The sequence below is a fragment of the Pelophylax lessonae genome, assembly GCF_965119305.1.
Source record: "Pelophylax lessonae genome assembly, chromosome: 8".
NCBI lineage: Eukaryota > Metazoa > Chordata > Amphibia > Anura > Ranidae > Pelophylax > Pelophylax lessonae.
In genome coordinates this window covers 21,346,214-21,490,392 of record NC_138775.1, presented here as the reverse complement: position 1 = coordinate 21,490,392, position 144,179 = coordinate 21,346,214, and the positions used below count along the sequence as shown (strand labels likewise).

Genomic DNA, 144,179 nt, shown 5'->3' with positions numbered 1-144,179 from the left:
TTTTTAGCATTATTATAATTATTATTAGTAGTAGTAGCAGTAGTAGTAGTAATAGTATTATTATAATAATTATTATTAGTAGTAGTAGTAGTATTATCATTAATATTATTATAATTATTATTAGTAGTAGTAGTATTATCATTAATATTATTATAATTATTATTATTAGTAGTAGTATTATCATTAGTATTATTATAATTATTATTAGTAGTAGTATAATTATTATTAGTAGTAGTACCATTATCATTAGTATTATTATAATTATTATTAGTATTAGTAGCTGATTGAAAATTTTGAAAAAAAAAATATATTTTTTACTTTCTGCTATAAAACATATCCAATAAAAAAATTTAAAAAAAATCGAATTTCTTAATAAATTTAGGCCAATATGCGTTCTGCTACATATTCTCCAGATTAGGAACCTTCCAAAAAAGGTCTTCAGATGCGATAGATAAGTAGAATTTATGCTTCCACGTGTCTTCATACACCCCTGAAGAAGAAAAGAAATTGCATTTTGAAACACCTCAGTGTTCACCACCAGATTGTTACGCCCAGAGATGTATAGTAACTAAGTAGAACTACTTCACTACTGTACTTAAGTACCGAAAGGCGGTATCTGTACTTTCCTGGAGTAGAATTTTTTTCTCCTACTTGCACTTTTACTTCACTACATTTTTTCAACGATTTCAATACTTCTACTCCGATATTTTTTTTTGTTGTGCTGCATAGTTACTCGTTACAATTATAAAAATGACCACTGCCAGAACAGTAGATGGCAGGTTTCATGAAGCTCAAAACATGTGTATTATCAGCGCATACGAAAATAAACGCTACTGTATGTATAAATAAAAGCTGCATTTGAAATAATAAAAAACAATATGAAGTTCAAACTTTTGACTTCTTTCTTTAATAACTACATAACACAGTACTTGTACTTTTACTTTCAGTACTTGAGTAGCAAAATTTTTTAAAAAAACTACTTGCAATACTTAAGTACAAAAAATGTTGAATACTTTAGTACTTCTACTCAAGTCACTTTTTGATCGAGCACTTGTACTTTTACTCAAGTATGGGTTTCGAGTACTTTATACAACTCTGGTTACGCCATTGGTCATCTTTTGTTGTGGGAATATTGTATTTATATGATATACGCATATGCTTAAAGAGATATTAAAGTCTAATTTTTTTCCTTTAAAAATAATAAACATGTTTTACCTACCTCGGGTGTGGAAAGTGGGGTCCCCCAAGGTTCTGTCCTGGGACCAATCCTGTTTAATTTATTCATAAATGACCTAGAGGAGGGGATATCTAGTACAATCTCTGTATTTGTGGACGATACTAAAGTAAGCATTGCAATATCTTCTATGCAGGATGTGGAAACCTTACAAGCGGACCTGAACAAAATAACGGGGTGGGCAACTACATGGCAGATGAGGTTTAATGTTGAAAAATGTAAAGTAATGCACTTGGGCGTCAGAAACACGAAAGCAAGCTACTCACTAGGGGGGGAACCTCTGGGTGAGTCTAGGATGGAAAAGGACCTGGAGGTCCTAGTGGACAACAGGCTTGGCAGTGGCATGCAATGCCAAGCCGCTGCAAGCGAAGCCAACAGAATACTGGGATGTATGAAAAAGGGGATTCACTCCAGAAATAAAGAGATTATTCTCCCGCTCTACAAGACTCTGGTCCGGCCACATCTGGAGTATGCTGTCCAGTTCTGGGCACCGGTCCTCAGGAAGGATGTGCTGGAACTGGAGAGAGTCCAGAGAAGGGCAACAAAAATAATTAGGGGAATGGAGGACATCAGCTATGAGGAAAGACTACAAGCACTGAACTTATTCTCTCTGGAGAAGAGACGATTGAGGGGGGGTATGATATCCATGTACAAATACTGTACTGGTGACCCTAGCATAAGGAACAAACTATTCAGAGAAAGGAAATACAATAAGACACGTGGCCACTCACTAAAACTAGAGGAAAGGCGGTTTAACCTTAAAATACGTAAGGGGTTCTTTACTGTCAGAGCAGTAGGGATGTGGAGTTCTCTTCCACAAGCAGTGGTATCAGCAGGGAGCATCGATAGTTTAAAAAAACTATTAGATGGGCACCTTGGAGACCACAACATACAGGGGTATACAATGTACGGTTAACAGCAAACACACACACACATCATAGGTTGAACTGGATGGACTGATGTCTTTTTTCAACCTCACAAACTATGTAACTATGTAACCTTGGTTGCAGTTGGTTTTGCACAGAGCAGCTCTGATCCTCCTCTTCTTGGGTCCCCCGCCCGCACTCCTGGCCCCTACCTCCTGCTGAGTGTCCCCACAGCAAGAAACAGCAAGCAACTGTAGCCAATCTGCTACTCTGTGTGTCCATTCAGACACTGAGCTGTAGCTCAGCCCCACCCCCTCTCTCTCCTCATTGGCTTACTGACTTTGATTGACAGCAGCCGGAGCCAATGGCGCCCACTGCTGTGTATCAGCCAATAAGGAGGGAGAGTCCTGGACAGCCGAGTCTCTCGTGCAACATCGCTGGATAGAGAGGGGGCTCAGGTAAGTGTTAAGGGGGCTGCGCACGGAAGCTAAAACCTTCTGCCTTTTCGAACCACTTTAAATTGCTGACACATTTTTTGGAGGAATTTATACTTTTGTACCAATAAAGACTGAATACTTTTTTATATATCATGATCTAATAAATCATAAAATCCTCTCCTTCTTCTTCTGTTGACATTAAAGTCCCATTATGAGGGTTTTTTGTATTTACTGAACACCTTTGGGATGAATCGAAAAACAACAAATACAAACCAGATTTTCTTATCCAACATCAGTACCTGACCTCAGAAATGCTCTTTTGGCTGAATGGGCTCAAATTCCCACAGACACGCTCCAAAACCTTGTGGAAAGCCTTCTCAGAAAAGTGGAGACTGTTCTAGCCACAAAGGATGGTCCAATTCCATTTTAACAGCCATGGTATTGGAATAAGATGTCCAACTGGTCACATGACCACAAACTTTTGGTCATAAGGAGAACAGACCAACCTTTCTATCCCAGAGGAACTCTTAAAATAATTTTCAGGTCTCGGGGTACTCTTGCCAAAACCAATTATTTGGGGATCAATGGGAAAAATGCCCCTTACATTGAAGGCCGGCGGTGGTCAGACTTATTATTGGCAGTAGTGGTGAGTGAAGAGATTTCACTGAAATGAATTTCAGATTGAAATTTGATGAAGTGGAAATTCTTTTTTTTTGGAAATTTCTGTTTATTAAAAGTTTTCAAGAAAAACAACACAGTACACAACACAATGCCATGCAGGGCAACCACAAAACAAGAAAAAAACAACACTTCACCCAACCCCCCCCCACCCCAGGCTCCACCCGGTGGCCCCCAGAAGTAGCAAAAAAGAACAAAGCCCCCGAAGGGGCAGGACAACCCCTTAACGGTAATTCAGTATATGCTCAAACAAAGCTCATAAATCAGAAAAACAGCTCCCATAAACAATAAGCATGGCAAGAGCAGTCTGTGACCCCAAAGGAAAAGCTAGTAAAACGGAGAACAAGGAAAAACGGAAACTTGCGGTGCAGCAGATAGGGGACACTCGCAGGCATCATCCCACCCCACCACCCCCCACAGCATAAATACAAAGTAGGTACTATACCACATGCTCCCTAAGGCTGGTCATCCGAGGTCGAGGCCGGGGAGTCAATCCATATCTTCCATACCTTATCAAATTTACGGGGACATCCCCTGCTGAGATACGTTGCCTTATAGAGCGGAGTCACCTTATTCACCAGACGTTTCCAAAAACGGACGGTAGGGGCCAACGGATTCTTCCAGTGCAGAAGCAGGGCCTTACGGGCATAAAAGAGGAGCAGGCTAACAAGCGTACGAATAGCCCTCGCCGGGGCCAGTTCCTCAACTAAGCCTAAAAGACATACCTCAACAGAAGCAGGAACCGGGACAGCAACCACAGTCGTAATGCAGGCCAGCACAGCATGCCAATAATCACGAACCACTGGACAGTGCCAGAAAATATGACTAAAACCCGCCGGGGAGTGTGAACAGCGCCAGCACTCGACAGAGGACTTGGGAAAGATACGGGCCAGCTTCGCCGGCATATAATATATCCTGTGCAGGAACTTAAAGTGTATCAGACGGTCCCTGGCGGAGACCAGGTAGGCAAAGGGAGCACACCACATATCATCCCAATCATCCCCATCCAAGTCCGGAACTTCCTCCACCCATCTAGCCCGACACGCACCGCCAAGGGAGTAGTGACAAACAATTCCTTATACACGGCAGAGAGAGCCTTCGGCAGAACCTCAACTCGCAGAAGTGGAAATTCTTAATTTCTCTTACTGAAAGCCTTCCTAGAAGAGTGGAGGCTGGTATGCGATTCGAGCTGCAAAGTGAGGTCATTTTCCATGTTAATGCCCAAGAATTTGGTAAAAAAAATATATATATAATATTTGTCCAACAAGCTCTTAAAGTTATGATGGTCAGGTGTTCACAAGAGTTTGACCATACAGTGTCTGTGGGTAGGTGTAGAGTGGTTCGGCGGAAGTAAAACAGAGTCCAGTTGCAGAAAACAAACTTGTATTAAAGTTGAAGTTCGATAATTCTCAACAAGCCTGCCAGGATGACATCCGAACAGGACCACCACTGGGACCACCAGCGATGTGTAGCAGAGAAGGTCTCAGGAATGCAGACAGCATCTGTCTTGAGGTGCAGAATGCAGCCTTGCTAATTCGTGTCCAACTGAGGAGGTTTCCTAAAAAGAATGGCGTGTCCCATCCTTTCCCTACTCATCTGTAACCTCTCCCAGCCACTAATAACTGTCCTTGTTAGATGGATGATTTGTCCCTAAACCAGGGTTGGCCCAAGACTTTTTTGCGCCTGGGTCTAAGAATAAAATGCTACCCCCCCCCCACCCCCCAAAAAAAAAATCACGCCCATCCAAAGGTCCCCACATCTATTATATTTTATAAGTATAACATTTAGAAAATATTATATATACTGTTATCTTCTTCCATACCTCACCACCGGACTGGTCCACCAAACACCCACTGTCTGTCCTCAGTCCTCCTGTCACTACTGTGTCTGCCGTGAGCACCGCCCTAGAAGATCCAGCCTGCCCTGCGTGAGATGGACTGCGCTGATGTCTGACACCATTGCGTACACTACTATCACGTGAGAGATGTTCCACAGAGGAGACACTCTGCAGCCACATACTCATCCGTTTGCACTACAGGCGGCAGTATGAGATGGGAAATGCTGTCCGTAACGTGCAGCAAGCTGATGACAGAAAAAACTGCTGAAAAAATCTTGGGGTGCAATTTTACTGCCCCTCTCCAAGTTCTGCCTGGGTCCAATGGACCCAGCGGGACCCATAGTAGGGCCGGCCCTTCCCTACACTACCCACATGCAAGATGCACTGTTATCTTCTTCCATACCTCACCACCGGACTGGTCCACCAAACACCTACTGTCTGTCCTCAGTCTTCCTGTCACTCCTGTGTCTGCCACAAGCACCGCCCTAGAAGATCCAGCCTGCCCTGCATGAGATGGAGTGCGCTGATGTCTGACGTCATTGCGTACACTACTATCACGTGAGAGACGTTCCATGGAGGAGACGCTCCGCCTCCACATACTCATCAGTTTGCACTACAGGCGGCAGTATGAGATGGGGTAATGCCGCCCGTAACGTGCCGCAAGCTGATGACAGAAAAAACTGCTGAAAAAATCTTGGGCGGCAAATTTTACTGCCCCTCCCAGTGGGACCCATTGTAGGGCCGTCCCTGCCCTACACTACCCACATGCAAGATGCGCTCCAAGGCCTTAAATAGGCCGTGGCTGACCCAAGATTGTTGCCAGAGTCATATGAGGAGGCAGCATCCAACCCCATCACTTCCCCAGTGACCCAGGAAACCATAGAGGAACCATGTTCCTCTTGACTTTGCCTCAAATTGCAATGTCGCTGCGATCGAACGCCACCTACAGTGGAGATAATAAACTGCACCTGTCTATATGTCTAATCAAAAATAACAGAAAGATTACAATAAGTAATTTTTTTCCTGCTTCTCTGTAAGGAGTCGAGACTCTATGAAATGTAATATAAAGCACAAACTGAGCATTTCATAATAATATTTCCTCACAGGAGGAACAGTATTTTTCGAAAAATACATTACTGCCTCCATTTATGAAAACCTAACCATCTTGTTAATAGCTGATGAAATCTCTTAGGGGGAGAACAAAAAGCTTAAAGTTCCAATTCATTAAATCCCATTCTCATCTTAAAGTCTCATTCCTGATGGCAGCTGCTGGATTTATTAAAGGCAATGTCCTAATTTGTCTCAGCAGTTCATGCTCCAATACACAGTCATTTAGGTTTTTTTACCTTCTAGCATCGTATGCCGTGATAACTTTGTTGGATCCTGGCGTGTTTATTTTATTATGTATGCCTTTTGTTCTTTTCATAATGCAAAATGATATAGAGATTGTCATTTTATTTATTTTTTTCACTAGTTGAGTGATTAGTCGTACTGTTAAATCTCAGGAATAAGTATTGTAGGAAAATTATATATTATTATATGCACATTTTCAAAAATGTCTAAGTGTTTTGGGAGCCTGGGAGAGCAGATTTAAATAAAAGATCCTAAAGAATGAGTGAAAACCAGAAAAAAAGAATTCCTTATGGATTAAAAGTTGGATATGACAATGGTTCTTGGGCCTCATGCCCATGGACTTTTTGGCCCATATAGTAAAAAAACAGGGTATTCATGTGTAGCAATATTTCCAGGCCTGGGGCCTGAGGTGGGTCTGCCATCAGTACCGGTGACACTTCCAACACATTTTAGTTGTGAACCCAGGTGTGAGAACTGAGACAATGACCATTCCGGCATCTTTGGTTTGTGTTGTTTATTGTAGTTTGGGGATGGGAGAAGGGAATGAGTGGGATACTCCTCTGGCTCTTCTAGGCTTAACTGGGACTTTGTACAAAAAATGCTCACTAACGCTGTCTTGGCACCAGCTGAATGCCGACCAGCGCTTCCTGACGCTTCAAATACTGCTTGACTGAATTAGTGCTGGTACCTCGACTTTAACTTGGATTGTTAGCTCAGAAGCTCCAGGACTGTAGAACTCTTGACTCCTGATACTCGATTTAGCTCAAAAGTCACTGAACAGCTCCCTCCAACCCTTCACTGGCTGAGGTAGCTCCTTGTCACTGCTTGTGCTGCTGCAACTCTTAACTCTGTACACTACACACTGTACACTGACTCTTCAGGGCCCAACCACGGGTACCCCCTTTACACTAGCTGACTCCTGGATCCCTAGAACCTTCTCAGGAGTGGTCTCCTCTGACACTAGGCAGACCCCCAGGGGCAGTCCACAGTACTCACGACCTTTGTAGGCTTTCCTGGAAATGGACCCCTCTCTCCTCTGGTTCTTGGCACACCGAATCCCCTTTGCAGCTCAGCACTCTTTGGATTCCCAGGCAGCCACCCGAGACACCCGCTTCCTCTGACAGGAGGAGAGACAGCCGTACGCTCCGTCCTGGGACTCTTCTTCCCGCCAAAGACGCTGCGTCATGCGTTCCTTCAGAACTTATACCCACTCCCATAATCCTCTGTGGCAGAATCTGCCTTCTAGGGTAGATACAGGCATGAGTGTGTCTCTGATTGGGTTTCCTCCACTGTCCAATGAGAATCCTCTCATGGAGCCAGTGGGGAGACTCCCCCTCTCAGCAGACACACCTGGGAGACATGACAGCCCAGCTGAAATCATGGCCCTGCTGTTAGGCAGCCAAGGCCCACTATACTTTACCTAGCACCTACCTGTAGGGTGCTACACATGGGTGTCTCGAAGGTACAGGTGCAGGCTACAGCATGCTGCCAGAAGCCTGTCAAAATCAATGACAGGCTAAATTACTTGGCGGCTGTATGTGGCTGAATGCTGTTCCGAGTGGTACTCGCATATAGGGCCATATGCATACAGGGATATAGTTCTGTAAAAAAGTATTTGCTCCCTTCCTGATTTTGTTATTTTTTTGCATTTTTGTCACAAATTCTGATTCAGATAATGAAACAGATTTTAATATTCTATAAAGATAACCCGAGTAAATACAAAATGCAGTTTTTAAACAATGATTTTATTTAATAAGGGGAAAAAGCTGTCCAAACCTGCCTGGCCCTATGTGAAAAAGTAATTGCCCCCCTCTTGCTAAATCATGAATGAACTGTGTGCATGGACAACCAGTGCAGTATAAAAACTCCTCCTAAGAGCTTTAACCAGACATTGTTGGAAGTCACAAAACTGCTATATACTGCTGATGAGAAAAAGTATTTAGCAGTTTATATTTACTAAAATAATTGCATTTCCATGTTCTGTGTACTGGGGGAGACCAGATATGGATTTAGAAACACTTTAAGACTTAAGCTGTGAAGGTGCAAACCGGGACGGAACCCACATACACTCCTGTAGCAGATGATGCAAGTCTGAAAAGAAGGGTCACACACTGCTTGTATCATCCACAATAAACTTTATTGGAGACTCCTCAGAGAGAGCAGGGTTCTGCCATGGTGTTCTGTCTGAGCAGTCTCCAATAAGGTGTCCTGTGGATGACACCAGCAGTGTGTGACCCGTCTTTTCAACTGGCAGAGAATTGTATTATTCTCATAATAATTATAAGCGGGTGACCAGAGCACCCCACCTCCTTACATCAAATGTCAAGAGCCCCCCCCCCCTCTTACTTTATAGTGCACCCCACTTATCTTTTGCTACTACCAGGAAGCAGCTGGTAGGCAGAAAGTGCAGGGTCTGGAGAAGGACCAGGGAGGGCTGCCGGAGTCTGCTGAATGCTGAGACCAGGGGAGGTAGAGACGAGGGGGTGATGCGGCTACACAGAAAGGCACAGGATTTGTAGGAGGAGTTCTGTCCCCCTCTCTGCTGCAGACTGCTCTCACCGCTGTCAGTCTGCAGTCGTGTCTAGGAAGGTTACCCTGCAGTAGAGGGATCTAAAAGCGAGGTTTGAAGTGCATTGTGGAAGGAATGACGTCCATGGCGGTGCGGAAGACTGTCTATGTGTTCAGCTTTACTTTGCCTGCATACTTAGATGTGCCTGTTTTAACTATCAACCATGTGGGTTGCTAAATGTTGTACCTTCATTAAATGTAACCATATTGCTACACTTAGAGGCGTCTCTCTTCTCTTTTATACTCAGTTGTGACATGACGCTACTCGTATATCAAGACATTGCTTGTTCATCAAGTCAAAATGTATAAAAAAAATGTTGCTTGTCTTGCAAAACGCTCTCAAACCAAGTTACTCTCAATCCAAGGCTTTGCTGTACTAGTGTCTGAAGAAACAGTGCAATCCATCAAACAGTAAAAACTTATCAGTGGTTGACAGAAATGTTGACCTGTTCTCAAAAAGAGGGTTACAAGGGGACGATCCCTGTAGACAATGACCTGGTCTGTCATGTAGGTGCCCCGAACAGCAATCCCAGAGTGGGACAGCCTCCGGGGGAACCCCTTGTGGTACAGAAAACTGTCTAGTCTATATATGCAAAGGAAAGACAAAAATGAAAAGGGGAGCAGAGTAGAGAGAGAAGAAGAAGAAAAAAAAAGGGGAGGGGAAGGAGTAAGGGAGAGCCAGTCAGTTGCAGAGGACAAAATGCATTAGTTTCATCAACCATTGGGAACCACATCGATGAGAGCCTTCCCTTCCTTTGAGTAGATAAAAATCAGATGACCATTTTTAGGTATCTTGGAACCTGTTGTCTTCTCTGTCCAAAACATGTACCTAGAAATGTAAAGGAAAAATATTGCGCTAACCATAAAAATAAGCTGCTACACACAACAACTGCCAAAAAGATCGTGATACAAAAATATTATCCAAAAGTGCAGCGCTAATAAACATGAGTGTAAGTCCAAGAAAGAAAAATACATGTAAAAAGTGAATAATCATGAGTATAAAGTCCAGGGGAGGACTGGGCCAGGGGGCAGGGGGGCATTTGCCCCCTGGGCCACTCTGATGTCCTGTAAAAAGGCGGCACCGCTTCGTCTACAGACATGCCTAAAGGATTCCTGGTGAAGAGAAGTAAAAAGTCCTTGCCACCTACCTACTGAGTGCGGGCGGAAGACAAGGAAAGAGCGCAAGCCTTCCTCACCAACATAGATGGTGTAAACTGTGTCTGAGCAGAGGCCGGTTCCATGACCCCCTGGAGAATCTCGTCCCCTGGCCAGCCCCAACTGAACTGTCCCAGCTCCCCCCAATCGCCCCCTGCTGGCCCAGAGTACCTGGAGCAGGGCTTCAGCCTGGAATGGGAGTCAGGAGAAGAACGGATAGAGGGAGAGTGGGAGGGGGGCCGAGTCACTGCACCATGGGCCTCTGGTTTGTACTTGCCCCCTGGGCCGAAAGTTGCCAGTCTGCCCCTGGTCTAAACAGATAAGCATAAGTGTAAACCCAAGAAAGAAAATTACACGTAAAAAGTGAATAAACAATCCAGTTAATTCCAAATGCAATCCAAATGTGTATAAAGTAAACATGAGATCAATAATCCCCAGTGTGTAAGTGACATGACTGTCCAATGCAGTGGTGATCAAGTGCTCAATGGATCCCAACAACACCAACTGAAAAATGGAGATGTAGTTTGCTCACCAGAACCATAGGACTCAGAGTGCCATATAGCACCTGGGTCAAAACAGCTAGCTATGTTATAGAAAGGAGATCCGGCATACTCAGCAAGCCATGGATGTCCAAGTGGAGATTTAAAGCAAATAGATCACCCCAAAACCTCTCGATCAGCCAACCAATGGCGGATGGAACCAGAAAGGAGGAACAGAAGATAGTGTAATACTGCTAAAAAAATTTATTCAAAGGCCACGTTACTGAAAGCCTACTATTACATCCTTTCATGCTCCTTCCCATGAGATGTTTGTAAGTGTATTTTTATTTATTTGCTGAATAAAATTTTTTAGCAGTATTACACTATCTTCTGTTCCTCCTTTCTGGTTCCATCCAAACTACATCTCCATTTTTCAGTTGGTGTTGGGATCCATTGAGCACTTGATCACCACTGCATTGGACAGTCATGTCACTTACACACTGGGGATTATTGATCTCATGTTTACTTTAAACACATTTGGACTGCATTTTGACTTAACAGGGTTGTTTATTCACTTTTTACGTGTAATTTTCTTTCTTGTAACTTACAATTATGTTTATCTGTTTATACTCATGATTATTCACTTTTTACATGTATTTTTCTTTCTTGGACTTAGAGTCGGTTTACACTATGGCGACACGACTTCAGGGGCGACGCCGCGCACCGCGACCTTGGCGCGACTTGCACGGACTTCACATAATGGACTTCTGTCAAAAGTAGTACAGGAACCTTTTTCTAAGTCGGAGCGACTTGAGTCGCTCCTATTAGAACGGTTCCCGTAGCACAGAATGGACCGCGACTTTTCAGGCAACCAAGTCGCCTGACAAGTCGCGGTAGTGTGAACCGGCACTTACACTCATGTTTATTAGCGCTGCACTTTTGGATAATATTTTTGTGTCAAAACATGTACCTCACTGTCCAATAAAGAATGTCTCTTCTCCTGGTGCATATGTTGGAAAGCCAGGACAACTAGTTCACAATAGGTATGAAAAACCCCATTTACATCAAAGTGGAACAGCCATCCTTAAACAGGGATTGGGGCCTCCAGCTGTCAGGTCCTGGATCACCTGCTGGTGGCACCTTGGTTCCCTGGTTGGAGGGTTGTAATTCTAGTAACACCAGCGGGTGTCTGCCAGAGAATATTTAGGTACTCCCCTACTAAGAGCCTCTCACTCCAGTGTTTTACTTGCTGTCAGATAGTGATTTTGATCGTGCAACTGCCCTATTCCCTATACCCAGTACCCTGCTGCCTTTTACATGCTCCCTCTTATTCCTTATCCCACTTTTGGTACCCCCTTCCCATCTGCTCTCTGCACCTCCAGTTTTATGCTGCCTTTCCGTGTTCCCCTCTTTATATGTATTGTATATAGTTAGTTGTTAGTTAGGCTTTCTGTTTGTAGAACAGGCCATAGATTACGTGATTTTCTTTCCTGCAAAAAAAAATCACTTGATTCTCCCATGAACACATAATGGATTATGTAAATTGGACAATCAACATGTACATTATTATAGTTTTTGCTGATGGGATGAAGGTGACTGATTAACTTGTGTGGTTATAAAGGCTGGGATGGGTAATGTTGAGCCCATTCAACATTACAGAACAATTCTAGTTGATTGTGACTATCTAGCAGTGGCGGCTGGTGCATATGGGGCGCAGGGGCGCCGCCCCCCCTATCCATGCGTCCGGCCCCCCTAATCTACATGCAGGGCGCCGGACGCATGGAGTTCAATTGGGGCTTTTTTTTAGCCATGTGATTAGAGCCAGAGGTTCTCACAGGCTAAATAAAAGGGTGGGCTCGGGGCGCAGAGCACTGCGCCCCGAGCCCGTCCAGTTGTGTGACAATAGCGAATGAAAATTCCCTATTGTCACACGGATCCTCCTCCTGGTCAATCAGGAAGCAGGTTCTGAGACCCGATTGGCCAAAAGAAGAAGCCATGCCATTGGGCATGGAGGAGGAGGGAGGAGACGCAGAAGGCAGGAGGAAGAAGCCGCCGCCATCGCTGTCGTCGTCGCTGATGTCCAGGTAGGGTGAGTGATCCTGTCCTGTCCTGCTGTGGTCCAGGGGTGTGCGGCCTGGTGTGGTCCGGGGGTAGAGGTGTATGGTGCGGCCCGTCTGCCGCCCCCCCCCCCCCGGCCTATGGAGCACCAGCTGCCACTGCTATCTAGTACTAGCTATATCCTGACCTGGATAAATCAAACCCCTCAAAAACTTTATACTGTTTTAATGATTTTATTTCAAGTTGAGCAGCCCTCAAAAGCCTAAAAAAAGTTTTTAGAGTACATGGACCACTGGTTGTTCGCATGTGGAATAGAGTATGAAAAGATGTCACGGGAAGGAATGAGGAGGTGGATTGCTCAGTAGGCACTACAGAACAGTGACTATGGTAACAGATGATTAGGGAATTTGATAGGCTTCCCTGAAGAGATGTCTTTTCATGGAATGTTTGAACCATTTGATGTTTGAAAAAATCTGATAGAACAAGAAAAAAGCATTCCGGAGTAAAGTAACAGAAGATAAATATGCAAGGACTTGGTAACCAAAGAAGGATGACAGTAGTATCAGTGTGTTTACATAGCAGCCTGTACCTGTCAATTATAGGCTTATTTCCTGCTAGCTCTCGCTGCTGGTACTAATGCAGCGTAAAAGAATAAAGGGTAAGCCATGGATAGATAAACCTTTTTCTCTTCCAACCTGATCCTTTCTTTGAAAAATTATATTTATGGTATTTCCATGTTTTTAACTGCCATATACAGCGGGTATAGAAAAGGCACCCCCTTTAAAATAATCACATTTTGTTACTTTGCAGACTAAAATGAGGACAGACACAGTTTTTGTTTTGCTAAATCAATCGTTACAAGTCATAATAAATCATTCAATAAATAATATAGTGAAAAAAACATCCATAACTCATTAATATAAAAGTGGAGTGAAGAGTATCTTCAAAAAAATTCCTCCCACAAGTGTATGATTGGCATCACCCAAAGTGAAGATCCTCCACCAAGAGAAGATGGCCTCTTACCATAAAAAGGAGACCTGTAAAGGTCAATAGCGCCTGTGGTGTAACCCCACCAGGGCCTCTATTATCGAGGAGACACGGCAAACAAGACCTGGATCTGAACCCGGGATCTCTTCTGTGTTTGGGGGTAACTCCTCTTCCAGAGCACTTGGTATGCTGAACAGCTCCCTCTCTGATCTCTGAAGACATACTTGCATTACAGTATGTCTTGTTTGTCTTGAACCTTGAAGCCTTTGTTCCTCCCATGAACTTCCTATTAATGCCGTGCCTTTGCACTTCCTGTTTGACAGATTATTGTGCTCTCTCCAGCCAATTTCACGCTTTTGGCATTCCTGCTGCCATCTTTATCTTCGCTGCCACTCATTACCGACCTTTGGCTTGTTCCTCAACTATGCTTCTAGCTGATCCAAACGTGCAACTACTTGTTACTGACCCTTGGCCTGTTTACTGGCTACATTTCTGTTTGATCCCTACCCGCTATATCTGCTACTTGACCCCGCTCACCACCTGGTGGGCGATCCCGAGAACCTCAACCTGGTACTAACACACAGCAAAACCCATCTCCACCATCAGTAGCCCTGCTGAATACTGGTTAGTACTTGGACTCCTCGGGTGAGTCGGCCTCATCAGCCAGAGTGACTTGCATGTATACCTATCCTGCTGGTTGTTAGGGGTTTCTCTCCATTGCTATATCTACTGATCTCCAAGCCTGACCCGGACCGTGACACTGGACTTGAAATAGATTAGTAGCTATCAACATCTACCAATATGGATTTTTGCAGCAGGACCACAAGCTAATAAGTGATCAGATCGCTTAACACTAATCTCTTCCCATTTCCCAGGATTGCTGATTCATATGTTGGCATGATTGGAGTAGAGATTTCAGTAGCTGTACCTCTATTATGTATTTTGATTGCACAAATACAAGAGAGAAATCTCCCTAGTTGTAGCTAGCTTGCATGTTTGTGATTTGCCATTTCTATATAAAAAAAAGGATATGAAATTCTTACTATTTCCCTTATGCTGTTCAGTTCCTAGCTAAGCATATGTAAAATTAAACCAAGCTACTAATATCTTTAGAATTCCTACTGGTATCTAATAGGACTGTTGATGATGATGATGATTTTATGAGAACAACACATTGGGTAATCGATTGGGTAAGGAAAGGTGGGGGGGGGGGGGTGAGGTTCTGCCATTGAAAAAAATGTTAAAGTATATGTTAAGCCCAAATTTTTTTTTTTAGTTAGCGTATGGACGTCGTTTTGATGCCTCTGCCCTGCTGCAGAGAGAGTTCCGATTATGTTCTATCCTAGAGATAGTATAGGAAATAAGAGGGAATCTTTCCAAAGTCAACATCTCAAGTCAAGTATCTCCATCACCCTCATATCTTGCACTGGTGACAACTCAACATCTTTGGCTGTCTCCTACTTTTCTTTCCCAGTTGCAATAATCATCAGAACAGATAGAGAAGGTAAAAGGTAAGTTTTGGATAGAAAAAAATAAGGCATAAGGCAGGTTATTTTTTGCTGCCTCTGTCCCTCTAAAGAGAGATTGCCCTTAATTTCCTATTCTGAAGATGCAACAGAAACTGAAAGGAAATCTGTCAGAATCTGAATCACCTGCTGGTGGCACTGTGCTTACCAGAGTGGGAGGTTGCAGTTTCAGTACCCACCAGCGGGTGTCTCCTAGCAGCCAGTAGTCTCAATTATCAGTCTCCACCTGTTGCTGGTTTCTGGAAGGGTATTTAGGTCCTCCCCTTTGGTGCTTCCCGCTTCAGTTTTTTGCTGCTGTAATTCTGATTTTGTGCCTGCCCTGTACCTTTTACCCGCTATCCTTCTGCCTTATACCTGCTCTTCTTTGTTCCTACCCAAAGTTTTGGTTCTCCCTTCCCATCTGATACCTGCAACTCCAGTTGCTCTGCTTTTCTCTGTTCCCCATAATGTATATAATATATTGTATTTAGTTAGCTGTTAGTTAGGTTCCCTTGTTTTTTTAGACAGATATTCTGTGGGATTTTGTTCACTTTACTTTTATGTTTGCTGTGTGATGTTGTTTTGATGGTTTTTGTTTTACTGTAAATAAATACCATTTAAAGTGGTTCTAAAGTCAGTTTTTTTTTTATCCTAATGCAGTCTATTCAATAAGATAAAAAACCTTCAGTGTGAGCAGCCCCCTTCAGCCCTCTTAATTCTTACCTGATCCCCATCTTGATCCAGCGATGGTACATGGGAGTTTCAGCTGTCTGGGACTCCCTTCCTCATTGGCTGAGACAGCAGCGGGGCGGCATTGGCTCCCGCTGCTGTGAATAAAAAGTCAGCCAATGATGAGAGAGAGGGGCAGGGCCGAGCCACGGGTCCATGTCTGAATAGACACACACAGCAGCAGCTGCTTGCTGTGGGGGGCACTCGGCAGGAGCGCCAGCGAGGGACCTGAGATAGCAGGATCGGGGCTGCTCTGTACAAAACCATTACACAGAGCAGGTGTTTATGACAAGTTTGTTATTTTTAAATGAAAAAAACTAGACTTGAGTATCACCTTAAATATATATTGTCTGGTCTCCGTTTTCTTATGTAGCTTCGCAGATCTGGTCATTTCTGCCACTAAATCCTGACATAAAACTGATGCAAAGGGGAGAATCTAAATACTCTCCCAGCAACCAGCAACAGGTAGAGACTGCTGGCTGCTGGGGGACACCTTCTGGTGGACACTGGAACTGCAACCTCTGCTTTAGAAAGCAAAGTGTCACAAGCTGGTGATTCAGATCCTGACAAAATATCTCCTGTTTAATGGAATTTGCCATCTAAAGCTGGCCATATAGTAGTAGTTTTTTTCGAACCAATGTTTGAAAGAACATTAATATGAAAAAATGTACAAATAAATCTCAGTACATTCAATGACCTGACGAATGACGTTTGAAAGTACTTTCAAATTTTGTTTGCTTTTAACATCAATTTTGGAATGGACTTTCCAGAACAGTAACCACATACACATAAATTAGAAATTAGTTTGAGTAGAATTTTCCATCCTGCTCCCTAAAAAATGTTCTATAAAGAAAATTGGTTGGGCGCTTCTGCTGGGAAACAGTCCTCAAAATTGATGTTAATGGGGGGAAAAGGAAAAGGGAATGGGTGGACTTCCAGTACCATGCAAATTCACCACGCTAGCACTGAAGACAGCTCTTTAAATTGGTAAAAGCAACTCCAACTGTTTAGGCAAAGAAATGAAAAAGGCGCCTCTAAGTGCAGCTTGTAAAACTTTATTGCACACACAAGAATCATACACTTACAGGATAAATGAATAGTAGCATCATGGCTCGGGGGTCTCTTCCCGATCTCTTCAGATCGATCTGATGAACGAGCACTACTGCGCATGCTCCGAAACACATTACCGCCCCCCTGACGCATGCCTCGCCCGTGGACGCCCAGTGCGGCAGTGAGGCATGCGTTTCACGATAGCCTTGGACTGATTCACTTTTCCTGATTGGGCTCCTCCATCTTCCTCATCTCCTTGCTGCTGGACGGTCTTAGGAGGAATGAGCTGCAGGATCGGGAAGAGACCCCGAACCATGACGTTACTATTAATTTATCCTGTGTATAAGTGTGTGATTCTCGTGTATGCAATAAAGTATCACAAGCTGCACTTAGAGGCACCTTTTTCTTTTCTTAAAAAATGTTTTTGTCACTGCGGTCGTTTAAAGGAATGTCAGATGACCTCAACAGCATGGAACGAATATTCATTAAAAAAATAAATAAAATTCTCACAAATTACTAGTAGAAGGCCAGATTTGTAGGGTTGTCACAGGAACTGACATCCCCATTAAAACATTTACTTTCTCTGCTTTGGTGACAACTCTAAATTTTTGGAATTCCCCTCCTTTTCTGTCTCGGTGACAATGATCATGAAGACAAATAGAGAGGGTGAATGGTGATTTATTAGCTGCTCCAGAGAATACAGAGATAAGTATTTGTTGCTTCTATTGAGCTTCTTGTTTTGATACTTTGTTCCATTTTTTTTCATTCTTTGTATTAATTAGAATGGATTTTCTATCTGCGTAGATGGAAATAATGGAAGCTGTTTGCACAGGTGTTCCGAAAAAAGGTCATTTATCACTTGCTATAGCTAAAAAGGATTTTTTTTTTGTATGATGAAGAAAAATAATGACTTGCAGGAAACTGGTCAGGGGTATAAAGAAAACGAATTTCCTGCCATTTCTGGGAAATCAATTTATCTGGTGCAGACTTTGATTGTGACGACAAGTCGAAGATGCTTAGAGGGAAGTCAGACAAAGTGGAATTACTGTCTGAAGTAAGTATCCAGCCAAGAATCACCGGGGAGCAACAGGAGAGGTCACAGTAGATGAAGCCAGTCTACGGCGACTGATTGTTGAGAGAGAAATCAGGATCAGGCTTCTGTTTCAGTTTATTTATTTATATAGAGAGATATAAGTAAGCCCCAGCAGCGAATATAGACAGCAGAATTTAAAGCTGAACCCTGTACACATTTAAATGTATTCTTTAACATTTAAATATACAGTATCTCACAAAAGTGAGTACACCCCTCACATTTTTGTAAATATTTTATTATATCTTTTCATGTGACAACACTGAAGAAATGACACTTTGCTACAATGTAAAGTAGTGAGTGTACAGCTTGTATAACAGTGTAAATTTGCTGTCCCCCTCAAAATAACTCAACACACAGCCATTAATGTCTAAACCGCTGGCAAAAAAAGTGAGTACACCCCTAAGTAAAAATGTCCAAATTGGGCCCATTTCCCTACCCAATGTCATGTGACTTGTCAGTGTTACAAGGTCACAGGTGTCAATGGGGAGCAGGCGTGTTAAATTTGGTGTTATCGCTCTCACTCTCTCATACTGGTCACTAGAAGTTTAACATGGCACCTCATGGCAAAGAACTCTCTGAGGATCTGAAAAAATAATTGTTGCTCTACCTAAAGATGGCCTAGGCCAGTGATGGCGAACCTTGGCACCACAGATGTTTTGGAACTACATTTCCCATGATGCTCAACTACACTGCAGAGTGCATGAGCATCATGGGAAGTGTAGTTCCAAAACATCTGGGGTGCCAAGGTTCGCCATCACTGGCCTAGGCTATAAGAAGATTGCCAAGACCTGAAACTGAGCTGCAGCACAGTGGCCAAGACCATACAACAGTTTAACAGGACAGGTTCCACTCAGAACAGGCCTCGCCATGGGCGACCAAAGAAGTTGAGTGTACATGCTCAACATCATACCCAGAGGTTGTCTTTGGGAAATAGATGTATGAATTCTGCTAGCATTGCTGCAGAGGTTGAAGGTGTGGGGGGTCAGCCTGTCAGTGCTCAGACCATACACCGCACACTGTATAAAATTGGTCTGCATGGCTGTCATCCCAGAAGGGAGCCTCTTCTAAAGATGATGCACAAGAAGCCGGCAAACAGTTTGCTGAAGACAAGCAGACTAAGGACATGGATTACTGGAACCATGTCCTGTGGTCTGATGAGACCAAGATAAACGTATTTGGTTCAGATGGTGTCAAGTGTGTGTGGCGGCAACCAGGTGAGGAGTACAAAGACAAGTGTGTCTTGCCTACAGTCAAGCATGGTGGTGGGAGTGTCATGGTCTGGGGCTGCACGAGTGCTGCTGGTACTGGGGAGCTACAGATCATTGAGGGAACCATGAATGCCAGCCTGTACTGTGACATACTGAAGCAGAGCATGATCCCCCTCAGTTTGGAGACTGGGCCGCAGGGCAGTATTCCAACATGATAACCACCCCCAAACACACCTCCAAGACGACCAATGCCTTGCTAAAGAAGCTGAGGGTAAAGGTGATGGACCGACCAAACATGGCTTCAGACCTAAACCCTATTGAGCATCTGTGGGGCATCCTCAAATGGAAGGTGGAGGAGTGCAAAGTCTCTAACATCCACCAATTCCGTGATGTCGTCATGGAGGAGTGGAAGAGGACTCCAGTGGCAATCTGTGAAGCTCTGGTTAACTCCATGCCCAAGAGGGTTAAGGCAGTGCTGGAAAATAATGGTGGCCACACAAAATATTGACACTTTGGGCCCAATTTGGACAGTGTCACTTAGGGGTGTACTCACTTTTGTTGCCAGCGGTTTAGACATTAGTGGCTGTGAGTTATTTTGAGGGGACAGCAAATGTACACTGTTATACAAGCTGTACACTCACTACTTTACATTGTAGCAAAGTGTAATTTCTTCAGTGTTGTCACATGAAAAGACGTAATAAAATATTTATAAAAATGTGAGGGGTGTACTCACTTTTATGAGATACTGTATATTGATCAGCCATAACTTTATGACCACTGACTGATTACGTGAATAACACTGATTATCTTGCTACAATAATATCTGAAAGTGGATGGGATATATGAGGCAGCAAGTGAACATGTTGTCCCTGAAGTTGATGTGTTGAAAGCAGAAACATCACAGTTTGTTGTGTATGGAGCTGTGTAGCTGCAGACAGTTCAGGATGCTCATGCTGACCCGTGTCCACAGCCAAAAGCTCCTACAATGGTCACGTGAGCATCAGAACTGGACCACAGAGCAATGGAATAAGGTGGCTTGGTCTGATGAATCACATTTTCTTTTGCATCATGGGAATGGCCAGGTGTGTGTGGGTCACTTACCTGGGGAAGAGATGACAACAGGATGAAGTATGGGAAGAAGACAAGCCGGTAGTGAGGCAGTGAGATGTTTTAGGCAATGTTCTGCTGGGAAAACTTGGCTCCTGCCATTCATGTGGATGTGACACATACCACCTACCTAACCATATTTGCTGACCAAGTACACGCCTTCATGGAAACAGTATTCCCGGATGACAGTGGACTCTTACAGAAGAAAAATATGCTCTGCCACACTGCAAAAATGGTTCAAGAAGGGTTTGAGGAACACAACAAGGAGTTTGAGGTTTTGACATGGCCTCCAAATTCTGCAGATCTCAATCCATGCGAGCATTTGTGGGATCTGCTGGAAAAATAAGTCTGATCCATGGAAGCCCCACCTCCTAACCTACAGGACTTAAAGGATCTGCTACTAATGCATTGGGGCCGGAGACCACGGGACACCTTCAGAGGTCTTGTGGAGTCCATTCGTCGATGGATTATGGTGAGTGGTCATATATTATGGCTGATCGGTGTATACCCTAAACTGACAAGGAAAGTGGGGACCCCTAGTGGAAACTATGCAGATCACAGCCCAGACCCAATATGGAGCTGTGACAGGCTCTACATGGAGCCTGTCCATCAGCAAATGGCCACACTCAGCCCTGCTCACTGCTTTCTGTATTGGCTTCATTTGCCTAAACCACATGTGTCAAACACAAGGCCCGCGGGCCGAATCCAGCCCTCCAGGCCATTTCATGTGGCCCTTGCACCTCTCCTGCAACTGTGGCTCCCCTCTAATTTCCGCTTTTACCTTGTCTCGGCAGTCGGCAGCAGAGAGGAGGATAGAACTCCTCCACCAGTTCCTGCTCTCCTCTGTGCAGCCACAAAGAGGCTCGTCTCTGCCCCCAACTTCCCCTCCAGCCTTGGTCTAAGCAGTCGGCAACAGAGAGGAGGATAGAACTCCTCCGCCAGATTTTGCGCTTCTCTGTGCAGCCACAAAGAGGCTCATCTCTGCCCCCAACTTCCCCTCCAGCCTTGGTCTCAGCAGTCGGCAGCAGAGAGGAGAACAGGATTACTCCTAAAGATCCTGTGCTTCTCCATGTAGCCGCAGAGAGGCTCGTCTCAGCCCCCCTCCCCGGTTTAGCCGTCAGCACCAGAGAGGAGGACAGAACTTCTCCTAGAGATCCTGTGCCTCTCTGTGCAGCCGCAGCACCACCTCGCACCTCGTCTCCTCTTCCCCTGGTTTCAACATTCAGCAGACTGCGGACGCTGGCTCCAGACCCTGAACTTTTTACATCCCAGCTCCACTCCAGCTTCATTCCGGCAGCAGCACAAGGCAATGGGGTGCATTGTTATGTAAGGGAGGGTGGGGGACTCCTGACTTCGGATTGTGGGGGGCTTGCTCTGGATATCTAGTCTTACAGATACAACGGGCCCTTTGAGGGCAACCATATTGCGGATGCAGCCTTCTGATGAGTTTGACACCCCTGGCCTAAACCATCCCCCTGTGAGCTGCAGTGCCTGGGAGGGAGAGCGTGTGAGACACAAATGAAGAAGGACTTGGATTAGTCAGGGAAATAAAAGAAGCATTTCTTTTTCTTTTAAGAAACTTGTGCATCACATAGCAGCTGGATATTGGGCTTGCTTGGACTGTCACACAGGAGCCTTTGGTTGTACTTCAATGAGAACCTCCATGACGCCCCAGTTTTTACATGGAGGTTAGCATTGTTGGTGAGAGGGCAGCTTGAATCTTGAAGAGATATGGAGTGAAAGGTGACTATGTGATCTGTTGCGCCAAAGATAAAAAACCGCCAGAGGGAAAATATATTATAGATCAATAAAACTCCAATCCCGCTACTTGTAAACACTCTTCAGCGAGATAAAAAGACGGGAACGGCTGATTTGTACCAGTAATGTGTAATTACAATAGCCCAGGAGCTGCAGAAGGCGTACTAAGACCGCGTTGACGAAGTGTTCCGAGCAGAAAATACATGACTAAGATGAGATTATTAAATAAGTAGAGCTAGCCCTATGGATTTCCATAGCAACAGTCATTGTCTAGGAAGTCGCACGGAGGCTTAGCCACCGCGTTGCCACCCAAAGAGAGCGGATTCTTTATTTCTACTGCGAAAAACCTGACCTTCTTCTACAATACAAACCTCTCCCAGAGCGAGAATAAAATAAACTTGGTTTAGGTCACAATGTCAGTCAACAAATGTAGGATTAAGTATATTTAAGTATATTTTTCGGGACTGGGTGTTTTAAGCTCAACCTCCAACAAGAAGTCAAAAAGAATTTAAATCCTAATTGGATAACATTTTGTTTTTCTAGCAATGAGTAATACAAACAATTGCCATTTTTTCCCATACAATACTTTATTCCCTGTTTTTTGCATTTCAATACTGCTGATCTCATGCAGCCATTTTTCAGCCACTTTCTGTCTTCATGCACTCGCTCCAATATCAACTGCACATCATTGACAAAGAAGAAGGAGGGCGCCAACTAAGTGTAGCATTTATAACAATTACATTTTTTTTAATTGCAATTAGAAACTCACTGGGAGGTGTGTAAAAAGAATGGGAAGGAAAGGAAATAGAGAGGAGAAGAGAAGAGGAGGGAGTTGAGAATAAGATCAAATAAAAGGGAGAATTGGGGGGGGGGGGGGGCGGTATTTGTTATACTCATTTAAGAATGAACGGTTTTATATGTGGGTTTTGTATTATGTCTGAAATTTGAATTCTGATTATAGAATATAAGTTGTATAACTTGAATAACTAATAAAATTTATATAATAAAAAAAGAAACCGACTGGGTAGACAAATCACAGGAATATCTCCACAAGAACGGCGCACTGATGTCTCCTACTCTTGGTGCAGCCTCCAGGCTCTGTGTGGGATGCTCAGGGTGGCTGGAAACCAATTACAGAAGTGCTGATAACCATGCTGGAGTGCACAGGGGCGTAAATGAGGAAGTGACGTAACGTGGGTTGTCCTGTGGGTGTGGCTATTTGTTTCGGAGCCTCCTCCGCCTTTATTGGTTGGGCTTAGATCTACTTTGAAGGTAACCTTTCCTGAAAGACACATTGTTGATTTTCAGATCTGCAAATGCTGGTTGCTTGGCTGTCATGCTTATCCTCTTACTTCAACATTTTAAGTCACTAGCTGTCACGGTCTGGAGTTAGGCTCGTAGGCCAGTAGCTATAGCAGTGGAGCAGCACCTACCGACAAGTAGGACAGGTATACAAGCAGGTCACCCTGGCTAATAACAAAGGTTCACCTGAGGTGTGGGGTCTAAGTACTAATCAGTATTCACCAGAGCTCCTGATGGTGCAGACGGGTTTTGCTGCGTGTTAGTACCAGGTTGTGGTCCTCAGGATCGCCCTACCAGGAGGCGAGCAAGCTGGGGTCCAGTAGCAAATAAGTAGTATTTATAAGTACGTAGGGATCACGCAGAGGCGTAGTCATTAAACAAGCTAAAGGTCAGTAATGAATGGTTGCAGGTTGAGATTATGAATCTAGCAAAGGTGCGGATGGCAGCAGGAGAGACAAAAGCGAGATATTGGCTGGAGAGAGCACAATAATCTGGCAAACAGGGACATGGCTTAAATCAGGAAGTTCGTGGGAGGAACAAAGAGTTCAAGACAAACAAGGTTCAAGGCAGGATCATTCAAGGAACTGTTCAGGGAACTGTCCAGCATTCCTGGTGGTTAAGCAACAAGAGTCATTGCCAGACACAGCTGAGGTCCCAGCTTCAAGTCTAGACCCTGACACTAGCCCAAAACAGATAGGGACATACAAATTGGCTGACTTTCCTGATCAACATATTTGTTAGCAACAGTGACTATCTTAAGCTTAATCGGATCCTCTCTTTCACAGGAGGATGGGAGAAAACAGAAGGTGGAAACACCACACACCGGAGCCCAGCCACTATACAGAAAGGTGAAAATATGGCTTCAGACTAAGCTCATCCTGACTACACTCTTCAGATATGTTTCGTCCCACCCATGGGACTTAATTATAGAGATCTCTACTATAACACCCGACCCAAACATGTCAGGAGGAGCTTAGGAGCCATATCTTTACCTTTCTGTATATTGTCTGGGCTCCGGTGTGCATAATTTCCCCTTCTGTCCTCTGAGTGGCTTCTGCTAGCCTAGATGGGCTTGTTTTAATGCCAGCAACTGTTCTTTGGACTGCAGTGGGGGGGGGGGGTGCTATAAGCAGTGCTCTAAGTTTTTTGCATAGGGTGGCAATCTCCTGTACAGGCAGAACCAGGATGTAGTTCAAATGAAAGAGCAAAAATTGAATTAGGGCAGGCTGCTGAAAGACAAACTTGGTTGGGTTCAAGACACATATCGAGTTAATATCAACATAAAGACAAGTAACAAAAGTGAAAATGTCTTATTTATGAAGGTTTTAGATTTTCTTCACCAGGGCGGTAATAAGAAACATTTTCTGAAATACAATGAGCATACTGTATGCAGATGATAGGTCCAGTTTAATGTCTAAAACAAATGCACCAACTTCACGATCGGTGGTGCCCTTGACCCAGAACAAGCTCTGAAGTTTCAATGGCATCAACTACAAATTTGTTTTGGGTCAGGGACTTCACTGGTGGTAAAAAGAAGTTGAAGCATTGGATGAATAAGACTAAAAAATGTGCATGCTGCCGAGGGTTAGTATAAGGCAGAGGTATTTCTCCTTGTGATAAGGTACCTTTAAATTCCACATATCCACAATAATTTCACAAATTTTACATTTTGATCTTGTTCCATCTTGTTCCAATTGCAGGCAATCAGACTTCTCCGTTGAACTCTGTAGAAGGCTTTAACACAGTAAAGAAGAGATGGGAAGCTTTGCCATCTATGCCAACCGGGCGATGTTCCTGCTCGAGTCTTCAATCCAATAACATGCTGTTTGTGATTGGCGGTGTGGCACAGGGACCCAGCAGTTCTGTGGAAGCTCTTTGTGTCTTGGAGGAAGCTTGAAAAAAGAACCTTTTTATTGACGAAGCCAACATTGTTGGTGGTGGTAAAAGTGCCTGAACATCTCCAGTTATGTGAAACACAGACCCAAAATCAATGGATCGTTAAGGGTTATCCGCAGCACTACAGAGTAACAGCGCTAGCTTAAAATAGAAGGCAGCTTGGATGGATGGCAGCAGGATGTCCACAAAGACGGAAGATGTTTGTTTGCAGAACAATGGACACAAACACTATCTGGTCCAGTGCTGAAAATCAACAGTAGATTTTAGCCTAGTTAGAAACAAAGAGTTGTTTTAGCTGTGTAACAAAAAAATATAAAAAAAGACTTACTAATGTGGAAGGTTATACAAACATATGTCTCCTGTTACCAAAAAAAAAGGTAGTTGAAAGTAATATTTACTTGTATGGTTGACAATCGAAGACTTTTGTTTAAACAAAATGGCCATTTTACTTAAAGCCTAGTATGACCTTTCCATCAAGGCTGACACTGTTGGGTCTATGTTGGGTTGGGTATCTGTGGCTCTAACAGCCAGAAAAGAAAGTAGTCCAGAATGATGGTGGACTTGCCCATAGTGGACAATCATCGTAAATCTTCTCTGGGAAAATGAAATAAGGAATCGGACTGGTCACTGTGGGCAAGTACCCCAATTCTACGGGTAACAGTCTCAGATACTGAAAGTGTTGCCTTTTTGAAGAGTCAATAATTTTTGTTGTTTTTTTTTTTTTATGTATACTCATGCATTGGAAGTATCACATTTTCTTAAAGTCATGGAGGAACAGTCATGTTTATGAAATTTTCCCAGTGCAGACACAGCATTCCATAGACACAGACTTTTTCCTTACACAGAGTTGTATCTACAATTCCTCAGGTGGTCATCTACTAGCAGATTATACTAATAGTAGATACTTAAAGAGCCTCCAAATCATAAGGTAATGGGTAAGTAATACATACAGGGGTTGATTTACTAAATGCAAATAGACTGTACACTTTGCAAGTGTAGTCATACTCTGCAAGGGCAGCGGCGTCACTATGGGGGTGCCAGACTGCACCCGGGTGACACCCACCAGAGGGGTCACACTATCAAGTAGGACGTGATATCCCACCGTGATGGTGTCTACCCCATCTGTGATGAAGCAGTAGAGGGGGAAGGAGCCGCTCAGGTGTGTGTTCCAAAACCTGATGCAGGTCAGATCCGTAATCCAGGAACTGTAGAAATCCAAAATGTGAGACCGCACTCGAGGAATGTGTTGAAATCAAAAGATATCCTTTATTCTTCATAGATAAAATGGACAGACAGTGTACAGACAGACGTGCCACGTTAACGCGTTTCACGACACTGTAGGTCGCTTACTCATAACTACCCCATCTGTGAAACCACATATATTGGCGCGTGGCAACGACCATGTAATTTACAGAGGCTGGTTTGGGGTCACTGCCCCCTCTTGTCACTGGGCAGGTTTCCCCCCAGCATTAGCCTCCATCCCTACACTCTCCACTCCACCCTCCCAGCCCAGCTAGTGACGTGTTCCATACCCCGTGTTGTGTGTCTGAAGGATACATCAGTTGGGGGGAGACTCTGGGATCCAATGGAAGCGGCACATCATCTGCCAACTCCTCCACCAAGACCGGACACAGCACACCACCTTCCGGGACCTTGTCCTGTTCTGTCAGTACCAATCCCGTCCCCTACCTAATATTACCCCCCATATTTCCCCCGAAAGGACTGTCCGGGAGAGACAGATGGAGCATGATACCAGAGAACTTACCAAGAGTATACCGGTGTACTTACCAATAAGTCATCAGGAGGACTATACTAGAGTACTTATTCTGGAGTACTTAACAGATAAAACTATACTGGAGTACTTCCTGATCAGTGATTAGGACTATGCTAGAGTACCTACCCCGCAGATACTAGGACTATACTGGAGAGGGGGTGACACTGTGTTTTACCGCACCAGGTGACACCAACTCTAGTGTATCGACTGTGCAAGGGAATTTGCCCAGAGCTTACTAAATGAGCAGAAGCTCTGCTGAATTCCATCATCCAATTTTCCTTGCATGTGATTGGCTATTCTTTGCAAAATAAACTTCACTTCACTTCATTTCCTAAGCTCTGGAGCAACTGCCCTTGCAGAGTGCAACTGCACTTACAAAGTGCACAGCATATTTTTCTTCAGTAAATCAATCCCACTATTTACAGAATTGATCAGTTAACTTGCCTGCTTTAATATATCAGATTTGTAAAAAAAAAGAAACATTTAAATGGGATTAAGGCTTTACGTACGATAAAAAGCTCATTAGAGTTATGTTTTGGATAACATTGATAAAATGTGTACATGATAAAGAGTTTTTTTATTCTGTTTTATCGTTTTTCAACACACGGTTGTCTTAAAATGTATTCAATGTATAAAATTCATTATATAAAGCAAACCTATAAAGCAAATGGAGTCTGGAAAATGTTTTGTGAGTTGACAGCTGGTAAAATGAGATTTGAGATTTAGCCAGGTAGGTGTCTGTGGTGAGCAGTTGTTTCTGTAAAGTTATCTATACAGTATTAACTTTTTTCATTTATATTGCATCAATTTGTTTTGCAAGGAATGGGAATCTTTGGCATATGGCACAAACACAACCATCTAGTCCTTTAATGGTGGAAAAAGATTTGTTTGGGCTGGAAAAAGTGTTCCATGCAAAGTGTGCCATAGTGCATCATTGATTTTGTAGACATGGCAAAAGGTAAATGTTCCTATAGGACACGAGTCTCCAAACTTTTCAGTACAAGGGAAGCATTGTATGTTTTACAAGTAATTGCGGGTCAAAAAAATCCCTATGAGGGTCCCCCTTAAATCAGAGGCCCCCTTACATCAGGTTCCCCTTTATGTCAGGGTCCCCATCACAGTCCCCCCCTTACATTTGAAGTGGAGGCCATAAGCAGCCTTTGCTGACCTTAATCCTCAATCAATGCACATTGAGGATATCCTATTGACTCTAGCTGGGGGCCGGATAAAACCTTGTAGCAGACCATATGTGGTCCATGGGCTGATGTTTGGAGACCCCTGCTATAGGATATGGTTTATTGTGGCACATTTTGCATGGTCAGCTTCCTTTGCAACTCTTCTGTTTTCCTAAAGCTGCAAAGGAGGTTGGTGCTGAAAGACCTCCCACAGCCAGACGTTGCGATCACAGATCCTAAACAGGATCTTCACCCTAGGAAGGAGAATGTAAAAGGCAGCAGCTACATATACCGTGGCTGCTGACTTTTAATAAAAGGACACATATCTGTCAAGAGATCCAGCGCTGCCCTCACCTGGGCCGGTTCTTTGCCGGTCTTCGGGTCCCCGATTCCGGCATGTGCGAGCCAAGCACCTGTGTTGTGTCCCAGAAGGCTGTGGGCAAAGGGGGGGGGGGGGGGGGAACTTCCGCTCGGATCACCTAGGTGATCCGAGCAGAAGTGGGAGCGGGTACCTATCAAAACAAAGTACCCACTCTCCCAAACAATGTAATATACCAAATGTGGTTGAGGAGGGGGGAAGGGAACATAAAGCGTAACTTCCCCTTTAGGGTGAATTTCCACTTAATAAAGAAGCATATAGCTATATAATATCCACCAGGTGTCAACGACTACAGATCCCACTCAAATCTGTCTGAATGGGGAAGTACACTATATTGTCAAAAGTATTGAGACTTCTGCCTTTACACCAGGGGTGGGGAACCTTTTTTCTGCCAAGGGCCATTTTGGTATTTATAAAATCATTCGGGGGCCGTACAAAATTATCAACTTAAAAATGTGTCTGTTATATTTGGTCAAAAATGTATTTAACTCATCCCTAATGTGATGGCTGCAACTGCTTCTCTTTGGTGAGGTGTGTGATGTTAGCTGGTATTGATGATGTTGCTACTCGCAACTGGTTTTCCAGGTTTGCGTCGGTCAGTCTGGAGCGCAGTCAACTTTGTGGTCGTAAGTTTTGAAAAGAACTACTGGCGGGTAATGCTGATGGGTATAGCTGGCTGGTACTGCTGGTGGGTACAGCTGGCTGGTACTGCTGTGGGTACTGCTGGCTCAGGCTGGTACTGCTGGCTTGTACTGTGCTGAGGGCACTGCTGGCTGATACTGCTGGCTAAGGCTGGTAATGCTGGCTTGTACTGTGCTGTGGGTACTGCTGGTTGGTACTGCTGGCTCAGGCTAGTACTGCTGTGGGTATTGCTGATTCAGGCTGGTACTGTGCTGTAGGTACTGCCTTGGGTACTGCTGGCTCAGGCTGGTACTGCTGGCTGGTACTGTGCTGTTGGTACTGCTGGCTGGTACTGCTGGCTAGTACTGCTTGCTGGTACTGCTGTGGGTACTGCTGGCTTGTATTGCTGTGGGTACTGCTGGCTGGTACTGTGCTGTAGGTACTGCTGGCTGGTACTGTTGTGGGTACTGCTGACTCTGGCATGTACTGCTGTGGGTACTACTGGCTCTGGCTGGTACTGCTGTGGGTACTGCTGGCTCTGGCTGGTACTGCTGTGGGTACTGCTGGTACTGCTGTCAGTACTGCTGGCTCTGGCTTATACTGCTGTGAGTACTGCTGGCTCTGGCTAGTACTGCTGTGAGTACTGCTGGCTCTGGCTGGTACTGCTGTGAGTACTGCTGGCTCTGGCTGGTACTGCTGGGCTCTGGCTGGTACTGCTGGCTCTGGCTGGTACTGCTGTGTGTGCTGCTGGCGGGAAATGCTGGCTAGCAGCGGCACCACGCTGAAGGAAGAGGCGATGTTTCCTGTATTGGTCACAGGCGGAGTGCAGTTGATATCACTCCACCTGTGACTCACACAGACTGTCAGAACGGAGCCGGAACTATACAGGAAGCATTGGCTCCGTTCTGACAGATCAGCTGAGAGACACAGACTCAGCTGCACGGGGGGCCGGACCAAATGACTTCGAGGGCCGCATACGGCCCCCGGGACGTAGGTTCCCCACCCCTGCTTTACACACACATGAATTTTAATAGCATCCCAGTCTTAGTCCGTAGGGTTCAATATTGAGTTGGCCCACCCTTTGCAGCTATAACAGCTTCAACTCTTCTGGTAGGGCTGTCCACAAGGTTTAGGAGTGTCTATGGGAATGTTTGACCATTCTTCCAGAAGAGCATTTGTGAGATCAAGCACTGTTGTAGACTAGAAGGTCTGGATGGCAGTCTCCGCTCTTATTCATCCCGAAGGTGTTCTATCAGGTTGAGGTCTAGACTCTGTGCAGGCCAGTCAATTTCCTCCACCCCAAACTCGCTCATCCATGTCTTTATGGACCTTGATTGGTGCACTCGTCCAAATCATTTGATTGAGGGGGGATTATGGTGTGGGATTGTTTTTCAGGGGTATGGCTTGGCCCCTTAGTTCCAGTGAAGGGAACTCTTAAAGTGTCAGCACACCAAGACATTTTGGACAATTTCATGCTCCCAACTTTGTGGGAACAGTTTGGGGATGGCCCCTTCCTGTTCCAAAATGACTGCACTTCAGTGCACGAAGCAAGGTCCATAAATAAATGGTTGAGCGAGTTTGTGGGAGAGGAACTAAACCGACCTGCCTCAACCCAATAGAACATTTTTGGGATGAATTAGAGTGGAGACTGCGAGTCAGGCCTTCTCCTCCAAAATCAGTGCCTGACCTCACAAATGCGCTTCTGGAAGAATGGTCAAACATTCCCATAGACACATTCCTGAATCTTGTAGACAGCCTTCCCAGAAGAGTTGAAGCTGTTATAAAGAACATATGGAAACGCAAGAAGTTAGGAGACCTTTAAGGATAGATTTTGTACAATCTCTGGGGAGTGTAATACCCTCTATACAAAAAAAGTTGGTTTAAATTAATTTCTCTCTAGAGGTGATAGCTAGTTTAGAGATATCCTCGACACAGTCCTTCTAGTCTTCCGTATCCAGAGCCTTCCATTCCTCCCACAACTGCTCCCTCTTGGGAGACTCAAGACTAATTAACTCCAGGTAGAGAGAAGAAAGGGGTTTAAACAAAGACTCCTCTGTGAGAAGATCCTAAATGGGATACGTTGCCAACGTGGGGGCATGACGCAACTGAAAGTAGAAAAAATACATCCATCTAGGTAACCCAAATTTAGGGGAGAGGTCTCAGAAGGTTAAAAAACACCTGTAAGCATTTTATCCCAGAGTGTCTTAATTCTAGACAAAAAGGGTGGGGAGTGGAGGGACAGAGAAATCCCCCCAGGAATGGTTGCAATGAGAGGCTCACTGGGATTACGGTGCACACAGAGTAACTTTATTAGTGAAGATGTACATACAAGAATAAAATAAATAATCAATCAGTAAAACAAGTGTGGGGGTTCATCAGGGGAACTAATTGACTCTGTGGACCCCTATGGGTGTCAAGATCGTATAGACAGCAAATAGAACACGTGTAGGTCCCCGCCCATCCAATCCCAAAATAGCACTGTTTAGGACGAGCTTAGTGTGATAAGTCGGGGCAAGCCGACCTGTAAATCACTCTAAAAGCCCGAGCAACTGTGCTTATGGCCAAAAGGAAGACTCATAAGGAGCCCTATGGAGAAGGCGCCTGGGTATGCCCAAGAAAAGTGAGAAGTATTTTAAAGAGGTCATTTAAAGAGTGACTAAATGACATCAAGTGTAATCAATACATCACAGACAGAGGGCAAAGTGCGGCAACTTAGTCTCATAACATGACATACAACAAGGGCAAAATTCCTATAATATGAGTTTCATTGTATAGCCAGAAACCTCCAAGGAAAGCCGGGCCCCCATGGGGCAGTTCATGGCTACCGGTGCCGGAGGGATCGTGGCTGAACAGCCAAAATGCTTAAACAGCAAATGGTGGTATATGGTGTAGTGTGTTGGAGGGATCCTGGCTTAAACAGCCATACAGCTTAAACAGCAGTGGGAGGGGGGTAGGTTTCCAAAGTGGGATCCCCCGTGTAGGGCAAAAAAGGGAACTATAAACTAGTTCCAAGTAATGGCTGATCGCCAAAGATCTATTCCTACTGACTGGTTATCCAGGGTATGGCAAAACTGGAACAATGGGGGAAAGCATTGAAGTCAATCTGTATCGGGGGGAGTCCCGATCCGACCATTGGCTGGGGTTGCTAGAGGTTCCGGGGATATGGTGTAGCGACCTTGCTCAATAAGGGATCCAAGTATGGATGTGTGTAAGGGTAAATATAGGTCTTACCAGGGATCACCCGTACTCATCCGTGGATTCAGGGATGTCCGTGCCGAACCCCGCACTCAGGTCAGTGTCAAGAAGAACATACGTTCAGTGATGAGTTGTCCAGTGGTCCGTTGGACTTGTTGTTGCCATAGACGTTAAAGTCTTCACCGTCAAAAGGGCTGTAGGGGCCAGCTCGATTCTGTATCCGGGCGGGATCCTGGAGCTGCTTCCGGGTCGCGGTGAAGAGTTAGCCGCCAGTCAGTATAGATCTCTGCAGGGACGAAGGGTGGGCGGGGCGTCAACGTGTGATGTCGACGCGTTTCGCGTGCTTACGCACGCTTCCTCAGGACGTCATCACGTTCTCCGGGGTACATTTTTATAGGCTGTGTCCGTAGGAATCCCAATCAACAATTAGGTGCTCCCGGAGACTTTCAGACTGGGGCCATCTTGTGGTAAAGATGTAGTACTGCCACTGCATTATCATTGTGATATATTGCAAGTTCCGTTCCCGATGTCGGCCAGATGCGACCATGTAAAAACCTGGCGATAACAAGTAGTAAAAGAGGGGAAGGGGGTACCTCCCCCATTACCTTGCGAGAAGGGGGGGGGGAAAAGGACAAGCAAAGTTCTCATGTCACTGGGCCAAGGTCTATGTAACTTTAGCTCCTGCTTGGTAATAGCTGAAGTAAAGATGGACCATACATTGTAGGAATAAAACGGAAAAAATGAATGAGAACATAACCCCATAAATAGACCGGCATATACTGGGTTACAACTCAGGTGCAGAGCATGGCCATCTTTTTAGGGTGTAAGACTAAGCACTCTGCTCTATGGTTCATTGGGAAGATGAATATATAGTTATATCATAGGTATATTTCCAAGGGGCACAGAAATCATGGAAAGTAGGTGGAGATTAGGGCATATCCCTTAGCTAGGGGGGGGGGGGGAGGAAAGGAAAAAAGGAACAGAAGAGAACTAAAATGGGGGGAGATTTTTAATCGGATTTATTGAAGGGCCCTTGGCTCAATTGTGAAGATATGGTGGGTGGAGGTCATGTTTAGGGGTCCAGAAAGATCTTAAGGCTTAGCTCAGTATTAAGTCCATATGGCGTGAGTGTGGAAAGCCGAAAGATCCAGGCTTTTTCCTCTCTAAGGAGTACCTTGTCAAAGTGGGATACGTTGCCAACGTGGGGGCATGACGCAACTGAAAGTAGAAAAAATACATCCATCTAGGTAACCCAAATTTAGGGGAGAGGTCTCAGAAGGTTAAAAAACACCTGTAAGCATTTTATCCCAGAGTGTCTTAATTCTATACTGGGCCCAAACTGGCATAGATCTAAAATGTGGCAAGGAGGAGATATCCTATAATGGCTGATAAGGTGAGCAATAACTGGGTTTCAAAAGCCATCTCCTAGCGGAGGCCCACACCATAAGGGTCAGGGTGGTAGGATGCGGAAGGTCAGCGTAAGCTTTCGGGCCCCTATTCACCAGATTACCAAGCTCTTGAAGCGAACCCAGCAGGGCAGCCTCCAAAAAGACAGCTGCGTTGGCCCAGAAGCCCATAAACCACCACCGGATGAAGACCAAGATAGCAGCCTAGTAATATATCAAGTAACCTGATTTAGGTTATGCCAACCCTCAACACCACACAGGAAGACATAAGGTAGCTTTTGCCAAGCGAAGAAGAGCGCCCCCAAAGATGAAAGAGTTGACACAACGATCTACATCCTTGAAAAAGGGGTTGGGTATCCAGGTAGGGAAATTATGGAATGCGTAATTAAATTTGGGGAGAAAGACCATTTTGAGAAGATTAATGTGGCCTATTGGGTTCAGAGGTATAGTACCCCAGAATGAGCATCTATTATGTAACTGCAAAAGTAACGGTTGTAGATCCTGTTGAACCCGGATACCTAGGGTTTAACAGGATCCTACATGTTTAAGCCCGTCAACCCACATCCAAGGAGTATATTGCAATGAAGGGTAGGGGTAATGCTACAACATACAAGGACATTTGAGATAATTGCACACATCCAACCTTTTGGTAACAGTTTGGGGAAAGCCATTTTCTGTTCCAGCAAAACAGTACCCCCGTGTACAAAGCCTGATCCAAAAAGTTATGTTTTTGATATGGCATGTGGAAAGGCCTGACATCAGCTTCTACGCTGCCAGCCAGATATTCTCTTCCAACATCAGTTCCTGACCTCACAAATTCTTTTCTGGGCTGAATGGAACCAAATTCTTGCAAACACAACAAATCTGGCGAAAACCCTTCCCAGAAGAGTGGAGGTTGTTATAGCCCTCAAAGATGGGGTTGGAAGAGGGCAGCAGATCCATAATAATGACATGAGTCCTAATCTACAAAGGCTCTGCAGTATAATGTCAGACATTTCAAGTGACCCAAAAAGTTTTTTCTTTGCTGAAAGATTGCACAAGTAAAGCATTAATATTTCATAGTTTGTGGGTGGAAGAAGAGAAGAGTTCTTCAGGAATAATACATGACTGGAGAGAGTTAATGAGCCCACAAAAAAGTAACCTCATACCGTGCTGCAATTTTTATGTGGATTTTCATCTCCTGCGGAGATATTGGCAGTAAAGGTTATTTTTGAATATCCCTGTGGGTTAGGCAATGCTGAAGCAATTCTGTTTTTTCACAGGCAGAGTGAAAATAGCAGCAGCTTGGAGTGTTGGAATTAGTGCAGTGCAAAGTGGCACCCATGTCCTGTCTCATCGCTGGGTCCCAACACTCCGCGTCTAATTGACTGGAATACAAATCACATTCTGACACTAAAAATCCAGGCATCTCCACGTCACCCGGTCAGGGCACAGCCGCCGGCCATGCTGTAAATTCTGCTGCATAGCATGCTGAAAATTTCATCCGTATTGTCATCCGGGATGGCTAATTTGGCAGATTTGGTCAATACAAACGCTCTACTTACAGGTCTCATGTCAGTATTACATTGAGATGTTTCATAGGACTTGTCAGAGTGGAATCTATATCAAATAAAGGCCTGATCTTAAGGAGAGACATTTGTCAGTGCTCAGCTGATTCCTGTCAATTTTCCCATTGAAAAGTGCTGTAGCTGGGCTGCAAAGTTTCTGCTCTTCACCATAATTAACGATTGTTTCAAGATACACTGAATGGCCCAAAAAAAAGTGGCCACCAATAAAAAAGGTCACACAAGCTAATATTTTGTGGGCTTTGGTTACGGGACGCATTCGCTGTGGCATTATTTCGATAAGCTTCTGCAATGTTACAAGATTTATTTCCATCCAGCATTGCATTCATTTTTCACCAAGATCCAGGGGCGTAACTACAGGGGTTGCAGGGGTTGCAATTGCAACCGGGCCCAATGCTCCAGGGGGCCTCTGCGGCTTCCCTGTACACCTGGATAGGAGAGGCGGCGGGGGCAGCATGTAGAGAAATCACTGTCCTCCTTTTTTCTCCTGTAGCTGCAGGAGGAAAATGGAGGAGATTGGTTCCTCTGTATGCTGCCCCCGCCACTCCTCCTATCCAGTTCACTTGTGTTCTGTCTCTGGGCCCCTCTGTGCTCCCCTGGTCCCCTCCCCTCCACTGTGCTGCCCGCCCCCACTGTGCTCCCTCTCCTCTCCTGCCGGCTGCTGCAGGGGATGTGTCACAATAGAGAACCAGGAAGGGATCGGTAAATATGTAATTTACCAGCTCCTTCCTTCTCTGAATGGACAGAGTCATAGTCAGTGACATTGTAAAAAAATAAAATAAAATGATAAAAAATAATACAATTAAAAAACGAAAAAATAAAAACTACTGACACCAGTGGATGAACTTCCACCGTGGGGAGGCCCCGAGATGGCAGGAAGGGGGCCCACTGCAGAACGTGTGAAAGGTTCACGCTGTGGGACCGTAATAAAGTGCCCCGCAATGAGAGTAAAGGGCCCCAGGATCAGTGGGAAGAGCCTCAGGCTTGAAGGGAAGGGCCCCGGCCAGTTCTTGCACCGGGGCACTGAAGGTTCTAGTTACGCCTCTGCCAAGATCTTGTATTGATGATGGGAGAGTCGGACCACTGCGCAAATCCTTCTCCAGCACATCCCAAAGATTCTCAATGGGGGTAAGTTCTGGACTCTGTGGTGGCCAATCCATGTGTGACAATGATGTCTCATGCTCCCTGAACCACTCTTTCACAATTTGAGCCCCGATGAATCCTGGCATTGTCATCTTGGAATATGCCCGTGCCGACAGGGAAGAAAAAATCCATTGATGGAATAACCTGGTCATTCAGGATATTCAGGTAGTCAGCTGACCTCATTCTTTGGGCACATCCAGTACCTATCCAATAGGAAAGTTACTGCATGCTTAGTTTAGTTAGTTGCTTAGCTAATTCCAGGTGGCGAGCCAATGTATGTACAGGATGTACTGTGTGCATGATTCCATACAGTGCTAAACCTCCTTCCGTCCTTCCTTCCTTCCTTCCTTCCTTCCTTCCTTCCTTCCTTCCTTCCATACTTCCTTACATACTTCCTTCCTTCCCTCTCTCATTCCTTCCTTCCTTCCGTCCATCCATCCTTCCTTCCATACTTCCTTCCTTCCCTCTCTCATTCCTTCCTTCCTTACGTCCATCCGTCCTTCCTTCCTTCCGTCCTCCATTCCGTACGTCCTTCCCTCCTTCCTTCCTTCCTTCCTTTCCTCTCTCCTGCCATCCTTCGTTCCTTCCTTCCTTCCTTCCTTCCTTCCTTCCGTACTTCCTTCCATACTTCCTTCCTTCCCTCTCTCATTCCTTCCTTGCTTCCGTCCATCCGTCCTTCCTTCCTTCCGTCCTTCCTTCCGTACTTCCTTCCCTACTTCTTTCCTTCCTTCCTTCCTTCCTTTCCTCTCTCCTGCCATCCTTCGTTCCTTTCTTCCCTCCTTCCTTCCATCCTTCCGTCCTTCCTTCCTTCCGTCCTTCCTTCCATCCTTCCTTCTTTCCACATAGCTCCCAACTGTCCATGATTTCAAGGGACTGTCCCTGATTTGGAACAAAACCCCTCTTTCCTCCTTATTGGTTCCTCATTTTGGGACATCTATATAGTTATATTTAAAATGTTTTTTTCTTTCAAAAAGTGTTTCCCAGTGCTAAACCTTTCATACGATTTCTAAATTTCTGCATTTGTAAGTTTAAAAAGACAATATAAAGGAATAGTAGTGGTAAAAAAAAAAAAGCTTTTGTGGGTTCAACCAATCATTTTTTTTGTTTAATTCTCCTTTAAGGGGGGTGTGACAGGGGGTGTGTCCTATGCCTACATAATTTTTGTAATAGGTGTCCCTCGTTCCCATCTCAAAAAGATGGGAGGTATGTTTCCATCCTTCCTTCCTTCCCTCTTTCTTTCTTTCCTTCATTCCTTCCTTCCATTCTTCCTTCCTTCCCTCTCTTCTTCCTTCCTTCCCTCTCTCCTTCCTTCCTTCCTTCCCTCTTTCTTTTCTTCATTCCTGCCTTCCTTCCTCCCCTCTCTTCTTCCTTCCTTCCCTCTCTTCTTCCTTCCTTCCCTCTCTCTTTCCTTCCTTCCTTCCTTCCTTCCTTCCTTCCTTCCTTCCTTCCTTCCTTCCTTCCTTCCTTCCTTCCTTCCTTCCCTCTCTCCTTCCTTCCTACCTTCTTCCCTTCCTTCCCTCTTTCTTTCCTTCATTCCTTCTTTCCCTCTCTCCTTCCTTCTTGACCTCTCTCCTTTCTTTCTTTCTTTCTTTCTTTCTTTCTTTCTTTCTTTCTTTCTTTCTTTCTTTCTTTCTTTCTTTCTTTCTTTCTTTCTTTCTTTCTTTCCTTCCCTCTTGGTCTCTACCTGAAAAAATTGCCTAAGGCCCCTTTCACACTTGTGCATCCTGAAAGTCGCGTGACTTTGCCGCGACTTGAAACAATGCCTATGTAATCTTGAGGTCTATGGACCTCAAGTTGCATCAAAGTCGGACCAAAGTAGTGCAGGGACTACTTTGAAGTCGCACTGGTATGAACGGTACTCATTGAAAATCATGGGGTATGACATGTAATGCGACTTTACAGTCCAAAGTCGCAGGACAAGTCGCACAGGTGTGAAAGGGGTCTTCGTTGAGAGTCATGGCTTAATGATTGTTATGGTGTCACGTTTACATACAAAGAACAAAAACCACACAATTACACCCAGTGCGTATAAGGCTCCATGTACACGGGACGTTGTTAATGGCCGTTTAGGAGCAGTTGGGCGTTTTTTTCAGAAGCCCCTGAACCCATCTACATTTTATCTTATCTGTCCATGTACACATTGTCGTTTACAGTCATTTGCAGGCAGTTGAGTTCAGGGACGTTTTTTGGAATGCAATTATTTGCGTTCGAACGTGTGTTTCCCGGCGTTTCAAACGCAGAAACGCGGCCGAACGTGACCAAACATGACTGAAAGTGATGAATGTACGTTCAGCCACGTTATACGGTTTTTTTCTTTCATTCAAAATCAATGGTTCCCTATGGGAGCCTATTGATTTGAATGGAAGTCGCACCGCAAGTCGGATCAGGATGATCCGACTTGCGGTGCGACTTGCACTGTGAGAATCTTGAGGGGGAACTCCACGCCAAAAATGGGAAAAAAACTGCGTGGGTTCCCCCCCAAAATCCATACCAGACCCTTATCCGAGCATGCAGCCCGGTAGGGCAGGAAGGACCATACCAGGCCACATGCCCTCAACATGGGGGGGGTGTTGGTGCTTTGGGGCAGGGGGAGCTCTGCACCCCCCACCCCAAAGCACCTTGCCCCCATGTTGATGAGGACAAGGGCCTCATTCCCACAACCCTGGCCGGTGGTTGTGGGGGTCTGCGGGCAGGGGGCTCATCGGAATCTGGAAGCCCCCTTTAACAAGGGGGCCCCCCAGATCCCAGACCCCCTCCCTATGTGAATGGGTATGGGGTACACTGTACCCCTACCCATTAACCCCATAAAAGGCAGTGTATGTAAATAACGACAGGAGACGTTTTGGAAAGTTTATTAAAAATCTTCATCTGTTCTTCTCTACTCTGGTCTTCTCCCTCTCCTGGTCTTCTTGTCTTCTGCTCTTTTGCTGTCCACTCTTCTGCTCTTTTGCTGTCCGCTCTTCTGCTCTTTTGCTGTCCGCTCTTTTGCCCTCGGCTCTTCTCTTCTTCTTCTTCCTCCGGTCCTCCTCCGATGATGTCTCCGGTGATTATGCCGGTCTCTGCAGCTTGTTATATAGCCATTGTGGGTGTGGCCCCCGATGACGTCATTGGGAGGCCCCGACCCCCCCCATGTCACAGATGACGTCATCGGGGGCCACGCCCACAATGACTATATAACAAGCTGCAGAGACCGGAGAACGGCATAATCACCGGAGACATCGTCTGAGGAGGACCGGAGGAAGAAGAAGAAGAGAAGAGGCGAGGGCAAAAGAACAGAAGAGCAGACAGCAAAAGAGCAGAAGAGCGGACAGCAAAAGAGCAGAAGACCAGGAGAGGGAGAAGACCAGAGCAGAGAAGAACAAATGAAGATTTTTAATAAACTTTCCAAAACGTCTCCTGATGTTATTTACATACACTGCCTTTTATGGGGTGAATGGGTAGGGGTACATACCCATTCACATAGGGAGGGGGTCTGGGATCTGGGGGGCCCCCTTGTTAAAGGGAGCTTCCAGATTGCAATGAGCCCCCTGCCCGCAGACCCCCACAACCACCGGCCAGGGTTGTGGGGATGAGGCCCTTGTCCTCATCAACAGGGGGCAAGGTGCTTTGGGGTGGGGGGTGCAGAGCTCCTCCTGCCCCAAAGCACCAACACCCCCCCATGTTGAGGGCATGTAGCCTGGTATGGTCCAGGGGGGGGGGTAAGGCCGCTCGCTCGTCCCCTCCCCCTTCCTGCCCTACCGGGCTGCATGCTCGGATAAGGGTCTGGTATGGATTTTGGGGGGGAACCCACGCAGTTTTTTTCCCATTTTTGGCGTGAAGTTCCCCCTCAAGATTCTCACAGTGCAAGTCGCGCCGCAAGTCGGATCATCCTGATCCGACTTGCAGTGCGACTTCCATTTAAATCTATAGGCTCCCATAGGGAACCATTGATTTTGAATGGAGGCAGAAAAACGCTGCTAAAAGCAACGTGGCCAAACATGCAATAACGCAAATGGAAAAAGCTACTGAAAGCACGTTTAACAGCTGCTTTTTCCCGGCGTCAGAACTAGCTTTGCAGCACGTTTTTTCTAACGTCCCGTGTACATGGAGTCTAACTCAGGCTCAGATAACGTGCAATGTCCATACATTACTGGAGTCAGGGTTTTAGAAAGACTACCCATAACAGCAAAATTACTTTGAGAATATGAACATAAATCATATATGAATATATGAACATAAATCAGGACTGTCTTTCAAAATATGGTATGACTGTGATTAATTTATGAACTTTATCACAAGAGACATTTCTTCAATTTGTTCATTTTGAAATTGTTTCTTTTTGTCTATTTACTTTAGAGCTGCATTTTTCTTTTTATTGTTGTCATTTTGGAGAGTAAAACCAATCTTTAGAAGTAGAAAACAGGGTGACTCCCTGGATTTAGGGAAAGTTAACCTGCCGGATTTACAAGATGAAATAATTGACATAAGCTTCTGAGAGCCCTAGCAATAGCTTTGAAGAACAATCTTGTCTTTTTACATCCAGCCATTTAAATTCAGCGTTTTTCAGTATGAGATCAATACATAGGTTGTATTAGTTTGGTTGGAGATGGCTTTATTGATTGCTGCTGCCTCCTCTTCAGTTGATCTCCCCCCCATGTTTTTCTGCAACTTGTAGCTGGCTAATGCTGACCGATACGTACATCACATTATCCGCGAACAGACAAGCTTGTTGATGTACTTTGGCTTTCTGTTATGCCAGAACAAATCCGTCTTTTATAAGCAATAACACCTGACAGGCCAGAGTCTCTCCGCAGCTATTGTACAGGCAGCAATCTAAGACCTACAGACTGGAGGATAAGCCATCCCTCTCCCCAGCTTGTGCTGATTTCACTGGAATGTTCTATTGGAGATAAGGCTGACCAAGGCATGTGTAGAAAATCAGAATTTATTAGTATTTAGGTCCGGTTGCAAATATTTGTTCAGACAAAGAGTTGCAGCACAATTCTATTCCTTATCCAGTCTGCAGAAGGTTCAAAGCAACAGTTTGGAGCACACCATGCTCATGGTCAAGATTGTCCATAAATGGTGAATGTGACGTAGGTATCAGGCAACAATAAGTGGCTACAACATCCAAAATAACAGGAGAGATTAGCTCAGGGGTGTCCAAACTATGGCCCTCCAGCTGTTCAGAAACTACAATTCCCATCATGCCTAGTTATGTCTGTGAATGTCAGAGATTTACAATGCCTCATGGGAATTGTAGTTCCTGAACAGCTGGAGGGCCATACAGTAGATTGGACCAGTGTTAATTTCGTCGACTAAAACCGACTAAAACGTTTTCGTCGACTAACATAATTCAGATGACTAAAATACGACTAAAACTAAAATGGCATTTTAGTCTTAAGACTAAAATACGACTAAAACTAAAAGGGCATTTTAGTCTAAGACTAAAATAGGACTAAAACTAAAATGGCATTTTAGTCAAAAGACTATTAACTAAAACTAAATGGAAATTTTCTGCCAAAATTAACATTTGCATGCTCAAAGCTTAGTACCATAAATAACATATTAGATTTTTCACTCCAGGACCAGCAGTAGTATATTATGAGTTTGGAAATTGTAGAGAAATGCTTAAATAATGCATTACAAATTACAATTGAACTACACCCATTAGATTATAGATGACTAAAATGAGTTTTAGTCGACTAAAATGTAGGACATTTAGTCGACTAAAATATACTGGAGTTTTAGTCGACTAAATACGACTAAAACTAAAACACTTGCAGAAGACTAAAATGGGACTAAAACTAAAATGCCATTTTAGTCCTAAGACTAATGCCCCATACACACGTGCAGATTATCTGCAGACTTTTGTCTGCAGACTTACCAAAACCATATAATATGAGGTCAAACCTAAACACTTTCAATTTGTATGCAATCCGGCAGGCCCTTGCACTACATAGAAAAGGTAAGTCTGCAGACAAAAGTCTGCAGATAATCTGCACGTGTGTATGGGGCATAAGACTAAAACTAAATTGAAATTTGCTGCCAAAATTAACACTGGTTTGGACACCACTGGATTAGCCGATGAGGAGGTGACAGCTATCAATATGGATTGCAAATCAATTAACCCAACATACAGTATGTATTAATCTCAATCAGGGCTTTTTTTCTACAAAATAGGTGGAGGAACTCAACTATTACCCCCTAAACCCCCCTCCCCCCACACACATACCCACTCCCTCCAAACTGCATCAAATAGTAGTTGCAGTAAATTTTTACTTCTTCTACTGCTGCTTACCCCTGCATCCCCTATCCACATCTCACTTTTACCCCTCTTCAGCTCTGACCTTTGCATGCACCCAGGGCCGGGGCAAGGGGTGGGCAGAAGGCAGTCCCTTCTGCCCACCCCTTGCCCCGGCCCTTGCATGCACCCAGGGCCGGGGCAAGGGGTGGGCAGAAGGGACTGCTGCCCTGGGCACTAAGGTACCATGTGAGGTGGGGGGGGGGGGCGGATGGCACCTCCAGGAGATTGGGGGGATTTGTGTAAGACCCCGTTCACACTGGGGCGACCCGACTTTCGGTGGCGACCTGTGAAGTCGCGGTGCGCAGCTCACACCGCGACCTCGGAGCGGCCGGCACGGACTTCATATCATTGAAGTCAATGCAGGTCGCTCCAGGTCGCCCCAAAGAAGCTCCGGACCCTTTTTCTAAGTCGGAGCGACTTGTGTCGCTCCTATTAGAACGGGTCCACAGCTACTCTGTGGCAGGCGACCTACGGTGACCTGTCAGGGGACCAGGTCGCCTGACAGGTCGCCCCAGTGTGAATGGGGTCTAAGGAGGAGAAATTAGTGGTGTGTACTAGGAATTGGGATTTGGGGCTTTTGCCGCAGTATTGCCGAGTTCCCCTCTCCTCTCTTCCTCCAGCTGTTGCGGGGAATGTTTTCAGGATGGAGAGCAGCCCCTTCCTTTTCCGAATAGACAGAGTCAGTGCTCTGTTCTGAACACTGACTCTTTCCATTCATAACTGAAGCACATTAAACTGCGTTTACTATACTTCAGTTTGTGAATGAACGAGAAACTCTGTTCAGAGCTATTCCTGTCCATTCATTCTGTGCAGCTGAGCCTTCAGAGATGGAGAATGAGGGCTGTGTCCTCAATCTTCTTTCTCTGTTTCAAAGGTGAACCATCAGAGATCTGCTTACACCCCTGATATCTCACCAAAGCCCCCCAATGGGGCTCTTAAAAAAATTGTAAAAATAAAAAAAAAAATTGTCCCAGTGATCAAACTTGGGGCCCTGGAGTTCCGCCACCGTGGAGGGTAGAACATGGGAAAGGGTCCCGCAGTGGGAGTAATGGGCCCTAGGATCATTGGGAACGGCCACAGCCAGGGGCTCTAGTTACATAGTTAGTCAGGTTGAAGAAAGACACAAGTCCATCTAGTTCAACCAATAAAAAAATCAATAAAAAGCAATAGTTATGCCTCTGAAACCCTCAAGTTATGTTGTCACACTACTGACCTGTAAGGGCGAGAGTATGGCTTCCTTTGAAAGGGACTATGGAAGGGACATGTACAGTATATACTGTATACAGGGCTTTTTTTCTCGGAGAATAGGTGCAGGAACTCCCTCCTTCGGAGTCACCCCTTGTCTCCACCCACCTCTGAACACTGTCCCTTGGTTCCACCCCCTACCCACCTCTGAGCACTGTCCCTTGGTTCCACCCCCTACCCACCTCTGAGCACTGTCCCTTGGTTCCACCCCCTACCCACCTCTGAGCACTGTCCCTTGGTTCCACCCCCTACCCACCTCTCACGCACAACAAAATACCTCACCCAGCAACAAAAGATTCACCCCAGCAACATTAGACCCCCTCCAGTAGCAACAACGGCTCTCCCAGCAACAAGTATCAATATATCACCCAACAATAGAACTCTACCTCATCAGGAGATCTCTACCAATAACATAAGAACCCACCTCCAGCAACAATAGACCCTCACACTATAATCCATCCCTACCAATGACAATAGATCCTCAAGCAGCTAGCATCAAGAGACCCTCCAGCACATCCCACACCCCTTGCTATTACATACATTCAGTGCTGGAGGTGCCGGAACTGCGTTCCCCCGCGTTCCTGCTGAAAAAAAGCCCTGACTGTATATATGCAGAGTCAAAGTAGCAGAGTTACTCAGGAGTATGTGTCCAAAGAAGAGGAGTTTATTCTGCCCAAATGTCAGAATGATGGATCATGGATGGTTCTTCTTCAAGGCCTTCACAAAGACCTCAATTCAAGACCCAAAACCCAACAATAAATCTACTGATGTTACTTTGTTGCAGTGCACATTGGTAGATACTTCCTGAACAGTATGCAGTGACTTCCAATGGATATGTAGCACAAGCAACCCCCCCCCCCCCCCCCCCCCAGGAGCTGCTAAGTAAATTGCTAAGATCCTTTTCCCAGTAGTCTCCTCACAGCCCGAGCAAACAACACTGATGACTCTTCCGCTCATTACTAGTCTAGACCTATGTTTTTTTCTCATGCGTTATTAGGAACTTGGATAAGTAGCGAGTAATGGTAGGATACTCCAGTAATCCTCAGTAATGATTTGAGGACACTGTAATTGTAGAACAAGTTCCTTGCACAAGAAAGCGATGGACCAAGCTTTGAAGTAGCAACTTGAGGAGATTTATCTTCTTCTTATGGACAATCTGAGCAAAGTCCTTTTACTATAAATGAATATTTTCAGGACACCTGCCACTAGGTCCCTTTTTAACACACTGACTTTAGCATAGGAGGAATGGCAGCAGCACACTCTCACACAGTCTGTATTCACTAATGTCCTTGGAAAATTAGAATATGCAAGAAAGGTCGGGACTAGGGTAAGAGACATAACCAATCTGTCACTATACTATCGGTCATTTAGGGGCAATCTTGGGATACCATTCAATAGCTCCAAGCCCAAAGATGATACAGTCCAAAAAGAGATGTCCTCCGAGGTCAGGGGCTGGAGCGATAGCTGGTAAAAGGTACCCGAAAGCAGTCCCTACTGTAGCCAGGTGAGAATTCCACAGCTACTAAACCCTGGTAAGTTTTTGTGGTGCAAACACAAGAGATCAGTCCTTCAAAAAATGGGAAATATAACAAATAACAAAACAAGTGGATGTGGACAGAAAAGGTCCCTGCAGCCAATGTCTGTGACAACCCTCTTGGGGAAAAGGTTCCTTGTAACCTCAAGAAGGGGGTCTCCTTAGTCCTGGGTCCATAGTTGGTGGGAAGGAGACTGGGCTCCTCCAGGAGCCCAAGTCACAGTGGTTCCCGTGACAGTCAGCACAATGCCGCATGATTGGGATCCCTTCCTATTAACCTCAGGAATCACAGCCCACTTTAAGGGGTTAAACTGGAGTTTTACTTTAAAGTGCGCTTATAATGAATAGTCCCACTTTACAGGAAAGACGTATTCCTGGCCTGGAGACTCTTGGTAAAAAGGTATGCATATTGTGCCTAGTAGTGGGGGACCCACCTAGCAGGTGGGACTGTCACCCAAAAGTGGAAAGCAGCTTCTTTCACATTTCTCAGGTGTTCCAAAAACCACAAATTGCTTCCCATACAGGTTCTTTAAAGCAGTGGTCCTCAACCCTGGGCTACAGGGCCCACTAACAGGCCAGATTTTAGGTATTACCTTGGGGAGATGCAGACTAGAGTACTGCAATCACTGAGCAGCAAATGATATCACCTGGGATGTATTTCAGTTATCTTGCAAATCTTGCCTGTTAGTGGGCCCTGTAGGCCAGGATTGAGGACCACTGCTTTAACCACTTGCCGACCGCCGCAAGTACAAATACTGCGGCGGTCAGCCCCTCACAGGCAAAGTGACGTACCGGTACGTCACTAGCAGTGTTGGGGTAGTTACTCAAAAAATGTAACTAGTTACTTCTATAAATTGTAATGAGATTACTTTATTAGTTACTGCATTTGAAAAGTAACTTCACTACTTATTACTTTACTTTCCTCTTTCTTAACCACTTGCCTACTTTGCACTTAAACCCCCTTCCCATCCAGACCAATTTTTAGCTTTCAGTGCTCTCACACTTTGAATGACAATTGCGCGGTCATGCAACACTCAACCCATATAAATTTTTCGTCCTTTTTTTCATAGAAATAGAGCTTTCTTTTGATGGTATTTATTCACCGCTGGGCTTTTTATTTTGTGCGCTATAAATGAAAAAAGACCGCAAATTTAAAAAAAAAACATTTTTTTTTTAGTTTCTGTTATAAAATTTTGCAAATTAGTAATTTTTCTTCATAAATTTTGGCCAAAATGTATACTTCTACATATCTTTGGTAAAAATAACCCAAATAAGTGTACATTATTTGGTCTGCGTGAAAGTTAGAGAGTCTACAAGTTATGGTGCTAATCATTGAAAATTGATCACACCTAATGTACTGACAGCCTATCTCACTTCTTGAGACCTTAACAAGCCAGGAAAGTACAAATGACCCCCAAATGACCCCTTTTTGGAAAGTAGACATTCCAAGGTATTTAATAAGAGGCATGGTGAGTTTTTTGAAGTTGTCATTTTTTCCCACAATTCTTTGCAAAATAAATTTTTTTTTTTTTTTTTTTTTTTTTTTACAAAATTGTCATATTCAACAGGTTATTTCTCTCACATGGCATATGAATACTTACAACTACACCCCAAAACACATTCTGCTACTCCTCCTGAGTATGGCGATACCACATGTGTGAGACTTTTTTACAGCCTGGCCACATACAGAGGTCCAACATTGAAGTAGCACCTCCAGGCGTTCTCGGAGCATAAAATACACTTTTCATTTCTCAACCACCTATTACACTTTTGAAGGCCCTGGAGCACCAGCACAATGAAAAAGCCCACTAAATGACCCCATTTTGGAAAGCAAACACCCCAACGTATAATCTATGAGGCATAATGAGTCTTTTGAACATGTCATTTTTTTCCAGAATCTTTCGGAAAATGTGGAAAAAAAATGAAAACGCATTTTTTTTACACAAAGTTGTCCATTTATAAGATATTTCCAACACATAGCATGCACATAGCAAAAATGACACCCCAAAATACATTCTGCTACTCCTCCTGAGTATGGCGATACCACATGTGTGAGACTTTTTTACAGCCAGGCCACATACAGAAGTCCAACATTGAAGTAGCACCTCCAGGCGTTCTCGGAGCATAAAATACACTTTTCATTTCTCAACCACCTATTACACTTTTGAAGGCCCTGGAGCACCAGCACAATGAAAAAGCCCACTAAATGACCCCATTTTGGAAAGCAAACACCCCAACGTATATTCTATGAGGCATAATGAGTCTTTTGAACATGTCATTTTTTTCCAGAATCTTTCGGAAAATGTGGAAAAAAAATGAAAACGCATTTTTTTTACACAAAGTTGTCCATTTATAAGATATTTCCAACACATAGCATGTACATAGCAAAAATGACACCCCAAAATACATTCTGCTACTCCTCCTGAGTATGGCGATACCACATGTGTGAGACTTTTTTACAGCCAGGCCACATACAGAAGTCCAACATTGAAGTAGCACCTCCAGGCGTTCTCGGAGCATAAAATACACTTTTCATTTCTCAACCACCTATTACACTTTTGAAGGCCCTGGAGCACCAGCACAATGAAAAAGCCAACTAAATGACCCCATTTTGGAAAGCAAACACCCCAACGTATAATCTATGAGGCATAATGAGTCTTTTGAACATGTCATTTTTTTCCAGAATCTTTCGGAAAATGTGGAAAAAAAATGAAAACGCATTTTTTTTACACAAAGTTGTCCATTTATAAGATATTTCCAACACATAGCATGTACATAGCAAAAATGACCCCCCAAAATAGATTCTGCTACTCCTCCTGAGTATGGCGATACCACATGTGTGAGACTTTTTTACAGCCAGGCCACATACAGAGGTCCAACATTGAAGTAGCACCTCCAGGCGTTCTCGGAGCATAAAATACACTTTTCATTTCTCAACCACCTATTACACTTTTGAAGGCCCTGGAGCACCAGCACAACGAAAAAGCCCACTAAATGACCCCATTTTGGAAAGCAAACACCCCAACGTATATTCTATGAGGCATAATGAGTCTTTTGAACATGTCATTTTTTTCCAGAATCTTTCGGAAAATGTGGAAAAAAAATGAAAACGCATTTTTTTTACACAAAGTTGTCCATTTATAAGATATTTCCAACACATAGCATGTACATAGCAAAAATGACCCCCCAAAATACATTCTGCTACTCCTCCTGAGTATGGCGATACCACATGTGTGAGACTTTTTTACAGCCAGGCCACATACAGAGGTCCAACATTGAAGTAGCACCTCCAGGCGTTCTCGGAGCATAAAATACACTTTTCATTTCTCAACCACCTATTACACTTTTGAAGGCCCTGGAGCACCAGCACAATGAAAAAGCCCACTAAATGACCCCATTTTGGAAAGCAAACACCCCAACGTATATTCTATGAGGCATAATGAGTCTTTTGAACATGTCATTTTTTTCCAGAATCTTTCGGAAAATGTGGAAAAAAAATGAAAACGCATTTTTTTTACACAAAGTTGTCCATTTATAAGATATTTCCAACACATAGCATGTACATAGCAAAAATGACACCCCAAAATACATTCTGCTACTCCTCCTGAGTATGGCGATACCACATGTGTGAGACTTTTTTACAGCCAGGCCACATACAGAGGTCCAACATTGAAGTAGCACCTCCAGGCGTTCTCGGAGCATAAAATACACTTTTCATTTCTCAACCACCTATTACACTTTTGAAGGCCCTGGAGCACCAGCACAATGAAAAAGCCCACTAAATGACCCCATTTTGGAAAGCAAACACCCCAACGTATATTCTATGAGGCATAATGAGTCTTTTGAACATGTCATTTTTTTCCAGAATCTTTCGGAAAATGTGGAAAAAAAATGAAAACGCATTTTTTTTACACAAAGTTGTCCATTTATAAGATATTTCCAACACATAGCATGTACATAGCAAAAATGACACCCCAAAATACATTCTGCTACTCCTCCTGAGCATGGCGATACCACATGTGTGAGACTTTTACGCAGTCAGGTCACATACAGAGGCCCAACATGCAAAGACACATAGCATGCACATACCATGAATTACCATGAATTACACCCCACAATACATTCTGCTGAGCAAAGGGTAAACAAAAGCTTACCTGTAGTTTTAGAAGCGCAGTTGTCCACAGGAGTTGAGTCCAGGCAGCAGGCAGGGACTTGATCAGCAACAGTGCATGCAATTCTCCAGGCAAGGATACCAGTCCAGTGTCAGTGCATGCGGCAGGCAGAGGCATGATGGCAGTAAGTCCTGCAGGCAGAAGTAGGGCCTCTGTCGGGATAGAATGGGGACAGGGGTAGAGGCTTCTCCCACCCAAATCGCTTTGAAGCCTCCGGGATCCAGACCCTAATCTGAGAAGAAGAAAAACAAAAAAAATTGTTTTCTTCATCCAGAAAAACATTTCTGGTCCCCTCACATATGCGAGACCCCTGTGGTATGAATCCCACTACTTCCAGAGGCAGGCAAAAATCGTGGTCAAACAGTCCAGGGTCAGTTCCAGAGCAGGCAGAGGTAGGTACAAAATCGGCAGGCAAAGGCGTGGTCAAATAACAGTCCAGGGTCAGTTCCAGATCAGGCAGAGGTATGAACAGAATCAGCAGGCAGAAGCATGGTCAAAAAACAGGCCAGGGTCAGTTCCGGAGCAGGCAGACATAGGTACAAAATCAGCAGGCAAAGGCGTCGTTGTATAACAGTCCAGGGTCATTTCAGGAGTATACAGTGGCATAAGGGGTTAAAGCGGAGGACTACGTTTACCATACTAATAATTTAGACAAGTATGGTAACGGCGGAAACAGTCGTCTACACAGAGGCCTGGTTGGGAAGGACACTGGGGACAGTAATAGCGGGTGTCTTTTCGAATTCCTGCCTTGGTACACACCCTACATTTTTTCTGCCGTTTTTGGTCTCTTTGTGTGGGAGGGATTTTACTTGGAAAATGGCGTTCAGACAGTCTGCTTATTACGTCAGATCTAATGTTTTCTGGTGGGCCGTTTGGAAATATGAGGGTTGTGAAGATTTCCTCCAGGTAATAAAGGAAGGGTTGGGGGCTTTCGGTGGATTTGCGGTATAAAATGTAGGAATTGTATATGGCCAAATGAAAAATATAAATTGCTACTTTTTTGTACCAATGATAGGTACGTCTTGTGGGTAGATAGGGTTCCATCATTTGGTCGTTGAAATCCACTCCCCCCATGAATAAGTTGTACTCATGTACACATGTTGGCTTTCGGACTGGGCCATTCCTTCGTCGGGATTCCACATAGTTGTCATTGTGGATCGAAGACAACATGTACACGTCTCTTCTGTCCCTCCACTTCACAGCCAGAACTTCCTCATTTCTCAGACTCGCCGTCTCCCCTCTTCTCAGCTTGGTGTTTACTAGCCTTTGAGGAAAGCCTTTCCGGTTTTTTCGGACCGTGCCACATGCAGGAGTCTTCTTTCTGTGAAGGTTTCGGAACAGGGGCAAACTGGTGTAGAAATTGTCTACGTACAGGTGGTAGCCTTTTTCAAGGAGGGGGTAAATGAGGTCCCAAACGACTTTCCCGCTTGATCCCATGTAGTCCGGACATTCAGGGGGATGCAGCTGGGTGTCCTTCCCTTCGTACACCCTGAAGGCATAGGTGTACCCTGTGGCTCGGTCACATAGTTTGTAAAGCTTCACCCCATAGCGGGCCCGTTTGCTGGGAATGAATTGTTTGATGCCCAGCCTGCCAGTAAATTTCACAAGGGACTCATCCACACATATATTTTGGTCTGGGGTAAATAATTGAGGGAATATTTCTGAAAAATAATTTAGAAGTGGCCGAATTTTGAACAGCTTGTCAAATGCTGGGGAATTTCGGGGAGGGCACTGGGTATTGTCGTTGAAATGTAGGAACCTCATGATCATCAGATACCTGGCCCTGGGCATTACTGCAGAGTAGATGGGCATATGGTAGATTGGTTTGGTTGACCAATATGCTTGCAGTTCGTTTTTTTTATTGAGTCCCATGTTGAGGGTGAGGCCTAAAAATATCTTGAACTCCTCCACCGTTAGGTCTCTCCACTCAAAGGGACGGGAATAAAAAGATGTGGGGTTACTCTGGATAAATTGATGTGCATACAGGTTGCACTGGGCCACAATGGACGTCAGCAGGTCCTCCGTAAAAATTAAACGGAAGTAGTCAATTGGGGCAAAGTTCTCAGTGTTGACCTGGACTCCTGGCTGGGCAGTGAAAGGGGGGATGATGGCTTCTCCTGAGTTGGGAGGAAGCCACAGGGGGTTCAGAAGGGCATAGGGAAGGCTGGCGTTGGTCCTAACCCTTTGGGGGCGAGGTGACACCCCACTTGAGCTTGGCCTTTCTTGCCGAGGCACTGTGGTGCTGGTGGATGGCACTGCGGAGCTGGTGGATGGCACTGCGGAGCTGGTGGATGGCACTGCGAAGCTGGTGGATGGCACCGCGGAGCTGGTGGATGGCACTGCCTCCTCCTCACCAGAACGCCTTCGTTTGGCAGGCGGGCAGTATTCCTCCTCGTCGGAGTCGGTCTGCGTCCCGCTGCTAATGACCGGCTCGTAATTTACTTCGGAGTCAGACTCTGACTCCGAAGATTCCGAAGCAGAAAGCTCCCTGTCCATGTCCTCACTGATTATATTGAAGGCCTCCTCGGCTGAGAAAAATTTTTTTGCCATCGTTGGTGACACTGATGGGCACGGTGACACTGATGAGCACTGGGCGGCACTGATGGGCACACTGGTGGGCACTGGGCACACTTATGAGCACTGGGCGGCACTGATGAGCACTGGGCGGCACTGATGAGCACTGGACGGCACTGATGAGCACTGGGCGGCACTGATGAGCACTGGGCGGCACTGATGGGCACACTGGTGGGCACTGGGCGGCACTGATGAGCACTGGGCGGCACTGATGAGCACTGGGCGGCACTGATGAGCACTGGAAGGCACTGATGAGCACTGGGCGGCACTGATGAGCACTGGACGGCACTGATGAGCACTGGGCGGCACTGATGAGCACTGGGCGACACTGATGAGCACTGGGCGGGCACTGATGGGCACTGGGCGGCACTGATGAGCACTGGGTGGCACTGATGGGCACACTGGTGGGCACTGGGCACACTTATGAGCACTGGGTGGCACTGATGAGCACTGGGCGGCACTGATGAGCACTGGACGGCACTGATGAGCACTGGGCGGCACTGATGAGCACTGGGCGGCACTGATGGGCACACTGGTGGGCACTAGGCACACTTATGAGCACTGGGCGGCACTGATGAGCACTGGGCGGCACTGATGAGCACTGGACGGCACTGATGAGCACTGGGCGGCACTGATGAGCACTGGGCGGCACTGATGGGCACACTGGTGGGCACTAGGCACACTTATGAGCACTGGGCGGCACTGATGAGCACTGGGCGGCACTGATGAGCACTGGGCGGGCACTTATGGGCACACTGGTGGGCACTGGGCGGCACTGATGAGCACTGGGCGGCAGTGATGAGCACTGAGCGGCAGTGATGAGCACTGGGCAGGCACTGATGGGCACAGGTGGGCACACTGGTGGGCACTGGTGGGCACACTGGTGGGCACTGGTGGGCACACTGGTGGGCACTGATGAGACTGGGCACACTGATGGCACACTGATGGCACACTGGTGGGAACACTGGTGGGAACACTGGTGGGCACACTGGTGGGCACACTGGTGGGCACTGGTGGGCACTGGTGATCACTGGTGGGCAATGGTGGGCACTTTTTACACACTTACGATCTCTCCTCTCCTCACACTGCAGTCTGTGTGTGAGGAGGGAGAGCTGGCAATGAGTGATGATCTCAAATGTTTACATTTGAGATCATCTCTCATTGGATGCCTCGATCGTGACGAATGGCCGCTGTGATTGGCCATTCGTCACGATCTGTGATTGGCTGTGTCCAAGGGACACGGCCAACACAGATTATCCCCGGTGCGCGCTCGCGGGAGCGCGCGGGGAGTCTGTTACTACCGAGGCAATGACAGATGATCTCATATGTTTACATATGAGATCATCTCTCATTGGATGCCTCGATCGTGACGAATGGCCGCTGTGATTGGCCATTCGTCTCGATCTGTGATTGGCTGTGTCCAAGGGACACGGCCAACACAGCTTCTGCCCGATGCGCGCTCGCGGGAGCGCGCGGCGGGCGTGTTTATGGGAGGCCGTTTAAAAACGGCCTCCCGAAAATTCAAGTCCGCGCTGCAGCCGTATATAGGCTGTAGCGCGGATGTGAGCTGGTTAATTGACCGTGTAGAAGAAGATACATGACACTCTTTCTGCATAGAGTTTATTGTATAAACACAGGCTTTGGGAAACATGAGAACAAAACCTGAAAAAACTGAATAAAACATAAAGTGCAACAAAAAGTCATAAACTTCATCCCTCTCTATTCTTCGAAATATCAATTGTATCACACGGCTTGGGTAACGCAGGAAAGCGCGTTCCTATAGTCTAGTAAAGTAGTGTAGTTACCAATATTAGTATTGTAACTAGTTACTTTACTTAGTTACCAAAAAAGTAATGTAGTTACTGTAATCAGTTACTTTGTAACTAGTTACCCCCAACACTGGTCACTAGCCTGTGAGGCTCTGGGGAGCGAGCGTGCGCCGCCAGGAGGCGAGCTCCCGCTCCCGCGCGGTTACGGACCCCCCCGCGCGTGTGAGCGGCGGACCCGATGTCCGCCGCTCACTCACGATCGTCCGTGACAGCGGGAGAAAGGCAGGCGGCTAGTGTAAACAAGCCGCCTGTCATTGTCCCCTGTGTATGAATGGTGATCATACGGTTCTACTATGTAGGACCGTTGATCACTGTTCCTACACTTCAAGCCACAGCCAATCACAGTTAGAATCATGCCCCTAGGGACACACACAGCCCCTCCCTCTCAAATAAAGTTAACCCCTTCACTACCAGTGTATTTTTACAGTAAAAGTGCATATGTATATCACTGATTACTGCAGTAATGTCACTGGTAACCCCAAAAGTGTCAAAAATGTCAGTCAAGGGTCCGATCTGTCCGCCCCAATGTCGCAGTACTGCAAAAAAAATCGCAGATCGCCGCCATTACACGTTAAAAAAAAAACAACAAAAATGACAAAAATCTTTCCCTTTGTTAGTAAACGCGATAACTTTTGCGCAAACCAATCAAAATACGCTTTTTGCAATTTTTTTTTTACCAAACATATGTAGCATAAAACAAATTGGCTGAAAATGTTAAAAATTTTTGATTTTTACATTTTTTTTTTGGGGAATTTCATATAAAAAAATATGAAAATATTGTTATTTTTGCAAAATTTACGCTCTTTTTTTGTTTATAGCGCATGGTCAAAAAATCGCACAGGTGATCAAATACCACCAAAAGAAAGCTCTGTTTGTGGGAAAAAAAGGACGTCAAATTCGTTTAGGTACAGCGTTGCACGACCGCGCAATTGTCTGTTAAATTCACGCAGTGCCGAATCGCAAAATACCCCCTGGTCAGGAAGGGGGTAAAATCTTCCGGGGCTTAAGAGGTTAAAGAACTGCAGCCTTTAATAATTTACAAGGAGCATAGTGCAAATAGAAACCCATTGGAATTGCGTTGATCAGCCTAGAGCACTCTGAAATCAAATTGGATTTTATTGCTTACTGCCCTTTGCGCATTGTTTTTGCTCTTTGCAGCACGTTATGAAATAGGCATGTGTGTCACCGAATCTGTCACCGAATCCTGGACCTTCTTGACGTATCAGAAAATGAAAGAAGTGCCGAATGACAGCCAAGTGTGACGTGACCCAGAGATTAAACAGCAAACCTCTAAACAGCCCAGAGGGAGTTCATTCCGCTGTGTGTAAAGGCTTCTCTGCACGGCAGCGGCTTCTGTAGAGTCAAGCTGAGTGTTTGAAATGTCACTAATGCTCACCATCAAGAGCTTTGATGGAGGAGAAAAAGCAGAGATCTCGATCTTTTATAAACGGTACATAGATGTACGTTTTGCGCCTATCAACTCTTTCAGCACCTAGGAATTCCAAGGCAGAGCTGGCGGCTGGATGACCTAAACTGGTCACTGATCCTAATTCAACCCATCTACGCCAGCTTTTCAACATGCCATGGAAATTATCTTGAACATCTTTTCCATTCATTATAGAATCTAAAAAAATGTTAAAGTTAGCATATTTGGCAGGTTTGATCTGCCATATTTGTTAGGCCTCATTCAGGTGGACCTACTACAACGTACTTGATTAACATGCAGCGCTTTTTGTATTAAAGTCCACAAAGGATCAAGTGGAAAGAAAAGTTCATATAAAGTCCACACACATATGAATGAATGGGGAATCCAATGTTAACGTGGTTCAGACAGAGTAACAATAAACTGTGAATCCAGAAGCCACCACCAGCAAACACCAGGTATCCAAGCCTCTTACCGGATCTGACAGACCCCCCCATTACAGAGATCAGTCAAGCGTGCCCAATAAACATTCCCTCATGTGGAGCCGGTCCCAGATCCAAAAGTCCTCTGTGTTAAGCAGCCCGGTAAAAGTGCTTAGCAGACCTCAGATCAAAGATATAAATGGAGACTCCTCATGGTATAGTACATCAAAACTAGAGGTTTATTGAAAAGTAAATTGGCCACTTACACAATGTCCAGTAGGTAGCAGCATGTAACAGCATGTAAACCGATTTAACAGTAGCTCTGGACTCCCAAAAGATGGCCGCCGGATCCTCCACAGCAACAAGCGTCACGCCAGCCAAGCCCTGCCTACATGTTTCGTCGTACACAGACGTCATCAGGGGGACATTGTGGAAGTGGCCAATTTACTTTTCAATAAACCTCTAGTTTTGATGTACTATACCATGAGGAGTCTCCATTTATATCTTTAATCTGAGGTCTGCTAAGCACTTTTGCCGGGCTGCTTAACACAGAGGACTTTTGGATCTGGGACCGGCTCCACATGAGGGAATGTTTATTGGGCACGCTTGACTGATCTCTGTAATGAGGGTCTGTCAGATCCGGTAAGAGGCTTGGATACCTGGTGTTTTCTGGTGGTGGCTTCTGGATTCACAGTTTATTGTTACTCTGTCTGAACCACGTTAACATTGGATTCCCCATTCATTCATATGTGTGTGGACTTTATATGAACTTTTCTTTCCACTTGATCCTTTGTGGACTTTATTACAAAAAGCGCTGCATGTTACTCAAGTTTATTTACATCCATATTTCAGAATTGGCGCAAGCTGCTTTTTTTCACTTATATAGGGTTTTGTTTATTTAGCGCAGTATTTTAACCTTATTAATACTACAACGTACAGCCGTGCAAAGGGACGTGTCACACAGGGATTCCTCGCATGTTATACCTGATCATATCATGTTATTATGTATTTTATTTTATTGTAGCACCTCCTAGTTAGGTTGGTAGGAAGTCAGGTAAATTTAGTTATTTTTGGCTCCTCTGTAATCAGTGGAGCAGTTTTTGATTTCTTTGGGCTGTTCTGTGTTTCATAGGCTGCAGGTTTTATTGTTCCTCATGTAGTCTACAAAATTCTAGAACTATAGTGTGCTGGAAAGTCAAATAGGAAACCTGAATATTTATGGTACTTCAGCCAATCCCTAGGGGGGGTGTGCCCAGTAGGTGGTTGGAGAGCACATAAGTAGTCTGAGGTAGGGATCGACCGATTATTGGCAAAGCTGATATATCGAGGGTCGATGTGCACTTTTCCAGATATATCGGAATCGGCCCCGGAGGTAACTGATATTGCTGATATTTTGGGAAAGTGCTTGTACCGGAGTGATGCCTGCAGCTAGAGGCATCACTCAGGTACCGGCGTCCATAGCCGACGTTCGGGTGTCTTGTAATGACAACCAATGGGGCTGAGAAGCCGCTCGGCTGTCATTACAAGGAGCGGGAGGGGACATCCCCCCCTCTGCCGCCTTCCACGGATCGCCCAGGTCTCCCGTCCCACCTGGAGACCCGGGCAACCAGCCTGCACTGCCGCCGAAGACCCTATCAAAGCCGCATTCGGCTCTGAACGGGTCTCCATGCAAAAACCCGGAAGTGATGTTATGAGTACTGTCTGGCGCCAGATTTAAAAAAATGACAGCATTCAAAACAGCCAAACTTGTGCGCAATTGAAAGTATGACATGTTAGGTATCTATTTACTCGGTATAACATCATCTTTCACAATATACAAAAAAATAGAGCTAACTTTAGTGTTTTTTTTTTTTTTTTAATTCATAAAAGTTTAAAAAAAAAACATGTTTAAAAAATTGCTATGTAAATACTGTGTGAAATATAAATTTGCAACAACCCCCATTTTATTCTCTAGGGTCTCTACCAAAAAAAAACATGTTCGGGGGTTCTGAGTAATTTTCTAGCAAAAAAAATGATATTTACATGTAGAAGAGAAGTGTCAGAATTGGCCTGGGTGGCAAGTGGTTAATGGAAATAAAATAAAATACAACAGAAAGTGGTTGTTCTACCATTGTTGTAACATTGAAAAAACATCAGGTTGCAACTTGCAAGCTAGAGTCCCCCCCCCCCCCCTAGGGGGATAGGAAGAAAAGTGTTGGACCTGTTGTAGCTACTATACTGAACTAGTAGGTTTTATTGTCTCCAATGTTTGCTCCGCTCAGGGGCGTAACTACAGGGGTTGCAGGGGTTGCAATTGTAACCGGGCCCCATGCTCCAGGGGGCCTGTGCACCTGGATAGGAGGGGCGGCGGGGGCAGCATGCAGAGAAATCACTGTCCTCCTTTTCCTCCTGTAGCTGCAGGAGGAAAATGGAGGAGATTGGTTCCTCTGTATGCTGCCCCCGCCACTCCTCCTATCCAGTTCACTTGTGTTCTGCTGTCTCTGGGCCCCTGTGTGCTCACAAATAGGCAGCCACCTTGGCGCATGGATGACAGAACCACTTGAGGTAAAGAGGATACAGAATACAGCTCCAACACTCCGCTTCCAGCCAGTTACAGAAAATAAAAGCCGACCACCGATAAGCGCATTATCCATGGCTGGAAAGAAAAACAGGTGAGCAGGTGCAGGATTATTTTTAGCGCATTTGACAGCGTTGAAAAATGCTTTTCACTTTTCCATCTGCATCACACAATGGTCTCCCAAGGTTACCGAAGCTTCGTTCTTTTGCACCTGACGTGCCAGTAACTGGTCTGTACATTATTCTATAAAGGAGACAGCAGTACGCTGTACTCATGGTCTCTTAACCACTTCTGGACCGGAAGATTTTCCCCCTTAATGACCAGGCCATTTTTTGCAATTAGGCACTGCATTAGTTTAACGGACAATTGCGCGGTCGTGCGACGCTGTACCCAAATAAAATTGACGTCCTTTTTCCCCCACAAATAGAGCTTTCTTTTGGTGGTATTTGATCACCTGTGCGATCTTTTTTATTTTGCGCTATAAATGAAAAAAGAAAGAATTCAGAAAAAAGACTATATATATATATATATATATATATATATATATATTTTTTTTTTTTTTTTTTTCACTTTCTGCTATTTAACATTTCCAAAAAAAATAAAAAATTTAAATCTTATTTTTTTTAACATTTTAGACCAATTTTTTTTAATTAATGTCCTTTTTTTCCCACAAATAGAGCTTTCTTTTGGTGGTATTTGATCACCTTTGCAATTTTTTTTTGCACTATAAACAAAAAAAGCGACAATTCTGAAAAAAAAAAAAAACAATATTTTTCACTTTCTGCTATATAACATTCCCAATTAAAAAAAATAAATAAAAATCAATTTTTTTCATCATTTTAGGCCAATTTGTTTTCTGCTACATATTTTTGGTAAAATAAATCCCAATAAGTGTACATTGATTGGTTTGTGCAAAAGCTATCACGTCTACAAACTAGGGGAAAGATTTAGGGCATTTTTTTTTTTTTTTTTAATTAATGACCTTTTTTTTCCAAATATAGAGCTTTCTTTTGGTGGTATTTGATCACCTGTGCAATTTTTATTTTTTGCGCTATAAACAAAAAAACAGCGACAATTCTGAAAAAAAAAAAAAAAAACACTATTTTTCACATTCTGCTATATAACATTCCCAAAAAAAAAAAAAATAAAAAAATAAAAATACTTTAACATTTTAGGCCAATTTGTTTTCTGCTACATATTTTTGGTAGAAAAAAATCATAATAAGCGTATTTTGATTGGGTTGCACAAAAGTTATCGCATCTACTAACTATGGGAAAGATTTATGTCATTTTTTTATTTTTTATTTTTTTTACAAGTAATGGCAGCGATCTGTGATTTTTAGCAGGACTGCGACTTTGCAGCGGACAGATCGGACCCCTAACTGACATTTTTGACACTTTTGGGGGGACCATTGACATTACTACAGTAATCCGTGCTAAAAATATGCACTGTTACTGTAATAATGCAACTGGCAGGGATGGGGTTAACATTGTGGGTGATCAAAGGGTTAAATGTGAGCCTAGGGGAGTGATTTTAACTGTGGGGGGCGTGGCTTGTGAAATGATCAAAGAGACATGTGTTCCTATATAGAAGGATCACAGGCGCTCTGTGATCATTCCAGGGAGAAGAACGGTCAGCTGTGTTTACAACAGCTGACCGTTCTTCTCTCTCAGTGGGGAGCGATCGCGGGTGTCAGGCGGCAATCTGAGCCACCTGCCCCGTGCATCGGAGTACCTGCTGCTGAGTGGGGGCGGGAGCGTGCCGCCGGCGGCGCGCGCTCGCCCCCTAGCTGCAGGCGTGCGACAGACGTAGGTCTACGTCGCTTTGTGCAGGAGGGCCAAACTGCCGCAGTAGATAGGCGTTGGGCGGTCGGGAAGAGTTTAAAGTACCGCAGTGCCATATCACAGAAAATGACCTGGTCAGGAAGGGGGGAGGGGGGGGGAGTAAATCTACCAGAGGTCAAATGGATAATGCACAAAAACACAATATAATACCTATATTTTTGGTAAATGTAAAAGATGATGTTAGGCTGAGTAAATAGATACCAAACATGTCATGTTTTACAATTACGTCCAAAGTGGAGTAGAATGGCATTGCATGGCAGCCCAAGGACAACCATTAGGGACTGAAAGACAATGGGGCACGAGTTTGTGGCTCCAGCTAGGAGGGGATCGTCTTGTTTCTGTCAAGCCACCAGCTCGGCGGTCAGAGTTGGGGTATCAAAGCTTTGGATGTTTGCATCCCTGATGTGCAACTGTTTTGGCAGCAAATGCATTCCATCCCTGGAGAAGTCATCTGATTTGCCTTCCACTCAACTACAGGACGCTACTTGGGGCAAAACACACTTCAGGCCAACCCCAAGTACGGGAGCAAAGACTAGTCTAGAACTACTTCTAGATTACTGAGAGCCAACTACCTGCAGAGATACTGGTGGGGGAGGCAGAGGAAGCTCACAAACTACTTGGATAGCATGGAGGACTACCAGGAATCAAAGTGATTGGCAGGCGATTCAGAACTGGCTACACTGTATTACACTGGGTGGGGGGGGGGCTGATCAGGCATTTTTTTTTTTTAAGTTTTAGCTGACCTGAATGGGTTCACATTCATGATGGCTTAGTACTGTTGACATGCTCTGATTGGCTACAGCTTATCACATGGTAGCCAGGTACCATGTGATAACAGTGAGCCAATCCCAGCTTCACGACACTAAGCAAAGTAGTCATGAATCGAAACTAGTGATCGACCGATATCGTTTTTTTATTGCCGATACTGATATTTTGGTCATCGGTATCGGCCGATATCTGCCGATATTTTGTGTATTTATTTTTTATTTTTTTTCTTGACAGATACTCTTGTGGAGGGATCTGGGGGTCTAAAATACCCCAAACCCCTCCTCTGCACTTAAAAGCATTCAAAACGCCAAGGCTTGGTTGGTTTGGCTGTTTTGAATGCTGTCATTTTTTTTTAATTTGGCGCCGAGTACCCGGAAGTGATGTCATGACATCACTTCCGGGTTTTTACATGGAGACCCAATCAGAGCCGAATGCGGCTTTGATCGGGTCTTCTCTTTGACGGCCATGCAGGCTGGTTTCCCGGGTCTCCCAGTGGGACGGGAGACCCGGGCGAGCCGCGGAAGGCGGCGGGAGACGTCCCCTCCCGCTCCTTGTAATGACAGCCAAGCGGCTTCTCCGCCACATCAGTTGTCATTACAAGACAGCCGACTGTCGGCTATGGACGCCGGTACCGGGGTGATTCCTCTAGCTGCAGGCATTACTCCGGTACAAGCACTTTCCCTAAATATCGTCAATATCGGTCACCTCTGGGGCCGATTCTGATATATCGGGGAAAGTGCATATCGGCCCCCGATATATCGGCTTTGCCGATAATCGGTCGATCCCTAATGGAAACCATTCATAACTGTTTTATTTAGATTGGAATCATGTGATTGCCAAAACCAATCATAGCAATCAATTGATACCTGGTCACCGATGACTGTAATCCGCTGTGTCACAGGAGCACGCCCCTAACTCAGAGCAGGCTAGATAAAGTACATGTACGTGATCCTGCCTGCTTGTGTCACCCACCCGCAGTATGTACAGTCGGCGGGCGGCAAAAAGGTATATTATTTCAGTGTGTTCCTGTCCCAGTGACAACGTCTCTTCTATTTTCGTGCCCTGTTGTCACAGGTACAGGAAGTCAGGAAAAATCTCCCATAAGAGGTCTAATGCAGCAATAAAAACTTAACAGAAGTAAGGCTTAAAGCGGAGTTCCAGCCTTTTAACTCACCTGTCCCACGGTCCAGCGATGCGGCAGCCCGAAGCCCCGATCCTCTTCCCTCTGATCTCGGCGGCGCCGGCATCACTGGGGTGGGCACCCGGCTGTGACAGCTTGCGGCTTCACAGCTGGGTACGCACTGCGCATGTGCGAGTTGCACTGCGCGTCTTGATTGGCCGGCAATCTTCTGGGACTTCTGACATGTCCCAAAGGATTGCAGGGAGGGAGGGGGAGAGGAGAACTTCCGCTCAGTGCGCCGCGGCGCTCCGAGCGGAAGGGGGAGCGGGTACCTGTCAAAACTAGGTACCCGCCCCCCCCCAAAAAAATTACATGCCAAATGTGGCATATCAGGGGGTTAGAACTACCTAAAACGGAAGTTCCACTTTTGGGTGGAACTCCGCTTTAAGGTGGGTATGGCTAGTGTTTGAATTAAAGCTGAAATAAAGGTATGGCAATTTTTACATAGTTGCATTATATACACAGTATCTCACAAAAGTGAGTACACCCCTCACATGTTTGTAAATATTTTTTTTTATATCTTTTCATGTGACAACACTGAAGAAATGACACTTTGCTACAATGTAAAGTAGTGAGTGTACAGCTTGTATAACAGTGTAAATTTGCTGTCCCCTCAAAATAACTTAGGGGTGTACTCACTTTTGTTGCCAGCGGTTTAGACATTAATGGCTGTGTGTTGAGTTTTTTTGTACCCACTTCTGTGAGATGCTCTATATACATAAAGGATCACTGAGTTAGCTTTACATTGATAAGTACCAAACAGAACTGTAGTGCTGTTTATTCTATTATATTTAAACTATGCAAAAACAGCGTATTTCTTACCTTTTTTAGGGTTTTGTCATAACTGGCAATAAAACTGATTCATTTTGTAAAGTGATATATAAATCCTGAAAATGAATAATTTCTTAAAAATAAATAGAAAACAAGTCAATATGTCTCAAATTTTATTTTATATATAAAATAAAAAATTGTATTCCAACATTTTTGTGTAACACATACAAGCATTGAGATATATGGAGTCATATATGCAGATTAAATAACAGAATTTATCAAATCAATGCAGGATCACCTATACAATGTATTCATATACAGAGTAGAATGAGTATAAAATATTGACATCTTGGTGATGTTTGCAAAAAAAGAAAAGTGGTTAGATTGAACTAATTCAAGATTAACATCCCTGTATGTATGGTTCTTTCAAAGGTTCACTAAATTCAAACAATTTGGATTTACACGGACTTATCACTTGTTACCTGGAGTAAAATGCAATCCTTTCTCTTAATGCATATCTGCTGTGATGCATCAGGATCAAATTTTAAAAAGTTCTTATTTTAGACGTTAACCACTTACATACTGCTCGATTTCTGGCACTCCGCTCCTACATGTAAAAATCATAATTTTTTTGCTAGAAAATTACTCAGAACCCTCAAACATTTTTTTTTTTTTTTTTAGCAGAGACCCTGGGGAATAAAATGGCGGTCATTGCAACTTTTTGCACACGGTATTTGCGCAGAAATGTTTTCAACGCTTTTTCTTTTGGGAAAAAAACAGTTTTATGAATTTAAAAAAAAACAAAACACTAAAGTTAGCCCAATTTTTTTAACAATTTAGCAATTTCTGGCACTCCGCTCCTACATATAAAAATCATCTTTTTTTTTTTGCTAGAAAATTACTCAGAACCCTCAATTTTTTTTTTTTTTTTTAGCAGAGACCCTGGGGAATAAAATGGCGGTCATTGCAACTTTTTGCACACTGTATTTGCGCAGAAATGTTTTCAACGCTTTTTCTTTTGGGAAAAAAACTGTTTTATGAATTAAAAAAAAAACAAAACACTAAAGTTAGCCCAATTTTTTTGTATAATGTGAAAGATGATGTTACGCCGAGTAAATAGATACCAAACATGTCACGCTTTAAAATTGCGCACACTTGTGGAATGACGCCAAACTTCGGTACGTAAAAATCTCTATAGGGGACGCTTTTAAATTATTTACAGGTTACCAGTCTAGAGTTCCAGTGGAGGTCTTGGACTAAAATTGTTGCTCTCGCTCTAATGTTTGCAGCGATACCTCACATGTATGGATTGAACGCCATACAATAGGACTAACGCATGCGTTCGCTTCCAGGGACGGGGGCACTTTAAATTATTTTTTTTATTTATTGTTTATTTTATTTTTATATTTTTGCACTTTCCCTTAAATTTTTTTTTTTGATCACTTTTATTCCTATTACAAGGACTGTAAACATCCCTTGTAATAGGAATAGTGCATGACATGTCCTCTTTATAGGGAGATCTGGGGTCAATAAGACCTAGAAAGAGCTAGAAAGCCTGAAATAAAAAAAAAAAAGGAGCTTGGCAGAAAACTGCCAGGCCGGGTGTGACGTCATCACGTCCGTTCGGGCCTCCGAGAGTCATAGAGATTTCTGGGGACCACCTGGTCCTCGCATATTAAATGAAAGTTTATTACCCAATACAATGGGTTAAAAGCAAGGATTATAGATAAAAATTACATCCGTGGTGGTCAGCGGTCGGCTTGTGCGGGCTGCACGTCCCCTTTGCAGAGTGGTGAGCGGTACTTTCGGCTTGCGTTCCAGAAAACTCTGAGGACGTCACCGGATGTGATGAAACGCGTCAGTTTGGAACGCATAGTGTCATTAAGTTGAGGCAGCTGGAACGCAAGTCGGAAGTACCGCTCGCCACTCTGCAAAGGGGACGTGCAGCGCGCACAAGCTGACCGCTGACCACCACGGATGTAATTTTTATCTATAATTCTTGCCTTTAAACCATTGTAGTGGGTAATAAACTTTCATTTAATATACTACACTATATGGAGCCTTTTGTTTCCTTCACAAACCGCTATACTACCATGATGTGAGGAGGACCCAGCTTACTAATCCAGGTCAGCCTATAGGAGGATTAAAGGGGGAATCCATCCCAGCCTAGGGGGCACCTAAGCGCGAAAGGTCCTAGTGCTGTAAAGCACATAGGACCCACTGGTTCTGGTAAGTGATTTTATCTAGCCACAAATCACAGCGAAAATGGATTGATGTCGCAGAATATTAAGGACCATCACGTTAAGGCTGCATTCACATGTCAGCGTATAATCGCGGGCAGAACCGCCGCGGTTCCGCCCGCGATTCGGAGATTTATTGCAAATCGCGGGACGCCTAGCGTTGCCCGTTGATTTGCAATAGCCCCCCAAACGCCGAGCGATGTTGCCGCGATTTACGCCCGCCGAATCGCGGCAACATCGCGCAAACAAAATCGCGGGACGCAATACGCTCCAAAAAAGTACAAGAGCTTCTTTGGAGCGTATTGCGTCCTGCGATTTTGTTTGCGCGATGTTGCCGCGATTCGGCGGGCGTAAATCGCGGCAACATCGCTCGGCGTTTGGGGGGCTATTGCAAATCAACGGGCAACGCTAGGCGTCCCGCGATTTGCAATAAATCTCCGAACCGCGGGCGGAACCGCGGCGGTTCTGCCCGCGATCATACGCTGACATGTGAATGCAGCCTTAAGCACTTGCACCTTGAATTCCATTTAAATCATATAAGGACTCTTTTGATCTTAAACACCAAGTCACTTTATAATATTGGACTTTTATACACCAACAGTCACGTTTATTTATTTTATTTTTTCACATATTTATTTATCATTATATGGTTTTGGATTGTTATAATATTGCTACAATTAATTTATTTATGATATTTATTAATTTTATTTATCACTTTAATCACTGAGTTTTCATTTGCCATTATTTATTTTTCAGCAAGCGCTGTAGTTAGCTTTTTCTAAAGCTAATCTCATATAAACATGGCCTTTGCATGGGCGCATTGCATACTGTTACCCTATGAGGGACCCAAATAATGCATGCAGTGAATAAAGGTCTGAGAAAAATCTGATTTCCTTCTTTCTATACTTGTTCTCAGTCAGTAACCAAGGAAAATCTGAAGCCAAAAAAAATGGATTTTTGTAAGAACTTACCGTAAAATTATTTTCTCTGAAGTTCATCGACAGACGCAGCTCTGCTTAATCATAGACTATAGTGGGAGGAGCATAACCCTATAGTCTATGATTAAGCAGAGGTGTATCTGTCAATGAACGATAGAGAAAACTGGATTTTTGTAAGAACTTACCATAAAATCCTTTTCCCAGAAGATCATCGATAGACGCAGCTCTGCCTAATAATAGACTATAGTGGGAGGAGCATAACCCTATAGTCTATGATTAAACAGAGCTGCGTCTGTCGATGAAACATAGAGAAAATTGGATTTTTGTAAGAACTTAACGTAAAATCCTTTTCTCTGAAGTTCATTGACAGACGCAGCTATGCTTAATCATAGACTATAGTGGGAGGAGCATAACCCTATAGTCCAGGGGTCTTCAAACTACGGCCCTCCAGCTGTTCAGGAACTACAATTCCCATCATGCCTAGTCATGTCTGTGAATGTCAGAGTTTTACAATGCCTCATGGGATGTGTAGTTCTGCAACAGCTGGAGGGCCGTAGTTTGAGGATCCCTGCTATAGTCTATGATTAAACAGAGCTGCGTCTGTCGATGAAACATAGAGAAAATTGGATTTTTGTAAGAACTTACAGTAAAATCCTTTTCTCTGAAGTTCATTGACAGACGCAGCTCTGCCTAATCATAGACTATAGGGTTATGCTCCTCCCACCATAGTCTATGATTAAGCAGAGCTGCGTCTGCCGATGATCTTCAGAGAAAAGGATTTTATGGTAAGTTATTACAAAAATCCAGTTTTCTTTATAGTTCATCGACAGACGCAGCTCTGCTTAATCATAGACTATAGGGTTATGCTCCTCCCACTATAGTCTATGATTAAGCAGGGCTGCGTCTGTCCATAAACAATAGAGAAATATGCTAGAATTTTTTTTGTCCAGTGCTCATTTATGTCTTAAATCGTTTTTTTGGTAAACTGATGGTAGGAAGCACCACAATGCCTTAGAAAGGCAGTAAGTAAGCTCAGAATCTGTAAATATGTACTGATAAAACAACCGTAAAAAAAAAAAAAAAAAACAGTGAGCATTTTACTTATTATATACCTTTGGTGTAATAGCCAAGTAAAGGAAGCAATAGAAGACTAAAGGCCCGTACACACGATTAGAAAATTGGAAGAAATATTTCATCTGATGAACGATCTGCCAATTTTTGGATTGTTAGTATTGTGCTTTTGACAGCTGATTACGAATTTATGACAAAAACTGGATGTGCGGGCTATAAAATTTTTATCATACGTCAACACAACGTCCTAATTTCGGTAAATAAGTGCAGTTTTGTCTGAAGAAAATATTGCAAGAGCAAGACTACGCATGCTCAGGAACTAAAGAACACATACAAAACAATTCAACACTTTACATCACTTCTGATGTTGAATTCTGTCATACGAGAATTTTCATATGAAAGTAACCTCTTCACTTCTCATATGAGACTAGCATGCAACAAAAAACTGACAAAAATTTGTCCGGTAATTTGATCGTGTGTACGAGGCTTTAGACCACAAGCTTCTAAACGTAAAAAAAAATAAAATGTTGATATTTTGCAGCTAATCAGTCCTTGGATGCGGTGACTGCATTCGTTTGCATTTTCAGGCTTTTTTCTCTGAATAAGACACCTTCTGTCTCTGGGTAGCTATGTTCACTCCTCTACTGCATAGCTCCCAACTGTCCCAGATTTTGTGGGACTGTCCTTGATTTTGTGGGACTGTCCCGGATTTGGAGGGACTGTCCCGGATTTGGAGGGACTGTCCCTGATTTTGTGGGACTGTCCTGGATTTGGAGGGACTGTCCCTAATTTGGAACAAAGTCCCTCTGTCCCTCTTCCCTCCTCATTTGTCCCTCATTTTGGTCTGATCTATATAGCTGTATATAAAATGCACTATTTATCTTTCTAAAAGTGTTTCCCAGTGCTAAACCTTTCATTCAATTTCTAAATTGCTGCATTTGTATATTTCAAAAGCCAGTGTGAAGGAGTAGCAGTGGTAACATAAAAAAGCACTTCTGGGTTTAAATAATCATATTTTTATATAATTCTCCTTTGGGGGGGCAGGGGGTGTGTCCTATGTCTACATACTTTTGCTAATAGGTGTCCCTCGTTCCCATCCCAAAACATTGGGACAGTGGTGGCTGGTGCTCCATGGGCCGGGGGGGGGGAGGCAGACGGACCACACCATACCCCCCGGACTACACAAACCCGCACACCATACCCCCAAGGTCCCCGGCTCACTCACCCTCTCACCCTAGACATGTGGAGGGCAGTCGGCAGTCAGTAGCAGCGGCGGCGGCTTCCCCATCGGTCTCCTGCGTCTCCTCCCTCCTCCTCCTCGGCCGATGGCATGGCTTCTCCTTTCAGCCAATCGGGAAACGGGTGGCAGGACCCGCTTCCTGATTGGCCAGGAGGAGAATCCTTGTGACAATGGCGAATATTCATTCGCTATTGTCACACAACTGGGTGGGCTCGGGGCGCAGTGCTCTGTGCCCCGAGCCCACTCTTTTTTGAAGACTATTAGAGCCTCTGGCTCTAATCACGTGCTTAAAAAAAACCCCATTGGAATCCATGTGCCCGGCGCCCTGCATGTAGATTACGGGGCCGGACGCATGTATAGGGGGGGCGGCGCCCCTGCGCCCCCAATGGACGGGCCGCCCCTGTGTTGGGAGGTATGCTACTGTATCCATAAAAAAAATTAAAAAAACGTGATTGGACTTCAAACATGTCTGCCTTTGTTTATCTCCATTCCATGGGGAATGGGTGGATTAGTAGTTTACAGAATTTGGATAACATTGTGTTATGCTTCCAGTTCAACTCACAGGAAGTGACAAGGACACTTCCCATATCTGGCTGGAACAACAGGTGTTTCCTATACTTGCTAAAAGTGCTCTGAGCCTGAAACATAAAAACGAATGCAGCCACCACATCCAAGGCCTGTTAAACTGCAATATATTAATTTTTGTTCTTGGGTTTAATTATCCGTTATGTAGTCTCAATGTTTTGCACGTTTTCTTGTTTCACCGTTTCTGGAACTCGCCAAACAAGACAATCAGAAACGGTGAGCCGGTTGTAAGGTGCAGACTTGGCTCTTCTTAATGAGATCCCCTCAGTTTCTGCTCTGGTGTTGTTCGATTTCTGCGGGATGTCTGTCAAAGCTGAGTGCTCAGAGGTTTTCAGATTAACATGGCTTCTCATCATGTCCCTATAGGTTGTTACTTCAGAATACGAAGCTGATGTTGCCCGACCCATCCGGGGAACCAGAAGCTGAGGTGCACTCCCAGGATCATCATCCAGTCTCCAGAAGTCTGTCCGGTAAGTGCTGATAAGAGGCCTTTGTCTCTTTATTTCCTCCTCCATTGGCTTCCAATAAATAAAGTTGTAGGACTCCCTATGCTGCAGAAGCTTTTTCTTGCCCATGCCCTTAGGGAAGAAAAAATAAGACACTTTGTTAAACAGAACCATATGTGGAAGAACTGTAATGGTATTGTTGACCAGGTCGAATGAAACCAAAAACATCCTCCACACTGCAGTACTTTAATATAACCCAATAGAGTTAACCAGGGCTTTTTTTGCAGAAAATAGGTGTAGGAACTCCCCTCTCCTAAGTCACCCCTTGTCTCCACCCCCTACCCACCATCAAGCACCATCCCTTGTTTCCACCCCTACCCACCTCTAAGCATCATCTCTTGTTTCCACCCACTACCCTCCTCCAAGCACCGTCCCTTGTTTCCGCCCCCTACCCACCTCTAAGCACCATCTCCTTGTTTCCACCCCTACCCACCTTTAAGCACCATCCTTTGTTTCCACCCCTACCTACCTCCAAGCACCGTCCCTTGTTTCCAACCCTACCCACCTCCGAGCACCGTCCCTTGTTTCCACCCCCTACCCACCTCCCAGTACCACCTCTTTTAGAGAAAACAGAACCAATATAATTTTGTGGTGCTAAGTAATCTGTATAGAATTTGGTAATTATAATAATTATAATAAGTAATATGAATCCCATGCAGCCAGCAACATTGCCCCCCCCCCCCAAAAAAAAAAAAAAAATAGATCCCCCTGCAATAATAGACAGCTCTACCAATAAGAAATACTCCCAGCAACAATAGACCATTTGCAAAACTGCTTCGCAACAACAGACCCACCCTAGGAACAATGGACCCCATCAGCAACATTAGATCTCCCAGCAGCCTGCATTAATAGACCCTCCAGCAGCCAGCAACAATAGATCCCTCCCCAACAGTAGATCGCTCCCAGCAGCATAAGACCCCCTAGCAACATAATTCCCATGCCTCAACAATAGGTACCCCAGCAGCCAGCATTAATAGACCCTCCAGCAGCCAGCAACAGTAGACCCCTCCCTCAACAGTAGAGCCCTCCCAGCAACAATTGACGCACTAGGAAAATAGGACCTCCCAGCAACAGTAGATCCCCCAACAGCTGGCATCATTGGACCCTTCAGCACACCCCACTACCCCTTGCCATTACATACATTCAGTGCTGGAGGTGTCGGGACTGCGTTCCCTGCACGTTCCCACTGAAAAAAAGCCCTGGGGCTACTATAGTCTACTGCAACCTTTTTCAACCAGGGTGCCTTCAGGTTTCTTCAGTTCAGGGGTGCCTTGGCAAAATGCCTAAATTGCATACAAGCCAGCAGGTGGATGAAACCTGCCTTTTAGTTACACAAAGCCATGAATTTTCATTGTGCACCAATATAACACTCTAGTCACCGGTGTTCCAACAACCCATAACCTCATCAATGGATAAGGAGGATGTCAGGCCCCTGCAAAGCATTCTTGTTTGCCCCCCCCCCCCCCCCGTCAGATCAGAACTCGGGGTCACATTAGCTGAGTGAGGGAGAGAAATTGAGGGAGAAGAGAAACATTGGAATAATAGTCAGTACTAAGGTGCAAGGATGTATTTGCTTTGGGAGTATAAATCACCTCTAATGTTGAATGTCCTACATGTGTGGATGTTGCTGCGTTATGTAAAACTCTTAGTTTAGTTTTTTACATTTTAGAATGGAGTGCCTCGAGACTGTGCAGAATTTTAAAGGGCGCCTTGACTGAAAAAAGGTCACGAAACAATGTTCTACTGCATTTTTAAAACAGAAGGTACAATCTTTATATTCTAAACTTTGAAATGCTCGGGTGCTCTGGGCTTCAGCAAAATGGCCGCCTCCAGCAAGAAGATAAACAGGGTCAACGCTGGAGGCAATTTACAGCACACACTAATTTTGGAAGCATATTTATTAACCACTTTAATTCCGGAAGGTTTACACCCCTTCATGACCAGGCCATTTTTTGCAATACGGCACTGCGTTACTTTAACTGACAATTGCGCGGTCGTGCAACGCTGTACCCAAATGAAATTGATGTCCTTTTTTTCCCACAAATAGAGCTTTCTTTTGGTGGTATTTGATCACTTCTGTGTTTTTTTTTGCGCTATAAACAAATAAATACCGGAAATTTTGAAAAAAATATATATATTTTTTACTTTCTGCTATAAAAACATATCCAATAAAAAAAATGTAAAAAATCGAATTTCTTCATCAATTTAGGGGAAGTTTTTTTTCAATAAGCGTTTATAGATTGGTTTGCGCAAAGGTTAAGGGGTCAACATACTATGGGATATTTTTATTGAATTTTTATTTATTTATTTTTTTACTAGAAAATGGCAGTGATCAGCGACTTATAGCGGGACTGCGACATTGCAGTGGACGAATCGGACACTAAAGCCCCGTACACACGTACCGAATGTCGGCCGAACGATCGGCCGTCTTTTGTCCGTTGCTGTCCTGTCGGTTGAAAAGTGCTAAAGACTGCACACGAATTTTGTCGGCCAACAACAGCCGACTGCAGAAGTGATATTATGTGATGGTTAACTTTCCGTGTGTTTTTTCTTTTCTGAGCATGCCCAGTCTTGCTCATCTGCTGTTTGTCGGCCGAATTCTGTACTGACTGAGGAACAGTCGGCCGTTCTGGTGTTGGCCAACAAAAATATTAAAGCCTGCACACCAGATTCTGTTCGGCCGAAAAGTCGCAGTTGGTTGTCGGAAGCATCATACTAACAAGCCGACAATCGGCCGATCGGTCAGTGGCCGAATATTTACGGACGACAATCGATACGTGTGTATGGGCCTTTAGTGACCCTTTTTTGAGGACTAGTGACACCAATAAAGTGATCAGTGCTAAAAAATATGCAGTCATTGTACTAATGACACTGGCAGGAAGAGGTTAACATCAGGGGCGATCAAAGGGTTAAATGTGTTCCCTCTGAGTGCTTGCTAACTGTGTGGGGGAGGTGCTTTGACTGGGGGAAGACAGAGATCTGTGTTCCTGCTTAGCAGAAACACAGGATCTCCATGTTCCCCTCACACAGAACAGCGATCTGCCTTGTTTACATAGGCAGACCACCGTTCTGCCTCTCTCAGGAACAATTTCCAGGTGTCGTGAACATCAGGTCCGCTAGACCGGCTTATTGACTCCCGCTGTGTCCAATCAAAGCAGGAGTGGGTCGCCGCGCATGCACGCCCCAGAACCAGAAATAATAAATGACGTATAGGTACGGAATTTGGTGCTGAAGGGCCGTCCTGCCGCAACACATTAATGGGCGGTGGTCCGGAAGCAGTTAATGCGGAATTAAAGAAAATTAAGTCGTTGTGGGTAAGGTTTTACTTTAATTACTGGATTATTGGGAGACTCCGGAGGAAGCCTCCATCTTTGGCTTTGGCACCTTTGCTTCTTGCTGTGTATTCAGTCATATGCTGTATATTGGCTGTACCGACCTTTTTTTTTTTAATTATGATTTGACACCTGTTCTGATGACAGCTGGCTAATAGGGGGGTTCCCCTCACTTTAGAGAATGTTTCTCTCACTTCCTGAAAAGAGAATGAAGGAAAATCTCCCTAATTGGACACAGATGGCAATTAATGTGATTTTTGGCTTACCGTAAAATCCATTTCTCTGATGTTCATTGACAGGCACAGCTCCTGGTCTTCTTAACCATTAGGTTATACTGCCCCCTACAGGAGTAGGACACTAGGCAGAAAAAAAAGACTGACTACGCCTATGGGCAGTCCCAGGGGGTGTTCTCCCACTCCCTGCCATAGGTAAGTTTTGTTACAAGTAGTGTCAGAAGAATTACAACTCCACAGAGGGGTGGGTGCTGTGTCTGTCAATGAACATCAGAGAAATGGATTTTACTGTAAGTGAAAAATCCCATTTTCTCTTTCGTCCATTGACAGATATAGCTCCTGATCTTCTTAACCATTGGGACATCCCAAAGCAGTGTCAAACATGAGGGGTGGAAACAGCAAGAAAAAATTCCCAAGGCTAAACCGCAGCCAACCAAGTAATAGGAGCACAACCAAAAAACAACTGGAGCCCACCCGAAAATACACCCCCAAAGAGGATGAGGTCCTCTAAACAGCAGCCTGCAAAACCTTGCAGCCAAAAAAAATCTGCAGATGCCAACACATCCACTAAAATTTAATGAAAGTGCGCACTGACGACTAGGTGGACGCCTTGCAATCCTGCGTCACTGACGCTTGATGACATAAGGCCCAGTAGGCACTGAGCGCCCGAGTAGAGTGCGTCTTGACAGGGAAAGGAGGAACCTGACCCTTGATTGAATAGGCCTGAACCATCGTCTGTCTGATCCATCTAGAAATGGTCGCAGAGGAAGCCGACAGTCCCTTCGGAGGCCCATCCGTGAGCCCAAATAGTGAGTCTGACTTCCTGAAAGACTCCGTAGCTGCCAGGTAAACCTGAATTGCCCGAACCACATTCAGGGCATGCAACGCAATTTACTTAGAATGTTTTGGCCTGGGAAACAGGGAAGGCAACGCAATGTCTTCATTCAAATGGAAATCAGAGACAACCTTTGGAAGCAACGACGGACAGGGGCAAAGAACCACCTTTTCTCTGTAAACTACCAAGTAAGGTGAATGACAAGATAATGCCGCCAATTCTGACACCCTGCGTGCAGAGGTGATTGTCACCAAAAAGGCCACCTTCTGGGACAGCGTAAGCAGGGGAATCACCCAATGATTTTCAAAGGGAGGCTTCTGGAGAATTGAGAGCACCATATTCATTCGCTATTGTCACACAACTGGGTGGGCTCAAGACGCAGTGCTCTGCACCCCGAGCCCACCCTTTTTTGAAGCCTATTAGAGCCTCCTGGCTCAAATCACTTGCTTCAAGAAAGAAAAACAAAATAAAAAAAAAACCCCATTGGAATCCATGCGTCCGGCGCCCTGCATGCAGATTAGGAGGCCGGACGCATGGATAGGGGGGGCGGCGCCCCTGCGCCCCCAATGGACGGGCCACCACTGATGACTGAATTTTCTTGTGCGGGAGTGGCCATACATGGATTGATTTTCAATCCCTGCTGAACCAGACAAATTTTGATCCATCTATGGCCAGCTTAGGTATTTAATTAATATGAAAACTACCATAAATTCATTGCGGATAAATGCCGCATAAACAAAACAAAATGAATACTTTCTGATAATGTACAATAGTTTCCCTTTTAAAAAAATACTCCCCATCATTATATTCTATTTACAGTAAATGAACCACCCATGTGTGAAAGGCCCCTCTGTTTTAGAAGATAATCACTACAGTAATTATCATCGCTGCTAATAATTTCCATGGAGCGACTCTCGCTTATCAACGGCTCCCTAATTATCGCCATGCCTGGAATCAAAGCCATCACCTTACAGCATTGTGAGGAAAAAGAAATGCAATTGTTGCATGTAGATTTTGGCTTCTGAAAGCCTATTCTGTTCAGCCTGTTCTTTGTAGAAAGCCTGTGCAAAAAAGGAGGCTGATCTGCATATTAAAGGTGAGCAAAAAATTAAAACTTTTAGTCTTTTAACCACTTCTGGACCGGAAGGTTTTACCCCCCTTAAAGACCAGGCCACTTTTTGCGATTCGGCACAGCGTTAGTTTAACTGACAATTGCGCGGTCGTGCGACGCTGTACCCAAATAAAACTGATGTCCTTTTTTACTCACAGAGTTTTCTTTTGGTGGTATTTGATCATCTGTGCGATTTTTTTTTTTTTGCGCTATAAACAAAAAAAGAGCGACAATTCTGAAAAAAACAATATTTTTTACTTTCTGCTATATAACATTCCCAAGAAAAAAAAATGTAAAAATCAAATTTTTTCATAATTTTTGGCCAATTTGTATTCTGCTACATATTTTTGGTAAAAAAAAAATACTAAGCGTATTTTGATTGGTTTGCGCAAAAAGTGATCACGTCTACAAACTAGGGGAAAGATTTATGTAATTTTAATTTATTACATTTTTTTTTTACTAGTAATGGCAGCGATCAGAGATTTTTAGTGGGACTGCGACATTGCGGCAGACAGATCGGACCCCTAACTGACATTTTTTACACGTTTGAGCGGGACCAGTGACATTTCTACAGTAATCAGTGCTAAAAATATGCACTGTTACTGTAATAATTACACTGGCAGGGAAGGAGTTAACACCAGGGGCGATCAAAGGGTTAACTGTGTCCCTAGGGGGGTGCTTTCTAACTGTGGGGGGATGGGCTTGCTGGATGAACTCAAAGATCTGTGTTCCTAACTAGGAGAAACACAGGATCCTTATGTTCATACCTGACAGAACATCGGTCTTCCATGTTTACAACGGCAGACCGCCGTTGTGTCTCCACGGGGAGCGATCGCTGGTTTCTTTTTTTTTTTTTTTTCTTAGCCCGTAGCGTGTGAAACACACTCAAAAGACTTCACCCGGTGCATAAAAAAGTGCACACACACAAACGTGAGGGACACAAAAAGTGCACAGGGTGTGCGAACAAATGGTCTTCCCTCCGAAGAGGTAGGACCCGAACCTCGATCCCCCGGGGCACAAGACTCCTGACAGGGATTTGAGGTACTCATGGTCTGTCTGGCCGAAACCAGACTGACCCCGTTCTTCAGGGGGACTGCCGAAACAGCCCCCACCGAGTACTAAGTGGGGCTCCCCCGAAGGGAGACCCCATGAGAGAGGGCAGACCAAGCCAAAAGGCCATATCCACCCCCTCCCAAGACTCAAGGTAGGGCCCGAGGACCCACACCCTACAAGTCGTGCAGGTGAAAAAAGGTGATAGAAAAGTGACAAACTCCAAAGAAAAAGACACACACAAACAAAAAGGTGGGGGAGGGGAAGTGGAGAAGTGAATTAGTGCCTAAGTGAAAAACAAAGGCAGGCCTTCCGGCCGGAATAAAAATTCCTCTGGTCGAAGCCAAAAGGCCTTGCCCAAGAGGCAGGTGCTTAAAAAAGTGTGCGTAGGTGCAGTGACCATGGTGCCGAAAAACTCAAGGCGAGCTGCCCCTCACCAGTGAGAATTAAGGCACCCCTGGGCTGCCACCCCATTTATTTTTTTATTTTTTGTAAGCCCGTAGCGTGTGCAACACACTCAAAAGACTCCACCCGGTGCATAAAAAAGTGCACACACACAAAGTGAGAACACAAAAAGTGCACAGGGTGTGCGAAACTAGTGGTCTTCCCTCCGAAGAGGTAGGACCCAAACCTCGATCCCCCGGGGCGCAAGACTCCTGACAGGGATTAAGGTACTCATGGTCTGTCTGGCCGAAACCAGACCGACCCCGTTCTTCAGGGGGACTGCCGAAACAGCCCCCACCGAGTACTAAGTGGGGCTCCCCCGAAGGGAGACCCCATGAGAGAGGGCGGACTTAGCCAAAAGGCCATATCCACCCCCTCCCAAGACTTAAGGTAGGGCCCGAGGACCCACACCCTCCAAGTCGTGCAAAATAAAGAAAACAAAGGTGATAGTGCAGGTGACAAACTACAAAGAAAAAGAGACAAACAAAACAAAAAGTGGGGAAAGGGAAGTGGGGAAAGTGCTATGGTGCCATGTGAGGAACCAAGGCAGGCCTTCCAGCCGGAATAAAAAATTCCTCTGGTGCAAGCCAAAAGGCCTGTCCCAAGAGGCAGGTGCGGAAAAAGTGTGCATAGTGCAGTGACCAAGGTGCCAAAATAACTCAGGCGAGCTGCCCCTCACCAGTGAGAAATCAAGGCACCCCTGGGCTGCCACCCCAGGGGCACTTGCACTACGGGCTTTCTCTATCCCGGCCCAATGGCCAGACCGAGTGCAGCCCTTACCCACCAGGAGGTTTGGAACATGTACAGCTTAGGGAGAGCCTGCCTACAACTGGGGACAAGCCTTTTGCAAGGCCAGATTCAACCCAGGAGGAAAGGCCCGCCCACCGCCATCCACGTTCCTCACCAATTACATCCAGGAGCAATACTAACCGTCTTACCCCAGCTTTCTTGCTCCCTTCAAACTGGTAGGGGCGGACCCATTCAAATCAGAAGGCAACGGACCCATCCGGCTTTCTCTGACAGTGCCTACTTCCCGGTCCCCCAGTGACGTCTGGAGCGCCCCGGTTCATTTCAGCCCCTGCCGATACTAACCCTCAGGGTCCATACCAACTGATAAGAACAGATACTACACTTGATCTTAGCCAAAAGGCCGAGAAGCGACCCCAGGGGCACATACACTACGGGCTTTCTCTACCCCGGCCCAAAGGCCAGACCAAGTGTAGCCCTATCCTACCAGGAGGCATCAGAACTTTGGAAAGCTTAGGGAGAACCTGCCTTCAACTGGGGACAAGCCTTTTGCAAGGCCAGATTCAACCCAGGAGGAAAGGCTCCCCCACCGCCGCCGCCGTTCCTTACCAATCACATCCAGGAGCAGTACTAACTGGCCACGGAACCAATCCAGTTTTCTCGCTCCCTTCAAACTGGTAGGGGCGGACCCATTCAAATCAGGAAGGCATTGGAACCATCCGGCTTTCTCTGGTTTGGCCTACTCCGGTCCTCCAGTTACGCCCAGAGCGCCCCGGTTAACTTCGGCCACCACCGATACTAACCTTCAGGTTCCATTCCAACACTGATAAGAACAGATACTACACTTGATCTTAGCCAAAAGGCCGGGGAGCGATCGCTGGTGCCCAAGTTGCAATCGCGGCTGTCAGACCCGCTAATCGGCTTCCCCTGTGGCGAATGGGCGCGCGCGCCCCCACTAGTGGTCCTGCGAAGCGACTTACAGTTACAACATTTTGCAGGGCAGAGCCGACCTGCCGCAGTAAAACCACGGCGGGCGGTCGTTACGTGGTTGAAGGGAACTTTATGAAATAGAAATAGAGGCGCTGAGGATTTGGTTTTCTGAACACAGGCTCCAGGGCTGTCACCATCACCCTCTTCTTGCTACAAGGAACAAGAATGGAGTCTGTTGGAACTGCTGAGCTACACACTTGTTCCAAGACAGTGACTTAAATCAGAATTGAGTTATTGAGTTCAAGTCTGGGCCACTCAAGGACATTCACAGAGTTGTCCCTTAGCCACTCCTTTGTTATCTTGGCTGTGTGCTTAGGGTCATTGTCCTGTTGGAGGATGAACCTTCGCCCCAGTCTGAGGTTCAGAGAGCTCTTGAGCAGGTTTTCATCAAGGATGTCTCTGTACATTGCTGTATTCATCTTTTCCTCGATCCTGGCTAGTCTTCCATTTCCTGCTGCTGGAAAACATCCCCAAAGCATGATGCTGCCACCACCATGCTTCACTGTAGGGATGGTATTGGCCAGGTGATGAGCAGTACCTGGTTTCCTCCAGACATGACACTTGCAATTCAGGCCAAAGAGTTCAATCTTTGTTTCATCAGACCAGAGAATTTAATTTCTCATGGTCTGAGAATCCTTCAGGTGCCTTTTGGCAAACACCAGCCGGGCTGTCATGTGCCTTTTACTGAGGAGTGGCTTCAGTCTGATCACTCTACCATACAGGCCTGATTGGTGGACTGCTGCAGAAATGGTTGTTCTTCTAGAAGGTTCTCCTCTCTCCACAGAGAAACGCTGGAGCTCTGTCAGAGTGACCATCGGGTTCTTGGTCACCTCCCTCACTAAGGCCCTTCTCGCCCGATCGCTAAGTTTGGCTGGATGGCCCGCTGTGGGAAGAGTCCTGGTGGTTCTAAACTTTTTCCATTTACGGATGAGGGAGGCCACTGTGCACATTGGGACCGACCTTCAATGCTGTAGAAAAATTTCTGTACCATTCCCCAGATCTGTGCCTCGATGCAATTCTGTCTTGGAGGTCTACAGACAATTCCTTGGACTTCATGGCTTGGTTTGCGCTCTGACATGCACTGTTATCTCTGTGGGACCTTATATAGACAGGTGTGTGCCTTTCCAAATCATGTCCAATCAACTGAATTTACCACAGGTGACTCCAATCAGGTTGTAGAAACATCTCAAGGATGATCAGTGGGAACAGGATGCACCTGAACTCAATTTTGAGTGACACGGCAAAGGCGGTGAATACTTAGGTACATGGGATTTTTTATTTTTAATAGATTTGCAAAGATTTCAAACAAACTTCTTTCATGTTGTCATTATGGGGTATTTTAAGGAAAATACAGAATTTTTTTATCAATTTTGGAATAAGGCTGTAACATAACAAAATGTGAAAAAAGTAAAGCACTGGGAATACTTTCCAGATGCACTGTATGACCACGTGGCCATATTAGATCAACAATGTCATGAGCGTGCCCCTCACCTTTGCAGAGCATATCCATTCCATAGCTTACTGGCCCAGAAATGACAGCTGCCTTCCGGATTCAGCAAAACCCAAGTTCAGCAATAGAAGCTCCTGTATTTATACCCTTAACCGGTTCCGGACCGCCCGCCGCATATATGCTGCAGCAGGGCGGCCCTCCTGCGCGAACCGACATAGGGCTACGTCGGTCGCATGCCTGCAGCTAGGTGTAAACACAGCCGACCGTTCTTCTCTCTGGAATGGTCACAGAGCTCCTGTGGCCCTTCTATATAGGATCACAGGTCTCTGTGATCATTTCACAAGCCACGCCCCCATACAGTTAGAATCACTCCCCTAGGCTCACATTTAACCCCTTGATCACCCAGAGTGTTAACCCCTTCCCTGCCAGTGTCATTATTACAGTAACAGTGCATATTTATAGCACTGATTACTGTAGTAATGTCACTGGATCCCCCAAAAGTGTCAAAAATGTCAGTTAGGGGTCCGATCTGTCCGCCGCAATGTCGCAGTCCTGCTAAAAAAAAAATCTTTCCCCTAGTTTGTAGACGCGATAACTTTTGCGCAAACCAATCAATATACACTTATTGAGATTTTTTTTTACCAAAAATATGTAGCAGAGTACAAATTGGCCTAAAATGATGAAAATTTTAGATTTTTCCATTTTTGTTTTTATTTGGGATCTGATCTGTCTGCCGCAATGTCGCAGTCCTGCTAAAAATCGCAGATCGCCGCCATTACTAGTAAAAAAAAAAACAATAAAATCTTTCCTGTAGTTTGTAAACGCGATAACTTTTGCGCAAACCAATCAAAATATTTTCATTGCAATTTTTTTTACCAAAAATATGTAGCAGAAAACAAATTTGCCTAAAATGTTAGATTTTTAATTTTTTTTTGGGAATGTTTTATAGCAGAAAGTGAAAAATATTGTTTTTTTTTTCAGAATTGTTGCTCTTTTTTTGTTTATAGCGCAAAAAATAAAAAGCGCAGAGGTGATCAAATAACACCAAAAGAAAGCTTAAGCCCCGGTTCACACTACTGCGTGTGCGGGGTTCGCATGTCATGTCGGAGCGCACTGCTCCGACATGACATGCGATCAGCTGTGCGGTGCGAGTTTAGCCATACAGTTTGTATGGCTAAATTTGCATCGCACCCGCAGCAAACACGCACAGGAGGCATTTTTGCTGCCGCATCAGGATCGGATCGCACAGCCGTTCACACTTGTGCGATCCGATTCTGTGCGAACTGCACGATCGCACTGCGATATGCGATCAAACTGGGGGTGTCGTTAAGATTACATTGACACCCCCAGCGGATCGCATATGGCAGTGTGAACTGCCGGGGGTGCGTGTGCGATGCGGGAACAGGCTGCGAATTCGCAGCCTTCCCGCATCGCATCAGTGTGAACCGAGCCTTATTTGTGGGGAAAAAAAAGACATCTTTTATTTGGGTACAGCGTCGCACGGCCGCGCAATTTTCCGTTAAAGTAACACAGTGCAGAATCGCAAAATATGGCCTGGTCATTAGGGGGGAAAATCTACCCCTGATTTGTTACTCTGGGCAACCGCAACAGTTTTCCCTGTGGGAGAAAACCAACTCCTGCATCTTACCATTATGCAACGTAAAGTAAAGCAATGCCTGATTATATAGATAATTACATAGATAATTAGCTTCTCTGTGGCTGAAGACTGTGCATGTCATCCCGAAAAATGAGGAGCTATAAAAATATGTACTTAGGGAATGCGTAGTGGAAGGAAGAGACTCGATTACTACCGTTTGTAATCTCTAGGGCTGAGAGCTGCAGCTTACTGCTATGAAATTAAATGCCCAATTTAGAATTCAAACACACAAACCTAATCATTCGGCACCAGGGACAAAGCTTCTAGCGGGTTACGGAAAGCGAAGGGACACGCGGAGGTGCGTACGCAGTACACTAAGGCAGTGTGATACATTCAGTCCTCTGTGATGAGGCTAATTTACTGCAGTTGCCAAGGAGAAGCATTAAGGGTGGATTTTGCTGGCTGGTATCGTTTAGATGAAGGTACTTTCCGTAATAGTTCTTTCTCAGGCAACTAACAGCACTGAATTTTTTTTTTTTTTTTGGCAGGTCCATCTGCAGGATCAGATGTTTTCAGAGCACAGACCTTTCCTGTTTGTGCAAGATCAGTAACTCTGTCCTAATAATTCAACTAATAACTATCATATACAGTAGTTAACCTTTAAAGCTGATGTAAACATAATTACTAAACTCATATATAATCTTTACCATGATAATTGTATGGAGAGAAAAATGCTGTCTGTAAAATTACTGGCACCATTCCCTTAAAGCGGAGTTCCACCCTCAAAATTAACTTTTCCCCATCCACTTACTCTAAATTACCTGAAAAAGAATTGGATAATTACATTTTTTTTTATATTCACTTACCTTGTTTTTAAAGAAAATATACTCACCTTCCTTCCTCTTCCTCCCTCTGTGGACAGAGCCGCCGACGTCACTTCCTGCTTGCATTGACTCCTGGGAGATGAGCGTCATCAATCCCAGGAGTCAATGCGCCTGCACCGGCCCCGCTCGTCAGTTCCAGTGCAGGCGCGTCATTCCCTGCTGAACAGCTTCTGTGCATGCCCAGAAGCTGTGCAAGGATGATGCGCCTGCCCCGGAAGTGACGAGCGGGGCCGATGCAGGGCATTCTGGGACACCAACGTCACCGAAGAGGACACGAAGAGGGATGCTCCGGCTTCAGCTGCCCACACCTGAGATGGCAGCGCTGGACAAGACATTTTCAAGGTAAGTATTTCTTCTAAAAGGTAAGTGACACAGGGGACAGTTCAGAGGCTATCATTGCTTTAATGCACTAGCGCTGACTGTCCCGGGGGTATTTTTATTGAAAAAAAAAAATTTCAGAATGGAACTCCGCTTTAAGTAAAGAGTAAGTAAATGTAATCAGGTATGGTAGAAGAAGATTAGGGAAGGGAATAATGGGGAAGGGGAAGGACGTAAAAGAAAAAAAATCTACCAATCCTGGCTATGGGGATTTGAATGTGTCACAAATCAACAACAAGATGGATTAAAAAGAATTATTCATGTTTATTATAAAGTACAAAAGACAAATATAAAAGGGATACAGTCATAAAGATAAAACAATGCACAGAGGCGTAACTAGAAACTTCAGGGCCCCGGTGCAAGAAACCATGAAGGGCCCCCCGGCCGAGGCCCTTCCCCTCAAGCCTGGGGCTCTTCCCACTGATCCTGGGGCCCTTTACTCTCATTGCGGGGCCCTTTATTACAGTCCTGCAGCGGGACCCTTTCACAAGTTCTGCAGTGGGTTCCCTTCTTGCCATCTTGGGGCCTCCCCATGGTGGTGGAATGCCAGGGCCAGGTCGCAAGGGTGACCTTTGCGATCCTGGAAGTTCACCCACTGGTGTCAGTAGTTTTTATTTTTTGGTATTTTAATTATATTATTTTTTATCATTTTTATTTTTTTACAATGTCACTAACTATGACTCTGTCCATTCAGAAAAGGAAGGAGCTGGTAAATGTCATATTTACCGACCCACTTCCTGGTTCTCTATTGTGACACATCCCCTGCAGCAGCCAGCAGGAAAGGAAAAGGAGCACAGTAGGGGGAGACCAGGGGAGCACAGAGGGGCCCAGAGACAGCAGAACACAAGTGAACTGGATAGGAGTGGTGGGGGCAGCATACAGAGGAACCAATCTCCTCCATTTTCCTCCTGCAGCTACAGGAGGAAAAAGGAGGACAGTGATTTCTCTACATGCTGCCCCCGCCACCCCTCCTATCCAGGTGTACAGGGGAGCCGCACAGGCCCACTGGAGCATAGGGCCTGGTTGAAATTGCAACCCCTGTAGTTACGCCCCTGACAATACATGTATAAAATGTATCACAAGACCTATGAATGGGCCGCGTGCTCAAATTGTGGATCTACGTGTTTTGCTCACACTTGATGAGCTTCTTCAGGATCCAAATATACATGCATATAAAATATACTTTTTAAATGACATAGTATCAACCAAATCTCAAAAAAAAAAAGGGAGAGAAGAAGGAATTAACCATATATTGGGAGCCAAGCCGAAACTGTAGTATGCAATGAGCGTAAGAGGGAAAAGATACAAAGGAGGGGATCCAACCCACATGCAGATCCCTTTGAATCCAATGACGTCAAAGCAAACCAATCCAAAGGCAGAAAGATCACCCAATAGAAGCCACCAGAGCATCCCCTGCAAACCCACACGACACCCTCCCTGGGTGATCCAAAATTTGATCACACGGACGGTCCATTCATAGGTCTTGTGACACATTTTATACATGCATTGTTATATCTTTATGACTGTATCCTTTTTATAATTGTCCTTTGTACTTTCTAATAAATATGAATAATTCTTTTTATTCTATCTTGTTGTTGATTTGTGGCACACTCAAATCCCCATATCCAGGATTGGTAGATTTTTTCCTTTTACGTCCTTCCCCTTCCCCATTATTTCCTTCCCTAATCTTCTCCTACCATACCTGATTACATTTACATAATCTTTAACATGTTATTGTCATTTCAAATGTTGTTGTCAAAGAGAGGTATGGTTAAAGCTTTTTTTGGTCATATGCCTCTTCTGGGTCACAGGAGTGTGCAGAATCAGCAGACAGAAGGCTCGTCATGGAGCCTTTTGCAAAAAAGGATATAGGAATGCGCTGGCTAGAAATGAGAGGTTGCTGCACTTAGAAATCCCTGAATACCAGAAAAATGACGTGTTGAAAAAATATACTAGTATGCTAGTGAAAAAACACAAATAAAATGTATCTAATATCTCTCTTAGTGAAAGGAGTAATCCAAAAACATGGATAACATAAAAGTGAGTCAAAGTATCAGTGTATAAAAATATGTAGCAGAAAATTGCATTGACATAATCAGATACAAATAAAACAAGTGAAAAAGGAATTGCAATGTTTGGGCAGTTCCTTAGGAAAGTCCCATGAGTCATGAGTGAAGAAAGAGTTCACAGCCAGTGAAAACAAAGCTAAATGTGCTAATACTAATGTTCCTCCTGGTGCTCAGAGATCCACCTCCGTGCTAATTAGTAGATAATGGCCGCTTACCAAACATCAATGGTCATGCAGCATATATGATAATCAGGGCCTTCTTACTGAATGGGCATTCTGGGCAGTTGCCCGGGGGGCCCCACCTGCTCAGCGACCCAGCCCTAGCCCCAGCCAAGCATTACTCCTGATTCCCGTGTGCATCCCACTGCCGAACTTAGCAGGTGGCAAGCACCTGTCGGCCCTGCACTGCTGACAGGCCACTTGGGCCATGGAGTGGGAGCCCACAACTGCAGGAATGCCTGTCTGCCTCCACAGGAACAGGCACACACAGGACAGTCGAGTCTGACTCCCGTCAGCGTGTGTTTTCACTGGACATTAGCAGTGGCGCTGGTGAATAAAAATTTGGGGGAGGGTGGCAAAACCAACCCCCCCTCCCCCGGCGGGACGACCGGCCGGCAATCTAATATACCACCCCTCCCCCTCCCAGGACAGGTGGCTGGCTGGCTGCCCAGCCGGACAGCCAGCATCCTTACCTGCTCCTTCCCCGAGCGGCTGTGAGTCTCCTCCGGCCATACATCCCCTCCCTCTTCCTGGCCAATGGCCAGTAAAATCACTTCTCTTTTTAGCCAATCAGGAAAGGGGTCTCACGACTGCACAACGTAAGTCACGTGACCGACCTTTGGAACGCAAGCCGGATTTACCTCCGCTCGCCACTCTGCACGGTTGTATTGAATGTCACGGACACCAGCACATTGGGTCCTTGCCGGAACCTGCTGAAAAATCGTTGTTAAGCCTTTTTTATTTCTTTGGAATAAACCTTGAACTTTGACAATATTACACCATCTGGAGTTTTTTCTTCTTCCCATTTACTATTACCTGAGCTGCCTTATGGAAAACGCTGAGGAGAGAGCCCGCGGCATAGGAGGATCTTAAAGGGAACTTGTCATTAAGCGCAAATGGTCTCAATATTATAAGATATGTGAGACCCACTTCATCTGGTAAGTTACCCATCGTATAAATTACTGCACGGGAAGAAGGCTTCAAGCACCTGCACATTATCAGTCACCATATTGTATTTTATAAATAAGAGCACCTGCACATTTACTCAAGAAAAAGGAATTTGCAAGGATGTTTTTTTCATAAAATATTTTTTTGAAAATTTTCAAAATTTTTATATATATCTTGTTACACAAGAAAAACTTTTTATCAATTTATGCATGGACTTATAGATTTTGGAAAAATTGATTTGCACAATTTATTTGCACATTTGCACTTATATTTGTGGGTTTACAGATACACATATATATATTATTGCAGATTATAGTTTTTATGTTTCCTATATATTTTAGCAAGCTCTGTAGATAGCCCTAATATTAGGACTATTTGTTTCAAACAACAATTACCATTTTCAAAAGCGAGTCAGAATTGGTATCCTCCATTATTCTATCATGGCAGCAACTTTCAGGGCCAATTATAGCACCCCAATCTACAGAGGCAGCACAGCAAAACCCACAGTTATGCACAGATATAGAAAAAAATCTGATAAAAGTTTGTCATTGGAGTTGGGTTTTTAGTGTAAATGTATATAATCTTAGTTCCCAAAAGTGACATTTTAATACTTACATTTTCAAAAGAAAAAACAGAGCTGGGGAAAATATGACGGTTGTCGTGTCTTGAGAATGTATGCTTTGCTGGATTTTCCTGGAAAAAAACCACAGGTAAGTACATTAAATATAATGAGTGCGTCGCAGGGAAGGTGGCGGTCACGATACAATGCTTTCCAGGTTACCTTATTAAAATGGAATCTAACCTAGCCACATATTATCACTGCAGGATAATGGTTTTAATATTATTACCTTCAAAGCAGTCATTATAGCAATGACTTTAGTTTGCTGCATACTGTACACCCACCACTAAGATTTGGCAAGGTTACAGGGGAATATTGTTATTATCAGGAGGCATAATGTATGCAGGAGTAATTATAATCTAAGCAAATTTCACTAGACATTCATTTTCTATGATGCTAAAAATATTTCCTCTTAGTGTAAAGGGAATACATGTCCCCGGAATTTAGATTAAAGGATGAGCTGTTGTATACTTGCATTGACTGAATTCTTAATAAGGAGCAAACAAATCTGAATATAATGGCACCTAGTCTTTGATGGAATTCACCAAATTTACTATTACCATTCTAGAGCTGCATGATTAATCGTTTGAGAATCGCGATCTCGATTCACCCCCCCCCCCCCATGCAATTTCAAAGCCAAATTTCCACGATTCTGAGTGGCGCCGGCAGGGGAAGCTGTTGGCAGAGGCAGCCTGGTATGCAAATGGTGCCACCGCCGCCAATGACACAGGAACTGACATCAGCAGTGAGAGACAACATGATGCCACCCCATCTACTGATGGAGGGAATCTTCAGAAGCCCCAGGGACACTGAACTCCTTCACTCCATCCCTCTCTTCATTCATTATGCCATCATGTGAGCTATCTCTCCATCACGTGAGGGGGTAATCTATGACAGAGGAGGGGAGGAGGAGTGGGAGTAGTCCTTAAAAAAAAAAATATATATAATATATATATATATATATATATATATAGATATAGATATAGATATAGATAGATAGATAGATAGATAGATAGATAGATAGATAGATAGATAGATAGATAGATAGATAGATAGATAGATAGATAGATAGATAAATATCTATATATATATATATGTATGTGTATATATATTATAATTTATTTTTTAAGTTTAAATTTTCTGACTGCACATAATAACACTACCTTTCTCATCACATTTCTTTACATTTGTTTGAAGCAAAGAGTGTTATGGCTTATTGTATTGCAAACTTATTTGATAACCTAATGTCCAGAGGTTGTAAATCTTTAAAATAAAAAAGATTCTGAGAATCGTAAGAGAATCGTGATCTTCATTTTAAGCCAAAAAATTGTGATTCTCATTTTTGCCAGAATCCTGCAGCTCTCTACCATTCTCATTTGCCCAGAGGCGTAACTAGAACCTTCAGGGCCCCGGTGCAAGAAACCATGAATGGCCCCCTGGCCGGGGCTCTTCCCTTCAAGCCTGGGGCTCTTCCCCTGGGGGTGACCAAGGGGGGCACACAGGGGCACAGAGACAGCAGAACACAAGTGAAGTGGATAGGAGGAGTGGCGGGGGCAGCATACAGAGGAACCAATCTCCTCCATTTTCCTCCTGCAGCTACAGGAGGAAAGAGGAGGACAGTGATTTCTCTACATGCTGCCCCCGCCACTCCTCCTATCCAGGTGTACAGGGGAGCAGCACAGGCCCCCTGGAGCATGGGGCCCGGTTGCAATTGCAACCCCCGCAACCCCTGTAGTTATGCCCCTGCATTTGCCCGCTATACCAGGGGTGCCCAACCTGAGCACTCTGATGTAGCCCATGACTTCAAACCAGGGAAGCGCATGCCCGGGGTGGGCAACCAGTTGATCGCGATCTGGCCTTGCCGACCCAGGCACCCTGAGTGCAGTGAGCCGGTGCCCGGCAGCGGAGGGAGCAGAAGCTACATAAGCCAATGCTGTCCCAGGAGGAGTGATACCAAATGCACTCCGCCTCTAATTCTTTCTAGCAGCCTGGAGAGCGGTGCCAGCAGAAGCTGGAAGAGAAAAAGAAGGCCAAAGTATTAAATAACACATACACTGGGCATAATAGGTTTTGCAGTGGGCATATTAGCACCTGCAAAATGGTTAACAACTATTAGGCTGCTTTCACACTGATCCGCGGGTGCAGTGCACCTGAGGCATTCCTGTGAGTTAGCTGCACTGAGCTATAGACTTCTATTATAGTCAAACAAAAAAATTGTCCTGGCGCTAATCCCTTGGATATGTTCCTGTCGGATCGCGATACCGATTCGATTTTAGTTGACTACAATTATTATTATAAGACTTGCGGGACCAATCAGAAAGTGCAGCGTGGCTCGCACATGTGCTGTTGGAAGCCTTGGGTTTCCCTTAGTGAAGATGCCGGCGCCTGCACCCCAAACCTACTGAAGAATCAGCTCAGGTGGGGCCTTTGCTGGATCCGGGGCCAGGTAAGTGTCCTTATATTTAAAGTCAGAAGTTACAATATTTGTATCTGCTGACTTTTAATTTTTTTTCGGGAGAGCTCTTCTTTAAAGCGTAACTCCACTTTTGTTGAGAAAAAAACATTCCCCTCTCTGGGTGATCTCTGTACATTACAAGGATTTTAACAAACTGTGTTGCAGATTTCTACCTTTTGTTATTCTGAAGAAATCATTGTTTGTTCCTCTGGTCTGAGTGGGTCTAATGGGAGTGGTTTCATAATTATCTATCAGCTGTGGCAGCTGCAGGGCTCTAATGAGGGAAGTTGCTGGGCCTGCATCCCTTTAGACATGTTCCTATTGTGAGTATATCACCAAAAATTACATTTTTGTTGCAGGGGATGCCAGAAATCTGACTTGTATCTAAAGCTCCTCTTTAAAGCGTAACTCCACTTTTGTTGGGAAAAAAAAACATTCCCCTCTGGTTGATCTCTGTACATTGCAGGGATTTTAACAAACTTTGTTGCAGATTCCTACCTTTTGTTATTCTGAAGAAATCATTGTTTGTTCCTCTGTGCTGAGTGGGTCTAATGGGAATGGTTTCATAATTATCTATCAGCTGTGGCAGCTGCGGGGCTCTAATGAGAGAAGCTGCTGGGCCTGCATCCCTTAGGACGTGTTCCTATTGGGAGTATCACACCAAAAATGAGATATAGGTTGCAGGGGATGCCAGAAATCTGACTTGTATCTTAGGCAGACTTCTGAGAAAATTGGTGAGCCAATCACACAAGCAGGAATTGGGAAATAGGATCTCCTAATATGGGAGATTTCAACAGTATGTGTTTTGTATAATGTCTTCCAAGCCAAACCTCCTACAAACACCGCAAACATAGATATAGGCTTATTATGACAAGTCTCTTGATGGAGTTGTACTGCAGGGTGCTGAGAGAAAATTGTCACCACTTAAAGCGTAACTCCACTTTTGTTGAGAAAAAAAACATTCCCCTCTGGGTGATCTCTGTACTTTGCAGGGATTTTAACAAACTTTGTTGCCGATTTCTACCTTTTGTTATTCTGAAGAAATCATTGTTTGTTCCTCTGTGCTGAGTGGGTCTAATGGGAGTGGTTTCATAATTATCTATCATCTGTGCAGATGCAGGGCTTTAATGAGGGAAGTTGATGGGCCTTCATCCCTTTAGACGTGTTCCTATTGGGAGTATCTCACCAAAAATGAAATTTTTGTTGCAGGGGATGCCAGAAATCTGACATGTATCTTAGTGCAGACTTCTGGCAAAATTGGTGAGCCAATCACACAAGCAGGAAATGATGTTTCTGGGGGTGTGGTCAGTATACATTCTGTGTAGAGAAAAGCTCCAGGCAGCCATATTGGATTGCATTTTCAGAAAATTACAACAGCTGCAGATTGAAAATTTAAAGCGAAGTTCCGGGCACAAAATCGATCTTTTTTTTTTGTGCCCGTCCGCTTGTTCTCCTTCACCTGAAAAGGAATTGGATAGTTAGGTTTTTTTTTTTTTTTTTTTTTTACTCACCTTGTAATTGAAGATCGAAAATACTCACCTCAGTGTACTTCCTCCCTCTGAGCCGCGGCTCCGCCGTCACTTCCTGTCTTGCGATATATATCCTGGGAGCTGAACGTCATCGCTCCCAGGAATCAATGCGACGGCACCGGCCCCGCTCGTCACTTCCGGGGCGACGCCGCATTCCCTGCTAAACAGCTTCTGGGCATGCCCAGAAGCTGTGTAGGAATGCGGCGCCGCACCGGAAGTGACGAGAGGGGCCGGTGCAGGCACATTCTGGGAGAAGAGGACGCGGAAGAAGACGCCGAAGAGGATCGCGCCAGCTTCAGCTGCCCACAAGAGAGATGGCAACGCTGTGGAAGAAATTTTATAAGTGAGTATTTCTTCTTGCAGGTAAGTGCGAACCGGGACAGATCAGAGGCTATCCATTGTGGAATGTACTAGCCCTGACTGTCCCTGGGGTATGTTCACTGAAAAATGTTTTCTGTGCCCGGAACTCCGCTTTAAGGTAATTTTTAATAACATTCAATTACAATATGATTTGTGTCTCAATTGTATAGGCTATATTGTTTTTACTTTATTTGCTATATTTTTCCCCTGCTAAAGTGGAGTTACCCTTTCAGTTGAATGGACACAAATTCCCACAAACTCTCCAAAATCTTGTTAATCATCCGGGCCGTTCCTTCAGTGTCCTGTGCCGTAAGCTGTAGCTCCCGGAAGGAAGACTGGATGAAGATGGAAGCCCTCTCAGTGGTGACAGCACGGTGCTGGAAGGCTTCGTTTTCAGGTAAGTTTTACATAATGTGCTTGTATGCGATGCAGGGGCAGACTGGTAACTTTCAGCCCAGGGGGCAAGTACAAACCAGAGGCCCATGGTGCAGCGACTCGCCCCCCTCCCACTCTCCCTCTTCAAATCTTCCTCCTGACCCCCATTCCAGGCTGAAGCCCTGCTCCGGGTACTCTCTACTCACTGGCTGAATGCGGGTTTCCAACCTGGCCAGCAGGGGGCGGCTGGGGGGAGCTGGGACAGCTCAGTTGGGGCTGGCCAGGGGAGGAGAGTCTCAAGTGGGGCATGGAACCAGCCTCAGCTCAGACATAGCTTACACCATCCATGCTGGGAAGGGAGGCCTGCACTCTGTCCTTGTCTTCATCCCGCACTCAGTAGGTCAGTGGCAGAGACTTTTTACTTCTCTTCACCAGAAATCCTTTAGGCATGTCTGTGGCAGAAGTGGTGCAGCCTTTTATCAGGACATCAGAGCGGCCCAGGGGGAAATTGCCCCCTGGCCCAGTCCTCCCCTGATGCGATGCATACTAGCATGTTATGGCTTTACCTTGCAGGTTGAAAAAGAAAAAAAAAACACACATGCATGGGCATCCGCAGGTAGGGGCAAGGGGGGGCAAATGCCCCCCCTGGAATCTCAACTTCCCCTTAAAAGTGGTTGTTAAGCCACTTTATACCATCCTGTCTGGTCTGTTTAATAATCCTGTGTGCCCCTGCGTCTGTGCATGTGTTTTAAAAAAAATAAAGCTTTCTTTACCAGTTTGCAGTGAGACGAGCACCGCTCACGTGACCCGTCGACTATCTCCTCTCCCTGTCTGACAGCTGCCTGCAGAAGGTGGGGCAGAGGATTCCTCACTGTCGTCAGTCGGGAGGGGAGGGGAGGGGAGGGGGAGAGCAGGAGAGAGGTGGCGGGTCACGTGAGCAGCAATTGGCGCTCTGAAAACTTGTAAAGAATGGCTTATTTTTATAAAAACACATACACAGGGGCACACAGGATTATTAAACAGACTGTAAACAGGATATGAAACTTTAAATTAAACTACAGCAGCAGAAGGGGAGGGGGCGAGCACTGACAGAGGAGTAGACAGGCAGGGAGGGAGGGGGGAAGAGAGGACAGAGGAGGACAGGTGAGCTGCGAATTACGGAGGCACGTAAACTGACCACGGTGTCAGGGCTCAGCAGCCTTGGTATACCGTGGTCAGTTTACAGAGGGGAGGACATAGCCAGGCAGGGGCCAAATTACACAGCACAAGCAACAATTTTTTTTTTTAGGTTAACAAATGCTTTAAAAATAAATGCTGCCATTTGCCCTTTAAAGATATATACTCAAATAAGTATAATGACTAAGCCCCTTCCCTTCATGACATTGTTAAAAAGGGGTGGAGCATGGGTGACCTTAAAATGATGCCCCCCCCCTGAAAAAAGGGGGGGGGGCATGCACACACGCTTTAATAAACAAATGCCTTTAATATCATTAAGGAACTTGTTTCTTCTTGCTCTTTTTACATTTTATGTGCACCTTCCTTCAACCGAGATGCCTTTCCTATTGCAAAACAAACAGCATACTAAAATCAAGGAGTAACTATGGACAGTATATTATAATGATATTGTAATGATAATGAGAAACTCTGCAGGTCACTCGGCTCGGCACCCCATGCTGAGCTGAAGACTCAATGCAGGTCATGCAGTTCTCTTTGGGTTCTCTGAGACAGACAGTGCTTCAGCACAAGGTAGTAATGATGACAGATTGAGCCATTAGTGTAGCAGAGGTGTAATTCTCATTATTAAGGAAAAAACTAACACATTCTGAGTCTCTAGCTAAAGTGTTAGGCTCACTGCTGCTTAATTAATGAAAGATTGAGGTTGATGCCAATGTATCGTCTATGGAAATAAAAATGTGGAGTACCACAAGATTGCAAATATTTAAGCTTCCTAATGAGTTCTAATGCTGCACTTGTAAAAAAAACAAACGAAATATTTGTCTACAACTGTAATCCCAGGATTCAGATCTGTACTTATAATTAGCGGGAAATGAGCTTTCAATAAAATGTAATTTACACCAGAACTGATATTCCAGGTGTGGGTACAGGCTGGAGAGTGAGAAGCCTCTATGGCTCCATATATTATTAATTTCATCCAAATATTATTTCCACAGCACTTCTATCCATGGGTATTTGGAGCACTTTATCTACTGCTGAGGTAGACACCCTGGGTGTTACATAGTTAGTCTGGTTGAAAAAAAGACACAAAACCATCTAGTTCAACCAATAGAAGGAAAAAAAAATAATAATAATATATGTATATATATATATACAGTGCATTGCGAAAGTATTCGGCCCCCTTGAACTTTTTGACCTTTTGCCACATTTTAGGCTTCAAACATAAAGATATAAAACTGTATTTTTTTTTTTTTTTTGAAGAATCAACAACAAGTGGGACACAATCATGAAGTGGAACTAATTTTTTTGGATATTTCAAACTTTGTTAACAAATAAAAAACTGAAAAATTGGGTGTGCAAAATTATTCAGCCCTTTTACTTTCAGTGCAGCAAACTCTCTCCAGAAGTTCAGTGAGGATCTCTGAATGATCCAATGTTGACCTAAATGACTAATGATGATAAATAGAATCAACCTGTGTGTAAACAAGTCTCCGTATAAATGCACCTGCACTGTGATAGTCTCAGAGGTCCGTTTAAAGCGCAGAGAGCATCATGAAGAACAAGGAACACACCAGGCAGGTCCGAGATACTGTTGTGGAGAAGTTTAAAGCCGGATTTGGATACAAAAAGATTTCCCAAGCTTTAAACATCCCAAGGAGCACTGTGCAAGAGATAATATTGAAATGGAAGGAGTATCAGACCACTGCAAATCTACGAAGACCTGGCCGTCCCTCTAAACTTTCAGCTCATACAAGGAGAAGACTGATCAGAGATGCAGCCAAGAGGCCCATGATCACTCTGGATGAACTGCAGAGATCTACAGCTGAGGTGGGAGACTCTGTCCATAGGACAACAATCAGTCGTATACTGCACAAATCTGCCCTTTATGGAAGAGTGGCAAGAAGAAAGCCATTTCTTAAAGATATCCATAAAAATGGTCGTTTAAAGTTTACCACAAGCCACCTGGGAGACACACCAAACATGTGGAAGAAGGTGCTCTGGTCAGATGAAACCAAAATCAAACTTTTTGGCAACAATGCAAAACGTTATGTTTGGCATAAATGCAACACAGCTCATCACCCTGAACACACTATCCCCACTGTCAAACATGGTGGTGGCAGCATCATGGTTTGGGCCTGCTTTTCTTCAGCAGGAACAGGGAAGATGGTTAAAATTGATGGGAAGATGGATGGAGCCAAATACAGGACCATTCTGGAAGAAAACCTGATGGAGTCTGCAAAAGACCTGAGACTGGGACGGAGATTTGTCTTCCAACAAGACAATGATCCAAAACATAAAGCAAAATCTACAATGGAATGGTTCACAAATAAACATATCTAGGTGTTAGAATGGCCAAGTCAAAGTCCAGACCTGAATCCAATCGAGAATCTGTGGAAAGAACTGAAAACTGCTGTTCACAAACGCTCTCCATCCAACCTCACTGAGCTGGAGCTGTTTTGCAAGGAGGAATGGGCAAAAATTTCAGTCTCTCGATGTGCAAAACTGATAGAGACATACCCCAAGCGACTTACAGCTGTAATGGCAGCAAAAGGTGGCGCTACAAAGTATTAACTTAAGGGGGCTGAATAATTTTGCACACCCAATTTTTCAGTTTTTTATTTGTTAAAAAAGTTTGAAATATCCAATAAATTTCGTTCCACTTCATGATTGTGAATCTGAAATGTGGCAAAAGGTTGAAAAGTTCAAGGGGGCCGAATACTTTCGCAATGCACTGTATATATATAGATAGATAGATAGATAGATAGATAGATAGATAGATAGATAGATAGATAGATAGATAGATAGATAGATAGATAGATAGATAGATAGATAGATAGATAGATAGATAGTCAAATAATAAAAGATGCAATCCAATTGTTCCAAATATCCTTTACTTCTGATCTTCATGCATATAAGTAAACATACATTTACAAGTGACTGCGCCTTTAAAGTTCATGTGCATATAAAGACAGGCGTCCCAATACTTTTGATAATATAATGTTAAAGTACTGCTATAAGATACAAATAGTATAAAACATGTATTTTTTTACTTCTAGCAACTGCTGTTAATACATACATTTTTTTTGGAGTTGTATACATGCTTTAATGTTCCATCATGCATACTTCCCATCATCAGAAGCCTGTCAGGAGCTTCAAAATCAAATCATACATCTGAGAAGTAATTAAAAGCCAAGCGACTGCAACAGCTCCAATTTATCAGCTAATTCATGGGATTCTGCGGCAAAGAACAAACGCACTGTTCTATAACATGTAATCATTTTGTTGTAATAATTACAGAGCACTAATGAACATTAATCATATGACAACTAATCCTAATTACGTAGCCCGGTAGATGGAAAGTTCCAATAGCACAGCGCAGAGCATGTCTTTAAGACATAAATCTATGTGTAAAATGTATATACAACAGTACATCTACAGTATATACAGTTAGGTCCATATATTTTTGGCACAATTTTCATTTTCTTTTCAGGTATTTACCAAAACATATTTAAGCTATAGTTATATCATGGATATTGGCTGAAAGTGCACACTCTCGGGTATAATTCGAGGGTATGAACATCCAAATCAGAGGAAGGGTTTAGAAATTACAGCTCTTAAGAATAGCCATCCCATTTTTCAAGGGACCAAAAGTAATTGGACAATTGAATCCAAAGCTGTTTCGTGGCCAGGTGTAGGCAACTCCTTCGTTATTTCTTCATCAATTAAGAAGGTAAAAGGTCTGGAGTTGATTCTAGTGTGGTATTTGCATTTGGAATCTATTGCTGTGAACGTACGTCTTGAGTTCAAAGGAGCTGTCCATGCAAGTGAAAACTAAACAGGAGTGGCCAAATCAACAGTTTGGTACATTCAGAGGAAAAAAGAACGCACTGGTGAGCTCAGCAACATAAAAAGGCCTGGACGTCCACAGAAGGCAACAGTGGTGGATGATCACAGGATCCTCTGTATGGTAAAGAAAAACCCATTTAACTTGCTGAAGGCAAAACTAAAAGCAGAAAGACCCATAAACAAAGAACAACAAAAGACAGCTGCCGTTAGAGCCTGGCAAAGTATCAGAAAGGAGGAAATGCAGTCTTTGGTAATGTCCATGGGTTCCAGACTTCAGGCAGTCATTTCCAGTAAAGGATCCTTAACAAAATATTAAAAATGAACATTTTATTTATGATTATATTAATTTGTCCAATTACATTTAAGCCCCTGAAAATGGGGGGGGGGGGGGGGCTGTGTATAAAAATGGTTGCAGTTTCTAAAATGTGTTCTTGATATTTATGTTCAACCCCTTGAAATAAAGCTGAAAGTCTGTACTTCAAATTAATTTGGATTGTTTCATTTTAACTTTATTCTGGTGGCATACAGAACCAAAAGTATGAAAATTGTGCCTGTGTCCAAATATATATGGACCCAACTGCATACAGCGGGTAAAGCTGCCCGTAGCAGATCCTTTAAGTCCTGTAAGTTGTGAGGTGGGGCCTTCATGGATCAGACTTGTTTTTCATTCACATCCCACAGATGCTCCATTGGATTGAGATCTGGAGAAGTTGGAAGCCAAGTCAATACCTCAAACTGGTTGTTGTGTTTCTCAAACTATTCTTGGATTTGTCCGACCAGGCCATCTTCTTCCATTGCTCGGTGGTCCAGTTCTGATGCTCACATGCCCATTGTAGGTACTTTTGGCTGTGGACACAGGTCAGCATGGACACCCTGACTGGTCTGCGGCTACACAGCCCCATATGCAACAAACTACGAAGCACTCTGTGTTCTGACACCTTTCTATCAAAACCAGCATTCACTTTTAAAGCAATTTGAGCTACAGTAGCTCTTCTATTGCATTGGACTACATAGCCTCAACTACTCATGTGTATCAATGAGCCTTGGCCGCCTATGAACCTGTTGCTGGTTTACCAGTACTCTTTCCTTTGACCAACTTTGGTGGATCCTGACCACTGCAGACCGGGAACATCCTACAAGAGTTGCAGTTTTAGAGTTGCTCTGACCCAGTCATCTAGTTGGCCATTGTCAAAGTTGAACCTTTTTCTTACGCTTTCCCATTTTTTTCTACTTTCAACTGATCAATTTCATGGACAACATGTGCACTTGCTGCTTATTAGATCCCACCCACTTTCAGATGCCATTGTAATCAGGTTCTCAATGTTCTTCACTTTACCTGTCAGTGCTCATAATGTTATGGCCGATCGATATCCCTCTTAGATTGCAAGCTCTAACGAGCAGGGCTCTCTGATTCCTACTGTATTAAAGGGTTTGTAAATGCTGAAGGTGTTTATTTTTATCTTAATGCATTCTATACATTAAGATAAAAAAAACCTTCTGTTTGCAGCAGCCCCCCTAAGCCCCCCCTAATACTTACCTGAGCCCCATCTCCTTCCTGACTGGCTGAGACACAGCAGTGGGTGCCATTGGCTCCTACTGCTGTCAATCAAAGTCAGTGAGCCAATGAGGAGAGAGAGGGGGGTGGGGCGAGTCACAGCTCCATGTTTGAATTGGCACCCAGAGCTGCGGCTCGGCTTGGGTGCCCCAAAAGCAAGCTGCTTGCTGTGGGGGCACTCAGCAGGAGGGAGGGGCCAGCAGCACCGACGAGAGACCCGAGAAGGGGAGGATCTTGGCTGCTCTGTGCAATTCATAGATATGGATATGGATTCATAAAAGACAAAGGTGTCAAACAAACCTGATTTCTTTTTATGAGGAAGCAAGTAAAACCTTGGACAGAGGGTTGGCTGTGGACGTGGTATACTTGGATTTTGCAAAAGCGTTTGACACAGTTCCCCACACACGGCTAATGTGTAAGGTAAAGTCTACTGGCTTGGAAAGATCGATTTGTAATTGGATAGAAAATTGGCTAAAAGATAGAATTCAGAGAGTAGTGGTTAGTGATTCTTACTCTGAATGGTCTAAGGTTTTCAGTGGTGTACCCCAAGGTTCAGTGTTGGGACCCTTACTTTTTAATACCTTTATAAATGATATAGGAGCTGGGATTAAAAGTACAATTTCAGTCTTTGCAGATGACGCCAAGCTTTGCAGTAGAATAACTTCCTTACAGGATGTCTCCAACTTACAAGCCAACCTCAATGCACTGTTTCATAGGCAACTATGTGGCAAATGAGGTTTAATGTTGATAAATGTAAAGTTATGCACTTTGGGGCTAAGAATATGCATGCATCATACATTCTAGGTGGAGTAGAACTGGGGGAATCCATAGCGGAGAAGGATCTGGGTGTTCTGGTAGATCATAAGCTTAATAATAGCATGCAATGCCAAGCTTCAGTTTCCAAAGCAAGCAAAGTCCTTTCTTGTATTAACAGAGGCATGGACTCCAGAGAGAGAGATATCATTTTGCCCCTGTACAGATCATTAGTAAGACCTCATCTGGAATATGCAGTTCAGTTTTGGGCACCAGTTCTTAAAAAGGATATCAGGGAACTGGAGAAAGTGCAGAGAAGGGCAACCAAACTGATAAGAGGCATGGAGGAGCTCAGCTATGAGAAAAGATTAGAGGAACTGAATTTATTCTCTCTTGAGAAGAGGAGATTAAGGGGGGATATGATCAACATGTATAAATACATAAGGGGTCCATATAGTGAACTTGGTGTTGAGTTATTCACTTTAAGGTCAACACAGAGGACAAGGGGGCACTCTTTACGTCTAGAGGAAAACAGATTTCATCTCCAAATACGGAAAGGTTTCTTCACCTTAAGAGCTGTGAAAATGTGGAAAAGACTCCCTCCAGAGGTGGTTCTGACTAGCTCACTAAATTGCTTTAAAAAAGGCCTGGATTCTTTCCTGGGTGTACTTAATATACAGTAAGTGGGTACTAAAAAATTTTTTAGGTAAAGTTGATCCAGGGAATATCTGATTGCCTCTCGGGGGATCAGGAAGGATTTTTTTCCCCCTGCTGTAGCAAATTGGATCATGCTTTGCTGGGGTTTTTCGCCTTCCTCTGGATCAACAGCGGGTATAGGATCGTGTATATGGGATTGCATGGTTGGGTTTTCAATACTGATTTTTTTTTTTTTGGTTAAACCAGATGGACTTGTGTCTTTTTTCAACCTGACTAACTATGTAATCGCGAATGAATATTCGCTATTGTCACACGGTTTCTCCTCCTGGCCAATCAGGAAGCGGGTCTTGAGACCCGTTTCCCAATTGGCTTGAAAGGGGAAGCCATCCTATTGGCGAAGGAGGAGGGGATGGGAGGAGATGCAGGGGAAGCCCGACCTACGGAGGAGACTGAGGGGGAAGCCGCCGCCGCCTGCCCTCCACATGTCAGTCCAGGGTGAGTGAGCCGGCGATCGGAGGGGGGGGGGGGGATTGGTGTGCGGGCTGGAGCTGGTGTGGTCCGGGGGGGGGGGGGAGGTATAGTGTGGTCCATCTGCCGCTCCCCCCCCCATGGAGCATCAGCCGCCACTGATAGAAATAATATATAAGATTTTGAGTAGCAAAAAATATATAAAATATCATCTTATAAAGTTAAACCATAAAGAATTAAAATAAAAGTGGCCCAGAACCCTTAAAGTTCAATTTTAATGGGTCTTGTTAAACCACATGCAATGTGATGGTGTGATTAGAAAAATGTTTGCATGCATTTGATCACTGACAAGTAAAATGCACCCAAAAAGAGCCTAAAACCTACTTTAATGGGCATCCACAGAGCACACAAATATTTACAAGCATTGCCCCGAGCCTGGAAGTCGAGACCTTCTTATATTAATGATATTTCAGAATTGGATTTCTGTGTTTTGCTCTTAGGGATGCCTCTTCTAGCGCACTGAGCGGCTGAATAGCTGAAGAGTACCACTTAGTTCGATTTAGGTTGCTGGTAATTGTGAAAGTTCTGAGCAATGCAAAAGACTGGTGAGTGCATAGAAATGTAGATGAACATTAAGAAATGTCAATGCAAGAAAAAAAAAAAAACTGAGCAATCTGGAGCTGAGAGCAGCTGAACGCGATTGCACAATTATCTGTAAAATCTTCTGCTTATTCTCTGAAGTACAGAGAAGAGGAAAGTGCGGTCATGTCTGCATCTCCTAAAATGGAATAATCCGGGGCTCACTTTGTAAGGGAAAAGAACTCAGCTAAGTGCTTGTGTGCTGCTTCACTTCCACCTTATCATGCCCTATATCTGGAATGTGTCTCATCTGGAGCAATTAATAGACCAAAAGACAACATTTTGCAAAGATTTGCCCAAACACTGTGTGTAAGGTTCTCTGTCTGCATGCTTTGTTTATATCCTTAGCACCAACCTAAAGTGGAACTTTAGCCAGAATATTAAGTCCTGCGTTATGACTTCAGGCTGGCCCCTTTTGCAGGTATAGTTATGTAAAACATTAAAAATAAGAGATTGCAGACATGATACAAGACATAATCAGAGACTGCAGACATGATACATGATGTAATCAGAGACTGCAGACATGATACAAGACATAATCAGACTGCTGGCATGATACAAGAGATTGTCAGAGACTACAGACATGATACAAGAGATGGTCAGAGGCTGCAGACATGATACAGGAAATGGTCAGAGACTGCAGACATGATACACGAGATGGTCAGAGGCTGCAGACATGATATAAGAGATGGTCAGAGACTGTGGACATGGTACAAGAGATGGTCAGAGACTGTGGACATGGTACAAGATATGGACAGAGACTGAGTACACAATACAAGAGATGGTCAGAGACTGAGTACACAACACAAGAGATGGTCAGAAACTGCAGAGATGATACAAGAGATGGTAAGAAACTGAGTACATGGGGGGCGTGTCCAAGATGGCGACCGGATCGGACGTCTAGGAAGGGAGCTCCGCTGACCTGCCTATACTAATCCTGTCTAACTGCTGCCCTGCCGCCCTCTGCCACACCGGAGGGTTCGGGTGCCTTGCCTGCACTGATATGACCAGGGGCAGACCGTCCTCGGCGCCCCGTTCGTCCGCATCGGCCCCTGCTGCTCCTGCCGGCGCCAAGGCCGGGCCTCGTGCACCCGCCAATATGGCTACCCAGACGGATGATGTGGATCCGGCCGTCCGGGAGCAGGACAACTTCCAAGCTCTCATGCAGGCTATCTCCACCTGTCAGTCCACCCTGACATCAAAGATAGAGACTGTGCAGTTGGACATCGGGTTGATCCGGCGGGACATGGACAAGTTCCGCACCAGGCTCACTGAGGTGGAGCGCAGGGTGGGGGATGCGGAGGATACCCTGAGAGACCATGCGGCTTCCCTGCATACCCTCCGTGTAAAGGTAAAGGCTTTGGAGTTTCGGGCAGAGGACTCTGAAAATCGTAATCGCCGCAATAACTTGAGGATCCTGGGCCTCCCGGAGGGGGCTGAAGACCCTAATCCTGCTGACTTTGCGGAGCGCCTTCTCCGTGACCTGCTCCCGCAGGCCGCATTCTCTCCGTACTTTGCGGTGGAACGGGCGCATCGGATGCCCGCTCGCAGGGGGCCACCTGGGGCACCCCCGCGCACCTTTATCCTTCGGCTGCTGAACTTTCGGGACCGAGATACGGTGTTGAGGGAGAGTAGGAAACAGGACGCTCTGCGGTTGGAAGGGGCCAGGTTGATGATCTTCCCAGATTTTTCCGTGGAGACGCAAAAACTGCGCAAATCCTTTGACCACGTCAAGCTGGCCCTGCGGCAAAGAGGGCTCAAATACAGTATGCTGTTCCCGGCCAGGCTTCGGGTGCAGGATGGTGAATCCCTTCGCTTCTTCACTTCCCCGGAGGAGGCCTCCACCTGGCTGGAATCTTTGCCCCGTCGCTAACTTGTGGAACACCTGTGAGGGCTCTTCAGGTACTGGCCCGGATGGGTCTGGGATGTTGTGTGGGTACTACTCCTGCCTTGCTGCTGTGAGTCCTGAGGCCTGCATGGACTTTCTCAGGTGGACTGTTTTTCATTTCCCTCCTGTCTTCTCTCAATTTTATAGTGACTGCGCTTCCCATGGACCTGTGTTCCCCCCTGTTCATATCTATGGCCCACCTGTTTATCCCTCGGTTTCTATGGCCACGGACTTGGTTACTAACTTCTCTTCTTCTCCCCTGAGTTGAACTGCTGCTGGGACGGTCATCTCCCCCTGGATGGATAACCTCCTTTTATTTTTTCCTTGGTCGGGTGCCCTCAGTTCAGTCTCTGCAGTGGGCGGATATATCCCTCTTTTTTTTCTTTTTCACTTTTTTACTTTTCTTATATAGGCAGCGTGCTCGGCGCTCCTGGTATGTTTGACTGTTTCTGCCAGGCGCCCTGTTGGTATAGTGTCCCCCATTTGACACTAGTCATGTTTGGTTTGGGGTCTCAGGCTCACCCACGTTTTTGGGGTGCTGCGGGGTGGGGGGAGGGGGGTTGGGGTGTGTTGGGGAAGTTTCTGTTATGGGATGTATTTAAATGCCTTATGTTTCATTTGCCACCAAGGTCTGTCTATGTTTCTCTGTGCACTTATATGTTTTACTGGTCTGTGCTCCATATGTGTGGGGCCGGGTTGACTTCTCTAGTGTGTAACCTGGATCTATTGGGGGGGATTGTCTCTGCTGGACAGTCTCCCCTAGTCTCTGTTCTCCTCCTGATGCTATGGCCCCCCTGAGATTGGTCACGTGGAATGTGCGGGGCTTGAACTCTAAGTTTAAGCGTTCTCTGGTGTTCTCTTTTTTGCAGAAACACCACCCGCACATTTGTATTCTCCAGGAGACCCACCTCACGGGCGCCCGGGTGTTGGCCTTGAAGAGGTCATGGGTGGGGGCGTATTATCACTCTACATTCTCCTCCTACTCCCGCGGTGTTAGTGTTCTTGTACACCGCTCCCTCCAATTTGTGCTCCTGGATCTCCACTTAGACCAGGACGGTAGATATGTTATCTTGCATGCCTTGTGCGATCGGCTAGAACTGGTGATTGTTGGGTTGTATGTTCCTCCGCCTGCTGATCTTAGCTTGCTGCGTAGAATCCAGGGCTTGGTGGCTCAGTACCCTACTCCAAATTTCATTTTTGCTGGTGACTTTAATGCGCCTCCTAACCCCTCCCTAGATAAGCTTCGCCCTGACCCGATGACTGACTCTGGTCTGGCCCGCTGGGCGGAGGCGCTTGGTCTGCAGGATGTCTGGCGCTGGAAACACCCTTCTCAGCGCCAATACACGTGCCACTCGGCCACCCATGCCACGTTTTCACGTATTGATCTGATATATGTCAGTTCGTCCTTGCTGCCCAGGGTGTCGGGGACCTCCATCCTTCCTCGGGGCATTTCTGACCATGCCCCGGTGTTGGTGGACCTCTCTACGGACTCGGAGGTAGGTCAGGGATTGTGGCGACTATCTCGGTTCTGGGTGACGGATGAGAGGATTGTGCCGATACTGTCCTCCGAACTTGGTGAGTTTTGGCACCATAATGAGGGCACTGCGACCCCAGCTATGGTGTGGGACGCCTTCAAGGCTTATGCTAGAGGTAGATACCAATATAATATTTCTAAAGTACGGGGTGAATCTCGAGTACAGTTGTCTGTAGCTGAGGCCAAGGCTGCGTCTTTGGAGGCGGACTATCTGTCCACACTGGACAGGGGCACGTACTCTGACATGCAGTCCGCATATCGGGAGGTGGCACTGATTCGTGCTGAGTCGTGTCGACGCTTTTTACTTTCCCAATCCCAGCGGGTGTTTGAGCAGGGGGAACGGTCTGGTAGGCTGTTGGCCTGGCTGGCATCGGAGAGATCGGGGGGGGCTAGCATTGCCAATATCAGGGCGGAGGACGGGACATTGCTCTCGGACCCGACGTTGATCTCGCAGAGGTTTGAGGAATATTATTCCTCCCTCTATACCACTAGGGCGGCCTATCCGCCTGAGGACCTGTCGGCCTATCTGGATGAGATTGACTTTCCCTCTCTCCCCCCTGCTGAGACTTTGCGGCTCGACGCTCCCATCTCCCTGCGTGAGGTTAAGTCAGCGATCAAATCCCTGCAGGCTGGGAAGACTCCTGGCCCTGATGGCCTCCCCTCTGAGTTTTACAAAACTAACTTGGATATTATTGCTTCCTCCTTTCATGGGACGCTCTGTGCGGCCCTGGAGGCGGGCTCCCTGCCGCCCTCTATGTCAGAGGCTGTTGTTGTTGTCCTGCCTAAGCCCGGTAAGGATCCTGAATTATGTTCCTCCTATAGGCCCATCTCACTGCTGAATGTGGATGCTAAACTCTTGACTAAAGTTCTGGCCAACCGCCTTAACTCTGTGATTCTCAGCTTGGTCCACGGGGATCAGACTGGATTTATGCCGGGTAAGGGCACGGACATTAACATTCGCCGCTTGCATACCAACATAGCGTGTGCGGAGTCGAGTGGCTCACGGGGTGCGGTAGCATCGCTAGATGCAGAAAAAGCTTTCGACTCCGTGGAATGGGACTATCTGTGGCAGGTGTTGTCTAGATTTGGCTTCGGGCCCCGGTTCATTGCATGGATCCGCTTACTATATGCGGCCCCGGTGGCTCGAATCCGTACTAATGGCCTTTTGTCCTCCCCGTTTCGGCTGGGACGGGGTACGCGTCAGGGCTGCCCGCTGTCCCCCGGTCTTTTCGCCCTCGCGATAGAACCCTTGGCGATTAGATTTCGCATGACAGATGAAGTGGGGGGCCTGCGGGTGGGACAGGTAGTTGAACGCATCTCATTGTATGCGGATGATACACTACTCTATCTGAATGACACCTCGGACTCTCTTGCCGCGGCCTTGTCCATTATTGATAGGCATGGGGTGTTCTCGGGGGTTCGGATAAATTGGTCTAAGTCTAGTGTACTGCCCCTCACGGCTGCTACTCCCCCTCCCCCGCCGGACATACCATTGCAGTGGGTTGACCAGTTTAGATACCTCGGAGTCACAGTGCGCACGGATCTATCGCGTTACCTTGTGGATAATTTGGAACCTGTATTCCAGCAATTGGTGAACAAATGTCAGGTGTGGCGGACGCTGCCCTTGACACCGGTCGGCCGCGTGAATTTGATAAAGATGGTTTTTCTCCCTAAGTTCCTCTATATTTTTAGAAATACCCCGATTCCTGTCCCAGCGTCATTTTTTCGCCGATTGGATGGTGCCCTCTCCTCCTTTATTTGGGCGGGAGCGGTGCCCCGCATAGCTAGGTGGAAGCTCCAGCTGCCACTTTCCTCGGGGGGTCTAGCGTTGCCCTGCTTTAAGAAGTACTATTGGGCGGCAGTTTTGGTTACGGTGAGGTGGTGGTTTGCCCAACCTCGCTCTAATCCGGCTGTCACCCTCGAGGCTGCCATTTTGGGCTCCTACGCGGCCCTCTCGAACTTGGTTTACAGGGGTAGGAGGGCGGCTGCTCAGGCGACGCCGTCGATGTGTACGGTGGTACGGGTGTGGGAGCAGATGCTGGTGGCCGCGGGGGAGGAGGGGAGGGTCTCACCCCATGCTCCCCTGTGGGGAAACCCGAACTTGTCTCACCTCCGTTCTATCCCGGATCCTAGTGTCTGGGCGGGACATGGGGTGATAAAAATACAACATATCATGCCGACGGGCACGTTGCTCTCCTTTCCAGAACTGCGAGAGAAATTTGGCCTTCCGTCCCGCATGTTGTTCCGGTACTTGCAGTTGAGACATGCGGTGCAGGCGCAATTCCCGAGGGCAGTCGATGTTACTCCGAATCAGGTGGAACGCTTCCTGACCACGCGTAATGCAGACAGGATTTTGTCGTCGGTCTATCTTCGCCTCACTTGCGACCAATCAGATGGAGATTCCTCCCTGTTTGATTGCTGGCGTCGGGATGTTCCTGCACTTACTGAAGAGGACTGGGAAACGGGGATTAGGCAGTACTTGCCCACGATGATCTCGGCTAGGGATAGGTTTATCCAGCTTAAATTTCTGCACAGGGCGTACTATACTCCTCAGCGCCTGGCCCGGATCTACCCTGGGCACTCTGAGTTGTGCTATAAGTGTCAGCAGGCGGTTGGAACTTTCTTCCATGTGGTGTGGGACTGTCCCGAGGTTCAGGAGTACTGGAGGGAGGTGGTGGAGGTGATGAGTACGGTGGTGGGGGTTCGGGTCCCCCTTGACCCTAGGATACTTCTTCTGGGACTGGGTGGTCTGGTAACTCAGGCTAAATATATGAAACTGTTGTTGTTTTACTTGTCGTTTTATGCCAGGAAAACCTTACTGCAACATTGGAGGGGGTCGGCTCTTCCGACGGTCGCCCATTGGCGGGCGTTGGTGGACTCGACCCTTCCACTTTATAAACTGACCTACATGGGCCGTCAGTGCCCGCAGAAATTTGGAAAGATCTGGGACAAGTGGCTGGGGACGCGGTCTGTCCGCCTTTAGCTTTGGTGGGATGGGGCTTGGTGGCGGGGGTGTTGATCTGTCCCTTCATGCCCCTGGGTGTTGCTTTGGTTCTGATTCCCTGGGGGGCTGGGGGGGTGGGGCACGGATGTGGTGTCCCCTCCCTTGGTCCCCTGGCCCCGCGCCTCCTTCTCCCACGGGGCCCCTGACTGTATCTGGATCTGGGACTTACATAGTGTTGCGTCTCCTGTATTGTGTGTGTCTATCACTTCGGGTTACTGCTTTGGGTTGACTGTTTTGTGTACCTTACCTGTATTTGTGCATGGATTATTGTTTTATGCTACAAGTATCTCCTTTTTGTTTGGATAATATACCTTGTTGGCTGCACTTCTGTATTGTTGCACTGAATTTCTAATAAACTTTTCTGTTAAAAAAAAAAAAAGAAACTGAGTACATGATACAAGAGATGGTAAGAGACTGAGCACACTATACAGGAGATGGTCATAGACTGCAGGCATGACACAAGAGATTGCCAGAGACTGCAGGCATGATCCAAGAGATGGTCAGAGACTGCAGACATGATACAAGAGATGTTCAGAGACTGTGGATATGGTACAAGAGATGGACAGAGACTGAGTACACAACACAAGAGATGGTCAGAAACTGCAGAGATGATACAAGAGATTGTAAGAAACTGAGTACACAATACAGGAGATGGTCATAGACTGCAGACACGATACAACAGATGGTGAGACACTGATTACACGATACAAGAGATGGTCAGAGACTGCAGACATGATACAACAGATGGTCAGACACTGATTACACGATACAAGAGATGGTCAGAGACTGCAGACATGATACAACAGATGGTGAGAGCCTGCAAAAATGATACAAGATATGTTTAGAGACTGAGTACACAATACAAGAGATGGTCAGAGACTGAGTACACAAGACATGGTTAGAAACTGCAGACATGGTACAAGAGATGGTCAGAGACTGCGGACAGGATACAAGAGATGGAGAGACTGCTTACATGATACCAGAGACGATTATAGACTGCGGACATTATACAAGAGATGATCAGAGACTGCGGACATTATACAAGAGATGGTCAGAGACTGTAGACAGGATACAAGAGATGGTGAGAGACTGCTGACAAGATACCAGAGATGATCATAGACTGCGGACATTATACAAGAGATGATCAGAGACTGTAGACAGGATACAAGAGATGGCGAGAGACTGCTGACATTATACCAGAGATGATCAGAGACTGCAGACATGATACAAGAGATGGTCAGAGACTATAAACATGCTACAGGAGCTATTGGAGACTGAGGACATACTTCAGTAGACATTCATAGACTGGAGACACATTACACGAAAACAATTCTATAACAGTGCAATAGGGAAACACAGATTAGCGTTAGAAGGGGCCCCGAGGGTGACACAAAAAGTGCCAAAGGGCTGCATGCAACCCCCAGACTGCAGGTTGGACACCAGGCCTCTAAACAGTGCCCATATTGAATTGTAGAGGCATGTCAAGAGGTGGCCATAAAGCTGACCTTCCATGCCAAATGGACAGTCCAGTTGTTGGCCAGTCCCCCGCCCCCTAAAGCCATATGTAGCAAACCTCTCACTTAAAAAATAATACTTACCCCAGCTTTCGATGATTCTGGGAGGAACAGTTGGCATTGCGGCAAAGCTGGGAACTCTGAATCCTAGAAGAATGTATGCTTGCAATGGGCTGTAGTGCATTCTCGCAGGTTGTTGTGCTCCCAGTTCAGCTGGAAGGCGAAGTGATGTCACCCATGCTTCCTGAAAGCATGGGTGACATCACTTCGGGGGCTGCCGTACATATTTTGTCTTTTTTAGGTGAACGGATTGTTTACAAATGGCTTTTTAAAGCTACTTGTTTTGGGAGGTAGGGGACTGGCCAAAAAGTAGACCTTCTGTTTCTCATGGAGGATCCATTTTAATTGTCAGTTTGGTGGTCCAACGCAAGTGATGATTAGGGTAGTTAAGTGACACCCTAGGTTATTATATGGTACATTCTGATCTTCAATAGGACCAATCCTTCTCAATGAGGAAAGGTAGTAACTTTCGCGAAGTACATTTCTTCTGTAGGGGTGAGCAGAGTAATTTCAGAAAAATTGATTTGGGAAATACTAAAGTTCCCTCACTGAGATGGCTAAGAGAAGCAGTAGGTTCTGATCCATTTTCAGCTGACAGCAGGCTAAAGTCCGCTGTTGGCTGACATCAAAGAGCCGGTCCAGGCTCTGAAAAGATTCTGACCATATGGTCAGTATTTGCCCAGAAGCCTGTATCGGAGCCTGGCTCAGCCTCTCAGTGATCCACAGAGAGCCTGAGCCAGTTCCTCCTGCTCCCTCCAAAGCCCAGCTGTCCAGTGAGCGCTGGAGGGGAGAGCAGAGAGCTGCTGATGAACAGTCACGGCTCTCTGCTCAGAGAGGAGGAGGAGAACTGAGCACTCAGTTGTCACTACAGAGCCAGCAGGGGACAGATGCACCATTGGATCGATACTGCATCCACCTAGGTGAGTATAAATGTTTGTTTTTTTAAACTCTGAACTTCTCTTTTAAAGTAGTTGTAAACCTCAGACACAAAATATAACAAATAAAATCTTTCTATGGTGTGTATTTGTCTCATTTAATCACTTCTGGACCAGAAGATATATATATATACATATATGTATATATACGTATATATACGTAATTCTTGTGAATGAGTAGCCCAAACCAACTGTATACATTATATATATATATATATATATATATATATATATATAATATATATATGTATACATATATATATATATAATGTATATAGTTGGTTTGGGCTGCTCATTCACAAGAATTACATGCAAAATAATGGTACCGCTTTCAGCACCTAAAATCCAAAAGAATCATACCGCCAGGGAGGTTAATGACCAGGCCATTTTTTGCGATTTGGCACTGCATTATTTTAACAGACAATTGTGCGGTTGTGCGACGCTGTACACAAATAAAATTGATGTCCTTTTTTCCCTCAAATAGAGCTTTCTTTTGGCGGTACTTGATCACCTGTGCGATTTTTATTTTTTGCACTATAAACAAAAAAGCGACAATTCTAAAAAAAAAAAAAAAAACAATATTTCTCACTCTCTGCTACATTTTGCAATTTCCTGAAAATAAAACCAGCTGCAGATTGAAACGGAAAGGTAATTTTTACTTTCTTATATAACATTCCCAATAAAAAAAACATTTAAAAATCTAATTTTTTTTCATCATTTTAGGCCAGTTTGTATTCAGACACATATTTTTGGTAAAAAAAATCCCAATAAGCGTATTTTGATTGGTTTGCGCAAAAGTTATCGCGTCTACAAACTAGGGGCAGGATTTATGTAATTTTTTTTTTTTTTACTAGTAATGGCGGTGATCAGCGATTTTTACAGATCGGACCCCTAACTGACATTTTTGACACTTTTGGGGGGACCAGTGACATTACTACAGTAATCAGTGCTAAAAATATGCACTGTCACTGTAATAAAGACACTGGCAGAGAAGGGGTTAACCCAGGGGCGATCAAAAGGTTAAATGTGAGCTTAGGGGGTGTTTTCTAACTGTGGGGGGATGGGCTTGTGAAATCAACACAGAGGCCTGTGTTCCTAAATAGGAGGAACACAGGGGCTCTGTGTTAATAGCAGAGAGAACAACGGTCTGCTGTGTTTACGTGCATATTTTTAGCACTGATTACTGTAGTAATGTCACTGGTCCCCCCATGAGTGTCAAAAATGTCAGTTAGGGGTACGATCTGTCCGCCGAAATGTCGCAATCCCGCTAAAAATCGCTGATCGTCGCCATTACTAGTAAAAAAATGAATAAATAAATAAAAATGCCATACATTTTTCTCCTAGTTTGTAGACGCGATAACTTTTGCACAAACCAATCAAAATACACTCATTGGGATTTTTTTTTACCAAAAATATGTAGCAGAATACAAATTGACCTATAATGATGAAAAAAAAAAAATATATATATAAATATAAATTTTTATTTTTTTTATTTTTTTACTTATTTATAGCTATTTTATAATTTATGATTTTGTGTTTCAAACTTTATCATACCCGAGATGTTATAAAGAAGAACGCACAGTAAAAAAAAATCATATGTAAATGGTTGGTTTGGGCTGCTCATTCTTAAGAATTACATGCAAAATAATTGTATCGCTTTCAGCACCTAAAATCGGAAAGAATCGTACCGCCTGAGAGGTTAAAATCCCTGCAATGTACAGAGATCACCCAGAGGGGAAGGTTTTTTTTTTCTCAACAACCAAGTGGAGTTACGCTTTAGGCCTCTTTCACACGGTCCGCCTCCGTAGGCGGATCCGTGTTGCTCAGCGGGGATCGATCTGCGATCCCCGCTGAGCCGGCGGATGACAGCTCCGTCTCCGCTTGCAGTGCGGAGAGGGAGGTGTCTCAGCCCCCGCTGCCCTCTATGGGGGATCGGATGAGAGCGGACCGCCTGTCCGCTCTCATCCGATCCGATTACTGAACGGATGGAAAAATAGGGTTTCCATCCGTCCAGATTTCACGGACAGGATCGGATGCTGATGGCAGCGGGTGTCAGCGGAGGTGTCTACGCTGACATCCGCTGCCCCATAGAGCTGCATGGAGGATCCGATCACATCCGACTAAAAAACTGACAGGCGGATCTGATCGGACCGCCCGTGTGAAAGAGCCCTTAGGTGGTTATGATTTTCTCTCAGCACCCTGCAGTACAACTCCATCAAGAGACTTGTCATAATAAGCCTAGATCTATGTTTGCGGTGTTTGTAGGAGGTTTGGCTTGGAAGACATTATACAAAACACATACTGTTGAAATCTCCCATATTAGGAGATCTTTGCTTTGGCCTCACCAGTCAAAGGTTAAACAAATCAATATCCCAAGGTAAATATTTTTATTAGCGGTTGCAAACAAACATGTCAGCTCCAAGCTTTGAGGAAACAAACGATGTTCTGCACACAACCCCGAGAAGCGGCTTTAGAAAAGCCCGGATTCCTTTTCAACATAAAGGCTTTAATCAGCGATGGCAGTCAAGCAGAGCTGACACGGGCCGGCTCCTGTCTGCAGGTGATGATGTTGTAACCCACTTCTGTTCATTTATAATTCATATCAGAGGACGGTAATGACACCGCAGTTCTCTAAATTCACGCTTTCATCTCTTACAGGTGGGACGCCTAACACTTCTCTGTGAGTTTTCAGCGCCGGGGTTTATCAGACATCAGAGAGTATCGGGGAGGAGGGCTCCGCAGCGAGTTCTACAATGTAGGTCAATGGAAAAGTGAAGAACTGCAGCACCGCCGCCTTGTAACACTGGGGTTCTGGGTCTGATGGCCGCTAGATACACCATCTGAAGGAAGACTGCGTTTGCATATGACCCTGAGGATCCCGCATGAAAACATACCTTTTAAAGCGGAACTCCTGCTTATCTCTCTCCTCCCCCCCTCTGGTGCCACAATTGGCACCTTTCAGGGGGGAGCGGGTACCTGTTTTTGACAGATACCCTGTCCCCACTTTCGTCGGACCTCGCAAAGTTGGCCATTTACCGAGCGCAACGCGCCTCGCGCATGCGCAGTAGTGACCCGGCCATAAAGCCATAAGGCTTCACCACCGGGTTCCCTTACCGGCAATGGCGGCGGCAGCACCCTACAGCCGATGGAAACATAATTTTGTTTAGTATAAAAAGGCTTTATTGTGCTACGCACTGATTTGGTTGATTGCCTTAGCCCCCTGGTGGCCAACCTGCAGCCCAGGGACCACAGATGCCCCTTTGGCACTTTTTGTGCGGTCTTCGGGGGCCCCTGCTGACACTAATCTGTTTCCCTATTGATTTCTAGCAGTTTCATGTAATAGTGTATGTCTTCAGTCTGTGACTGTCTGGTGAAGCATGCCCACAGTTTGCAACAACTCCTGTACCATGTCTGCAGTCTCTTAACCATCTCCTTTAACATATTTGCAGTCTCTGACCATCTCCTGTAACATGTCCACAGCCTCTGCCCATTTCTTGTATCATGTCTGCAATCTCTGACTAGTTTTTGTATCATGTTTGCAGTCTCTGACCATCTCTTGTGCCATGTCTACAGTCTCTGACCATCTCTTGTATCATGTATGTCATCTCTAACCATCATCTCTTGTACTATGTCCACAATCACTGACCATTTCTTGTACCATGTCTGTAGTCTCTGACCATCTCTTGTATCATTTCTGCAGTCTCTGACCATCTCTTGTATCATGTCCGCAGTCTCTGACGATCTCTTGTATCATGTCTGCAGTCTCTTACCATATCTTGCATCGTGTCTGCAGTCTCTGACCATCTCTTGCAACATGTCTGCAGTCTCTGACCATATCTTGCATCGTGTCTGCAGTCTCTGACCATCTCTTGCAACATGTCTGCAGTCTCTGACCATCTCTTGCAACATGTCTGCAGTCTCTGAATATCTCTTACGTCGTGTCTGCAGTCTCTGACCATCTCTTGCAACATGTCTGCAGTCTCTGACCATATCTTGCATCGTGTCTGCAGTCTCTGACCATCTCTTGCAACATGTCTGCAGTCTCTGACCATCTCTTGCAACATGTCTGCAGTCTCTGACCATCTCTTGCAACATGTCTGCAGTCTCTGACCATATCTTGCATCGTGTCTGCAGTCTCTGACCATCTCTTGCAACATGTCTGCAGTCTCTGACCATCTCTTGCAACATGTCTGCAGTCTCTGACCATCTCTTGCAACATGTCTGCAGTCTCTGACCATTTCTTGCGTCGTGTCTGCAGTCTCTGACCAACTCTTGTATCATGTCTGCAGTCTCTGACCAACTCTTTCGCTATATCCTGTTTTGTGTCTGCTGTCCCTGATGCTGAATATTCATTGAGTTCTATGTGCAGCCCTTTGGTAATGTTGAGGGCCGCACTTGAGGCCCCCCCATGTCAAAAAAGTTGACCACCGCTGCTTTAGTCCCTTCTTACCATAACCTGTATGGTTATTCTATCACATTGGGTCCCATGCCCAACTCCATAGAAGCTATGGTTTTCATACACTACACTAACCATAGTAATAATAATGGTAATAAAAGCTTCTCTGCCTTTTGGCTAAGATCAAGTGTAGTATCTATTCTTATCAGTGATCTTGTGCTGTCATCTGACCTAGCCAAGGTTGGATGGCGGCTATGAAAACCTACTGGAGTGATGGAGACCTAGAAGGTTCGTACCGGCAGGAAATGAAACCAGACCGCCCATAGGCAATTGGGGTCGGAAGACATTCCGACCCCCAATTCATTCGAACGTTCTACCTTGTCTGGCCATGGGCTGGAAAGACAGAGAGTCCGCGGTGTCTGGGCCCTCTGAGAGTGGTCGCCCCAGAGGTGCTCTTAGTAACACTTGGGTGTGGGACCCCAATGTGGGAACCGTCACATGGTCACAGCTCCAAACACTTTTTTCTGCGCCTTTTGGGGCTGGGCCTTCTAGTTAAAGTCTGGGGCAATTTTTGTTACCAGGCCTCAGGGCCCGGCCAGTGCACCATGCACAGCCACTTATTTATTTATTTTTCTCCCACGTTTGTCCCCTTTCACTTTTGTCTGTGTTTTATTTTCACTAGGATGGAGGGTGGGAAGCCTCGGGCTTACCCTGAAGTCTAGGGGGAGGATGTGTGGCCTTCTGGTTCCTTCCTGTCCCTGGGGGGGGTCTCTCTTCGGGAGAGCCCCTTGACCAAGTATTTGGGGTCGGCTTTGGCTGCCAGAAGAACAGGGTCTGCCATGGAACCCTTTGATCCCTTGCGCCCCGAGGGACAAAGCACACCCCTAAGTGCACTTTTTTTGTGTATGCTCACATGCACTTTTTTTGTGTTCACTTACTGGGTTTTTCGTTTAGTTTTTGCACCACCGCGGATTTAGAAAAAGAAACAGTTTTGTGTGTGTCACATGCACCTTTTTTGTGTTCACTTGCCGGGTTTTTTTCGTTTAAGGTTTTTTGCACCACCGTAGATATTAAAAAAAAGAAAAGAAACAGTTGTATACATTTGGGAATAAATGGCTCTATAATATTAGGCTATACTTTCCCTTTATACCAGCAGTTCTGGATGTGGATCTGGCTGATGGGCAGCCGAGGCAGGAGTAAGCAAAAAAAAAAATCATAAGTATCTACATCAACCAATAAGGTGTTTTTTTCCTTTTTTTTCCTACACTGGCAAGATGTCAGCTGATATCTGATTGGTTGCTATGAGTAATACTTTTTCCACTCTTTATGAGTCAGCCTGCCCAAAATCACTCCATGTCAGGCAAAATGTTCACTATAAAGGAGAATTTTCCCTTAGCTTAGTGAATGAGGTAAAGCTCTGTTTACTTCCATCATTCAATCATGTGCAAGCCGAATGCTGGGGTTATATGGCGTGTGTTTTGCGTCTGTGAGTCACGCCCAGACGACGTCTTTTGATGACGAAACGTTGGCGACTCCAGACGCAACGTCCACACGCCCCCTCTCTGATCCGGCTGTCGTTGTTATGCTGACTGGATACATGCGGGACGCCGCGATTGGATCCCCAGCCACCATTTTCTATGTGCTTGCCTGTACTACACCATTGTGAGTAGTTTTTTTAAATGTACATTCTTTTTTATACATCCATCTGACCATCACGGAGCTACCCTGGGGAATTAACCATTCCACGGCGCTACCCATGGTTTCTTGGAGTTCCTGAGATCTATGTGATATGTTTTACTTGGCGAGGCTGTCTCATTTATTTGAGTAGCCACGGCGCTCTGGTAAGCTGCTTCCTACACTAGTGCACTGTGGTGTCCCCACTCTACACATTCCCTGGGTGTCACAGGAAGGAAGGATTGATATCACAACCATTCCCTTGGATTTAGCCTTTTTTGGACTTTTACTATTCTTTGGGACTTTTAGTCACTTTTTACACATTTATCTTTTATGGTTTTTTTTCATTCTGTTGGATGGAATTTTTTGTCATTGCACCTATTATCATTTTTACACTTAGCGCTGCATTTTTTTTAGTAATAAATCGGTTAGATATTCTTTGCAAAGTGAATTTTCACCACTTTCACTAAGCTAAAGGGAAAATCCCCTGCAAAGTGACCAGCCTATTAAAAATAAAAAACCAACATAGAGATAGAAAGAGGGGAGGTGCTGCTCACCCCAATAGATACACAAAATCAATTGATTAAATTCCCCCTAGGACTTTTGTGCAGCAACAGCCCTTGAGGGAATTTAATCAATTGGTTTAGCGAACAGCTTATTTGCCTTTAATAAATCAACATCATAGTTTTGCCAAGGCGCCCCACTCACTTTAGTTCGCTGGACGAAGGCCTTGGGGGGCGGTGGCCTGGCCGCCATTCGGTAGTCCTGGCAGATATCATTCCGGATGTGGCTTCTAAAGTGTCCATGAAAGCCACTGGGGAACTGAAAGAAAAAAAATTACTTACAATTAGTTAAATTGCCAACCAAAATGGAATCTGTAAACATTGCAAAATTCCCGTGTGGAATAAGAGTTGGTTCACATTAGTGATCGACTGATATCATTTTTTCATTGCCGATATCGGTATTTTGGTCATCGCGTATCGGTATCGGACGATATTTTCATACATTTAAAAAAAAAATTTTTTTTTTTTTTTACTTGACAGTTACTTGACAGTCTAAAAGACCCCAAACCCCTCCTCTGCACTTAAAAGCATTTAAAATGCCAAGTTTGGCTGTTTTGAATGCTGTCATTTTTTTAAATCTGGCGCCGAGTACCCGGAAGTGGTGTCATGACATCACTTCTGGGTTTTTGCATGGAGACCCGATCAGAGCCGAATGCGGCTTTGATCGGGTCTTCGGCGCCGTGCAGGCTGGTTGGGGAGTCCCCTCCCGCTCCTTGTAATAACAGCCGAGTGGCTTCTCAGCCGCATCGGTTGTCATTACAAGACAGCCGACCGTCGGCTATGGACGCCGGTACCGGGGTGATGTCTCTACCTGCAGGCATCACTCCGGTACAAGCACTTTCCCGAAATATCTGTAATATCGGCCACCTTGGTGGCCGATTCCGATATATCGGGGAAAGTGCATATCGGCCCTCAATATATCGGCTTTGTCGATAATCGGTCGATCGCTAGTTCACATATATGCGATGTGGGAACCCTGCAAATCCACTGCACTCAACTCGCAGGCAGTTCACACTGCCATATGCAAATTGCTGGGGGTTTCAACACAAAGTTAATGACACATCCAGATCAGTTCGCATATCGCAGTGCAAACTGTCAGTTCGGACATGAATCAGATGGCACAGGTGTGAACACCCATGTGATCCGATTCTGGTGCAGACCAAAAAAAGGGTCCTGTGTGACTTTGGTCCAAATGCAATGCGAATTCAGCCATACAATCTGTATGGCTGAATTAGCAACGCACAGACATCGCATGTGTTGTGCAGAGCAGTGTGCTCCGAATCACATGCGATATCTGACATTGCACATATGTGAACCGGGACTTTCAAAGGGGGAAGCTGCCATTTTCTCAGTTCCAGTCTGTGTTATAGTCCTGAAGCAGTAGCACACCCTCATCTTTGGTAATGTTAGTAGTATATGGCCTGCAGGCTTTCTGTGGAGGAATGTTGCTTGGGAAGAGTCAGGTAGGTTAACCACTTCAGCTCTAGGAGATTTACCCCCCCCCCCCCTTCATGACCAGGCCATTTTTTGCGAATATGACACTGCGTTACTTTAACTGACACTTGCGCGGTCATGTAACGCTGTACCCAAATACAATTTATGTCCTTTTTTCCCACAAATAGAGCTTTCTTTTGGTGGTATTTGATCACCTCTGTGGTTTTATTTTTTGTGCTAAAAAAACAAAAAAAGACCGACAATTTTGAAAAAAAATTAATATTTTTTACTTTCTGCAATAAAACATACCCAATAACAAAAATTAAAAAAAATCGAATTTCTGCTAAATTTTTTTGGTAAAAAAATCCCAATAAGCGAATATCAATGTGCAAAAGTTATAATGTTAATTATAAAGCCACTTTTGCCAATAAGAAAATTTATATTAGCTAAAATAAGTGCAGTGTGAATAATTGAGTAGTTAAACTGTGAGTGGAAAAAACCTCAGGAGTGATTACGTTGTGCGGTAAACAGCGCTAGCTCTCCAAAAATAATCAAGTATCCCCTAAAAAACACAAATTTGCAATATACAGATAATATCCAAAATGCTAAAAAAGTTATATATATTAAGTGCTAGTGCAGAAAAAAAAAGAAAGGAATGAAGTGACTCCTAAAGACCCAGTGCACTGACACAGAGACTATCCTAATAATAAAGATAGTGGCACCCTCCATGAAAGTTGTTGGAAAAATTCCCACTCACCGTCACCAGACGGTGTTAATCCTTATTACCATCTGGCAAGGGGATCAAATAAAGCTTTAGTGGTCCGTGATCAAGATGCAGGATTCAGGCAGTCCTCCCGATCACTTTCCTCTAGAGCAGGGGTGTCAAACTCAATTTCATCGTGGGCCGCATCAGCATTATGGTTGCCCTCAAAGGGACGGTTATATCTGTAAGATTAGATGTCCAGAGCACCCCACGTCTTCTTACATGAGATGTCAAGCGCCCAACCACCATCAGAAGTCAAGAGTCATCTACCCTTCCTTACATCGCAGTGCACCCCCCTTACCTTGTGCTGCTGCCAGGAAGAAGATGCAGGTGGATCTGGGAAGAAGTGCAGGGTCTGGAGGAGAACCAGAGGAGGACTGGAGTCAGCTTCCAGAGTCTGGTGAATGCTGAGACCAGGGTAGGTAGAGGCAAGGTGATGTTGCAGCTGCACAGAGAGGTGCAGGATCTGGCAAAGGAGTTCTGTTCTCTGCTGTCGACTACTGAGACAAGGTGGGGGCAGAGACAAGGGGGGTGCCAGAGCTGCAGGAGAGGTGTGAGGGCCACATGAAATGGCATGGGGGGCCGCATTCGGCCCGCAGGCCTTGTGTTTGACACCTGTGCTCTAGAGGGTGAAGAGTTCCCAGTCTGATCCCGGGGAGAGGACACAGAAGCAAAAAACAGCCTCCTCATAGCGTAGAAATGTACAAAAAAAATCTTTATTATAAACCCCTTATTAGGGCCAGTAATAAGAAAAAAAAGTTAAAAACAGTTAAAAAGGCACCCGTGCGGTGTCCTGCACTGTACAGTGGGAGGGATACGAGCTGATCCACCAGGTTCCGGCTTGCGTTCCAACTACCGCCAGAAGCGTTGCAACGCTCTGTACACTGCTCTACATCCTACTGACCTCTGTATACTGCCCTACATCCTACTGACCTCTGTACACTGCTCTACATCCTACTGACCTCTGTACACCGCTCTACATCCTACTGACCTCTGTATACTGCCCTACATCCTACTGACCTCTGTACACTGCTCTACATCCTACTGACCTCTGTATACTGTCCTACATCCTACTGACCTCTGTACACTGCTCTACATCCTACTGACCTCTGTACACTGCTCTACATCCTACTGACCTCTGTACACTGCCCTACATCCTACTGACCTCTGTACACTGCCCTAAATCCTACTGACCTCTGTACACTGCTCTACATCCTACTGACCTCTGTACACTGCCCTACATCCTACTGACCTCTGTACACTGCTCTACATCCTACTGACCTCTGTACACTGTCCTAAATCCTACTGACCTCTGTACACTGCTCTACATCCTACTGACCTCTGTACACTGCTCTACATCCTACTGACCTCTGTACACTGCCCTACATCCTACTGACCTCTGTACACTGCCCTACATCCTACTGACCTCTGTACACTGCTCTTCATCCTACTGACCTCTGTACACTGCTCTACATCCTACTGACCTCTGTACACTGCTCTACATCCTACTGACCTCTGTACACTGCTCTACATCCTACTGACCTGTGTACACTGCTCTACATCCTACTGACCTCTGTACACTGCCCTATATTCTACTTACCTCTGTACACTGCCCTACATACTATTGACCTCTGTACACTGCCCTACATACTATTGACCTCTGTACACTGCTCTACATCCAACTGACCCCTGTACACTGATCTACATCCTACTGACTCTTGTATACTGCTCTATACACTACTGACCTTTGTACACTGCCCTACCTACTACTTATATTGGCCATAACTTAGAGCAGACAGCCAGGATGGCATTGAGGTTAGGCCTGAAACTAGTCGAGCAAGTCAGCCTGCAGTACCAAACTTGTGGGGGTGGCCAAATATTCTTCAGAGATGAAAAACTTGTACATGAAAGTAAACGCCAACTTTTAAGGTAGACCAAATTAAAATAGGCTTCTTTTATGTTGGTCAGGGTATATCTTCCTCTCTCAAAGGTTGCCTACCCCTGATCTAGGACGATTAAAGGATTAAATGTGTGCCTAACCAGTGTTTATGTGTGTACTGTGAGCTGCTTTTACTAAGGAATGTGCAGGTTTCTTTTGAAAGGGAAACAGAAACTGGCACATCCCCGGTGACAGGACGGATCCCTGCATTGTTTAAATTGGCAGAGCTCTGTCCTGTCCTACTCCTCACTGATCAGGCATCATCCATTGGCCGGAAACCCACTCATTGGCTTGTGCTGTGACTGCTCGGAAGTGCTGGATCACGTGATAGATACATGACCTGGTACAGGAGAGACGCTTTGCCGCCGTACTCCTATGTGAGGCGGTAGGCAAGCGGTTAACATCAGTTTGAGTCACTTATGGGATCATTTAGAATTTATTGACTTGGGGCATGTGACCTGCAGTTGACCTCCTTCTGACCTGTTTCAAGTAGGTTTGCATCTCCATAGACTGTAATAAAAATGCAAAACCTATTTAAAACAAAGGCATGTTGACACAGACCTTAACCACTTAAGCCCCGGAAGATTTTACCCCCTTCCTGACCAGGGCCTATTTTGCGATTCGGCACTGCGTGACTTTAACAGACAATTGCGCGGTTGTGCAACGCTGTACCCAAACGAATTTGACGTCCTTTTTTTCCCACAAACAGAACTTTCTTTTGGTGGTATTTGATCACCTGTGCGATTTTTTATCATGCGCTATAAACAAAAAAAGAGCGTCAATTTTGCAAAAATAACAATATTTTTCAAATTTTTTTATATGAAATTCCCCCCAAAAAAATGTAAAAATCAAAATTTTTTTAACATTTTCGGCCAATTTGTTTTATGCTACATATGTCTGGTAAAAAAAAAAAAATCACAAAAAGCGTATTTTGATTGGTTTGCGCAAAAGTTATCGCGTCTACTAACAAAGGGAAAGATTTTTGTCATTTTTGTTGTTTTTTTTTAACGCGTAATGGCGGCGATCTGCGATTTTTTTTGCGGTACTGCGACATTGCGGCGGACAGATCGGACCCTTGACTGACATTTTTGACACTTTTGGGGTTACCAGTGACATTTCTACAGTAATCAGTGCTATAAATATGCACTGTTACTGTAAAATTACACTGGCAGTGAAGGGGTTAACTTTTTTTTGAGAGGGAGGGGTTATGTGTGTCCCTAGGGGCGTGATTCTAACTGTGATTGGCTGTGGCTTGAGGTGTATGAATAGTGATCAACGGTCCTACATAGTAGAACCGTATGATCACCATTCATACACAGGGGAGAATGACAGGCGGCTTGTTTACATTAGCCGCCTGCCTTTCTCCCTCTGCACCGACGATCGCCGAATGACCGGCGGACATCGGGTCCGCCGGTCACACGCGCGTGGGGGGTCCGTGACCACTCGGGAGCGGGAGCGCGCCTCCGGGGACGCGCGCTCGCTCCCTAGACCCTCACAGGCTAGCGACGTAGTACTACGTCGCTCTGCTTGTGAGGGGCTGACCGCCGCAGTAAATAGCCATGCGGCGGTCGGCAAGTGGTTAACGTGGTTCTCAAGTGATGCAAATGTTCACATTTATGCACTAGTCCTTGTTAATGCAACAATCTTTACATTGGAATATGCAATGCACATGCAACCTCGACATGCAGTATCTGGTTCTTATTTTAAGACCCTTGTTTACATGTTGTATAAAATACAGATACAACACAAATTTAATGTGGAAGATAGGAAATGTTTAATCTTGCACATTGCTGCATCTATTAGGAAAAAACTGGGATACATTTGACTTGTATTTCAATAGATACTTCTTAATCATCTGCATAAAACATTGTTATTTATATATTATGCTCTAGTTAACCTTGAGCCACCGGAATTACACCATGAATTATGTATCATAATCTTCTTTGGGAATTAAAGCTGCGACTTGCGTTATACTGGGGGGGTTCTAATAATAATTTTGTAAAACATTAATGAACAATGGTTGCCCAGAGGCTTCAAGCTGTTTGCTTCAGACATGAACCGGCTCCTAGGGATGATCCAAAGGGCGATTTCGGTTTATGGTGAAAAATATGGTTTTGTCTGGAAGCTGAGGGCAAAAATTCAGATGTTACAATCCGATTTCTTAATTAAACTAGACATATTATTTGGAACAAATGAATAGAGGATGTTAAAATTACTTCTTAACAGTAGTTTGCTGTTCAGCCATTCTGAAGGCTACACTTACACTATATTGCCAAAAGTATTGGGACAACCCTCCAAATAGTGGATTCAGGTGTTCCAATCACCTCCATGCAGGGCCGGTGCTAGACTATTTTACGCCCTAGGCAAGACCAGATACTTGCGCCCCCCCCCCCCAAAAAAAAGGGAAGGGGTTAAAAACTCCTCTATGTCATACCCAGTAAGCCTGATCTGATGGTTCCTCCATGTTATGCTGTCATACCCAGTGACCCCCATATTCCTCCATGTCACACCCGGGGACCCTAATGTCCCTCCATGTCACACCCAGGGACTTTGATGTTTTTCCATGTCACACCCTGGGACCCCAATATTCCTCCATGTCATGCTGTCATATCCACTGACCCTGATGTTCCTCCATGTCACACCCAGGGACCCCCGTATTCCTCAATCTCATGCTGTCATATCCAGTGACCCCAATGTTTCTCTATGTCAGACCCTGATGTTCCTCCATGTCACACCTGGGGACCCTGATGTTCCTCCATGTCACACCTGGGGACCCTGATGTTCCTCTGTGTCACACTTGGGGACCCCAATCTCCCATGGCACACCCAGGGACCCCAATTCCTCATGGCACACCTGGTGACCCCAAACCCCTGTTACACCCGGTGACCCCTATCCCCCATGTCACACCTGGTGACTCCGATTCTCCATGGCACACCTGGTGACCCCGATTCCCTTTCATACCAGGGATGCTCCATGTAACACCCAGGGGCCCCGATCCTCTGATCTGGGGACACTCACTGGACGGTATGAAGAGAGTGGCCCGCTCTCTGCCCTCCCTCACTGTGATCCTGCTGATTCCTTCTCCGAAGACGCTCCTCTCCTGGACCAAAGTGCTCACCACAGCTCCAACCGGCTCCTGGTGGAGGGAAAAGCAGCAGTCAGAGAGCTCCGCATATCCTTCATCACCAACCTCCTCAGACCATTCCAGTGCCCCATCGCTTCTGCCCCAGTAAAGGTTCTGCCCTACAGTGCCAAGCTCTGGCTCAGGTTCAGCTTTCCTCTGCTCCCTGTTTAATACCGAGCCACGGAAATGAACAACTGCCTACCAACTCAGTGCAGAGAGTCTCTTCCTGCCTGGGGTTAAGGCCACTCAGCTCCAGCCAAAGAGGATCATCATGGGAGGCAGCACTCTGGTGGGCTCCTTTCCTGCCTCTTGGGGCCCCTCCAACAGTGGTGGAAAGCCAGGACCTGGTAGTTCCGCCACTGCCCAAGACACCTGGCATCTTCCTCTGTCCCTTTTTCCTCCCCCACCGCCACCCTTCCCCTCAGCTCACAATAATCATTCATGATGGAGAGAGAGTGCCGACTCGTGGCTGCGCCCCTAAGTGGCAATGCGCCCTAGGCGGCTGCCTAGTTTGCCTAGTGGAAGCACCGGCCCTGCCACCATGGCCACAGTTGTAAAAAAACAAGCAACAGGCATGCAGACTGCTTCTATAAACAGTTTTGAAAGAATGGGTCACTCTCAGGAGCTCACTGAATTCAACCATGGTACCTTGATAGGTTGCCACCTGTGCATTAAGTCCTTCCTGAAATTTTCTTGCTACTAAATATTCCACGGTCAACTGTTAGTGGTATTATAACAAAGTGGAAGCAACTGGTAAGAAACTCAGCCACGAAGTGGTAGGCTACGTAAAATGACAGAGCGGGATCAGCACATGCTGAAGCCCACAGTGCACAGAAGTCGCCAACTGTCTGCAGAGTCAATAGCTTCGGCCCTCCAAACCTTGTGTGGCCTTCAGATTAGCACACAAACAGTGCATAGAGAGCTTCATGGAATGGGTTTCCATGGCCGAGCAGCGCCATCCAAGCCTTACATCACCGAGTACAATGCAAAGTGTCAGATGCAGTGGTGTAAAGCACGCCGCAACTGGACTCTAAGGTAGTGGAGACGTGTTCTCTGAAGTGACAAATTACGATTCTCTGTCTGGCAATCTGATGGATGTGTCTGGGTTTGGCGATTGCCAGGTGAAAGGTACTTGTCTTATTGCATTGTGCCAAGTGTAAAGTTTGGTGCAGGGGGAATATGGTGTGGGAATGTTTTTTAAGGGTTGGGCTTGGCCCCTTAGTTCCAGTGAAGGGAACTCTTAAGGCATCAGTATACCAAGACATTTTGAACAATTTCATGCTCCCAACTTTGTGGCAAGAGTTTGGGGATGGCCCCTTCCTGTTCCAACATGACCGCGCACCAGTGCACAAAGCAAGGTCCATAAAGGCATGAATAAGCGAGTTTGGGGTGGAGGAACTTGACTGGCCTGCACAGAGTCCTGACCTCAACCTGATAGCACACCTTTGGGATGAATTGTTTGTGCAACATGACTGCACACCAGTGCACAAAAATAAGGTCCATAAAGACATGGATGAGCCAGTTTGGGGTGGAGGAACTTGACTAGCCTGAACGGAGTCCTGACCTCAACCTGATAGCACACCTTTGGGATGAATTAGAATGGAGACTGTAAGCCAGGCCTTCTCATTCAACATCAGTACCTGACCTTCTGGAAGAATGGTCAAACATTCCCAAAGAGACACTCCTAAACCTTGTGGACAGCCTTTACAGAAGAGTTGAAGCTGGTATAGCTGTAAAGGGTGGGACAACTCAATATTGAACTCTACAGACTAAGACTGGGATGCCATTAAAGTTCATGTGCGTGTAAGGCAGGTGTCCCAAAACTTTTGGCAATATAGTGTATAATAGAGCTATATTCCAGGGAGATTATAAAACTATCCTTACAATGGAGGTAAATCAGGGTCGGCAAATCCCAGGCGCCGGGTCGCCATGGCAAAAATAAATTGCGTCCTGGTGCCTGAGCTGCCACCGAAATGCTTCCACACACCCCGCGTGCGTCCCCCTGCTATTTATCCCAGGCACCACTTGTCCATCCGACGGATTCTAGCTCTCACGTGCACCTCACCCCCCAAGGATGGGGAACCGCCACCATGATGTTGTGCTTTTAATTGTATAATCAATAAATAGACATTTTTTATAATACCGCTGTGCCTATAAAGTCCAAGCAATTTTTTCTATCTTTGGGCAAAGAAACATTTATATTGGAAGAAGGATATAGGCACTCTTAACTAGGTCTTCCAGCTTCAGGTTCCTGAGGTCCCTAAACAATGACTACTGGGTATATTAGATAGCCTTCCAGTTGAGGATACATCCAAGCAAGCTAGTGCTAGAGCCCTTTTTCAGGCCCGCAAACTAATTCTGAGGCGCTGGAGGTCTACAGACCCTCCCACAGTGCAGGAATGGATTACTCAAATGGGTGACACCATCCGACTTGAAAAGTCTATTTACCAACACCATGGATGTACAGGGAAGTTTGACAAATGATGGTCCCCCCTGGTTAGATGTCCCAGTTTAGGATTAGGGATGATCAAACTTTTGAAAAGTTCGGTTTGACCAGAACACCCGAACTTCCCAAAAGTTCGGCCCGGATTTCAGAACCCCATTAAAATCAATGGGACCCGAACTTCGGTAATCAAAAAACACCATTTTGAAGCCCTACAACCAAATAAATGCCCCTAAAAAGTGCCTAGGGTTCTGGGTCATGCCCCAGGAACTATCACACAAAAAAAAGTTCTTAAAAATTGTCATTTTTGATAGAGAGCCAATTATTGAAAAAAATTTTAAAAAAAAATTAGATTTTTTGATATTGACTTTGGATTTAGTGTCTGGGGGGGGGGGGTCTAAAAGGTGTGCCTGTGAAGTTTCAGCTCTGTAGCATGTCCAGAACCAGAAAAAAAAAAAGATTGTTTGTATTATGTCACTTATAGAACAGGGATATGGCTCCGCTATTTTCACACCTTGCCGGTTTAGTATCAAGTGTTTTTTTGGGCATTTTTTGGGGGTTATTGGAGGCAGGCATAACATCAGAACTTCTGTGCAGGGGTTTATATACACACACACTTATATGTATATATACCCATACACGTATATAGGTGTGAAAGTAGCAGAACACTATACCACTATATTTTACCCCAAAAAAATGCCCAAAAAAACGCCTGCTGCAAAAACACACCTGGGCGTTTTTTTTTTGGCGCAGGCGTTTTTTTTGGGCATTTTTTTGGGTTCTTTGGAAGCAGGCAAAACATCTGAACTTCTGTATAGGGGTATATATATATACACACACAGTTATATGTATTTTACACTTACACATATATAGCTGTGATAGGAGCGGAGACATATTGGTGTTAATTATTTAATTAGCGCAAGTATAGTGTTCTGCTCCTTTCACACCTATATATGTGCAGGTGTATATATACATACTTGGGTGTGTATATATACCCCCTATACACAAGTTCAGATGTCATGCCTGACTCCAAACTTGTCCTCAAAAAATCCCTATAAACGCCTGCAGCCAAAAAGCAGGCTGACCGGTGAGAAGCCATATCGCTGCTCTGAAAGTGACCTAAGAGAAACAATCTTTTCTCTATAGCAGTCACCCTGATATGGAAGGGTTTGGTCACCCTGCCATAGCAGTCAGAGTCAGTCCACCCTACACTACATTACGGTCACCCTGGCACTTAACACTTTCCCTACAGTAACTAAATTTTTGCATCTAACTAAAGTAGAAAATAGCACCCTATCTACACTAGATATCCCTTTCCTCACACTAATAAATGCTAAATGACACTTTTGAAGCAAAACAGAACTGCTTCCACTCTCTTCCATGTCCCTGTATTACAATGCTAGGAATTTGGCGGGGGCTATCTTATATACTGGGGGGGCGTATTCACTAATGATTGGCCTAGGGACCACCTAGTCACTCCAATCACATTCCTAGCATTCTCCTGCCCCCTCAATTGGCTTTTACTAATGGTTCTGGTCCAATCACTGGCTTTTAAAGCCCATTCCTGTCCCATTGCATTTTGGTCGGTTCTGGTTGTTGAATTCCGAACTTTTTCAGCAAAAAGTTCTAAATTCGGCCGAACCTCGAACAGCCAATGTTCGGGTCGAACCAATGGTCGACCCGAACCGTTCAATCATCCCTAGTGAGGATGCTGTATTATGTATTAAGAGGTTCCATAGAAATGACTTTGGAGTGATACCTTTATTTTTATTAATAAGAGACAATTCGTATTTACACGTATGATGAACACAAATACAGTCAGGTCCGTAAATATTGGGACATCAACACAATTTGAATCTTTTTGGCTCTATACACCACCACAATGGATTTTAAATGAAACAAACAAGATGTACTTTAACTGCAGACTTTCAGCTTTAATTTGAGGGTATTTACATCCAAATCAGGTGAAAGGTGTAGGAATTACAACAGTTTGTATATGTGCCTCCCACTTTTTAAGGGACCAAAAGTAATGGGACAATTGGCTGCTCAGCTGTTCCATGGCCAGGTGTGTGTTATTCCTTCATTATCCCATTTACAACGAGCAGATAAAAGGTCCAGAGTTCATTTCAAGTGTGCTATTTGCATTTGGAATCTGTTGCTGTCAACTCTCAATATGTAATCCAAAGAGCTGTCACTATCAGTGAAGCAAGCCATCATTAGGCTGAAAAAACAAAATAAACCCATCAGAGAGATAGCAAAAACATTAGGTGTGGCCAAATCAACTGTTTGGAACATCCTTAAAAAGAAAGAACGCATCGGTGAGCTCAGCAACACCAAAAGACACGGAAGACCACGGAAAGCAACTGTGGTGGATAACCAAAGAATTATTTCCCTGGTGAAGAAAACACCCTTCACAGCAGTTGGCCAGATCAAGAACACTCTCCAGGAGGTAGGTGTATGTGTGTCAAAGTCAACAATCAAGAGAAGACTTCACCAGAGTGAATACAGAGGGTTCACCACAAGATGTAAACCATTGGTGAGCCTCAAAAACAGGAAGGCCAGATTAGAGTTTGCCAAACAAGATCTAAAAAAGCCTTCACAGTTCTGGAACAACATCCTATGGAAAGATGAGACCAAGATCAACTTGTACCAGAGTGATGGGAAGAGAAGAGTATGGAGAAGGAAAGGAACTGCTCATGATCCAAAGCATACCACCTCATCAGTGAAGCATGGTGGTGGTAGTGTCATGGCGTGGGCATGTATGGCTGCCAATGGAACTGGTTCTCTTGTATTTATTAATGATGTGACTGCTGACAATAGCAGCAGGATGAATTCTGAAGTGTTTCGGGCAATATTATCTGCTCATATTCAGCCAAATGCTTCAGAACTCATTGGACGGCGCTTCACAGTGCAGATGGACAATGACCCGAAGCATACTGCAAAAGCAACAAAAAAAGTTTTTTAAGGGAAAGAAGTGGAATGTTATGCAATGGCCAAGTCAATCACCTGACCTGAATCCAATTGAGCATGCATTTCACTTGCGGAAGACAAAACTGAAGGGAAAATGCCCCAAGAACAAGCAGGAACTGAAGACAGTTGCAGTAGAGGCCTAGCAGAGCATCACCAGGGATGAAACCCAGCGTCTGGTGATGTCTATGCATTCCAGACTTCAGGCTGTAATTGACTGCAAAGGATTTGCAACCAAGTATTAAAAAGTGAAAGTTTGATTTATGATTGGTAATCTGTACCATTACTTTTGGTCCCTTAAAAAGTGGGAGGCACATATACAAACTGTTGTAATTCCTACACCGGTCACCTGATTTGGATGTAAATATCCTCAAATTAAAGCTGAAAGTCTGCAGTTAAAGCACATCGTGTTTGTTTCATTTAAAATCCATTGTGGTGGTGTATAGAGCCAAAAAGATTAGAATTGTGTTGATGTCCCAATATTTATGGACCTGACTGTATATGTAGATTGGTGCCCATTGCCTTAAAAGTGCGGATGCGGGTACCTACAGTCTTTGTATACCTGGCTCTGGACTTAGTATGTTTTATTTCTTCTGCTCAAAAAAATTATTTCTTAGAGATAAAAAAAAAAAAAAAAATACAGGGTTTCTTGGATCCCTAGGGCTTCCTCAGAGTTTCCTTAGGGTTTCATAAGCTGTGGCTAATTGACCTCCAATTTGATGGTGCCTACTTAGTCCAACACCAATATCTTATATACTCTAAGCCAGGGTTTCTCAACCAGGGTTCCTCCTGAGGTTGCTAAGGGTTCCTTGAGCAATGAGCAATTCCAATGACACCATTTTTCCTTTTACCTGTAAGGGGGGTAATTCTTCCCAATGATGACAAGAGTAAGGAGCATTCTTCCCACTGACTGTCACACTAATGCATGAGTTTTAGATTTTTAGTTTTCAGCAGGGGTTCCCCGAGACCAGAAATTTATTTCAAGGGTTCCTCTGTGTTGAAAAGGTTGAGAAAGGCTGCTCTAAACTTTGAACTGATACTAAAGGATTTTTTTTTTCAATAACAAACATGTTATGCTTACCTGCTCTGTGTAATGGTTTTGCACAGAGCAGCCCAGATCCTCCTCTTCTCGGGTCCCCCCGCCCCTGTTGAGTGCCCCCACCCATAGCAAGCTGTTTCCTAGGGGGGCAATCATGTGTGCTGTCTCCCGAACCTGTGTATCCACAGACACACAGAATGAGGGCTCTGCCCCACTCCCTGCTCTCTCCTCACTGGCTGTGATTGACAGCGGCTGTGCCTGAGCCAATGAGGAGGGAGAGAGCCAGGAGAGCGACCGCTCTCATGCACATCGCTGGATCGAGATTGGACTCATACTTAACGTATTTTGAGGGGCTGGGTGGGGGAGCGGCACACAGAAGGTTTTTCACCTTCATGCATTGAATGCATAAAGCTAAAAAACCTTCAGCCTGTAGAACCACTTTAATCTTAATAGGAAATGGAGACTCACGCCCATGTAAGACCCCATAAAGCTCTCATTGATTGCATTTTACAGAAAATTACAGCGGCTGCATACTGAAAAGGAAATATATTTGTGTGTAATTTTAGCTGGTATGGGATATTGTGGGGTGATTGATCTATGGGAGGACCTCCTTACCGCAGAGAACCTAATTTTTTAATTGGTTATGGTTTAAAAATTGTATTTTGTAATAAAATTGTATTTTTTATAATTGCTTGAGTTGATTTCTCACACCTTAAAAATCAATTTAAACATATTTCCATGTACCTAGGATGTGGTGCCATTCATCTGCCTACATATACTGTGCATTCCCCTTTAGTGTACTTGCATGTACTAGCAAAGGTACAGCTGTTCCAGAACAGGTAAGGCCGAGGATATCAAGCAATGCAAAAGAAGTGTTTAACCGGTTCCCGGCTGCCCCCTGCCTTTTTGCTGCGGCAGTGCGGCCCTCCTGCGCAAAACGATGTAGACCTACGTCGGTCGTGCACCTGCAGCTAGGAGGTGAGAGCATGCCGCCGCCGGCGCTCTTCCGCCCTCCCTCGGCAGCGGGGACTCCGATGCGCGGGGCAGGCGGCTCCGATTGCCGCCTGACACCCGCGATCGCTCCCCGCTGAGAGAGAAAAACGGTCAGCTGTTGTAAACACAGCCACCTCATCAGTGCCCATCAGTGCGGTTTATCAGTGCCCATCATTGCCACCTATCAGTACCAATAAGTGTGGTATATTATAAAGTATATATATATATATATATATATATATATATATATATAGTATTTATATAATATATAAATACTATATAATAATAATAATAATATTAGTGCCTCCTCATTAGTGCCACCTCAACAGTGTCCATCAGTGCCGCTTATCAGTGCCCATCAGTGCCGCTTATCAGTTCCACCTATCAGTGCCCATCAGTGTGGCATATTAGTGCCTCCTCATCAGTGCCACCTCATCAGTGCCCATCAGTGCGGCATATTAGATTAGAGCCACCTCATCAATTCCCATCAGTGCCGCTTATCAGTGCCACCTCATCAGTGCCCATCAGTGCTGCATATTAGTGCCTCCTCATCGGTGCCCATCAGTGCCGCTTATCAGTTCCACCTATCAGTGCCCATCAGTGTGGCATATTAGTGCCTCCTCATCAGTGCCCATCAGTGCGGCATATTAGATTAGAGCCACCTCATCAATTCCCATCAGTGCCGCTTATCAGTGCCCATCAGTGCCGCATATTAGTGCCTCCTCATCGGTGCCCATCAGTGCCGCTTATCAGAGCCACCTATCTGTGCCCATCAGTGCCGCATATTAGTGCCTCCTCATCAGTGCCACTTCATCAGTGCCCATCAGTGCCGCATATTAGTGTCTCCTCATCAGTGCCACTTCATCAGTGCCCTTCAGTGTTGTCTTATCAGTGCCCATAAGTGCCGCCTTATCAGTGCGGCCTCATCAATGCCTATCAGTGCCGCCTCATCAGCGCACATCAGCGAAGGAGAAAAATTACTTATTTACAAAATTTCCTGACACAAACTAAGAATTTCAGACTTTTTTATTTTCTTTTTTTTTGTTAGCAAAAAATAAAAAACCCAGCGGTGATTACATAAGACCAAAAGAAAGCTCTATTTGTGTGGAAAAAAATGTATATGTTTATATGGGTACATCGCTGCATGACCGCGCAATTGTCATTCAAAGTGTGACAGCGCTGAAAGCTGAACATTTCCCTGGGCGGGAAGGGGGTGAAAGTGCCCGGTATTGAAGAGGTTAAAGTATATTTTTTTTTAAAAAACTATAATGATGCCAATATTTCCTCTGCTGCGTTCCTTCTCCCACAAATAATAAAGGCACACCCCACAATTCTTTGGAAAGATATTCTAATCGGGGGGGGGATCCATGTCACATGACCTCCTCCAGAAATGAGTGTCAGTTTCATTACAGCAGAGAATTGTTTATCATAAGAAGAAGGAATTCCCTTACCCAGGATCCTGTAACTGCGACTGGCATCCCTTCCTTCCACAACCCGCATACAAATCCTTTACCTTCACGTGTGTGCGACCCAAGCAAACTTCAGCTATATTTTCTGTCTCTTGCACTGTTAATAGGTTGCCAGGGTGCTGTTGACATCGTTGCTAAGCGACCGGAAAGAAAAAGCTGAGAGCGGCTACGGAATTCCAGCCTGAAAAACAATCGCTGCTATCATTGTAAAGAATCATTTAGTGAACCTAAAAATAAAAACAAGTAACGTTACCAAAAAAATACTTAAAAAAAAAAGAAAAAACTTTCCTGTGATGTCCTGAGGATCCTCAGCCTGGTCTCTGGCTTCAAAGGGCTTTGTGTATGATTCACATACACTATAATGTCAAAAGTATTGGGACGCCTGCCTTTACACACACACATGAACTTTAACCTCTTGCCAACCGCCGCCCGACTATATACGGTGGCGGTCAGCCCCTCCCAGGCAAAGTGACGTACCGGTACGTCACTAGCCTGGGAGCGAATAGGGGGCGAGCGCGCGCCGCCGGAGGCGCACTCCCGCCCCGCTTGTACCCGACTAGGCCGACGCGTGTGACCGGCGGACCCGATGTCCGCCGGTCACTCGCGATCGTCGGGTAGAGAGGGAGAAAGGCAGGCGGCTAGTGTAAACAAGCCGCCTGTCATTCTCCCCTGTGTAAAAGCACAGATCACTCGGTCCTGCTATGTAGGACCGCTGATCTTTACTGTTACATCACAAGCCACATCCAATCACAGTTAGAATCACGCCCCTAGGGACACACTTAACCCCTCCCTCTCCAATAAAGTTAACCCCTTCCCTCCCAGTGTCATTTTTACAGTAACAGTGCATATGTATAGCACTGATTACTGTAGTAATGTCACTGGTACCCCCAAAAGTGTCAAAAATGTCAGTCAAGGGTCCGATCTGTCCGCCGCAATGTCGCAGTACCACAAAAAAATCGCAGATCGCCGCCATTACGCGTTAAAAAAAAAAAAACAACAGAAATGACAAAAATCTTTCCCTTAGTTAGTAAACGCGATAACTTTTGCGCAAACCAATCAAAATACGCTTATTGTGATTTTTTTTACCAAACATATGTAGCATAAAACAAATTGGCTGAAAATGTTAAAAAATTTTGATTTTTACATTTTTTTTGGGGAATTTCATATAAAAAAATATGTGAAAAATATTGTTATTTTTGCAAAATTGACGCTCTTTTTTTGTTTATAGCGCATGATCAAAAAATCGCACAGGTGATCAAATACCACCAAAAGAAAGCTCTGTTTGTGGGAAAAAAAGGACGTCAAATTTGTTTGGGTACAGCGTCGCACGACCGCGCAATTGTCCGTTAAAGTCACGCAGTGCCGAATCGCAAAATACCCCCTGGTCAGGAAGGGGGTAAAATCTTCCGGGGCTTAAGTGGTTAACCACTTGCCTACTGGGCACTTAAACCCCCCTTTCTGCCCAGGCCAATTCTCAGCTTCAGTGCTGTCGCACTTTGAATGACAATTGCGCGGTCATGCAACGCTGTACCCAAACATTTTGAAATTTTTTATCATTTTTTTCAAACAAATAGAGCTTTTTTTTGGTGGTATTTGATCACTACTGGGGTTTTTATTTTTTGCTGAACAAACAAGAAAATACCGAACATTTTGAAAAAAAAAAACAAAAAAAGTTTTTCATAGTTTGTTATAAAATTTTGCAAACAGGTAATTTTTCTCCTTCGTTGATGTGTGCTGATGAGGCAGCACTGATGGGCCCTGATAAGCTGCACTGATGGGCCCTGATAAGCTGCACTGATGGGCCCTGATAAGCTGCACTGTTGGGCAGTGATAGGTGGCCCTGTTGGGCACTAATAGGTGGCACTGGTGAGCATTGATAGGCGGCACTGTTGGGCACTAATAGGTGGCACTGGTAGGCACTGATAGGCGGCCCTGTTGGGTACTAATAGGTGGCACTGGTGGGCACTGATAGGTGGCCCTGTTGGGCACTAATAGGTGGCACTGGTGGGCACTGATAGGCGGCCCTGTTGGGCACTAATAGGTGGCACTGATAGGCGGACCTGTTGGGCACTAATAGGTGGCACTGGTGGGCACTGATAAAGCGGCACTGATAAGGTAGCACTGATAAGGTGGCACTGATAGGTGGCACCGATGGGCAGCACTGAAGAGCACTAGTAGGTGGCGCTGAAGGGCGCTAATAGGCAGCACTCATGGGCACTAATAGGTGGGCACCAGTGCCTGACCTGACAAATGCACTTCTGGAAGAATGGTCAAACATTCCTATAGACACACTCCTAAACCTTGTGGACAGCCTTCCCAGAAGAGTTGAAGCTGTTTTGCTGCAAAGGGTGGGCCAACTCAATATTGAACCCTACAGACTAAAGGGCCATACACACTATACAATTTTCTGAAGACTTTTTCCTTTAGATTTACCAAAACCATATAATATGAGGTCAAACCTAAACACTTTCAATTTGTTTTCAATCTGGCAGGCCCTTGCACTACATAGAAAAGGTAAATCTGAAGGAAATCTAACCACAAAAGTTGGATAGTGTGTATCCAGCTTTAGGGTCCTTTCACACGGATGGTTCCGTATGTCCGTATATCACCCCATCCGTTTGCGGGTGATATACAGACATAATGCATGTCAATGGGATTGCGGATGTCAGTGGATGACCATCCGCTGACATCAGATTTGCGTCCTTTCAGTTCTGTTCCATTTTTTGGAACGGAACAGAACCCTATTTTTCTTCCGTTTAAAAAACGGAAAGGACGCAAAATCGGATGTCAGCGGTGTCATCCGCTGACATCCGCAATCCCCATAGACTTACATTATGTCCGCATATCATTCGCAAACGGATGGGATGATATGCGGACATACGGAGCAGATGACACAAGTGTCATCCGCTCCGTGAAAAAAAAAAAAGCAACGGAGCGGATCAAAATACGGTCCGCCCCGTGTGAAAGGACCCTTAAGCCTCGTACACACGCAACGATTATCGGCCAACCGATCGGCCATCTTTTGCCAGTGTTGTTGTGTTGGTTGGAATGCGCTCTAGACTGCACAGGAATTTTATCAGCCAACAAAAACCAACTTCAGAAGTGATGTCATGTGCTGGTTTACCTCCCATGTGTTTTTTCTTCTCTGAGCATGCCCAGTCTTGCTCATCAGATTTTTGTCTGCCGAAATCTGTACTGACTGACGGAAAATCCGCCGTTGTGTTGACAGCCAACAAAAATTTTATAGCCTGCACACCCGATTCTGTTCGGCCGAAAAGTCGGAGTCGGTTGTCGGAAGCATCATACTAACAAGCCGACCATCGGCCGATCGGACATTGGCCGAAAATTCACGGCCAACAATCGTTTCGTGTGTATGAGGCATTAGACTGAGATGTCATTAAAGTTTATGTGTGTATAAAGGCAGGCGTCCCAATACTTTTGGTAATATAGTGTATATATCCCATAGTTTGTAGACGCAATAACTTTTGAGCAAACCAATCAATCAACGCTTATTGGGATTTTTTCTTTTTTTTTTTTACTAAAATTATGTAGCAGAATACATATTGGCATAAATTTATGAAAACGTGATTTTCTTTTTTTGTTGGGTATGTTTCAGAAAGTAAAAAATATTTTATAAACTTTTTTTATTTATATGATAAAAAAAAAAAAAACGCATTGGTGATCAAATACCACCAAAAGAAAACTCTATTTGTGGGGAAAAAATGATGCTAATATCATTTGGGTGCAGTGTTGCATGACCGCGCAATTACCAGTTAAAGCAGCACAGTGCTGAGTAGCAAAAAATGGTCTGGTCATGGAGGGGGTAAAATCTTCTGGAGGTCAAGGGGTTATTCAGCTTTGGTCAGAGTCGTTGAGTTTGTATTTTTTTACCTGCATAGGCCGTGTTTTGCTGAAGATGAACTTACCCTTTACCTTGTGACACGTTCCTTATAAACACCAGAAAGCATACAGGAGGACCATTCAATCAACTTACTCCGAATCTCATCGCACACAGTGGCTCCGGGTGTGGCTGTGCATTGCGGTAACATTTTAGCACGCACTGCCGCAACGCACAAGCGTGAACGGATTTTTTTAAGCGCATTGCAACACACAGTATCTACATGGCACTGCATACATGTCATTGGCATGGTGATGTGCTATGGTGTGACTGAGCCCCAAAGGGTCTCCTCCATCTTTGCCCTCCACTGTGCTGTCCCTGCACCTTCTGCAACCTCCTATCCCCGCTCTAGTGTTGTCAGCGCCCCCCTCAGGCCTCTTTACCATCACCACTCCCATCCCCCATTCCTCACACCCTGAAACTCTGCTACAGCACAACCCTCCAGGCTCCGCCCCCTGCGAACACCCTCCATTTAAAATAGACTCTGCCCCCCCACAATGCTCCTCCTCTATCCCAAGCAGGCTCCGCCCCTGCAATGCTCCTCCTCTAGCCCAAGCAGGCTCCACCTCCCACAATACTCCTCCTTTATCCCAAGCAGGCTCCGCCCCTGCAATGCTCCTGTATTCAAAGCAGGCTCCGCCCATACAATACTCCTCTATTCGAACGAGGCTACACCCCCTCTAATAAAAGCAGGCTTCGCCCCCACAATGCTTCTCTATGGAGGAAATAAGTGGCTCAAGTTCCCTCCAATGCTCCTCCTCCATTCAAAGCAGGCTCCACCCCCGCAATGCTCCTCCTCCATTCAAAGCAGGCTCAATGCTCCTCTATTAAAAGCAGGCTCTGCCTCTGCAGTGCCTCTCTATTTAAAGCAGGCTCCGCAACCACAATGCTTCCCTGTTCAAATCAGGCTCCACCCCTGTAATGCTCCTCCCCCATTCAAAGCAGGCTCAGCCCCCTGCAATGCTCCTCCTCTATCCTAAGCAGGCTCCGCCTTTGCAATGCTCCCCCTCTATCCCAAGCAGGCTCCGCCCCTGCAATGCTTCTCCTCTATCACAAGCAGGCTCCACATCAACCATGCCCCTCCTCTATCCAAAGCCGGCTCCGCCCCCTCAATACTCCTCTATCCAAAGCAGGCTCCGCCCCCTCAATGCTCCTCCTCTATCCCAAGCAGGCTCTGCCCCCTCAATGCTCCTCCTCTATCCCAAGCAGGCTCCGCCCCTGCAATGCTCTTCTATCCCAAACCCCACAATATACCTGCAATAAAAGCAGGCTCCGCCCCCACAATGCTTCTCTATTCAAAGCAGACTCCACCCCAATGCTCCTCCTCTATCTAAAACAGGCTCCGCCCCCTCAATATTCCTTCTCTATCACAAGCAGGCTTCGCCTCCGTAATGCTCCTCCTCTATCCCAAGCAGGCTCCGCCCCCTAAATGCTCCTCCTCCATTCAAAGTAGGCTCAACCCCCTGCAATGCTCCCCCTCTATCCCAAGCAGGCTAAGCCCTCTGCAATGCTTCTTCTCTATTATAAGCAGGCTCCACCCCAACCATGCTCCTCCTTTCTCATGCAGGCTCCGCCCCCTCAATGCCCCTCCTCTTTCTCAAGCAGGCTTTACCTCCTGCAATGCTCCTCCTCTACCCCAAGCCCAAAAATACTCCTGTAATAAAAGCAGGCTCCGCCCCTATGGAGGAAATAGGTTACTCTAGCTTCCCTCGCACAGGCTCCGCCCCTGTAATGCTCCTCCTCCATTAAAAGCAGGCTTCACCTCTGCAATACTCCTCTATTCAAAGCAGGCTCCGCCCCCGCAATGTCTCTATATTCAAAGCAGGCTCCGCCCCCGCAATGTCTCTATATTCAAAGCAGGCTCCGCCCCCGCAATGTTCCTCTATTCAAAACAGGCTCCGCCCCCGCAATGTTCCTCTATTCAAAACAGGCTCCGCCCCCGCAATGTTTCTCTATTCAAAACAGGCTCCGCCCCCGCAATGTCTCTATATTCAAAGCAGGCTCCGCCCCCGCAATGTTCCTCTATTCAAAACAGGCTCCGCCCCGCAATGTCCCTCTATTCAAAGCAGGCTCCGCCCCGCAATGTCTCTATATTCAAAGCAGGTTCCGCCCCCGCAATGCTCCTCTATTCAAAATAGGCTCCGCCCCCGCAATGTTCCTCTATTCAAAGCAGGCTCCGCCCTCGCAATGCTCCTCTATTCAAAATAGGCTCCGCCCCCGCAATGCTCCTCTATTCAAAGCAGGTTCCGCCCCCGCAATGCTTCTCTATTCAAAGCAGGCTCCGCCTTTGTAATGCTCCGCCTCAATTCAAAGCAGGCTCCGCCCCCGCAATACTCCATTTCAAAGCAGATTTCTTCCTCCATTCAAAGCATGCACCGCCCCCCGGCAATCTTCTCTGGAGGAAATAAGTGACTCGAGCTCCCCTCACACAGGCTCCGCCCCCGCCACGCCCCTCTAAGGAGTGAATAGACGGGAAGAAGACGCCCCTCCTCGCTTTGTGCGGATTGTGAGGTAAAATCTTGTCTCCTCTGTGGGCGGTAGAAGGGAGGTTTGGTGGGGAGAGCTGTGACAGGAAGTTTAGTTTCCTGTGTGGAGATACTGAAGGGGACCTCATATATCTTTACCCTCACACATCATTCATAGAATTCCAGTCCATATATCTTTACCTGAAACACCTCTCTGCCCCTCACACATCATTCACAGGAATTCCAGTCACACCTCCATGACAGAACACACAGCTTATCTCTCAGGGCTTTATTCTAATCATAGGAGGTCACAGCGCCTCCCAATGGTTGGGGGCCTGAATAAAAGGAACAGCACACTGAAATCAAAGGGCGTGTCCCTGACCCCTGAGGTCACATGAAGCAAGGGGCGTGTCCCTGACCCCTGAGGTCACATGAAGCAAGGGGCGTGTCCCTGACCCCAGAGGTCACATGAAGCAAGGGGCGTGTCCCTGACCCCTGAGGTCACATGAAGCAAGGGGCGTGTCCCTGACCCCTGAGGTCACATGTAGCAAGGGGTGTGTCCCTGACACAAAGTGAGAGGCGTGTCCCTGACCCCAGAGGTCACATGAAGCAAGGGGCGTGTCCCTGACCCCTGAGGTCACATGAAGCAAGGGGCGTGTCCCTGACCTCTGAGGTCACATGGAGCAAGGGGCGTGTCCCTGACCCCTGAGGTCACATGGAGCAAGGGGCGTGTCCCTGACCCCTGAGGTCACATGAAGCAAGGGGCGTGTCCCTGACCCCTGAGGTCACATGGAGCAAGGGGCGTGTCCCTGACACAAAGTGAGAGGCGTGTCCCTGACCCCAGAGGTCACATTAAGCAAGGGGCGTGTCCCTGACCCCTGAGGTCACATGAAGCAAGGGGCGTGTCCCTGATACAAAGTGAGAGGCGTGTCCCTGACCCCAGAGGTCACATGAAGCAAGGGGCGTGTCCCTGACCCCTGAGGTCACATGAAGCAAGGGGCGTGTCCCTGACCCCTGAGGTCACATGAAGCAAGGGGCGTGTCCCTGACCCCTGAGGTCACATGTAGCAAGGGGCGTGTCCCTGACACAAAGTGAGAGGCATGTCCCTGACCCCAGAGGTCACATGAAGCAAGGGGTGTGTCCCTGACCCCTGAGGTCACATGAAGCAAGGGGCGTGTCCCTGACCCCTGAGGTCACATGTAGCAAGGGGCGTGTCCCTGACACAAAGTGAGAGGCGTGTCCCTGACCCCAGAGGTCACATTAAGCAAGGGGCGTGTCCCTGACCCCTGAGGTCACATGAAGCAAGGGGCGTGTCCCTGACCCCTGAGGTCACATGAAGCAAGGGGCGTGTCCCTGACCCCTGAGGTCTCATGAAGCAAGGGGCGTGTCCCTGACCCCTGAGGTCACATGAAGCAAGGGGCGTGTCCCTGACCCCTGAGGTCACATGTAGCAAGGGGCGTGTCCCTGACACAAAGTGAGAGGCGTGTCCCTGACCCCAGAGGTCACATGAAGCAAGGGGCGTGTCCCTGACCCCTGAGGTCACATGAAGCAAGGGGCGTGTCCCTGACCCCTGAGGTCACATGAAGCAAGGGGCGTGTCCCTGACCCCTGAGGTCACATGTAGCAAGGGGCGTGTCCCTGACACAAAGTGAGAGGCGTGTCCCTGACCCCAGAGGTCACATTAAGCAAGGGGCGTGTCCCTGACCACTGAGGTCACATGAAGCAAGGGGCGTGTCCCTGACCCCTGAGGTCACATGAAGCAAGGGGCGTGTCCCTGACCCCTGAGGTCTCATGAAGCAAGGGGCGTGTCACTGACCCCTGAGGTCACATGAAGCAAGGGGCGTGTCCCTGACCCCTGAGGCCACATGAAGCAAGGGGCGTGTCCCTGACCCCTGGGGTCTCATGAAGCAAGGGGCGTGTCCCTGACCCCTGAGGTCACATGAAGCAAGGGGCGTGTCCCTGACCCCTGAGGTCATATGTAGCAAGGGGCGTGTCCCTGACCCCTGAGGTCATATGTAGCAAGGGGCGTGTCCCTTACCCTGAGGTCATATGTAGCAAGGGGCGTGTCCCTGACCCCTGAGGTCACATGAAGCAAGGGGCGTGTCCCCGACCCCTGAGGTCACATGAAGCAAGGAGCGTGTCCCTGACCCTCTGAATCACACAAAGCAAGGGGTGTGTCCCTGACACAAAGTGAGAGGCGTGTCCCTGACCCCAGAGGTCACATGAAGCAAAGGGCATGTCCCTGACCCCTGGTGGTCACACAAAGCAAGGGGCGTGTCCCTGACCCCTGAAGTCACATGAAGCAAGGGGCGTGTCCCTGACCCCTGAGGTCACATGTAGCAAGGGGCGTGTCCCTGACACAAAGTGAGAGGCATGTCCCTGACCCCAGAGGTCACATGAAGCAAGGGGCGTGTCCCTGACCCCTGAGGTCACATGAAGCAAGGGGCGTGTCCCTGACCCCTGAGGTCACATGTAGCAAGGGGCGTGTCCCTGACACAAAGTGAGAGGCGTGTCCCTGACCCCAGAGGTCACATTAAGCAAGGGGCGTGTCCCTGACCCCTGAGGTCACATGAAGCAAGGGGCGTGTCCCTGACCCCTGAGGTCACATGAAGCAAGGGGCGTGTCCCTGACCCCTGAGGTCTCATGAAGCAAGGGGCGTGTCCCTGACCCCTGAGGTCACATGAAGCAAGGGGCGTGTCCCTGACCCCTGAGGTCACATGTAGCAAGGGGCGTGTCCCTGACACAAAGTGAGAGGCGTGTCCCTGACCCCAGAGGTCACATGAAGCATGGGGCGTGTCCCTGACCCCTGAGGTCACATGAAGCAAGGGGCGTGTCCCTGACCCCTGAGGTCACATGAAGCAAGGGGCGTGTCCCTGACCCCTGAGGTCACATGTAGCAAGGGGCGTGTCCCTGACACAAAGTGAGAGGCGTGTCCCTGACCCCAGAGGTCACATTAAGCAAGGGGCGTGTCCCTGACCACTGAGGTCACATGAAGCAAGGGGCGTGTCCCTGACCCCTGAGGTCACATGAAGCAAGGGGCGTGTCCCTGACCCCTGAGGTCTCATGAAGCAAGGGGCGTGTCACTGACCCCTGAGGTCACATGAAGCAAGGGGCGTGTCCCTGACCCCTGAGGCCACATGAAGCAAGGGGCGTGTCCCTGACCCCTGGGGTCTCATGAAGCAAGGGGCGTGTCCCTGACCCCTGAGGTCACATGAAGCAAGGGGCGTGTCCCTGACCCCTGAGGTCATATGTAGCAAGGGGCGTGTCCCTGACCCCTGAGGTCATATGTAGCAAGGGGCGTGTCCCTTACCCTGAGGTCATATGTAGCAAGGGGCGTGTCCCTGACCCCTGAGGTCACATGAAGCAAGGGGCGTGTCCCCGACCCCTGAGGTCACATGAAGCAAGGAGCGTGTCCCTGACCCTCTGAATCACACAAAGCAAGGGGTGTGTCCCTGACACAAAGTGAGAGGCGTGTCCCTGACCCCAGAGGTCACATGAAGCAAAGGGCATGTCCCTGACCCCTGGTGGTCACACAAAGCAAGGGGCGTGTCCCTGACCCCTGAAGTCACATAAAGCAAGGGGCGTGTCCCTTACCCCCGAGGTCACATGAAGCAAGGGACGTCTCCCTTACCCCTGAGGTCACACAAAGCAAGGGGCATGTCCCTGACCACTGGGGTCACATGAAGCAAGGGGCGTGTCCCTGACCCCTGAGGTCTCATGCAGCAAGGGGCGTGTCCCTGACCCCTGGGGTCAGTGAAAGGGTGTGTCTCTGGCCCCCTTAATCACACAAAGCAAGGAGTGTGTCCCTGACCCCTGGGGTCACATGAAGCATGGAGCGTGCCCCTGACCCGGAGGTCACATGAAGCAAGAGGCATGTCCCTGAGGTCACATGAAGCAAGGAGCGTGCCCCTGACCCCTGAGGTCACATGAAGCAAGGGGCGTGTCCCTGACCCCTGGGATCACATAAAGTGAAGGGAGTTTCTCTGACCCCCTGAATCACACAAAGCAAGGGGCGTGTCCCTGACAACTGGGCGTACACAAGGTGAGGGACATGGCCCTAACCCCCTTAACTCACATGAATCAAAGAGCGTGTCCCTGACCCCTGGAGTCACACAAAGCAAGGGGCGTGTCCCTGACCCCTGGAGTCACACAAACCAAGGGGCGTGTCCCTGACCCCTGGAGTCACACAAAGCAAGGGGCGTGTCCCTGACCCCTGGGGGGGTCACACAAATCAGGGGTTGTGTCTTACCCCTGGGATCATGCAAAGCAAGGGGCGTGTCCCTGACCCTAGGAGCTTGCGCAATCTGGGGTGGGGGCATGTACCAATACCTCCAGATCGTGCCAACACAGGGGGAGATCCTGCAGTGTGCAACCGGCATATACTAGAAGATGATAAGTGATGAATATTTTTGAAGTGATGTGTTCCCGAGAGTGAAAATTATTCTTCATATAAAGGATGCAAAACGTCTAGCAGAAGAGATGATAAGTACACCTACACAGGTACATACAACCCCCCCCCCCCATGTACACAAGTATATATACCCCCACATTTTAGCGCGACTTCAGCGCGACTTTGCGCATATTCAGCGCGACTTGTATGATAGACGACTTTGTACGACTTTGTATTTGGCCAATCAGAATATGATGGTTCTGGGTCATGCTCAATCACACAAAAAAAAGTTCATGTCGTTTTTGATAGAGAGACAATTATTGAAAAAATTATTGAAAAAAAAACAAAATGAGATTTCTTTGGATTTAGTCGGGCATTTTTTGGGCATCTTTGGAGGCATGCCTCCAAAATAAATGGCTGCAACAAAAACGCCCAGGTGGAGAGGAGCCACTACCCTGCTCTATTAATAATTATAAGAAAAATGATCTTTTTTTTCTGGTTCTGGACATTCTACAGAGCTGAAACTTCACAGGTACACTTTTTAGACCCCCCAGACACAAAATCCAAAAAAAGTAATGCCTGCCTCCAAAAATGCCCGATAAATGCCTGCAACAAAAACGGCCAGGTGGAGAGAAGCCATATGCCTGTGCTACTAAAAATTATAAGAAAAATGCTCTTTTTTTCTTGTTCAGGACCATTTTAACCACTTAAGCCCCAGCCCTATTTCGGACACTACAAGTTAAAACCAGTATTTTTTCCTAGAAAACTACTTAGAACCCCCAAACATTATATATATTTTTTTAGCAAAGACTCTGGAGAATAAAATGTCGGTCATTGCAAAATTTTTTGTCACGCGGTATTTGCGCAGCGGTCTTTAAAACGCAATTTTTTTGGAAAAAATGTGAAAAATCACATTTTACTGCATTTAAAAAATACTAAACAGTAAAGTTAGCCCTTTTTGTTTGTATATTGTGAAAGATGATGTCACGCCGAGTAAATAGATACCCAACATGTTATGGTTTAAAATTGCGCCCCCCCCCCCGTGGGATGGCGACAAACTACGGTCAATAGAGATCTGAATCTGCGACGCTTTAAATTTATTTAACGGTTACCAGTTTAGAGTTAGAGTGTAGCTCTTTTTTTTAAATTATTGCCCACACTCTGGCGATCGCGGCGATACCTCACATGTGGGGTTTGAACAGCGATTTCATTCGCGGCTCGACTTGC

The 144,179-nt window shown here is 45.5% G+C and overlaps 2 protein-coding genes across 6 annotated transcripts in view; one reads left to right on the top strand and one right to left on the bottom strand.

Moving 5' to 3' along the window:
* Positions 1-26,154, top strand: part of KLHDC8B (kelch domain containing 8B) — a 298,070-nt gene extending 271,916 nt beyond the window's left edge. For all 5 annotated transcript variants that reach the window (XM_082265387.1, XM_082265385.1, XM_082265384.1 and 2 more), the window contains one exon: positions 25,105-26,154. In XM_082265387.1, the coding sequence (XP_082121513.1) occupies positions 25,105-25,301 (197 nt within the window). In that variant the 3' untranslated portion in view covers positions 25,302-26,154. The remainder of the gene's footprint in view (positions 1-25,104) is intronic.
* Positions 26,155-69,377: 43,223 nt separating this feature from the next.
* On the bottom strand, positions 69,378-132,287 carry CIMIP7 (ciliary microtubule inner protein 7; the record flags this gene model as incomplete). The annotated part of the gene is made up of 4 exons (XM_082265981.1): positions 132,183-132,287; positions 116,175-116,288; positions 86,645-86,722; positions 69,378-69,815 (listed from the first exon to the last, which is right to left on the bottom strand). The coding sequence occupies exons 1-4, from the start codon at positions 132,207-132,209 to the stop codon at positions 69,378-69,380; spliced, it is 657 nt and encodes a 218-aa protein (XP_082122107.1). The 5' UTR covers positions 132,210-132,287.
* Positions 132,288-144,179: the final 11,892 nt, after the last annotated feature.